We start from the raw sequence: 144,179 nt of genomic DNA, 5'->3' as shown, positions 1-144,179 counted from the left end.
AAGGGGGGAGGGGGGGGTCGGGTCCCGCGCCGTGCTGGAACAACAAAGGACTCGTTCCTGGTTGTTTTCGTTGTTAGCTCTGCTAGCTAGCCGGCTATCGGGCGTCGAGATGTTTACATCCCGCGTCGAGATGGTCGTCATGGTTTCGACCCTCGGTTCACCTCCTCTCGTCACTGCCTCACGTGTGCTCGTCTGCTGTGGCGTCATTGGGGGAGCTTCGCCGCCCGCGCTGTGGATGTAGCCACAGGTTGCGTTGTTGATGCTGTTGGTCGCGATGGGAACCTCCATCGCTTCTTGCTGTAGTCTCTGGTTCCGTGTCATTACGGGACCAGGGTTCTGATGTATGTCACCCGACATGAGCAGATATAATAAAAACATTGATCTCTTATTACACTTGCCTGCCGGGGGTAATTTCTTTCGTTCCGGATTTGCAGTAAGTACTGCGTGGATCGCCGTGGCTCCGAAGGCTGGATGTTTCCTCTCCGTGCCCGTTAACAAGTAGAAGTCGCAATGGGACTGTTGATTTACGTTTTCGCTACCCTCCACTTCTGTCTGGAGTTGCTGCTTGAGTTGTGAATTCAGGTACAAATCCATAATCCACAGGAGGGAAAGTAGAAAATGCGCAAAGTACTTTTTTGTTGTTGCTCTGTTGCGTTGGCTGTTGCGTTGGTTACGGGAGCTACGTAAAATGCGACCGTCCATGTTGAAGCCGGATGTCTAAACCTCCATGTTTACCCAACAGATAAATATATGTCCTGATGAATTGAAAATGGGGGACCCTGATGTAAACAAGACGAAAGTCTTTCTCTGGTCTGCATCCCCTTAACAATTGTATTGTACCCATTCTGCAATCTGTTAATAAAGTTTTCAATCAATCAATCAATCAATTCAATCAATCAATCAAGCAACGGCGAGCTTTCAAACCATCCCGTATCTCTGTCCGAAACCCAGCTGTGAGTACCTTTGAACTTTCTCTGTGATACTTGTATAACGAACGGTTCGGCCAGAACCAGTCCTTCATGGTGAATCTAGGTTGGTTTCCTATTGAGGAGCAAGTGACTGTGGATTCACTCGGTGCATCACAGTCACGAAAGGGGCTACGGGTTGTCATGTCAACACGCGAGAGTCACCGGTTGCTTATTATTGTTTCGGTCCTCCAAAAGCCAATGTCAAAGTTAAGTATGACTCCTGTTTATTAAAAGAAGCTTTATAGGTCGTAGGCTCCTCTTCTGGCTCATGGTATTTCCCAAAGAAGTTATCCAAAGACGTTTGTTTTGTTTTTGCGAACATGACGGCATCCCAAACGCGGAAGTGAAAGAGAAATTCCATTGGTTCTCCCAGTCCACGTGACCATTTCTAGCATTTCAATTGGCTATAGTGACAGCCATAGATATGATGAATAGATATATTCATACAGCTTCACAAAGAGGGGGGTTTTGGTGATCAAATATTGAATATTGAACTATAATAATCAGTGCAGGAGCTCACTTATCCTTGAAAGACACTTTTATCACTGACTTAAAAGGCCCATACATCTCCATAAATGTTCAGGGCGGAGGGAATAAGTGCTTACCCTACAGACCCCAAGAAGTGCTGTATATTCTGTATTGTTTAATATAAATGTATTTTTTATTCCAATCCCGATTTGTATTTGAGATTCCCGAATCCCATCAGACTTGACTTCTTCGTGCCCCTCAGTGAGTGTAATACCAGCATTCAACTGTATGCACCACAGCGGTTTCTATCATCATCATCATCATCACCACCCACGCAATGCATAAAATATATAGGTCCGCGGAGAGGCACGCTGAGGAGGCCATGCAAACTGCAATGGAATATGGGGCATCTCTCTCTCTTTATCTAATATTTTGATTCTATCCTGACATTTTTCAGTTGGAAGGGCAGTCTATATGCGTAACGGTTAAAAAAAAGAATTTAAATAAAAAAAAATATATATATATATTTTCTTTAACACTTTGGTTGCCTAAGGTTAAATTAATGATATACCATAGATTGCCAGCGCTATTTGTCTATGGAGAAAGTCCCCTTCTTTGCAGGGCTATAACTTTTTAAATTCTATTGCTACATTGCCATTATTAGGGCCCATTCAAAGTCCTATATGTATTGTTCATTGTGTAGCAACGTTAAACTTTTTCATTCACATATTCATAGTAAAGTATGGTCTAATGTATAAGTATGTTTTCATCTCTTTCTGCAGCTTTCTCCAGAACGTGATATATAGCCCCAAATGCATTATATTGATGATGAAATACAGTTTGATGGCAATCGGGGCGATATAAAAAATTCCAACTAGACGTACTTCTAGAAGTTACTACACGTCATCTGATGTTGACCGGATGGGCGAGGGGGCGTTTATAATTCCGTGGGCAGCGTTATACCAATCATCTAATGTGGGTCAAATGTTCATCATAGCAGTTAGTGTCGAACACGGTAATATTACACGCTAAAACTCACCCCAGTCTCCGCGGGCCGTTGGGCGATCAGCGTGGGGTAGACAGTTTTCCATTATGGGATGTTGAAATAGTCGGTCCATTTCCAGGTTGTATAATAATATATACGTCCAAATCATGTTGTTTTTTCGAGTTATTTGCAGCGATCGATGTTCACTGTGTGAAGACGGAGTCTCTCTAACATTAGCGAGTGCCCGGACCCCATATGGAGTGAGTCCTACCGGGTTAAAGGTTGACATCCGGTTTCGATCTGCCGATCGGCCACCAGATGGCGGTCTTGAACCGCTAGAGGATTGAGAGGAGATCACACTTGTGTCTCAGGCCAGCGGAGGGACATTATGGATCAGATCGCAGATTTTTGAAATATTGATATAAAGACGACGTAAAGCGTCCCCCGGCAACTTTAGCATCGCCAGCAAAGACGTCTAAAGACGCCCCCTGGCAGTCAAAGTGTTAATGGCACTTTTTTATGAGGCTCAAAAGGGCAGGTGCTCAAGCACCCCTTGGGCTCTATGTGGGCACGTGCCTGCCCACAAAGTATGCCAGATCATTGTAGTGTGCTGCATCCTGCACAACATTGCCATGGAAGCCGGTCTGCCCATGGATGTAGATCTGCATCCTAAGGAGCACGGAGATGAAGACCCCGACCAGGAGCCACCTGCCCACCTGCCTCAGGTGCGAGCAGATGAGGGCAGACATGTCAGCAAAACATAGTCACACATTATTTCTAAGGCTGTCAAAGTTAACGCCTTATTAACACTTTCAGTGCCACGCTGTTTGGTTCATTTACCTTTAGAATGCCAGCCTTTCTATAGTCGTTTCCGTGGTCGTTGCACTATGTCTGCGAAGCTGTGTGTGTGTTCTGTATTATAGCTGTAGAGACACGGTGTGGCCCATTTCGAGAAACATTACTTGTAGTCCAGCATGGGAATAATAGTTTGTTTCCACACGCTGTAGTTTGTAGTTTATTACACGCTAAACATCGCACATTTCCAAGATAATACAGTCTTTTTTCATAGATCGCGAGATAAAGCGCATTATGTGCAATAAGCCCAAACCGTTCTGGCTGATCCCCTGAAACCCTGAATACTCCCAAATCAAAGGTATATGACATGTATATATGTATCATCACAAAATCATCAAGGGGGGGGGGGGGGTCGTTTTTAACTCAAAACTATAATCGCGTATGCCGAGCATGTTTTCTTCCGGTGAAACACAGAACTGTGATCGTTAGAAAAACACGTTTCAGATTCGGTAAAATAGACATAGAATGTACCTTACCTTAGCCAGAAGGTATTCCAAAAGAATAATTCCAAGTGATCGCGTTGCCATCGCGATTACCAGTGTATATGTCTATACACATTTCGATGGTCAAATACGCTTATGCAACGGAATTCCGAGGCGAGGACTGTGAATTTCTGTCCCAGCAGAAGGAGGGGCTACTAACCGAGGAGAGAATGAAAGTGAAGCTGACTATCAGCCCAGAGCCCCATGCAGTTCAGACACGGACGATACTGCCACCTGGTGATAGTCGATCAGAATGCAGTTCCAATGTGTCGGGACGTGCCTAAATGATGCAGATCGCTCTGGGCAACTGTGTAGAGCGGGGATCAAAGTAAAAAGATCAAACGATCCAAATTTTTTTTTTTACATTTATGGCACTCAACGGTTGGCAGCCAAACACGTAAAAAGCCGTTTTTGGCACAGAGAGAGAGAGAGAGAGACAGACAGACAGACAGACAGACAGACAGACAGACAGACAGACAGACAGACAGACAGACAGACAGACAGACAGACAGACAGACAGACAGACAGACAGACAGACAGACAGACAGACAGACAGACAGACAGACAGACAGACAGACAGACAGACAGACAGACAGACGGACGAGGAAGGGGCAAGAGAGGAAGAGAGCTGGGAGAGTGTGTGTGAGAGAGAGAGGGGGGGGAGTCCTCAGCCCTTGTGTGGGTGAATGTAACCTAACGTTTTCTTTCCCCTATTATTTCATGCACACTTTATTCATTGTTTTAAATTATTATTTTCTTTTAAGTTATTTTGTGCATCACTCTGTTTTGAATTTGATGCAAATTTGCAATGCATGAGGGTCATCCTTTTGTGTTAAATGGCTGCATAAAGCAAGCATTTGTTGACTCATGTTGATAAGAGTATTAAAACTTGAGAAAGATCCGTTTCCTAAATCAGAAAATATTTTCACTGGCACAATGCCTAACTTCCCTCTAAAGACATGACAGATAAATGCAATGACAAAAGATAGTGACAAAAACAAAGGATGCAATTGTGTCATGAAAATACAAATTAAGAAAGCTCTATACATTACGAAATAAACAAAATACAAATGGTGAAAAATACTGTTATGTCTATCTGTTATAGGAAAAATGAAGAGCTATTGATCCGTCAGGACTTCCAATTCGCGATTGTCCTACAGGGGCAAGAGAGAAAGAGAGCTGGGAGAGTGTGTGTGTGTGTGTGTGAGAGAGAGAGATACAGAGAGAGGTGAGAGATACAGAGAGAGAGAGAGAGAGAGAGAGAGAGAGGTGGAGAGATACAGAGAGAGAGAGAGAGGTGGAGAGATACAGAGAGAGAGAGAGAGAGAGAGAACCTGGACCTGACCTGACCAGACCCTGTCTGAGCAGACCCTGTCTGACCAGACCAGACCAGACCAGACCAGGCCGGACCAAACTGACCTGACCAGACCTGACCCCCAGACCCCCAGACCCCCAGACCCTGTCTGACCTGCAGTGGGTTCTTGGTGTTGATGGCGATGACGTGGTACTTGTAGTAGCAGAGCTCACAGCTCCAGCAGCCCCTCTCGCTGATCCACTTGATGAGGCAGGGCTCGTGGGTGCAGCGCACTGAGCCTCTGCAGAGACACGGGCTCAGCAGCTCCCCCTACAGCACGGACAAGGAACAACACCTCGCTTTAGGGAATTCACAGAATACAGAGTAGACTAATAATAATAATAATAATTCATTTTATTTATATATTGCTTCTCAAGAACCCGAAGTCGCTGACAATAGGCAGAGAAACAAAGAAAAACAAAGAAACAAAAAAAAGGAACATAAGACCACGGGGGAAACAGGGGAAAGCAGCATGAGATAACACAGAAACATAGAGCCACAGTAACAAACATCAAACAGGTTGGGGGCTAGGGAGAACAGGTGGGATTTGAAGGTGGAGAGTGTGGGGGAGTCTCTGATGGTCTAAGGGAGGGAGTTCCAGAGTCGAGGTGCAGTGCGTGAGAAGGCCCGATCACCAAAGTGTTTAAGTTTGGATGACGGCTATTGACAAAGAGACAGACTATGGTAAAGAGACGAGACAAGAGATTATCCCAGCAGGGAAACTGAGGTATTGTCAACTGAACTACACAGCAGTGGTTGGGAGAGAATGTACAAAAAGGGGGAAAAATACAGTATATATAAAATAATAAACATGTGTATGCAGTTGAAGTAGGTGCTTCCTGGAGAGAGAATTAAAGAAAGATGGATGAAGTCTCAGTATAGAGAGCAGCAATACCGTCACCAAACCACTCAAACTGGACTGTGAAATGTCAAATGTGTGTGTGTGTGTGTGTGTGTGTGTGCGTGCGTGCGTGCACACACGTTTCTCTCAATAGAGGCACGGAATGTTTGTTTCGTTTTTTCTCCTCCAGTATAGCTGCCTGTTGGTAACAACTTTCAAAAGTAAATATGCATAATTTCCGGTGCAGCAGTAGAGTGGGTAAAACACTGGAAAAGCTATATAGCCAGATATTATTATATATTATATATTATTATTATATATTATATATTATTATTATATGTTATATATTATTATTATATATTATATATTATTATTATATATTATTATATATAATAATAGACACTGCAGCTCAAAGTGCTTCACAACAGAACAAAAGACAGGCATAAAATGAGCACATAAAGTGCAGACATATAAAATCACAGTTTTTCACATTAGGATCTAACATCCCAACAGGCCACCTTGTTTATGGTTTGATTCAGTTTTAGGCCCCGTTTAGACGAGCGTTTTGTGAACAGAAACCGCAAAAGTCATCTTGCGGTTTCACTTTTAATTTTACGTTTAGACGAGCGTTTTGGAGTGGAATTCTCCGTGCAGACGACGCTGTAACGACGGAGACCCGCTGTCACACGATTGGCGCATATGTCACATGACGTGCTGTGAAGACCCGCCCTACTCTGCCTCTGATTCGCAGACTGTGGATGGGGAATGTGATTGCACCAAAGCAGAGTCACTCACAGACAGTGGGTCCACTCACGCCGCGGGACACATTCTTGTGTATTTAACCCTTTCACTGCCACACGACAGCCGGTTGTGTGATAGTAAAGGGGTAACCTTCTGTCGTGTGGCAGTGAAAGGGTTAAAAGTACTGCCAATGTAGCCTTCAGGTGATCTCCGTTGATATAAGTCAGACATACTTGCTTTGTTTACGTCTCGGCTACTGGCGCATACCTGCTACCTGTGACGTAAGCAGTACGCGCGACCAGAGCCGTGACACACCTTTCGTCATCGTTTTATCAGATTTATACGTTTTGATAGTTTAGACGAGATCGCAAAGCTTTTGCGTTTCTAGGAATTCCACCCTGGAAGGTAGTCTCACTTTTTTGCGGTTTCACCCCGTAAAAACGCCGTTTCCGTATAAACGAAAGGCACATCCGCAAAAATATTTTTGCGGATTCACCTGCTAGCGTTTCCGTCTAAACGGGGCCTTAAATAGACAATAATAAAAAGAGTAAGATAAAATAGACAGAGTAAAATATTGCAATAGTGCAGTGCAATAAAATTGTAGAATAGAATAGATTAAAAAATATATATATTTTGCAGTGCAATAAAATTGTTCTGGATTACTGTTCAACAGTTCAAAGTCATCTTTACCTTCTCTGTTTGGTATCCACAGTTTAAAACCTGACAGTCTATATACCCTCATATATCATAGCAACCGTTGTCTCTTCCATGTACAAAACACTGGTTGCTATGTCCGAGGCAGCCATGCTGGAAGTCAGAGAAGTGAGAGAACTACACAACATTCTGTGCGAGGCCTCTATTGTTGAAAAGTGGACATTTTGGAGATGTTTGCGGGACAGTAACGATGCGTTTTCAACACGGAACCATATAATACGGTTTATACCGTCATGGGGAGCTCAGATTATTTTCAGTACGAAGGTTCAGTATTCTTAACTTTTTGACGGTTGAGTAGGCATTTCTTGGTACCCCTTCGATATTCTTAAAATCGCCGGATGTCTACATTCTTACACATTTTATTGAATGTGTTTAGCATGGTTACTCTCGGGGGGAAATTGATTTATACTTGACAATAAAATTACAATAAACGGTGCGACTCCACTGACGTATACTCCACAACCAGATCAATGGCGGAAACGGTCTATTTAAACCCCCATGCAGACCATGTGCCCTTCAAGTGTAGTTAGATTAACTGTTGACTGTTTTCTGTTCATCACAAATGATGTAACTCTCAAGCACATTAGATGCTGCATGTTGCTACTATTGACACCAAAAGCATGCAGTGTGGCTTTTATTTCCATGACGAGGGATGAGACAAAAACACAGTGTTGTAGTAGGGGAGCACGGGGATGGTTGTCACACAGGTAGGTTGTCACATTCATTATATTTCGCTACCAAAAGGCGCTTTCTCCCATATTTTGGTATTGAAATGTCCAGAATTGGGATCAGAGCTCACCTACAGTCTTCTTTGGAGTAAGACAGCTGAACTTGAGGTGAGAGGACTTTTTGTGTTTTTCATGTGGAATTGTAAATATTCAGCTCCTCAGTATTTTTCTTCTAGGCTTTTACACAATTGGTTTATAATGAAACAATTGTTACTGTAAATGTAGCAATGGTTACATACAGTTCATAGTTATTTACGCTTACAATTCTATATGTTTATTTTGCATATTAATAATAATACACATGATTGTATTTCATATGGTTTATGTAAGGGATAATGTATAGCTGCGAGGTCATTGTCGCAAAATAATTTACTGACACAGAGTTTAAAATACCGAGGCGCAGCGCCGAGGTGTTTTAAACGTCAGTGAAGGTCAATTATTTTGCGACAATGATCGAGTATACAGATGAAGCCCTTAGAAGTCAAGCATCTACTGCTACTCTACCACTACTCCACCACTCCACTCCAAACTGATTTTGTGACTCCTATTGTTCTGGACCGGGCCAGATTTCACACCTCCACTGCCTCCCACAGGCTGGGGAGATTTTCATCTTACATTTTTATTCGTCCCAAATGTCCCAGCCCCATCCAATTTCTTAGCTTTTTTCACTGTTTATTTATCATGCATTGCAACACTAATATATGGTCAGTACCCCAAGTCAGTCTGCCCATATAAAAATTATCTTGGGGGTCTGAGGGCAGTAGCCCCCGACCCCCTCCCTGGGGAAGCACTTAAGTTAAGTACCCTCGCTTTGTTTACGGCCACCAGCCCCCGGCTTCATCTGTAGCTATACATTATCCTGCTTATTACATGGCTAACTTACTAACAATATACCTAATTCATTTTACATCGACAAGACGAGATCAAATGCAGACGCAGTTCTGTTCTGGTTCCGCTGTCATCGTCACACACACTCCGCTGTCAGTGCAGCCAGCAGGTGTGTCTGATTGGCTGCACTGATGCAGTGTGTCAGTGGCCTTGATTGTGAACAGCTGCGCACAGCGGCCATTATTGTTCCCCAGAGGTCCGTTATCGAGAAATATCGGACCTCTGACGAGCGCTATTGACCAATCACAAGCAAGCATTTTGGTGAATGTGAAAACGCCATGTAATAAATATAGATAATTTGAATAGCACATGATTTCTTTTACTTGTGTAATTATTTTGTTTCACGAGACTTGGTCTCATTTAATATCCGGTGACGTGTTTCCGCCTGCGCGCTTTTGTGTCCTGACATGACCTGATGCAGGCACGTGCACACATAGAGCCCAAGGGGTGCTTGAGCACCTGCCCTTTTGAGCCTCATAAAAAAGTGCCGTTACTTTCATTTTCATTTCAAACCTTTATTTATACTCGTGAAAGCACTGAGGTTTCCCTCATTTACAGTGATGACGAGTTAACAAAGGACACAAATATCATAACAGTTATTAATTACAATGAATTACAATTACTACAATGATGGATTAAAAACAATTACATGATTCAGTACATAGGTCAAGTGCAATGCCTTTAAACTCCATGAATGATGGGAATGCTCCGAGCTTTAGAGTCTTTTGCAGGGTATTCCATGTGTATGGAGCATCGTAGGAGAAGGCAGACTTTCCACGCTCAGACCGAACTCGAGGCACCCTGAGCACAAGCCGATCATTCGAACGAGTTTGGTAGGTGACAGCACTCCAGACCAACAAAGATGTAATATAAGGTGGAAGTTTGCCAATAATTGCTTTGTAGATAAAAAGATACCCATGATAACTACGTCGCAACGAGAGAGATGGCCAGCCTACCCTCTCATACAAAAGACAATGGTGAGTATCATATTTGTCACCCGTAATAAATCTTAGGGCGGAGTGGTAGACAGAATCCAAAGGCCTTAATGTAGACGCAGACGCATGCCTGTAAATGACATCACCACAGTCCAATATTGACAAAAAAACAGCCTGTACAATTCTTTTCCTACAGAACATAGGAAAACTAGCACGGTTACGGTACAAGAAACCAATCTTTTGCCGTAATTTTGTAGCTAGGTTATCTATATGGAATTTAAAACAAAGTTTATCATCAGTTACGCATATAGACTGCCCTTCCAACTGAAACATTTCAGGATATAATCAAAATATTAGGTAAAGAGAGAGAGATGCCCCATATTCCATTGCAGTTTGCATGGCCTCCTCAGCGTGCCTCTCCTCAGACCTATATATTTTATGCATAGCGTGGTGATGATGATGATGATAGAAACCGCTGTGGCACATACAGTTGAATGCTGGTATTACACTTATTGAGGGACACGAAGAAGTCAAGTCCGATGGGATTTGGCAATCTCAAATACAAATTGGGATTGGAATAAAAAAATGCATTTATATTAAACAATACAGAATATACAGCACGTCTTGGGGTCTGTAGGGTAAGCACTTATTCCCTCCCTCCTGAACATTTATGGAGATGTATGGGCCTTTTAAGTCAGTGATAAAAGTGTCTTTCAAGGATAAGTGAGCTCCTGCACTGATTATTATAGTTCAATATTCAATATTTGATCACCAAAACCCCCCAAAAAGCATAAAAAGGGGGCCACCCGCCCGAAAAGGGCCCATAAAAATCGGGCTTGCGCGCTATGCGTGCTCAGTTAAAACACACACAGGTATAGTGCCCTTTTCAGCCTTTGAGCACCTGCCCCTCTAAAGTCCCTGACCTGATGGATGGCTGTCTTGACCTTGCGGCCAATTCTGGCAAGTAATAAAAGATAGTTGTCTAACAAAATACAAAAACGAAAGACAAACAACACCAGGGCCCTCATTTATCAACAATTCTTAGAAAGTGTTCTATTTTCGTTCTTAAGCACAGAATTTAGAATGTGTGTACGTACAGAAAAATCGGGATTTATCACACGTGCGTAGATGTGTCCCACGCAGTGCATGTGAGCGGATCGGAGCGTGCGGGGCGCGGAGCGGCCGGTTTTGACGTGAGCGAGGAGTGGGTTTTAAAATGAGTCGGCGCGACGTCCGGAGCGAGAGTTCTCCTCCGCTCCAATCCACTCCGGGCCGCTCACAGTGGTTTAACACTGATGTAATATATACATGCAGTACAATGCCAAAGCAACAGATGGCGATGTACAAACATGAAGGCCATTTTCAACCAATGAGAAGGGTGAACCTGTGATAGGCTGTTCGTTCAGGCTTTGTCACTGTAGAGACGCCCACACTCACTCCAGTTAGAAAAAGTATATCGACGCCATTGTTGTTGACGTTAGCTTACATGCTAACGTTAATGGCAGCGACCATAGCATTGTGGCTCGGCTAGCCTATCATCGCTTAATAGAGATAGTGAATGGATAAACAACGTTATTTAACATTGCAGAATGGCTACAATTACAATGCGGCTCAATACAAACAATTGTTAAGGGGCCCAGGGGGTGTAGACTGTTGTAGTTTGAGCTCATTTACACCATGCTCCAAAAAAAGAAGAAAAAAAACTGCCGAGCGATCTGGCGCGGGGAGCGGGGAGCGCTCGATTCAAGGTGAGCGGGGAGCGAGCGGAGAGCGACTTGGGGGCGGGGTCAACATGAGTGATTAGCGGAGCGGACCAAGCTTTAAAGAGCGAAGAGCGGATTTCTCGGCCGCGCCGATCCGCTCACGTGGTCTGGTCCCACGCATACTCTGTGTTGATAAATACCATTTGTACTTAACGTCTATGCTCGTACACGATTATCCATATATGGTCATGAAACACCCCCATGAAATGTGGAAAAGTGGACTAAGCCTAGCGAAGCGTGTTATGGGAGAAATACGCGACAGGCTGACAGACATGTACACGTATGGTGATGTCGGATATGATATCTATTAACTTCCTAAAGACCATTGCTGCCTGGGCAGCGCAAACACTAATAAGTAAGGGATAATGTATAGCTACGAGGTCATTGTCGCAAAATAATTGACCAAGCCGAGGTGTTTTAAACGTCAGTGAAGGTCACAGCAACCACAGCAATGACCGGGTCACAGCAACCAGGACCACATTATGTAACTTTACCATTCTAACCAGAATTGTATATTGTAACAAATTAGAAATAGGGGGACTCCCCCGTCTCTCAACAGAGAGTATCAATCTATGTCTATATAGAATTCAGTGCATAGAACATTATTCATACAAAAAAGGCACATGAAACATAGTTCGTCCGAACTGAACTTGATTAAAGTGACGTACTCTTAACACATGTCGAAATAACACCATTGTGGAAACAAACCCCGATCATTACCGTGCTGTCCACGTTGAGGCTGCGGAGCGTCGGCGACAGACTTGTATTCTGTTATGACAAGAAGGAGAGTTAAATGCACAGCATTGTCCGCAGCGGTAGGATAGCCTCGACCTGCCACCCGCATACAGTTCGTTGCAAAGGGGAACAGCCCCCTTGAGTGGACGGATCATAAGCATATTCAGTCTGTTTGAGTGAAGACTGTGATCTTCATCCCGCCCGGTTAGAGCCGAATAAAGATAATAAACAAACGTAACAATCCTCGCGCCGTTTACTGGATAGCTCAAGTGTTGGATGATAAAAAGGGCAAGAGATAAATAATAATGAAAAAACTGATAAGAGTATAGGGCGTCTGAATTACATTCAATTAGTCCATAATCATGTTCGTGATTGAAACAGTACCGTATAGAAAAGTCAGGTATTACCGTCGTGAAGATTGAGTAAGCAGCGGTCGAAAGTGATTACCATAATGCTGGGCTGGCTAGCTAGCCGGTGTGCTAAAAGCACACGTGCAGTGAGGACGGCAGCTTGGTTAGCTTGTATGCTAGTCGCCCACACGTGGAATCAGCTCCGCTCCTATAGGGATGCTAGCCTGGATAGCTAGCATGTTAGCAGGCCACGCGCGAAGCCCGCCTCAGGTACCCGCTCCAGCCTCTCATTGCCCGTCGCTCGGCGCATGCTCCACCGCGGCCTGTCCGCTCCCCCCCGTCGGAGCGACCGTGCTGCTTCTTCGGATGTAGTGGCGCTGCTGGCTCTCCGGCTAGTGACGTCACTGGCGCGCCGGCTGTTGTGGAGGGGGGGGGGGGGGGGGGGGGGCAACCGCGGGGGGGCGGGGACGCTCTCTCGTTGTCGGAACACAGTGTGAGAAGAGCATTTATGCAGGTGAACACCAGGAAGGCTGCTGGCCCAGATGGCATAACAGGACGCATACTCAAGTCCTGTGCCAACCAGCTGGCCATATTTAATCAATCCCTGGCGGAGTCAGTGGTCCCTGCCTGCTTCAAGATGTCTACCATCATCCCTGTACCGAAGAAACCCTCCCCAACATGTCCAAATGACTACAGACCGGTGGCACTCACCTCTGTGGTCATGAAATGTTTCGAGAGGCTGGTCAAGGACCACATTTGTGCCTCCCTCCCCAGTGATATGGACCCTATGCAATTTGCATACAGGACAAACAGGTCCACCGACGACGCGGTCTCCCAGGTACTGCACAGCACCCTCTCGCACCTTGACCGTCAGAAGGGGGGCTATGTGAGACTGTTGTTCATTGACTACAGCTCAGCGTTCAACACCATAGTCCCCACCAGACTGGTGGACAAGCTGATCGAGCTAGGTCTGAGCTCCGCCCTGAGCGCCTGGGTACTGGACTTTGAGCGAAAGACCCCAGGCGGTCAGGGTGGGGGGTCAGACCTCCAACACCATCACCCTGAGCATCGGGTCCCCCCAGGGCTGTGTTCTGAGCCCCCTGCTGTACTCACTCTACACACACGATTGTGTGGCCAAGTTCAGCTCCAACTCCATAGTGAAGTTCGCAGACGACACGGTGGTGGTGGGGCTGATCTCGGACAACGACGAGAAGGCCTACCGGGAGGAGGTTGAGGTACTGGAACGCTGGTGCCAGGACAACAGCCTGCTCCTGAACATTGGTAAAACCAAGGAGCTGATCGTGGATTATAGGAGAGGACAGCAGGAGACGCACACACCACTGATGATTAACGGGGCTACCGTGGACAGGGTGAGCAGCTTTAAGTACCTGGGGGTCCACATCTCAGAGGACCTGACATGGTCAACACACATAGACACAGTAGTAAAGAAGGCGAAACAGCGCCTCTACCACCTGAGACAGTTAAGGAAGTTCAGAGTATCGGGGAAGATACTCCAGTCCTTCTACTCAGGAGCTGTAGAGAGCATCCTGACCGGAAACATCACTGCCTGGAATGGAAACAGCACGGCACAGGACAAGAAGGCCCTACAGAGAGTGGTGCGCTCAGCCGAGCGTACCACAGGTATTGCACTACCTCCCCTGCAGGTTCTATACAACAAGAGGTGCAAATCCAGAGCCTGCAGAATAATGAAAGACCCCCACCACCCCAATAACAGCCTGTTTCAGCTGCTGAGGTCAGGCAGACGCCTGCGAACCCCAGCTACTAGGACAGAGAGGCTTAGCTTCTTCCCCCAGGCCATCAGAGTCCTGAACAATGAACATTGAGTACCACAGAACACTGAACTATCCACACATAAGCACACATGAGCACACACACGACACGCACGCTGTGCACGCTCACACACTAGCAGCCACTTTAACACTTCAACATGAGCGGGCACACACTCATGCGCACACACTCACACTTATTGCCAAAAGGAAAAGCCACTTTAAATCAGTATTAGCAACAGTAACAGTGTATTGCACTACCAAAGCTACCTAGCATGTCCTATATGCTCTGTAAATAACTATGTACAGATACCGATTTTGATGTCACACCATGTTACCTGTTATTGCACATTTTTTTTTGTATTGGATTCTATTATATGTTGTACCCACTGTATTGCACATCGTTGCGGGCAAGACCACCCGCATTTCATTGTATACTCGTATGCCGTGACAAATAAAACTCTTGACTTGACTTGATGTAGTCCTCCGCCTCGGATGGTGACTTGAACAGCCGGTTGCACGATACCTCTCCCCGTCCCGTCTTTACCTTTAGCGTTGCTGGGAATAGCAGAAACACCTCCACAGCTCGCTCTCGTGCCAGATCCATAGCGCCTGCGAACGTTCTTCGCCGTTTAGCTGTGTAATCGCTAAAGTCAGCGGTGAATCTCAATGTACAGCCATTCACAACCGGAGGTTTCTGTCTGGCCTCTCTCAGTATATGTTGTCTCGTCTGGAATCTCAGGCAGCAGAAAATGAATGTGTGAGGGTTTGCACGTCCGCCCTTCAACTGGGTAGCGGGTCTAAAGATCCTATGCGCTCTTTTGATCTCAGGTCGAGCTATCTTTGGGAACCATTTTGGGACCATTTCCACAAGGTACCCTATCGGGTCGTCATCCTCCGTTTCATCAGGCAGTCCATATATTCTCACATTGCATCTCCTACCACGGTCCTCCAGGTCTGCCGCCTTCATCTCACAATCACGTAGCCTGTCCTCCAAGTTTAATATTCCCGCGACGTTGGTTTCAGTCGCCTGCACGACCGCGGACATAATCGAGTGCCTATTGCAGCCACCTCCTCCTGCAATACATCCACCCTGCCCGCTAGCTTAGCCAAGATAGCGTCCGTTTCCTCTCGGAATATTGACCTGATGAGATCCCTATCCACTTCGTTCAGGGTTCAAGTCAAGTCAAGTCAAGAGATTTATTTGTCACGGCATACAAGTATACAATGAAATGCGGGTGGTCTTGCCCGCAACGATGTGCAAATAACATATAATAGAATCAACATTGTGCAATAAACAAGTAACATTGTGCAATAAACAATTAACATGTTAGGGCATATCGGTATATGTACATAAGTTATTTACAGAGCATGGAGGACATACTAGGTCCTTTGGTAGTGTCTTTCTGTACATGCTAATTTATACAATCTCCGGAATACTATACTATTTTTAAAGTGACCTTTCCTTAGTGGCCATAAGTGTGGGCGTGTGCAGCATGAGTGTGTGCTTGCTCATGTTAAAGTGGCTGCTAGTGTGTGAGCGTGTACAGTGTGTGTGTTGTGTGTGTGCTCATGTGTGCTTGTGTGTGGAGAGTTCAGTGTTCAGGGCTCTGATGGCCTGGGGGAAGAAGCTGAGCCGAAGTCTCTCTGTCCTAGCAGCTGGTGTTCGCAGGCGTCTGCCTGACCTGAGCAGCATGAACAGGCTGTTGTTGGGGTGGTGTGGGTCTTTCATTATTCTGCAGGCTCTGGATTTGCACCTCTTGTTGTATAGAACCTGCAGGGGTGGTAGTGCAATAGCCTTTGTACGCTCGGCTGAGCGCACCACTCTCTGTAGGGCCTTCTTGTCCTGTGCCGTGCTGTTTCCATACCAGGCAGTGATGTTTCCAGTCAAGATGCTCTCTACAGCTCCGGAGTAGAAGGACTGGAGTATCTTCCCAGATACTCTGAACTTCCTTAACTGTCTCAGGTGGTAGAGGCGTTGCTTTGCCTTTTTTACGACTGAGTCTATGTGTGTTGTCCATGTTAGATCCTCTGCGATGTGGACCCCCAGGTACTTAAAGTTCCCAACTTGCTCTGCGTATGTTTAGACATAATTCCAACTTCTGGAAAATCAAATGGTATAAAAAATCAAACGTATTCAGGGATAATGTGGCCTGATTGCCGAGCTCCGAAAAATCAGCCAGCCATGCGCTGTGGAACGGACCCGGAACCCCCTTCTTGCCTTCTTTTTAAGATTTTTCCCATTAAAACACATAGGTGCGTGACAACCATCCCTGTGATGGGGTTGGTTGTCACAATGTGTCAGAGTGTCTTTTATAGGTAATTTCCTCTTTGTTACAATATGTTGGAAAATGAGAGGGATACACATTTCAAGCCAACATCTTAAGCTTCAATTTAATGTAGGAATGACTATTGAAAGATGTTTGATGATGAGCAATTCACACTAGAGTAAAAAGTGTGACAACCATCCCGTTCTCCCCTACTCGAGTCCTGGACTAATTTTCAGGACTCGTGACTGGACTTGAACTTGAGCACTGATGACTCGGACTTGGACTTGGATTTGATGGCTAGTGCATTTGTTTGGCTATTGTGTCACAAAGTAAATAAACTCCCTTTGAAATGGTGACCGCACTGTGTCATTTATGTTTAACACATTGACCGCCAATCACGTTGTACGACGGGTTTGCTGGTCATGCGAATTCTGCCAAGCCACGGCGTATGGCGTTATTGAGATCATATTAAATTTTTTCGCCATGGTATTCATAATTCCGCCACCCAGCCTCTGCTGAGACAGTGGGACTCTGCACAACAGTGCAACGCTTCAATACCGCTGCCTGGTGGATGATCGGGCGACTTACAACCGGAAATGGATCTGGTGATCTCTGTGCATCTGGGAAATCCGTCCGGCAGTCACATATTGTTGCGGGACTCTAGACACACATCCGTGTATATGGATCGCTGCCATAACTCAATAATCGATATGATTTGGGCGTTTATTGCGCCATACAAACCGGAAATGGATCTAGTCGATTGACGTCAAATAAGTGGGATCTTTTTCCTCCAGTCTCATCGGTAAGAGGACAGTAACGTTATTTTCAAGGCGATTGTACATTTCTCTATTTACAAACCATCTGATCAATAAATCAACCCATACTACATAAAGCAGTGGTCACCAACCCGTCGATCTTGATCGACTGGTCGATCTTTGAGACTGTCCCTGTAGATCTTTCCATGAAAATAATTTTTTTTTTTTTTTTTTTTTTTTTTTTTAGATCTTACCCTGAGAGTCCACATTACAGTTCTACCTTTGTTTTGATGTGAAAAGTGATGCTGCACTTAGCACTGACTGAGAAAGTACACATACAGTTCTACTTTTGTTTTGATGTGAAAATGATGCTGCACTTAGCACTGACTGCACTTAGCACTGACTGAGAAAGTACACATTACAGTTCTACTTTTGTTTTGATGTGAAAAGTAATGCTGCACTTAGCACTGACTGAGAAAGTACATACAGTTCTACTTTTGTTTTGATGTGAAAATGATGCTGCACTTAGCACTGACTGCACTTAGCACTGACTGAGAAAGTACACATTACAGTTCTACTTTATAAAATGCTAATTGTAAATATGTTTGTCAATGTTAATAATATGAGAGTCCACGTTACAGTTCTACTTTTGTTTTGATGTGAAAAGTGATGCTGCATAAGATGACTGCACTTAGCACTGACTGAGAAAGTACATAATAGTTCTACTTTGACGTTTTAATGTTGGACCAAAGCATTGCATGTAATTAGAATACAGGCAAATAAAAGTCATTTAGTTTAAAGTACAATCTTGGCTGTCTTTTTCTCTCAACGCTTCAATAGGTAGATCTTGCCTTCACCAAAAAAAAAAGTGATCTTAACGTTTAGGATCATGTACAGTTGAAATTTTTAATATAGCGTGTATCGGCAACAAACGGCAGTTGATAATCTATATATGCGTTCTAGGAATTACTGCAGAAAATTATAAAAAGATACTTATATTCTAGACGGTATTTTTGGAAGAATCTATGAATGAAAAAGTATAACGTTCCTACATCCTGAACGATAGATAATCGATGTTGAATGGGCCATAGTAATGTCAATTTAGCAATACAATTTAAAAAGTTATAGCCCTGCAAAGAAGATGAACATCTCCATAGGCTTAGACTGGTGGCAGTGATCATACATTGATGGATAGAAGCGTGGCAGTCAATGTGTTAATGTAGACCTTTTTAGATTTTCTTTTTTAATTTTGTTTATTTATTATCTTTTTCCTCCTTCCTTTTTCCGTTTTTCTCCCATCCCAATGTTAGTCGTTATGCCAATTCCCAATCCCCTTCCTGGTCGTTGCGCACCGTCGGTCTGGGAGGGCAGAGACTATCACATGCTTCCTCCGACACATGTGTACCCAGCCCACCGCTTCTTTTCACCTGGCAGCGCGGACTCTCACTGGGAGAGTGTAACGCGTGGAAGGTCACACTACCTCTCTTAGATCCTTCCCTTGCTGTGCAGGTGCCCCGACCGAACTGTAGGAGTCGCTGTTTACAACGACCAGGACCCACCCTCGCCTGGTTTCCCACCCTCTAACACTGCCAATTGTGTTAGTATGGACGGTCGGCCAAGCCGGAAGCACCACAGCTGGATTTGATCCCACTGTCTCTGTGGTGGTAGACAGACGCTTAGTCCGCTGCACTACCCGGCCGCCCAGACCTTTTTAGATTTGTATGTCAGCTCTTTGACTGCCAGAGTGGAGTGGACTCAACCTCGATGACTTGGACTTGGTCTCGGAGTAAGGTAATGGGGACTCGACTCGGACTCGACTCGGACTCGACTCAGGCTCTTCTTTGGTGACTCGGACTTGGACTCGGACTCAAACACTAGGGACTCGAGACTCGACTCGGACTCGAGATTTAGTGACTCGACTACAACACTGCCTACTGCACAGTAAGATACCTTACTGACCTATACCTACTGGGCCATCCTACTGAACAGAAAAGGTTCTAAAAGCATAGAGTGAGGGTAGTAGGGTTAGTAGCTTCTGTCTGATTGTGTAGGTACTGAGGGTAGTAGGGTTAGTAGCTTCTGTATAATAGTTTAGGTATTGAGGGTAGTAGGGTTAGTAGCTTCTGTCTGATTGTGTACTGAGGGTAGTAGGATTAGTAGCTTCTGTCTGATTGTGTAGGTATTGAGGGTAGTATGGTTAGTAGCTTCTGTCTGATTGTGTAGGTATTGAGGGTAGTAGGGTTAGTAGCTTCTGTCTGGTTGTGTAGGTAGAGGGTAGTAGTGTTAGTAGCTTCTGTCTGATTGTGTAGGCACTGAGGTACTGAGGGTACCTACTTTTTTTCATCTTTCCGGCTTCGACATGGGTGGTCGCATTTTACCCAGTTCCCGGCTTAACCAACGCAACAGAACAACAACAAAGTATTTTGCGCATTTTCTACTTTCCCTCCTGTGGATTAAGGACTTGTACCTGAATTCACCACTCAAACAACAACTCCAGACAGAAGTGGAGGGTAGCGAAAACGTAAAACAGCAGTCCCATTGCAACTTCTATTTGTTAACGGGCATAGAGAGGAAGCATCCAGCCTTCGGAGCCACGGCTATCCACACAGTACTTACTGCGAATCCGGAACGCAAGAAATTACCCCCGACTGGCAAGTTTGATAGGGAATCAATGTTTCTATTATATTTGCTCATGTCAGGTGACATACACCAGAACCCTGGACCCGTAATGACACAGAACCAGAGACGACAGTTAGGTCTGCTGATCCAGGACGCAGCGGCTAGCACCGCTAGCACAACAAGACAACTGCTACCTACACAGACGGCGGCGGCGGCTGGCGACACGATCAACGGCAACATTCCTCCACTACCACCTCTACAAAAGAACCCACGAGAGGCCACAGCGAGAAGGAATGAACCGGGGTTCACAATCGAGGCACCCAGCACGTCGCGGGACCAAAACAGCGAGGCATCGCCCGATGGCCGGCGAGCTAGCCGGCGAGCTAACAGGGCTAACATCAATGGACAAAGGACTCAGAAAGCTAACGGAGCTAACGGGGCTAACAACAATGGACATAGGACCCCAAACCCCCCCTCCCCACCTACCGCCACCCGGTCAACCAGACACCACAGACAATCAACACCTTGAACTCGACGACATAAACCAAATAACGAACACAAATGGACTTCATATATTTCACCTAAACACATATATTTGTGTACTGAGGGTAGTAGGGTTAGTAGCTTCTGTCTGATTGTGTACTGAGGGTAGTAGGGTTAGTAGCTTCTGTCTGAATGTGTAGGTACTGAGGGTAGTAGGGTTAGTAGCTTATGTCTGAGTGTGTACGTACTGAGGGTAGTAGGGTTAGTAGCTTCTGTCTGATTGTGTAGGTACTGAGGGTAGTAGGGTTAGTAGCTTCTGTCTGATTGTGTAGGTACTGAGGGTAGTAGGGTTAGTAGCTTCTGTCTGAGCGTGTGGGTACTGAGGGTAGTAGGGTTAGTAGCTTCTGTCTGATTGTGTAGGTACTGAGGGTAGTAGGGTTAGTAGCTTCTGTCTGATTGTGTAGGTACTGAGGGTAGTAGGGTTAGTAGCTTCTGTCTGATTGTGTAGGTACTGAGGGTAGTAGGGTTAGTAGCTTCTGTCTGATTGTATAGGTACTGAGGGTAGTAGGGTTAGTAGCTTCTGTCTGATTGTATAGGTACTGATGGTAGTAGGGTTAGTAGCTTCTCTCTGATTGTGTAGGTACTGAGGGTAGTAGGGTTAGTAGCTTCTGTCTGATTGTGTACTGAGGGTAGTAGGGTTAGTAGCTTCTGTCTGATTGTGTACTGAGGGTAGTAGGGTTAGTAGCTTCTGTCTGATTGTGTAGGTACTGAGGGTAGTAGTGTTAGTAGCTTCTGTCTGATTGTGTACTGAGGGTAGTAGGGTTAGTAGCTTCTGTCTTCTGATTGTGTAGGTACTGAGAGTAGTAGGGTTAGTAGCTTCTGTCTTCTGATTGTGTAGGTACTGAGAGTAGTAGGGTTAGTAGATTTTGTCTGATTGTGTAATCTGAAGATTCATGGTTCGATTTCGGCTTCTCCCGGCAGCGTGTCGAAGTGTCCTTGAGCAAGGCTGATGAGCAGGTTGGCACCTTGCATGGTCGCCTCCGCCGTCGGTGTGTGAATGTGTGAGTGAATGGGTGAATGTGATGCATAAGTTGTAAAGTGCTTTGGATAAAAGTGCTACATAAATACAGTCCATTTACCATTTCAGCCTGTGGTTGTACTGGGAGGCTCCCAGGTGCGTGTGTGTGTGTGCGCGTGTGTGTGCGTGTGTGTGTGTGTGTGTGTGTGTATCTCTGTGAGCATGACCTGTGGTTCCTCACCTCCTAAATCTCATGTAATCAGTCCGAACAGAGACCTCCCCTCCGATGAATCCATAACACTCTAATCCTGTTATGTGTGGGAGGGTGTGTGTGTGTGTGTGTGTGTGTGTGTGTGTGTGTGTGTGTGTGTGTGTGTGTGTGTGTGTGTGTGTGTGTGTGTGTGTGTGTGTGTGTGTGTGTGTGTGTGTGTGTGTGTGTGTGTGTGTGTGTGTGTGTGTGTGTGTGTGTGTGTGTGTGTGTGTGTGTGTGTGTGTGTGTGTGTGTGTGTGTGTGTGTGTGTGTGTGTGTGTGTGTGTGTGTGTGTGTGTGTGTGTGTGTGTGTGTGTGTGTGTGTGTGTGTGTGTGTGTGTGTGTGTGTGTGTGTGTGTGTGTGTGTGTGTGTGTGTGTGTGTGTGTCAGGGCATTCTAGTGTGAACCTGTCATTTATAATCCTCTCAAAGGAAGAAACAGAGAAAGAGAGAGAGAGAGAGAGAGTGAGAAAGAGAAAGAGAGAGAGAGAGAGAGAGAGAGAGAGCTCAAGAATTACAGTCAGAGAGAGATTGAGAGTTGGATCTGAAACAGTTTGTGTGCAGATACCATGGCGGCAGCGTGTGTTTAAATCCCAGCTTAAAGCTTTGTCACGTCGCTGGTTCTCCTCCCTCCTCCTCCCTAACTGGATACTCACAGTCACCAAAAAACCCCAATGAAATAATTCATTGCTAGTTCTAATATTACTTTCTTTTAGGTCACAGACTAAGGATTTGTATAGTCGATGTTGATTGGCCGAAATTTGCCGATAGTCGAGTGGTAGTTGGAATGCATTCCATTTGGGCTGTGGGGGTGCTTAATGTCTGAAGAAGTCGACTGAAGGCCTCTTGTCCTCATGCAATTGGTCCACTGATGGATACATCTTGATATGTCTAGTGTGTGAAATCCTCTTTCAGTGCCTCTGTGCCCATTTTCTTAGGCAGTTAGCCTCCGCTGGTGTGTGCGCCATTATTATTATGTGTCTATTTTACCATGTCTATTCTAGTTATCTTTTTATTATTATTACTATTACTATTGTTTTTATTGCACAATCGAAGCGGGCATGGCCAACCGTATTTCACTGTATGCCCTGGTATGTATGTGATGAATAAAACTCTTGAATATTGAATCTGTTGAATCTTGAATCTTGAATCATTAGTGTTAGCCATGCTTCTAGGCCTCTTTGCTTTTGGAAAGAATGATTGAAAGAAATAATAATAATAATTATTATAATCTTTTTTTTTTTGCATTCGACTAAGAGGTTGGATATAATAGAATAGAAATACTTTATATATATATATAGTATATATATATAATATACAGAAGTCTACAGTAAGTGTACAGTAAGTGTAATATTGAACAGTGTTGTTTTAAAAGTAAGCTAGCATACTTGAACCATGTCATTTCCTGGGTCTTTGTGGTGTTCTTTCCGAGGATTTATATCTACCAAAAGCACAATTGAACTGTATTGCTTATTAGCACAATTGAACTGTATTGCTTATTCCTCCCTTTTAGAAAGGCGTCTCATTCTTCTGAACTGGAAAAACGACCACCCTCCCTCATTTGGCAGGTGGATTTGTGATGTTATGTATCATTTAAAAGTGGAAAAGATCAAATATACAACCGCGGGATCAAGTGGAAAGTTTGATGCGGTGTGGCAACCCTTTATCTCTTATGTGGAACGGTTGACTATGTCTCTCACCTCCTGAAACAAGGACGCTGTATAGTAACGATTCTGTAACATGAAGTGCTCTGTGAACTTTTTATTTGATTCTTATATATATATATATATATATATATATATATATATATATATATATATATATATATATATATATATATATATAATTCTTTTTATATTTTGGTGTTTTGTTTTGTTTTGTTTTTGGGTTTTTTGTATGCGTATGTATGTTACGTCTGTAGTGTCTACTGTAATGTCTAAAAAACACACAAAAACACACACAAAAAAAGTAAGCTATAGCAGCTAGTGATTCATGGGTTGAATTGCAGCAACATAGAATATGTTCTATAGGTCTAGAATCCAAAAACAAAAAGCAAAGCGCTGTGGGGTAATCAGAGGGTTGAAGAGGGCCTGGCTGGGGCCAAACACTACTCCAGGGATCTCGTCTTCTCCTTGGCTCGTTCATCTTGGACCAAATCAAAAACATCCTAACAAAAGTCTTTCATCAGGCCTGAAAAACCAAACTTCACAATCCCAATGTTTACACCTTTCTAAGTAGCTTGTCTCAGTATCTTTCACTATTCAGGTCAATACACTCCTGAGTGGCTGAAGCTTGAAGCTGAATATACCATCATTACATTTCTCTTCCGTCTCAACCTTCTTTAAAGGAACATTCCATCATTTTGGGAAATACACTTTTGTTTTGTAATTTCCCCCAGAGTCAGATGATAGGCCTTTGACACCGAACATGATCTCGAACCGGCCGGCGAGTTCACACCGGGATTAATTGGTTCGGAACGTGAAAAATCTGTGCTTAGCTGGAACCTAAAACATTTTTGGTTTTTCCTTGCGAACCGTGACATCATCAGTGGGCGTGTCATATTCTAGGAATCTAGGCTGTCAGGACAAGCGAAAACAGCAGAGGTTCGGCATTGCACTCAATCGATCCGGCTGGTGAATTCTTCTCCAGGGGGGGCGCTATACCAAATATTTTGCAAACATGTACCGAGGCACGCATTGGCGAATATTTAAGTAGGTAGAGTACAACTATCACCATTGCCATCAATCAATATATGATCACAGTCAGTCAATGCAGCCACGTTTCCAATAGCCCTACACAAACACGCACAGCTCTCTCTCTCTCTCTCTCTCTCTCTCTCTCTCTCTCTCTCTCTCTCTCTCTCTCTCTCTCTCTCTCTCTCTCTCTCTCTCTCTCTCTCTCTCTCTCTCTCTCTCTCTCTCTCTCTCTCATATTCAAATCCGTCCAATAATAATCACAGATGTATATCTTGTCATTTTAAACAAGTTACCATTATATTGTCCGGGTGATTATGCCCCCGCGGCGAAATTAATTAGTTAGTATCCCCCTCTATCTCTCTCTCTCACACAGACACACACATCCAAGCTATTGTTACAATACTTACTTACCATCACAAGAGTTGAATGGGGCGAGATATTCAGCTGTCCAGTCCACAACAAGCCATAATCCACTTTTTTTTAAATCCACTCAAAAAGAAACTCCTGTAACGTTTAAACTGTTCATACTGTCGTTAGCTGCATCCAGCTACCAGCCAAGGTAGCAAAATCTCCGACTGCCGGAAGGATCCGATCATCCGGAAGGACCCTGCTTGCTTGGTGCGCTAGAAAACGCGCTCCGATTCCATCATATTACATCATATTTGAACGCACTGATAGGCGAAATGTATTTGCTAGACCTATTTAATTGGCTGCGATGATACAGCGATGAAACCAGTGCACGCCCACTGTGTGCGCGATACGTCTCGCCCAGCCTCAGGTAGTCTACTCTCATATCAGACAGTGACGTCATGTGAATCACAAAACAATGATTTATATTTGATATATTAACATTATATTGTGCATTGGAAACACAAACATACTTAAAATGAGTAAATATTATTCATTTTAAAAATGTTTATTTTATTTTTAAGGGTCTAAAATTTTTATTAAAATAAAACATTTTCTTCTTCTCCTGCTCTCTTTACCAGGGGGGGGGGGGGGGGGGGGGCGGCGCCCCAGCGCCCCTAGTGGCCAGCCGCCACTGCATTCAACAGGAAGCGATTTGCGACTGATCTCAAAATGAGATTCGATTCCAATGTATTGTTATTATACAGCACAAGTACAATACACCATCCAACCAGAGTGGATAGATAAATAGATAAATGCTAAATATGCGTGGAGAAAGGCTTAGTGAGCACACACACACACACACACACACACACACACACACACACACACACACAAGCGCGTATACTGTATACGTTCTAAATCATAGGTGTCAAACTCACGGCCCGCGGGCCAAATGTGGCCCGCCACATCATTTGATGTGGCCCCCCAAGAGCTCAGGTAAAAAAAAAAAAAAATGTTTACATTAATATTGGGTTAAAAAATAGTAGTGTTAAAATAATTGTGGGTTAATGCGTTAATAAAGCTTTAACTTTGACAGCCTTAGTTATTACACATTCTTACACATACATGTATGTTGAACATCTGAGGTATTGATGACGTAACAAAGGAAAAAAGCCAAAAGCACTTACTCCTCAGACATTCTTTGACAATTTTACAGCCCAAAATACAAAAAAGATCCAGGCAGAATAGGTAACAAAGGGTTGAAGAAATATTGTCTGAACTGTCAGATGCAAACTGGCTGTGTGACATAACCGAGCATCTCGCTCAATTGAATAAGAAGCTGTAGGGACGCAAACAAGTCCCACCCAAAACTTGACCAATATAGTTGTGAACTGAGACAACCCTTATTTTGTTATTTTTGAGTACAGTTACAGTTGTGTGTTCATCCAGACACATAATAGCAATTTCATTACGAATTGAAAATGGGGGACCCTGATGTAAACAAGTCGAAAGTCTTTCTCTGGTCTGCATCCCCTTAACAATTGTGTGTATTGAGCTGTACTGTACTGTACCCATTCTGCAATCTGTTAATTAAAGTTAATTAAACTATCTTCCATTAGTTGGATGTATGGCCTCTGCAAGGTTGTGTGCAGCCATTTGTTTTTGTAACATCTGCTACATCTGTCCCACGTGTTCTTTGCAGCTCACAGTTGTTAGTTCTGCTAACTTGACTGTGACAAAAAGGTTTTGAACAAACTTAATGTCATAGCTTGTATTTGATGATATTCTTCTTTGTTATTTACTTGAATGGTTTGATCATTGATTGATGGAGTAATATGGGGTTCTGATAAACTAAAATTATTTGTTAAAATAACATAAGCTAACATATATTTTTACATCTATGCAAATGCATATACAATATGTATAACTTGAATAAGTAATAAATACAGAAACAACTTGTTTAACAATATGTAAATGAGTAGCTACATTTATTTTACATTAACATTTATACGGTCTTTGGCCCTTTGAGGGCAACCATAATGCTGATGTGGCCCTCTGTAAAAATGAGTTTGACACCCCTGTTCTAAATGAATCGTTCCAGCAAAGTAGGCTTCTATTATTCTAATGACTTGTTTTATTGGGTATCATAGTAGTAAGTCCTACTGTAGAACATGACATATTAGCATGCCATCTGATTTATTAATGCCAATACTGAACGACAATTGGCTCTTGACAAGTGAAAACGTTAGGTTATGGCTATAACCAAGTTCTGTTAGTTAGGGGTGACGCTTGGCATCACTACTGCACTATCTCGCATATGTGCACGCGCACTGAATAAAGACCACAATGTACCTTTAATCCCAATATTCGTCTGACCACACCCCTCATCAGCTTACCTTCATAAGCAGGTGTGTGGTCACCTGCTCTCCTCCTTCCCAAGCTTTCACCACAAGGTGAGGTCAAGGGCTGCAGCGGCCGTCTGATGCCAAGCGTCACCCCTAACTAACAGAACTTGGTTATAGCCATAACCTAACGTTCTGTTCCGTTAGGGGCTCTGCTTGGCATCACTACTGCACAAGGGGAGGCCAAGCGGAGCCGCTGGCTGACAAATACACCCCGCTGACAGCCCCCCACAACCATCAGAACAGGGAGGGCCGAGCCCCCCCGACCCCCCCTAATGGAGGGTATCCCCCCTATTAGGGGCTTCACGGGAGGGCGACGGACCCGACCGTGCGAAGAGGCACTCAAGCAACTCAACGCACAGGGTGAGCAGACCGTGGCTTGACCCCACGACTACACACACGCACAACCCGCATGCCACCCGGGAACGAACGGAGGAACAACCTCGTTACTGCCCCCAGAATCACGGGGTCAAGGGCAAACCCAACCCCGTGGCAAGGCCGTAGCAGCGGAGCGCGAAGAAAGACCCAGACCCACCAAAAGGACTGGACTCCCTAGAATGGGGGCCCGGAGAAGTCCATGATGCCAGCATCAAGACCCCACCAGGTGGGCACGCAGTGCCCCGCCCCCCACATCGCCAGCGTATTCGGACAAAGGCCCCTCAGTTACTGCACCTGGTATTCCCAGGCGGAATCCCACCCAAGTACTAACCAGGCCAGAACCTGCTTAGCTTCCGAGATCGGACGAGATCGGGCGTGTTCAGGTTGGTATGGCCGTAAACCGAGCGGGCCCTGTCCCCCCAAAAGTACACCGCCTGGCACACTGACCCTGCAGAACAGGCAGTCAGCATGGCCGTAAGCACACAAAAAAGGTTAACCAACGGAAGCAGGCAGCGCACCGGGGAAAAACCAGGCAACAGGCTGTTAACCCTAGCCTGGAGACTGCGGACGAGACAGGCGCCAGAGGGGACAGCTGAACACAGCCGCCCCGGCGGAAGGGGCGTATGCTGGCGTTGTTGCATGACCAAGCCTCCATTTAAAAACCCCCACCCAGAGGGGTTGAGGCAGAGAAGGCTGACACGATTGGCAGACGTCATGAACGTGCAGGGGCACCCTCAACCGGTGAACCCGAGAGTTGACACTGCTCCAACACACCAGGGAATCAACCACCTTGGTGTTACCCAATGCGGTGGTTGTTCCTATAACCCCTCAAGAAAAAACTCCAAAACACACCTGCGGGTATACACCGGCTATACCGCAGTACAAGTGTCTCAGTTTTCAAAAAAGGGTTAACCCAGGCCTACGGGTCGACGAACATTACCTCGGACCGGGCCTGGCGATACGGGAAGCACAGGGTCACCAGAGGAGGTCAAAGACCACCCCAACAGGCCCCTCTTCGCCATGCGCGAGAGAGGAGCGAAAAAGAATGGAGAACCAGCCCCTAAGCACACCGCACCTGGCCTCCCCAGGCGGTCTCCCAACCAAGTACCAACCAGGACCAACCTGTGTAGCGGCCGAGATCCAACGAGATCGAGCGTGAACAGGTTGGCATGGCCGCAAGCCATTACGACAGTGCTGAGTAAAAACGTACCCAACCAGGGTCTCCATAGCGCTTAACCCTGTGACACCCGGACCGACCTGGCATTTTTCCCCCTGAAAAAAGCCCAAGTCCCTCAGGGTACCAGAACAGCAGATCTGCATCCCCGGCGGACAACGGGTTCAACTGATCCGGACCAGCGTGACCAGAACCAGTCCCGTGCCCTAACCACGCCGACAAGCCAACTCCAGGAGAAAGGGCAGATATGCGTGTCGATCTTAACATGAAAAGAAGGCGCCACCCAGACGTTCGGCCGAACCGCGCCTGGTGGCCCACCCCAAGGGCGTGAGACCCCTCTACATATGTTCAGATCCATTCCGTCATCATCCCCCAGACATGAATGAGAATCCGTCGAAAAACCAACCCAGGTTGTGGGATTTGGTCGTCGGAAGAGGAAAAACCCCCATCTCAGTTGCTTTATAAAAACGCCGTTTCAACCACAAGCAACCAAGGCGTGCCAGTCAGTCGCCTGTTTACAGCGAGCTAGCACTATACGTGCGTCGGGACACACCCCCATCAATGACCAGGCTATTTAGACCTGTCATTGAATCCCCAAGGAGCCCAGGGGAACGACAAGAGGGGTGTGACACTCCCTAACTCAAAATTTTTTTGAATAGAAAAGAAGGAAGCATCAACAGTATGTATCCCAGTCTACACAGCCGGGGGTAAAAAATGTTCACATTTTTACATCCCACCACCCTCCCATAGGAAGGAGACGGGGATCCCCAGAGAGACTTCCCACGCGAGCTGTACAGATTGAAAAGAATATATTGCACCTTGAGCCATGTAAAAAATTGGTTTTAGGGCTCTCCGGGGAAGAGGCACTGAACCCATACACACTCAATAATCGAATTGAATCGAATACATATACAATAGAATAGGACCCTTCTAGAGGGTCCACTCACTTTGACAATCTGAGGAGGAAGGCTCTGTACTCTGATGGAGGCTCCCTCACATGGAAGAAGGAGTCCAAACTCACAGAAGGCCCGAATAGGCGCTTGGTGAGGAGGAGCCCTGACCACCCCCCTGAAACAGATCCATCACATGGACCTGAACAGCACACGGAAGTCCTACCAACAAAGACGCGCACGGTGACGTACTCTATGGCGGGGGAACTCCTGCGGCGCACACGCCCAATATACCAGGCCGTGGGACCAGGAAACTCCCTCCCCCCCCCCCCCCCGTAACGTGCCGAACCGCCACGTGACGGGAACCTTGAAGGACAGGGGTGTACCCCTGACCGACAGAAACAAGGGGGAGAGGAAAGGTTACCAGTTCACCCCTTTACGACCCCACACCCATGATACGATGTAATGACAAAAAGAGAATATGACACAGTCATAGTCAGCTCTATGAAGCGTTTGACAGCTCCACACAGCGCATGAGCTAACCTGCTATCTGATTTTTATTAAGGAAAAAACACAGAATAGAGAGGGCTCTAAGAGCCCCGGTCCAACATACACATGTGCTTCTGTGGCCAGTCCAACCCAGTTGTAGGTCACATGACACACACAACCCATCATCACCTACAAAAAATGGCAAAAACACTCTACAGAGGAACGCCGTTTTTCATAATGAGAGAATACATAATTCTCGATTAGTATCGGCCACAGGCCTTGCTAAGCACACACGACAGCGACCAAACCATCTTTCCTTTTAGGAAAATAAAGTTTCTCCAGCAGTTTTAGCACAACCTCAGCAATCAAGCTAAGGGTTACATCGCATCCCTACCACACAAAAAGACACAATTCTAGTGCACAACATGTCTGATAGGAGGATGAAAAAGTCCCCAGGGAACCGGGGGGAAAACACAATCCTCTTATTTTACCCTCAATACGGCCAGTTAAAACAGGAAAACCTGTTAATATGTGAACACACTGTTCATTGTCATCACAGGCTGAGAAAAGAACATTCTTTTACTCACTTGTCACTAAGCATAGCTTCATAGGTTAGTTACCTTAGTTGTGAGTACACGGTACATAACAACACACATGATGTTACTCACACAACAACCAGATCATTATCACATCTGTAACAACAACCCGATTTGCACGGAGAAGCTAACTGCCAGTGACAAAAACAGCTCACACATAACCCGCGTCGTATCCTAAATGCATTGCAGCAACACACGTTTTGGGAAAAACATTGTTATTCACAATACATTTAGAAAAGTAAAACCAGAAGACGTGTTATAAGGTCTGGTCAAACCTGGTCCTACCCGGAACGTAGATCAGCGAAGTGCAGTCACAGACACCGTAGGAACACAGCCGCTCCTGTGTTGTTCGAACTGGGCAGCGTCGCCGCACCAACCCGCACTACAGTCCTCTTTGTTGATGCAACCTTGCCGTCCTGGCTCAGGGCAGGGTCGACGAAAACATCCCCTGTCAAGGATGACGTCGTAGTCAAGAGTGTAAAACATGTTAAAATCAAAGCACGTTCAACAGAATAGCATCAAGCTAACGGCCGCTCCAACCGTTCGGGCGCTACTGCCCCTGCTCGCGAGACGCCGAGCTAACGGCGCACGCGACCAGAAGCGAGCTCACGGCGGCGCGCGAGAAGCTAAAGCTACCCCGCGCCAGGCCATGGCCTATAGCAGCAAGCTAACGTTACCTAGTGATCACGACATGCTAGCACCGCAGCTAACAGCTGACTGGCTAACAGTAGGCCCAACCTAAGCAAGCCATGCAGCGATCCCAGCAGGCTAACGCAGCAGTTAACAGCTGACTGGCTAACCGTAAGCTAAGCAGCTATCACCTGAACATGTAAACAATGACATAACACTCACCCAGACAGGCCGCCGTTCTGAACCTCTCCTCACTTTTTAAGAGAAAAGAGAAACAAGATGTCAACACTGCTTTACAACGGTGATTTTACCAACACCCGACGGAATCAGCACAATACCAAACTGGCCTGTGTAGCTGATTTGAACATGGATCTGCCGCTATCGCACATCCATGCACATATCCCCTCGTGAAGGAATACTCTCATTTGGATATGAAAGATGGGGCCTTAACACGGTGACAGAGAGATGTCCACTCGTCCAGAACACACAGGGATCACCAGTGTTAATGGTCGCGGCCCACTAGTTAAAACTATAATGGTCTTCAGACCAAGGCCTTCTGTCGCCTAGGTGGCTGAACAAAGGACCCTAGCCTGGGGCCGGTTTCCATAAACATTGTCAAGTAGCCCCCATAGCACTAACAGACAAGTGGAGCCTGCCAGCAAAACACTACTCACCCAACCTGGAACGCACCGCTTCTCACAACAGCGGCATGTCCGACAGTTCAGCTGTGGCCTGACAGGTTTCACCCCAACAAACACAGCAAGGAACTGCAGTTGAGAAGCATGCAGCGGCGTGCTCCCAATACGAAAACCGGTGGAGGGTTTTTAGAATGATCATCATCTTCCAGACACTCCAGTACGAAGACAATATCGCCGTATTTTCTCGAAAAATAGTGAGAGAGAAAATAAAGATATGATGTCAACGTATCCTTGTTTCCCAAGCTGCTCCTAATCCTTTCTTCCATCATGGTGTCAAGTGTGGGGATCTACCGAGGCACTTCTTCCTTGTGGTGAAAGCGAGAAGGAGGAGAGCAGGTGACCACACACCTGCTTATGAAGGTAAGCTGATGAGGGGTGTGGTCAGACGAATATTGGGATTAAAGGTACATTGTGGTCTTTATTCAGTGCGCGTGCACATATGCGAGATAGTGCAGTAGTTATGCCAAGCAGAGCCCCTAACGGAACAGAACTATGGATTAGTCAATTGCAGTCAACATCAAACCTTTTAGCTCACCTGGTTAGTGCGGCTGCCTGTGGATCCTATGGTCCCAGGTTCAAATCTCTCAGTTACACAACTCTTTTAATTTTTTTTTATTCATATATGCATTTATTTATGGTTGGATTGTGTATTGTACTTGTGCTGTATAATGAGAATACATTTGAATCGGATCTCATCTTGAGATCGCTACCTGTTGAGTGGATCAGCATGGTGCAATGCCGAACCTCTGAAGCTCTTTTATATACGGCACATTCTGCCACTGTTGTGTTCATATGGTTGTGTTTACCTCGGCCTGAGTAACGCCCCCCGTTGATGACTGAGGCCGGTGAAACGTTGGTTCTTCTTAAATAGGTGTAAACGCGGGCTGGTTCTGTCATGGTTTTTGCTTTATTTTCACCTTTCTGTGAGGGACAGCTGTCAATCCCTGGTCTCTGTGGTTAATTGCCTCATGGGTCGGCAGGTGTGTGGGCTTGATTGCACCTGATTCAGTGCAGCTGTGCCTATGGCAATGCTGAGTCTATTTAAGTTTGGATCCCGCTCCCGGAGTCAGCATTGCCTGCGGCTTGGGCCGGTCGTCATACTAACTTGTTTGGCTGAGTTAGCGGGAGGGAAGTCGAGGGTGGTAATCTGGCGTTGTGGACAGCAACGCCTACAGGTCAGGTCTGGGCGCCTGCTCAGCGAAAGGCAGGAAATGGTGAATGCCGTGTGACCTCCCACACGTTACACTTCACCAATGAGAGTCCTCGCTGCCAGGTGAGAAGAGAGCTACTGTGTCGGAGGAAGCGTGTGGTAGACTTCAGGGTTCCCTTGTACCGACCAGTAGGAGGAACATGCGCACAACAACCAAGTAGGGGAGGGGGGGAATTGGCATAATGACAAAAATTGGGATGGGGAGATTTTTTTTTAATCAGGCGGAGAAAAAGAGGATTAACAAAATAATTTGGATCTCTCAGTGTCAACTGCTAATTAATTTCCTAGTGTTGGCTATCCTTTTGGCCACGCTTATTATATTGAAGTGTAGTGCTGATTTCTGATTCAGAATTTAGCCTTTATTGTAGTCATTCTTGTTTTGGGCTACTGGCGTTATTCTACACATAAACTCCCTTAGTGGAGGTTTATTGTTTTACGTTTTCAATATAAACTCCGTTATTAGGAGGTGCCTTTGTGGCTTATTTATTTTTCTACTATACCTCTTTATTGAGTGTAGTCCTGTTTTTTGGACAGGAGGCTTCCACCTGTAAAGGTTGTTTTGTGTTGTTTATTTTTTCCCCTTCTCCTAAAATGTCTGCGTAAGCAGTTTAGTGGTTATTCGTTTCACGGATAACTTAAAGAGTCCCTATTATCTGCTCGTGACCCACACACACACCCACAGCCCTCACAGGTTCGCCAGAAAGCACCAAGGTTCAGAGGCTCCAGAACGGAGCCGGAGCTTAAACCGGAGCCCTGCCGGTGTGAAAGCCTCCTGAGAATATTGATATCAGTTTCATCTCTGTGTGTCATCTCTGTGTGTCCCTGTAAGAAAACAGTGTTTCAGTCTGGTCGTCGATCGTTATCAGCCTCTGTCCGTGCAATCTCTCTATCCTCTGCATTGTGTTGTTTTTCATCGAGGTAATCGTCCGTACTCCCGCGGCTTACTGGCTAAAATACCCCTATCTCTCCCCCGGTGCATTTGGAACAATCGTACACTGACTCGGACTGTTTATATCAAAAGGGATAGTTTATTTACATAAACAAAGGTCTAATACAGAATGAAATGAAGGAGGAAAAACAAAAGTCTAAGAAAATCTAATAAAATATCTATCTATCTGTCTCTTTCTCTCTCTCTCTAGCTCGCTCTCTCCCCTTCCCCAACCCTCCATCAGGCTCTCTCCGCTGTTGTTCTCTGCTCTGTCAGAACCCGACTGACTTGGACCGGAAGAACCCTGTCTCTCTGTCTTTCCACTTTCACCCAAAGGGAAGCACCCCATGTTATCAAAAGGTGTTGCCTGTTGCCTGGCACCTATCTCTGGTCACCATAGCGACCGGCCCATTGAACCATATCGAATGGTTCTCTTTCCCCCATTTGACACCTACCACGGTATAAATGTGTAAAAGACTAAACACCACTTACATTTACATTACATTTAGTCATTTAGCTGATGCTTTTATCCAAAGCGACTTACAAGTTTTGTACAACAAGACAGCAGGAAGGGTCCAACTCTATCAGCTGAGTAACAATGTTCATCAAAGTGTTGAGTGCTACAGTGTAGGTTAGTATATTAGGACAAGTGCATGACAGTAAGGTTAAGTTAGGGTTAGAGTTATTTATTATAAAATAATTTGTGCCTGAATTAACCTCTTAACCTAAAAAAAGCGTAAAAAGTCATTATTGGGCACTGACGATTGAGTGCCAAAAATGTAAAAAGTCGTTTTTGGATCGTTTGATCTTTTTACTTTGATCCCCGCTCTACAGACTTGCCAAGCGCGATCTGCATAATTTTTTACCATCCCCACACATTAGAACTGCAATGCCGATTGACTATCACCAGGTGGCGGTATCGTCCATGTCTGAACTGTGATGGCTTGGGTTGAATCACACTCTAACTTTCATTTCTGCTTGGCCAGTGGCCACTCCTCCTGCTGGGACATAGATTCCCATTGATCGCCTAGAAATTCCGTCACCTAAGCGTATATGACCATTGAAACGTGTAGACATATACACTGGTAATCGCGATGGCGATGCGATCACTTGGAATTATTATTCTTGGAATACCTTCTGGCTGAGGTAAGGTACATTCTATGAATCTGAAACGTGTTTTTCTAACGATCACAGTTCTGTGTTTCACCGGATGAAAAAACATGCTCGGCAAACACGATCATAGTTTTGAGTTAAAACGACCCCCTGGGAGTATTCATGGTTTCAGGGGATCAGCCAGAACGGTTTGGGCTTATTGCACATAACGCGTTTTATCTCGGGATCTATGAAAAAAGACCTTGGAAATCCGCAATGTTTAGCATGTAGTAAACTACAAACTACAGCATGTGGAAACAAACTATTATTCCCATGCTGGACTACAAGTAATGTTTGTCAAAATGAGCCACACCGTGTCTCTACAGCTATAATACAGAACACATACACAGCTTCGCAAACAGTGCACTGACCACAGAAACGACTAGAAGGCTGGCATTCTAAGGGTAATGATAACCAAATAGCGTGGCAGTCAAAGTGTTAACAGGCAGGCAGAAAAGTGGCAAATATTTTACTTGAACTTGAGGACTGCATACTTTTTTGCAAAGCTTAGCTTTATACGTATAGCACATGCATGAGCCTGGTATCTTTTAAAAGATAGAAGAAAGCAGGAAGCCGGACCAGCACTCTCAGGTTCAACAAGTTTTAATCGCAGCCGTGTACAAACATGTTTCGGACCAGGTGTTCCTTCGTCAGTGTTAATGGCTAGCAACGATAGCTTGTAAAGATGGGGGCTATGTACAAGGTAGGCAGGAAGTGACATCAAGGATTAATCTTCGGGATTGCAGCACCCAGTGTCAAATATTGAGAGCGCGGTCTATCTTGACTTTCATCTTTTAAAAGATAACATTCTGAAGTTACTAATGCAAAAAAGGATAATCACTTTTAGTGCTAATGAAATAGAGTAACAGAGGTTTGAACTTGAGTTGAACTTGAACTTGTGTACTCACATTTCTCTTTAGTCGTTGCCAGATTCCAGATTCCATTATTCCAACATAGAAGTATGAGCGGGAAAACAGAGCGGTTCCATAGCCTGAAGTCTTATGTAGTACAGGTCCAAATTTAATACATTTTTAGTAAACCGTGTACCAAAAACAAAAAGCTTAAAAATCGTGCTGAAGATTGAGTCACAACTCATTTTCGCTCGTCAACTTTCACCTACTTCCTATATTCGCACCCTCCCACGTGGGGTATCGTTGGAAGCGGAGACTTGTTGGCTACAACGCTGACCAATCATACTTGCCATCAGCAGTGATTGGTCAGTTCTCGAGCGCATAAAGTCAGATGTGGTCATTTGACGAGCGGCCTGTAAAAAGACGCTCACCTGACATATCGTCATGTAACTCGAGAACCGAGGCACGGAATTGGTCGGGTGAGGTGGCGTTCGAAAGGCGGCAAATTCAAGTTACATGATCGGCGAAAAATGCAGCCCGAGCCGGTAGACGCTCACAAAGTGCTGCAATGTGCGTGCATCCCGCGCACGGGCAAGGCGGCCCAATGTCGGGCCCCCACCCGTTAAGAGGTTAAGGGTGTTTACATATGTACTTTGGGGAGCAGCTAGCATAGCTTAGCACAAGGACTGGAAGCAGTAGGGAGCAGCTAGCCTAGCTTAGCACAAGGACTGGAAGCAGTAGGGAGCAGCTGGCCTAGCTTAGCACAAGGACTGGAAGCAGTAGGGAGCAGCTGGCCTAGCTTAGCACAAGGACTGGAAGCAGTAGGGAGCAGCTGGCCTAGCTTAGCACAAGGACTGGAAGCAGTAGGGAGCAGCTGGCCTAGCTTAGCACAAGGACTGGAAGCAGTAGGGAGCAGCTAGCCTAGCTTAACACAAGGACTGGAAGCAGTAGGGAGCAGCTGGCCTAGCTTAACACAAGGACTGGAAGCAGTAGGGAGCAGCTGGCCTAGCTTAGCACAAGGACTGGAAGCAGTAGGGAGCAGCTGGCCTAGCTTAGCACAAGGACTGGAAGCAGTAGGGAGCAGCTAGCCTAGCTTAGCACAAGGACTGGAAGCAGTAGGGAGCAGCTGGCCTAGCTTAGCACAAGGACTGGAAGCAGTAGGGAGCAGCTGGCCTAGCTTAACACAAGGACTGGAAGCAGTAGGGAGCAGCTGGCCTAGCTTAGCACAAGGACTGGAAGCAGTAGGGAGCAGCTGGCCTAGCTTAGCACAAGGACTGGAAGCAGTAGGGAGCAGCTGGCCTAGCTTAGCACAAGGACTGGAAGCAGTAGGGAGCACGCTGCACTGAGGGTAGTGCCAAGTGTGGAAACTTTCGTTTTGGCTGACATTGAGTTGAATGGGATCGTCATCTCCTCGTTTATGACCTGTCATTTAAACAGGTTATTACCTCGGATGTCTGAATCATCTGCAATGTGTTGCATTGTTAACTACAGCAGCTAGCGTTTGTATATTGGTCGTTGATGTATATTTCCTCAGACAGCTTGTATATTTAGAATTTGAATACAGGCTTCACATGAACTGACACCAACGTCTGGCACCAAGCAGATCATAGAATGCTCGTTTCTCTGACGTGATGACCCTTCCTTCTTTTATAGTTGCCTTGCGCCAACAACGTGGCGGGACGTTTGTTTTTCCCCTGATAGCCATATGGTGCCTTTCATCAACGGTGCTGAGCTGGACTGAATAGGATGTTTTACTGACCTCCTGCACAGGCTGGGAGAGCTCCTTAATGCAACCTCCCATTGTTCTGCCTCAGAGCTCGCAGTACCGACGACCCTGGGCAGAGTTAGGTAACGTTATATCACTCAGTCACTGGACACACACACACACTCTGTCAGGCCCACAGCGTGGATACAGACCTGGTAGTAGGGCTGAGCCCAAACATTCGAATGTTCAAACCTTCGTTCGTTACGTTGGCATTCGAATTCTAAATCAACATTTGAATTTTTTATTTTTAATAAAAGAATTATAATAATAATAAAAAATATATTTTCATATTTTTTTATATTAATTATGTTTGCCGATAAAGATTAGGCTACACTAATATTATAGTATTAAAAGAAACTGATGAGTTATATTCATTAGAAAGTTGATTTAATTGATTTAGTTGGGATGGGGCTTCTCCCTGGGCTGGGTCTGGGTCTGGAAAGTTGATTTAATAAAAAAAAAATACTAATTTAATCAGATTAATCACTTTATTCAAATTGAGGATTTAGTTTGAGGATATAAAAAAAAACGAAGGTTCGAAGTTCGAATCCCAACAACAGGCTTTGGGGACAACCTTACCTGGTAGAAACCACAGTCTTCACACGCCTGCTGGACCCCTGCTCCTCCCCAAGAGGACGTGTTTGTGTTGCAGCATCAATGCCGGGTCATACAGGTCAGACAAGAGCCATCTATCTAGAACGAGTTGTACCGCCGCCAAAATGCTCGCTCATAGAAATGCCCAACGAGCTAACGTTGCCAGGCAACTAATGCAGTTCCAGACAGCAAGTTGTTGTGAGTTTTTTTTTGGCTTAGCAGCAAAACGTTGCTCCTGGAATAATAAAGAGGAGGCTTGCCACGGCCCCCCCGGGGCTCTCAGCTACACGTCTTCCAACACCGTTCGTCTTGCAGCGGTAACGGGGGAAAGCCATTTTCAAAGGTTTCTGTAATGACTCTGACCCGCCCGCTTCTTATATTATTCTAATTTAGCTCCAGGATGTGAACACAGAGTCACTAGAGACGTTCCCTTGACTCAAGTAAAAAAAAGAAGGACAGGAATTATGTCTTCCATTCAGAGAAGTAACATACTTCATACTTAGGAATGCCAACCTACAGTGCCATAGCATGAATAAACCATAAAGACACGGCAGACGCCTACACCCTTCCCTACACAACGCCTACACCCTTCCCCTGGAGACTGAACATTCCTACACCCTTCCCCTGGAGACTGAAGATGCCTACACCCTTCCCCTGGAGACTGAAGATGCCTACACCCTTCCCCTGGAGACTGAACATGCCTACACCCTTCCCCTGGAGACTGAACATGCCTACACCCTTCCCCTGGAGACTGAAGATGCCTACACCCTTCCCCTGGAGACTGAACATGCCTACACCCTTCCCCTGGAGACTGAACATGCCTACACCCTTCCCCTTGAGACTGAACATGCCTACACCCTTCCCCTTGAGACTGAACATGCCTACACCCTTCCCCTGGAGACTGAACATGCCTACACCCTTCCCTGGAGACTGAAGATGCCTACACCCTTCCCCTTGAGACTGAACATGCCTACACCCTTCCCCTGGAGACTGAACATGCCTACACCCTTCCCCTGGAGACTGAACATGCCTACACCCTTCCCCTGGAGACTGAAGATGCCTACACCCTTCCCTGGAGACTATTTTATATATATATATATATATATATAGCGTTTGTATCCAAAGCGCTTTACAATTTGTTACTCACATTTTACCCATTCCCTCACACATTCACACACCGACGGCGGAGGCAACCATGCAAGGTGCCAAACTGCTCATCGGGAGCAATTAGGGATTAAGTGTCTTGCTCAAGGACACATCGACGCGCTGCCCGGGAGGAGCGGGAATCGAACCGGGAACCTCCGGATTGCCAGACGACCTCCCGAGCCACTGTCGCCCCGGATGACTGAAGACGCCTACACCCTTCCCCCGGAGACTGCCAGAATAGTTGAGTGAGAAAGTGATGTGATTTCTACCCAGACCAGCCATCTTTTTTTCCAAATAGTGAACACAGTAAACACAACACTGTTTAGCTGATGCAATCTTGTTGTAACTAAGATATCTGCTGAATAGAATAATAATTCTTGTGCATTAGATCACTAGATTTATCAACTTATAATAACGCGTTTCATGTGAGCATTTCCTGGTTGATAGCAAGATAACAGAGGCCAAATGGGCAATAATGAACATTAAATACTTAACCTGCAAACATAAGACTGTTCTGACAGCACAATATTGATGTAACTGGGGAGATTTGCTGAGTTCTTTCTTTTAATGCATATGAACCTTGTATTGAAGTTGATATACAGTATATCAATACAGTATATCAACTACAATACAAGGTTCACTATGGCATTTCCATGGTGTAAACGGGTGCCAACGAGCTGATTACCAGAGTCTCATAGCAGCTAACCTGTGTAGTATCACCCTTGTGCGAATATTGATATCAATGGACAATGGTATAAAATAAATAAAATAAAATACTTGTCATTGTTGTCAACTCGTTAACATGGGCTGTGTAGCTGCTCTAACCTATTAACATGGTCACTGTGTAGCTGCTCTAACCTGTTAACATGGTCACTGTGTAGCTGCTCTAACCTGTTAACATGGTCACTGTGTAGCTCTAACGTCAGGTTATTCTATAACCCTAGTTATATGTGTATAGCGAGCGCTCTGCTCTCTTGGAACTATCCCTTTATCCAGTCTAATATTGAATAATTTTCTCCACATGCACACACCCATCCGCCTGGCCACACCCACATCCGCTCCTCTACATAAGCGGGGTCGTGGCCACACCATCAGCTCCCTCCCAAGTCTTTCACCACCGAAGGCGAAGACCACGGGGTCCTCAGTGAGTCAGAGCAGAGCGCTCGCTATACTCATATAACTAGGGTTATAGAATAACCTGACGTTATATTATCGTATAGCTTACGCTCTGCTCTCTTGGAACACAGGAGCTGAGCAGAGCGGAAGCTCGACAGATGTACCCGCTGAGGCCCCCCACAACCATCAGAACCGGGGAGGACCCGAGCCCCCTAGACCCCCCTAGAGGGGGACGGGAGGGAATCGGATCCGACTGTGCGAAGAGGGTTTAGTACCTCAAACACACAGGGTGAGCAGACCGTGGGACTTACCTTCACACAGAAGGACCCGCGACCACTCAGGCGTGCATCCCACATGCCACCAGGGAACGGACGGGAAGCAAAACACCCCTGTCACAGCCCCCAACATCACGGGGTCAAAGGTCAAGAAACCGACCCCGTGGCAAGGCCGTAGCAGCGGAGCGCGGAGGATGACCAAGCCCCAGGAACAACCTGAGGGCCAGGACCCCCCGAAAAAGGGGGCCCGGTGAGGTCAACGATGCCGTAGCATCGGGACCCCACCAGACGGTCACTGGTGACACCACCCCCCACATCGCCAGCGTATCAGACAGGGCCTAAATCAAGAGTAGGCCCTTCCCCCCTTTGGTATGCCGCCCTGAAGCACTCTAGCTTACTGCACCGGTATTCCCAGGGGGTCCCCCAACCAAGAACTAACCAGGGCCGAACCTGCTTAGTTTCCGAGATCTGACGAGATCGGGCGTGTCCAGGTTGGCATAGCGGTAAGCCCCAAGAGGCTACCCCCCCACAATACTGTGGGGCCAGACGGCGCGCCGGGGAGACAACCCCCAAAAGGGGGTTGATCCCTCAATCCAGGCAACAGGCCAGAACTCGACCTGTGCCTGGAGCACTGCGGACTAGACAGGCGCCTAAGGGGTCTACTGTGAGAACAGTACCCGGCGGAAGGGGTGTTCGGTATGCTGTGCACCATGTCATGACCTCAACAGCGGGGTCGAGGTTCAAAGGAGAGGCCGACACAATTGGCAGACGTCATGAAAGATGCAGGGGCACACTCTCGGGCAGACAGGGTCAAGCCCGGCCTCAACCCGAGAGTCGACTCTGCTACCAACACACCGGAGAACCAACCACCTCCCTATGTTTAGTTTAACAGGAGGCGGTTGTTGCCTCAACCCACCAAGAAAACATAGAAACATAACTGCGCGTATACACAGGCTATACAAGCAGTACAAGTGTTTCAGTTTTCAAAAGGTTAACCCAGGCCAACAGGTCGACGAGAACGAGTCCGGACCTGGACCTGGCGGACCGGGACCTACACAGGGATGCCTCCTACAGGGGTTGACAACAACCACCTTGACAGCCCCCTCCCATCCCTGCCCAGCAGGGGGAGGGAGGAGTGAAACAAATGGAGAAGGACCAGGCCCCCTAACACAGTGCAAGGTACAACACAGTATGGACCAAGCACATCACTGTTATGGGCAAGTCTTGGTGGCATACATATGACACACACATCCACGACATCAATCCCCGCAAAGCCCGGACCGACCCGGCATTTCCCCCCCGGAAAAGCACAAAGTCCTTCGGGGTACCAGAACAGCAGATCTGCGCCCCGGCGGACAACGGGTTAACTGACCTGGTCCCGCGTCCTAGTCACGCGGCCATCCCCAGTCCTAAGAGGGGGGTAGGTACGCGTGTCGATCTAAAACATCACAGAGGGCGCCACCAAGATGGACAGAACGTGAATGCGCTCCTGGCGGCCCACCTCATGGGCGTGAGACCCCTCCGCCAATGTAATGATCTATTCCGTCATCTCCCCCCTGAGATGCACGTGAGTCATCGAGTCTAACCTAGTGCACTGGCGCTCGGTAGAGAAAAAAAATCTCCTTCCTAGTCGCCTGCATAAAAAAACGCTGTTTCTATGAATTAAGCAACCAAGGCGCGCTGGCCCATAACGTGGTTCCACATTGGAAGCACCCAGGGCCAGCACTATATGCACGTCAAGAACCCGAAACACATCAATGGTGAATTCTAGGGATGCTCGATATTGGCTTTTTTACCGATACCGATATTCCGATATTGTCAAACTCTTAATTTCCGATACCGATATCAACCGATATCAACCGATACCGATATATGCAGGGTTTCCCACCCCAAAAAACGGAATAATTTCAGGTAACTAATCATTTCACTGGATATATATATAACAAATATTGTTATTGTTTTTTTCTTTTTTTAAACCGATACCGATATTTTCCGATATCACATTTTACTGCCGATATCGGCCGATAATATCGGTCGGCCGATAATATCGGACATCCCTAGTGAATTCTAATAAGAAACACCAGACAACGTTCCCTCCCTGCTGTCTGGGACGAGCAGCAGGAAGCCGGTCAATAAGACACAGACACAGGCCTTATATGACGCGACTGAGGGCAACCCCGTCAATTCTGCTCCTCACATAAGAGGGGAAGACAGAAGTTCCCCCAGAGAGACCTCTACGTGAGTACAATTGAAAAAGATACATGCAATAATAATTGGGCCAAGTGACCAACGGCCCAATACACACTGTAATAGAGAGCAGAGCAGAAAACGTACAGTTTTCGAATGCATCGCATCATCCAACTTTGACAAAGACAGCGGTCTGCAGCACAGAGCCTGTAACCTCATGGATGTCTCCTGGCCCATAGGAAACGCGCCCAGTGACGTATCCCATGGCCGGGGGGGGAATCCTGTGACCCACCCAGCCTAACATGGAGTGGAACCAGGGAACGCCCCCCCCCCCTTCCCCCTCCCTGTGTCCCCTCCTGGGACCCCTCAGCCGACAGGGAAAACTGACAGGCAGGAGGTCCCACCTCCCGGCCAATCAGTAAAGGGGGGGGGGGGAGATTTATCAGCCCACCCCTTATGACCCCTCACCCCTGATACGATGCAATGACAAAGCAGAGCCATGACATCACACCAGTCATAGCGTGCTACATGAAAGCGCATTATACCTGTTAGGGTAACAGCTTCACATTCTGCACACCAGCCACAGACGATAACCTTGTCTGTGCAAAAACTGGCTTTATACATGGCTTCAGGCTCATGTGCGAACTTGCCACCTGAATTTTTTACACTTTTACCCTAAAGTAAGAAAAACAGACCAAGAGAGGGGCCAAGGGCCTTGGTACAAGAGCTACACATGTAAACTTCTGTAGGCCAACACCTAACCCAGTTGTGGATTCAATGCCACGTGAACATGATACACACAACCTTCTATCACAATAAAAAAGGGCAAAAGTTCACTCTCACTACTGCAAGAGGAACGCCGTTTTTTATGATGAGAGAAGACAAACCGGGGAATAATTTCACCCACCCCTCACCACCTCACCCCTGATACGACGCCAAATGTGTAGAGTAAAAAGCTTTACTTCATGCACGCCAGCCACAGCCGAAAACAGGTTTCCCACAGCTCTGCTTATGTGTGAAAAAAACTTGCCACTTGTTATTTTCATCATTACCCTCAAGTAAAGAATAACAAGCTAAGAGAGGGACTCAGCCCTCGATCATATGCCACTATGCACAGCATTGTAGGGTAACACCCAGCCAGTTGTGGGCTCAGCCACATTGTCTCACGTAAAAAACAACGCTGTTCTTAGGTAGAGAGAAGACAAAAGCCTTGGCCAACGCTAACCTAAGCTATACAAAGCGACCAAGACCATTTTCACACCACATGTCGTATCTCCAAATGTAGTGAAGCAACATATGTTTTGTTAAACAAAGACATCGTTAACAAAAAACATTCGTGGGGGGGAGGAAGGAAGAGTGGGGTAATGTCCAATGGACACCTTACCTGCACCAATGAACGCAGGACGAAAGGCCGTAACACAGGTTGGTCCACCACGTTGACAAAGGCCTCTCGCTGGCAAGGCCAGCGTGACGCCCCCCTCCTCATGGCGCAGACCCGACGACATCTTCTGCCAAAGATGACGTCGTAGTCAGAGTGCCAGGGCCCGCTATTCTCAAGGTTAGCGCCAATGGTTGTAGCACAAGCTAAACAGCAAACTCTAGGCTAACTGATAGCATCAAGCTAACGTTTCCAGCCGAGCGCAGCCGGCAGCTAACGTCGTAGCTAAACAGCTAACTGGCTAACAGTTAGCTCATTCCGGCTATCGCTAGCCACTAGCTAACGCAGAAGCAAGCTAAGCGGCTACTACTGAAAGCTGTACAACGTGAGAAAAGCAATATAGGCCAACACTTCAGACAGCCGCTGTCTTTTTCTCTTCTTATCCGAAGAAAATAGGGAAAAAGGCAACACACGCCCCACTTCAGAACGGTGTTTACCAGACACAGCGGTGTCGGCAGCAAGCCCCTCGTTGTACGCAGGCTGCAGCCGACCTGAGCTCGGGGATATTCTCATAACGAACACCAAGCTCACCTCCCTCGCGCCGGGTGTTTTTCATCTTGAAAAGCGGGGCCAGCACGGCGACAGAGGGTATCCGTTTGTCCAGAGACCCGGGGAATTGAACCGCAGATTCGGAATCACGGCCCCAGGAAAACAAAGCTACGACTTCACTGAGGAGGAGCTAATGTTATTGTGGGGCATCAGACTAGAACCCCCTCCACGCCGCTAATGGGCAGCGAAAAGGATTCTAGCCTGGAGCCGACCTTCGTAAGCTGTGCAGTTGACCCCCCACAACTGACACACCTGGCGCCCGCATCGCAAAAAACATCACCTGCCCAGAGAGGCCGTCAGCCCCCACACAGCCGACCGCCTCCCAAGCATAGTGTCCAGCTGCAGAGCCGGAGGCAATGCCGGTGGGGATTGCTCAGCGACGCGCGCCCCTAATGCAAAGCGCCGGTGGAGGTCAGAATGATCATCATCTTCTAGACACTCCGGTGGCGAAGACATTATCGCTGTATTTCCTCGAAAAATTGTGAGAGAGAAAACAAAGATATAATGTCAATGCAGCTCCTCTTCTCCAATAACTATTTCGGTCACTAAACTAAAGTGGTGTATACAGGCACTTTACAGTGGTGAAAATAGGGAAGGAGCTGATGGTGTGGCCACGACCCCGCTTATGTAGAGGAGCGGATGTGGGTGTGGTCAGGCGGATGGGTGTGTGCATGTGGAGAAAATTATTCAATATTAGACTGGATAAAAGGATAGTTCGAAGAGGGCAGAGCGTAAGCTATACGATAATATAACCTGTTAACATGGTCACTGTGTAGCTACTCTAACCTGTTAACCTGTTCAATGTTGGGAGGTTACACATTAATGTTGGGAAGTTACGCGTTAATGTTGTGAGGTTACGCGTTAATGTTGGGAAGTTACATGTTGATGTCCTCGTTCCTCATTGTATTGTTTTCTTCCACTGTACCTACATGTAAGTACCAGTAGGAACCGTTAAGTGTTTCACAAGTACAAATTCATACGAGGAAGTCACAGTGTGAGTTGGGCTGTGGAATAAAGTGTGCCTTCCTCTGCCGGAGTGATGCTCTAATTCTGGTTACTCAGGCTGCAGGTTGGAGGAAAAAGGCTAATAAGCCACTTCATCAATGCTTTCACGATGTTTCACACACACACACACACACACACACACACACACACACACACACACACACACACACACACACACACACACACACACACACACACACACACACACACACACACACACACACACACACACACACACACACACACACACAACCATGTGTGTGGGTGTTAACAGTAATCATAGTAATCACGCATAACTATAGGTGCATGGCCATTGTGACCCAGCTCCCTGCAAACCAAAATGTTCTGTCGTTCTACCCCCCCCCCCCTCCCTCCTTTCCTCCCTTTTAATTTCTACACAGCAAAATGCTCTCCTCTCTGCCGCGTCTCTACAATTCCTAGCCGCATTTCTGCAGACCCCTCTCTGATTGGTTGAGCTCCATTTCTGCAGACCCCTCTCTGATTGGTTGAGCGAAGCCCCTCTCTGATTGGAAATGTACTACCAGATTCGCGTATAACGTTATTTCGCGTGACTTCGCGGTTTATTCATAACGTTATGCACATTTCACAACACAGCCAGCTGTCAGAAACTGTACATTGTAACGTTGTTATTTCGTGGCCTGCCTATTTGTTGTTCCCAAATCATATTCAGAAAGTATCACAGAGACTTCTATTGACCAAGGAATTAGTTATTATTAGTAAGACACAACATTTCCGTAGCAATTGACTCTTTCTCTTAAGGCATTAATTGTGGGTTAATTAATATAAATGTTATATTGTAACTGTCTAGTTACACATTGGTTCCGAAACATGTATGTTCCAGGCTGCAATTAAAACTTTGAATCTGAGAGAGCTCTGGTCAGCGAAGCCGGCGAGCGATTATTATTGGTTTTTAATGACAAACCAATTACATAATCCTATCCAACATATGTGTAAAGGCACACACAACATATTCCAGTTAACGGTATATTTTTTTAATGATTCGTTATGGCGTAATCAATACTTCCATGCGTATAAATTGCGTTCGCGACCTCCATGTTTTGGGGCTATTCATCAGAAAACTCGGATCCGGGATTCGGCTCCCATCCGTCGGGCAACAACTGTGGGTTTTCAGCCTCTCTCTCTGGAGCTTAACGGAGTTTCGACTCCTGGCTAGAGGAGCTTGTCGCGGCTCATGCGCATGCGCGCGCTCGGCCAATCAGAGAGGGGTCTGCAGAAATGGCCTCAACCAATCAGAGAGGGGTCTGCAGAAATGCGGCTAGGAATTGTAGAGACGCCTCTCTGCCTTCCCTGTTTTCTCCAAGGAACCTGTAAAAGAAGGAAGGGTCATCACGTCACTGTGTAGCGCGTGAAGGCACATTGATGCCAAATGTGGAAAACCTTTGGTTCGGCTGACCATTGGGTTGAATGGGATCAGCTGTCTCCTCCTTTATGAGCCGTCATTTGAACAGGTTATTACCTCGGATGTCAGAATCATCGTCGCTTTGTTGCCTTGTTAACTAGCTAACGTTTGATATATTGGTTTGATGTATATTTCCTCAGATAGCTGGTATATTTAGGTTTACTATTTACATCTCCCATAGGCTTCAATAGAACTGGCACCAAAGTCTGGCACCAAGTAGAGCATAGAATGCTGGTATTGTGACGAGATGACCCTTCCTTGGTTTTCTCTCTCCTCTGCCTTTCCTTCTCCATCTCCCTCTCTTTCTTAGTGTCAGAAACAGATGTACTATAGTCACTCTGGTCTGACAAACCTATGCTGTTGCACAGGCAGCCCAGAAGCTAGCCCCTTTCATGACTGTGATGCACAGAGTGAATCCACAGTCACTTCCTAGTCCATAGCAAACCAACGTATAGTTTACCATGAAGGACTGGTTCTGCCCGAACCGTTCGTTATACAAGTATCACAGAGAAATGTCAAAGGTACTCACAGTTGCACGAGGGTTTCGGACAGAGATATGTGATGGTTTGAAAGCTCGGCGTTGCTAATAAACATTTTAAATATTTTTTATAAACTGGTCAACACTGCTCAAAATGGCTTTATTTCCGTATTTGGCTGCCTGGTGTGCCTGCGCTGTGATCACAGCGCATGCGCATCATGCACCCAACACCGGAAATAATGCAGTGTTGACCAGTTTCTAAAAAAATATTTTATATGTTTATTAGCAACAGCGAGCTTTCAAACCATCACGTATTTTTGTCCGAAACCCTCGTGCAACTGTGAGTACCTTTGAAATTTCTCTGTGATACTTGTATAACGAACGGTTCTGGCAGAACCAGTCCTTCATGGTAAATCTAGGTTGGTTTGCTATGGACTAGGAAGTGACTGTGGATTCACTCTGTGCATCACAGTCACAAAATGGGCTACCCAGAAGCCTAAACCCAACAGAGGAAGGTAATCAGCTACAGTATAGGACACCATTTCTCATTGTACACTTCAAATAAATCCACAGCTAATGTGCCACTGGGCGCAGAATGTAAACACAAACAAACAAACAAACAAACAAACAGAACCGTCCTGAGAACAATCTGACAATAATAACTAAGTACATTACAGCCCTCATGTTGACTGACTGTACTATGTGTGTGTGTGAGTGTGTGTTTGTATATGTATGTATGTACTGTTTGTATGTATGTATGTATGTATGTATGTATGTATGTATGTATGTATGTATGTATGTATGTATGTATGTATGTATGTATGTATGTATGTATGTATGTATGTATGTATGTATGTACGTACGTACGTATGTATGTATGTATATACTCTATATGCATGTATATATGTGTGTATGTATGTAGTACTGTATATTTGCATATCGTATATGTCACAAATGTAACAGTACTATATACCTGTATGTCATGTATGTCCCTATGTCATAAATGTCATGATGTCATCTGTATGTTGTGTATGTCATAAATGTCACTATGAATTGAAAATGGGGGACCCTGATGTAAACAAGACAAACGTCTTTCTCTGGTCTGCATCCCCTTAATAATTGTGTGTATTGAGCCGTACTGTATTGTACCCATTCTGCAATCTGTTAAATAAAGTTTTCATTAATTCATGTATGTATGTATGTATGTATGTATGTATGTATGTATGTATGTATGTATGTATGTATGTATGTATGTATGTATGTATGTATGTATGTATGTATGTATGTATGTATGTATGTATGTATGTATGTGCGTGCGTGCGTGCGTGCGTGCGTGCGTGCGTGCGTGCGTGCGTGCGTGCGTGCGTGCGTGCGTGCGTGCGTGCGTGCGTGCGTGCGTGCGTGCGTGCGTGCGTGCGTGCGTGCGTGCGTGCGTGCGTGCGTGCGTGCGTGTGTGTGTGTGTATGTATGTATGTAGGTAAATATCTATGTATGTATGTATATGTATTGAACAACATGTTATAATTTTAATTTCAAAAATTAAAAGTATGTACTGTATGTGTGTATGTATGTATATGTGTGTATATGTATATGTATGTATTAGGGATGCTCGATATTGGCTTTTTACTGATACCGATATACCGATATTGTCCAACTCTTAATTTCCGATACCGATATCAACCGATATCAACCGGTACCATTATATGCAGGGTTTCCCCCCCCCCCCAAAAACGTAATAATTTCAGGTAATTAACATTACATATGTCTTGTTGTGGAATTAACATAACATTATGGATACTTTTGACAATAAATAAAATCAGATTTTTTTTTTTTTATTCTTTTTGAAAACCGATACCGATATTTTCCGATATCACATTTTAATGCCGATATCGGCCGATAATATCGGACATCCCTAGTATGTATGTATGTATGTATATGTATGTATATATAGCATGCATGAGATAATTGAGTCCAGACTCCAGACTGTTTGATGGCACGTGAGTAGTGTCTCTGTAGTCCATATCTTACTGTGACACTCGGAGGCAGTACAGATGGACAACAGACTAATTGGCTTCAGCTATAGGGATGAGACTTTGCAGAATTGGATACAATTCGAATAATCATGAAGAAAACCCTGGGCTAATTTTTTTTTGAACAAAAGAGCAATGGAAAAAAGACCCCACCTTTACTGATTTTGCCTACTCGTTAATTTCTATACCCAGATTATATTTGAACACAAAAAGCTTGAGGCTATATACTCCTTGTATGGAGTTCTTGTCTGTGACTGTGTGGTGCTGCTGAGAGGCGGGCCCTGCGCTGGAGACAGACACGGCCCACATGAGAGCACTGATCATCAGGAGGACCGGCTCCGTTCAGCACCGGGATGAAGCCAGATGTTTTAGACAGTTGGGAGAGTTGGCAGTCTTTTAAACTGAGTCAGATCAATAGTACTGTCCTCTGTTCACCCCCCCTCCCTCTCTCTCTCTCTCTCTCTCTCTCTCTCTCTCTCTCTCTCTCTCTCTCTCTCTCTCTCTCTCTCTCTCTCTCTGTCTTTCTCTGTCTCTCTCTCTGTCTCTCTCTCCCTCCCTGTCTCTCACTCTCTGTCTCTCTCTCTCTCCCTCTCTCTTGTGCATCCCCCCCACACGCACACACGAACGCATGCACGCACACACACACACACACACACACACACACACACACACACACACACACACACACACACACACACACACACACACACACACACACACACACACACACACACACACACACACACACACACACAATTACATCTGAATGGGCTACTTCTACAACACTACTATCACCGACATCTAAGAAGGGAGATCCCCCCCTTGAACAGCCCTTCTTAGGTTTCTCTCCTCCACACTGCCTGTGCTGTATTTTTTCCTATTGCTAGGTTTTAGTGAGTTTTTCCTTACCTTCGCGTGGGGTATGTCTGGGAGTGTTGCATTTAATTTTGCATTTATTTAAAAAAATTTGGACTTTATGGTGTTCTTGACTTATTGTGATGTTTCTTCTTGACTTGTTTAAGGGAGACGTGTGGGGACATTAACGTGTGTTGTCGGGCCTTACAAATAAATTTGATTTGATTTGATTCTAGCTTCTCACCTGTTCGGGTCCCTGGAAGCAGATGCGACAGAGGGGGGTGCGGAGGCCACTGTCACTGCAGCTGCCGAGGGACCTTCTCTCGTCGAGCTTCTCCTTGGAGCAGTCCTCCGAGGAGCTGTAGTCCACCATGTCCTGTCCTCCTCCTCCTCCTGCACCCGGCCAATCCTCCACCGCCTTCGCCTGAAGAAGAGCTCCCTCTGGCCCCGGGGGTTGGGGCTGCCGGTGCAGGGTGTCTTGGGGTGGTGGTGGTGGTGGGTCGTGTTGTCCCCCAGCGGCCGCATGGCTGTCTGTGTGTAGTCCACTCATGCAGGGGCTGGCATGGGGCTGTGCCTGTGAGCTGCGGTGGTGGCCAGAGCGGTGATGATGATGAGAAAACCTTCAGGTCACTGCCGGCGGTCACGAAGCAGCAGGGCTTCCCCCACCAGCCGGCCGCCTACTACCAGCACCGGCGAGATGACCACCAACCATCCCATACGATACAGCGCCGTAGTAACGTTAGAGCCAGAGCCCGGCGACAACCAACAACAATGTGTCAGATGATGATGGCTCAGATATTATTATTATGTGTTCATAAAACAGGTCTAAAAAGATGTCAAAAGAGCTTACTGTTATTTGGATGCAGGAGGAGACGGCCGTGCAGGGAGAGAGTCACACACTATACCCGTCTTATTGTTTCTTTTAAAAAAAACACTTCAAAAAAACAACAACAACAACACACTCACCGCACATTCGGTTGAGGGAATTGAGCGAGAGGACTTGTCATCAAGCCGAGCTGTCCGTCATAGCGATAGATTGACAACACTTGCACCTCATTAATAAACAGGCTTGTCGTGTGAATGTCTCGCCACTTTTCTTTCTCTAGAGATCCCGTTCTGTTGCCTTGATATGATCCACGACGCCCCGGTGTTACCGGCTGCAGCCTCCTCCTCCACGCTGCCCTCCTCTCCGGTGTTGTTTACCGCGGGTCTCATTAGCACCGGCACATAATTCATATCCATGCAAGGACTCTAGGTGCTGTATTTTAATTTACTCTCTTTTTGGGCAGGGATTGCTGTTGTTGCCATGTATTCAATTATTTCCTCGCAGGCAAAAGCAATCGGCGCGGTAAAGATAAATAAATAAATAAATAAATAAATACAATTAAATAAAATAAAAAAGGTCTCCCCTTATTGCTCAAACCCTCTCGTTATATAACCCCCGGTGTGTGTCACTCCTCTTCTCCCCCAAACAAACGCCGAGCTCCCTTTCCCGCTGGCTTTTAATTAATAAACAATTATCCATATGGCTATAGTTTAATAACCATTTTGATTCCTCGAATGTTGGGCCATGAAATAAACGCCTAACCGAGCTGTGTCCACTGTAACCGTGCTGGTGGTGGGCTCTCCTCCTAAAGAGGTCCTGCATTATTATTATTATTATTATCCTCTCTCACACATCGACACACCGAGCCCTGCATTATTCTCTTTACCGAACAGTCTTCTTTCCGCGATGCTGAACAGCCGGATCCCCATCTTTTAGCGACAGAAGAACCGTTCACTCAAATTGAAATCCAAATAGTCGTTGTTGGCATTCCTTTAAATCGGCAACGTCGGCACAGTGGTTTTGTTTTGTCTGTCTGTCTCCCCTTCATGCGCCTGCTCCCCGCGGGTTCAGCACCATTATTCCCGGGACAGCTCCCTCCCAGGCGCGCAGAGCCCGGGGGCGCGCATAGCTGCTGGACACAACCAACCAGCATAGAGAGGGAATCTATCACTGTAAAAAAAAAAAAAAAAAAAAAAATCACAGGAAATTCACTGTATTATTTTACAGATTACTTTTGTTTTTCTACTTTAACCCTTTCACTGCCACACTACAGAAGGTTAACCCTTTACTAACCTTCTGTAGTGTGGCAGTGAAAGGGTTAACCTGCTGTTGTGTGGCAGTGAAAGGGTTAACCTTCTGTGTATTGTCGCGGTGAAAGGGTTAACCTGCTGTTGTGTGGCAGTGAAAGGGTTAAGTGTAAATGCCATACAAATACAGTAAATTACCCTTTATCATTCAAAATATTAACCATTAAATGAAGGTTGTGTAATCTGTAAATGGCTTTGATTTGACTGTCATTTGACAGTAAGTATTTGGCAACCATTGATGCCAGACATTTACCGTTTTCTTGCAGCGTTTCTTCTTTTCTTACAGTGCACGCCTGGAAACAACCAACCAGCATTCAGGAGAGGGAATCTACCACCAACCAACCACCAACACCCAGTTATTATAAATGTCTGACAACAGCATTCGGATGTGAAATAGAGGTTTTGAATATTTTGTCTATGACATTTCAGTGCTTTCTTCCAGTCCTGTATATTATGCTACCCTGTGCTGTGCATAGTAACACTCAGCCAAGAGAAAGATATCAAGACATTTTACAAACAAGTAATGGACATATAGAATATTCAAACACTCTCTCTCTCTCTCTCTCTCTCTCTCTCTCTCTCTCTCTCTCTCTCTCTCTCTCTCTCTCTCTCTCTCTCTCTCTCTCTCTCTCTCTCTCTCTCTGTCTCCCCCTTTCTCTCCCTCCCCCTCTCTATCTCTCTCTGTCTCTCTCTGCCTCCATGTCTCTCACTCTCTCTGTCTCTCCCTGTATCTCACTCTCTGCTTCTCTCTCTGTCTCCCCCCTTTCTCTCTTCCCCCCTCTCTCCATCTGTCTCCCTGTCTCTCACTCTCTCTGTCTCTCTCTCTCTCTATCTCTCTCTGTCCCCCCTCTCTCTCATAAGTTCGACTGTTAGAGATACACCACCATATATAGGGACACTGGCTGCAGTTTTTGAATCTGATAAAGAATTAATGTGAGCGGCCAGTCCTCTTATATTTATATTATATTTATATGTTATATTTATGTATTCAGTGAGACTGCTGGTGTAAAGCCTTGGACTCACTGAACTCTGCTTGCTTACTCAGTCAGTCAGTCAGTCAGTCAGTCAGTCAGTCAGTCAGTCAGTCAGTCAGTCAGTCAGTCAGTCAGTCAGTCAGTCAGTCAGTCAGTCAGTCAGTCAGTCAGTCAGTCAGTCAGTCAGTATACTGTGGGACATGGCGCTTGATATAAATAGAATGAGAGGAATTCTCCCCTGGAAGTGGAATCTGTTTGGGCTCAAATATGATATAATCCCTCAGGTGTAGACGCTCCTCAGGGTGCGTTGGGTTGAGTGGTGTAGTAGTCAGTAACAGCCTGGTCCAGACCCAGGTCAGACCAGGGGAAGACCACCCTGCTAGGAAAAGCCTATAGCTGATCACTGGCATGACCAGCATAATGCATGATGGTTATACCAGCAAAGACCAGCATAATGCAGGATGGTTATACCAGCAGAGACCAGCATAATGCATGATGGTTATACCAGCAGAGACCAGCATAATGCATGGTGGTTATACCAGCAAAGACCAGCATAATGCATGATGGTTATACCAGCAAAGACCAGCATAATGCATGATGGTTATACCAGCAGAGACCAGCATAATGCATGATGGTTATACCAGCAGAGACCAGCATAATGCAGGCTGGTTATACCAGCAAAGACCAGCATAATGCAGGCTGGTTATACCAGCAAAGACCAGCATAATGCAGGCTGGTTATACCAGCAAAGACCAGTATAATGCATGATGGTTATACCAGCAAAGACCAGCATAATGCATGATGGTTATACCAGCAGAGACCAGCATAATGCAGGCTGGTTATACCAGCAGATACCAGTATAATGCAGGCTGGTTATACCAGCAAAGACCAGCATAATGCATGATGGTTATACCAGCAAAGACCAGTATAATGCAGGCTGGTTATACCAGCAGAGACCAGTATAATGCAGGCTGGTTATACCAGCAGAGACCAGCTTAATGCATGATGGTTATACCAGCAAAGACCAGCATAATGCAGGCTGGTTATACCAGCAAAGACCAGCATAATGCATGATGGTTATACCAGCAAAGACCAGCATAATGCATGATGGTTATACCAGCAGAGACCAGCATAATGCATGATGGTTATACCAGCAAAGACCAGCATAATGCATGATGGTTATACCAGCAAAGACCAGCATAATGCATGATGGTTATACCAGCAGAGACCAGCATAATGCATGATGGTTATACCAGCAAAGACCAGCATAATGCATGATGGTTATACCAGCAAAGACCAGCATAATGCATGATGGTTATACCAGCAGAGACCAGCATAATGCAGGCTGGTTATACCAGCAAAGACCAGCATAATGCATGATGGTTATACCAGCAGAGACCAGCATAATGCAGGCTGGTTATACCAGCAAAGACCAGCATAATGCATGATGGTTATACCAGCAAAGACCAGCATAATGCAGGCTGGTTATACCAGCAGAGACCAGCATAATGCATGATGGTTATATCAGCAAAGACCAGCATAATGCATGATGGTTATACCAGCAAAGACCAGCATAATGCATGATGGTTATACCAGCAAAGGCCAGCATAATGCATGATGGTTATACCAGCAAAGACCAGCATAATGCATGATGGTTATACCAGCAAAGACCAGCATAATGCAGGCTGGTTATACCAGCAGAGACCAGCATAATGCATGATGGTTATACCAGCAAAGACCAGCATAATGCAGGCTGGTTATACCAGCAAAGACCAGCATAATGCAGGCTGGTTATACCAGCAGAGACCAGTGTAATGCATGTTTTGGTGCTGGTATGTTCACCACCAGCTAAACCAGCATCATATCAGCACTAACCAGAACAGACCAGCATAGACCAGCAATGAAATGATGCTGGTCTATCCAGTTATTTCTAGCAGGGCAGGGTGAGACCAGGGTGAGACCAGACCAGGGTGAGACCAGACCAGGGTGAGACCAGACCAGGGTGAGACCAGGGTGAGACCAGACCAGGGTGAGACCAGACCAGGGTGAGACCAGACCAGGGTGAGACCAGGGTGAGACCAGACCAGGGTGAGACCAGACCAGGGTGAGACCAGGGTGAGACCAGACCAGGGTGAGACCAGACCAGGGTGAGACCAGACCAGGGTGAGACCAGACCAGGGTAATACCAGGGTGAGACCAGGGTGAGACCAGGGTGAGACCAGGGTGAGACCAGGGTGAAACCAGACCAGGGTGAGACCAGGGTGAGACCAGGGTGAGACCAGGGTGAGACCAGACCAGGGTGAGACCAGGGTGAGACCAGGGTGAGACCAGACCAGGGTGAGACCAGACCAGGGTGAGACCAGACCAGGGTGAGACCAGACCAGGGTGAGACCAGACCAGGGTGAGACCAGGGTGAGACCAGACCAGGGTGAGACCAGACCAGGGTGAGACCAGGGTGAGACCAGACCAGGGTGAGACCAGACCAGGGTGAGACCAGGGTGAGACCAGGGTGAGACCAGGGTGAGGCCAGGGTGAGACCAGGGTGAGACCAGGGTGAGACCAGACCAGGGTGAGACCAGGGTGAGACCAGGGTGAGGCCAGGGTGAGGCCAGGGTGAGGCCAGGGTGAGGCCAGGGCTTGGTCATGTTGAAATTGAGCCAAGACCAAGAGGCAAGACCAGACAAAGTTGAGACAAAGTCAACAAAGACAAAGACGTTTGTATGTAGTTCAGAAAGTGGGGATATCAGGAGGAAATTAGATTTTAAACATCAGTTTGCACGGACCACTCAGAAGCAGATGTGTCCTTCAGTGATAGGAATAAAAATGTGGAATTCTCTCCACAATGACCTAAAGGGATGTAAAAATATTTATCAATTTAAAAAATTTTATCAGATGAAAATAATTAGACAATATGAAGACTACGAAAAGGATTAGACTCTGGAGTTATCTTTTGCTTATCTTTTGCTTTTCTACATGTTTGACTGTTCATGTGTTGCTCGTTTTTGTTTCTAGTTGTTTTGTTTTGAATTTGTTTAAATTTGCACTTTAGTGCAAGTTATGGTTGTATGCGCCGACCATCAAATTTACTTTATTTAATTGGATAGGGGGCAGGTATTAATACGAATTTATTCTTCTTCCTGCTCCTTTTCGCTTATGGGTGTATTTGATTATAATAACTAAATGAATTATAGGAATTTGTAATGTACTGTAATACACTACCATGTGCGAAACAAAATAAAATGAAATGAAAGTGTGAGGGCGGGGGGACAGGTTCATGCCAACAGACCCTGTTCTAGTCTCTCAGGGGGGGGGCTGGTTCATGCCAACAGACCCTGTTCTAGTCTCTCAGGGGGGGGGCTGGTTCATGCCAACAGACCCTGTTCTAGTCTCTCAGGGGGGGGGCTGGTTCATGCCAACAGACCCTGTTCTAGTCTCTCAGGGGGGGGGCTGGTTCATGCCAACAGACCCTGTTCTTGTCTCTCAGGGGGGGGGCTGGTTCATGCCAACAGACCCTGTTCTAGTCTCTCAGGGGGGGGGCTGGTTCATGCCAACAGACCCTGTTCTAGTCTCTCAGGGGGGGGGGCTGGTTCATGCCAACAGACCCTGTTCTAGTCTCTCAGGGGGGGGGGGGGCTGGTTCATGCCAACAGACCCTGTTCTAGTCTCTCAGGGGGGGGGGGCTGGTTCATGCCAACAGACCCTGTTCTTGTCTCTCAGGGTGGGGGGGGGCTGGTTCATGCCAACAGACCCTGTTCTAGTCTCTCAGGGGGGGGGGGGGCTGGTTCATGCCAACAGACCCTGTTCTTGTCTCTCAGGGGGGGGGGGGGGGGCTGGTTCATGCCAACAGACCCTGTTCTTGTCTCTCAGGGGGGGGGGGGGCTGGTTCATGCCAACAGACCCTGTTCTTGTCTCTCGGGGGGGGGGGGGGGCTGGTTCATGCCAACAGACCCTGTTCTTGTCTCTCAGGGGGGGGGGGGGCTGGTTCATGCCAACAGACCCTGTTCTTGTCTCTCGGGGGGGGGGGGGGGGGGGGCTCGTTCATGCCAACAGACTTGAAAGACACCTCACGCCCCATTTCTCCACTTAACCCTTTCACTGCCACACGGCAGAAGGTTAACCCTTTACTATCACACAACCGACGGTCGCTTCTATGTATTGTATTAACACAGTGGTGGAAAGTAACTTCCGTTTTTGTTACTTGTGTAATGTACTTAAGTACAATTTTAGAGGTAGGCAAAATTTTAAGTATTTTTCATTTTCGGGAACTTTGTAATTTCAACTACGTCTACACTACTACATGTCAGGCCCCGTTTAGACGGAAACGCTAGCAGGTGAATCCGCAAAAATATTTTTTCGGATGTGCCTTTCGTTTATACGGAAACGGCGTTTTTACGGGGTGAAACCGCAAAAAAGTTAGACTACCTTCCAGGGTGGAATTCCTAGAAACGCAAAACCTTTGCGCTCTCGTCTAAACTGTCAAACCGTATAAATCTGTTAAAACGATGACGAAAGGGTTGTCACGGCTCTGGTCGCGCGTACTGCTTACGTCACAGGTAGCAGGTATGCGCCAGTAGCCGAAACGTAAACAAAGCAAGTATGTCTGACTATATCAACGGAGATCACCTGAAGGCTACATTGGCAGTACTTTTAACCCCTTCACTGCCACACGACAGAAGGTTAACCCTTTACTATCACACAATCGGCTGTCGTGTGGCAGTGAAAGGGTTAAATACACAAGAATCTGTCCCGCGGCGTGAGTGGACCCACTGTCTGTGAGTGACTCTGCTTTGGTCCAATCACATTCCCCATCCACAGTCTGCGAATCAGAGGCAGAGTAGGGCGGGTCTTCACAGCACGTCATGTGACATATGCGCCAATCGTGTGACAGCGGGGCTCCGTCGTTACAGCCTCGTCTGCACGGAGAATTCCACCCCAAAACGCTCGTCTAAACGTAAAATTAAAAGTGAAACCGCAAGACGACTTTTGCGGTTTCTGTTCACAAAACGCTCATCTAAACGTAGCCTCAGTCACTAGTTACTTTGAAGAAAAGGATTTAAAATGTTACGCCTGACAACTTCAAGAGTACGCGGTCAGAACAGCACAACTGGACCTTTAACATAATGCTTAACCCTTTCACTGCCATACGACAGAAGGTTAACCCTTTACTATCACACAACCAATGGGTTAACCTTCTGTCATGTGGCAGTGAAAGGGTTAACCGGCTGTCGTGTGGCAGTGAAAGGGTTAACCTTCTGTGTATTGTCGCAGTGAAAGGGTTAACCGTTTTGGTAGTGCAGCGGTGAAAGGGTTAACAGACAATTCCACCACGCGTTGCCTCTCAAAGAACGCCGTCCCTGTGGGTCCTGGCTGGAGCCCTGCAGACCCTGGAGACATGGCGTCCATGTGTTACGTTGTGTTGCCGCCCATGCATCAGGTTTCAACTGAATAAATCATGGTGTGGATGGTTGTTTCAGACCCCCCCCCCCTCTCTCTGTCTCTGTCTCTCTCTGTCTGTCTGTCTGTCTGTCTGTCTGTCTGTCTGTCTGTCTGTCTGTCTGTCTGTCTGTCTGTCTGTCTGTCTGTCTGTCTGTCTGTCTGTCTGTCTGTCTGTCTGTCTGTCTGTCTGTCTGTCTGTCTGTCTGTCTGTCTGTCTGTCTGTCTGTCTGTCTGTCTGTCTGTCTGTCTGTCTGTCTGTCTGTCTGTCTGTCTGTCTGTCTGTCTGTCTGTCTGTCTGTCTGTCTCTCTGTCTCTGTCTGTCTGTCTGTCTGTCTGTCTGTCTGTCTGTCTGTCTGTCTGTCTGTCTGTCTGTCTGTCTGTCTGTCTGTCTGTCTGTCTGTCTGTCTGTCTGTCTGTCTGTTTGTCTGTCTGTCTGTCTGTCTGTCTGCCTGTCTCTCTCTCTCTCTCTCTCTCTCTCTCTCTCTCTCTCTCTCTCTCTCTCTCTCTCTCTCTCTCTCTCTCTCTCTCTCTCTCTCTCTCTCTCTCTGTGTGTGTGTGTCTCTCTCTCTCTGTGTGTGTGTGTGTGTGTGTGTGTGTGTGTGTGTGTGTGTGTGTGTGTGTGTGTGTGTGTGTGTGTGTGTGTGTGTGTGTGTGTGTGTGTGTGTGTGTGTGTGTGTGTGTGTGTCTCTCTCTCTCTCTCTCTGGCATCTCAGTCTCTCAAACCAAGAAAGACCAAGAAAGAGGCAAAACGAATCTTGAAGACAAAGTGTCAGATGCTGAGTGAAGTATGGAGGAAGAGGAGGAGGGGAGGAGGAAGAGGGGGAGGAGGAGCAGGAAGAAGGGGAGGAGGAGGAGGAGGAGGAGGAGGAGGAAGAAGAAGAAGAGGAGGAGGTGGGAGACTATGGTGTCAGTAGCCAGACTCACTAATGGGATTGATAATCGGCAGGAACAGTATTATAATGTAAGACAGGTCAATACCAATTGACATACCAATTATTCGCCGGTTCTATTCTCCATCATCCATAGCAACACTATATTATCATCGATTATCTTACTTCAGTGAAATATTTGTGATAAATTGACCAGCACATGTAAAGGGGTTCTGCATTAATGCGATTTCTCAACAGCGGAGCAACAAGGTAATATTTTGGGGAAGACTGTATTGATCCCTACTTTCACCGGGTGTGACGGGGTACGCTGCTTATTAGACAGGACGCAGTTGTTAAGGGGGGTACTGCTCAGTATTTGTCATTATAATATCCCTCCTTTTTTTTGCACTTACAAACATACATTCTGGAATAAAATAAGTAAAAAGAAGAACAGTTAAAATGTGCAGGAAAGGTAAAAAAACCCAAGGGCTTATAAGCGACCTCCCCTCCTATATAGGATAACTACACAACCCCCCCCCCCAACATTATGCACAAACACATGCGCATATCCCTCTCTCATACACACAGATACATACAATACAGCATTATACAACTATTATAATGTTGGGGGGAAAAATTTAAAAGACTTTACACAAATACACATGGATACTATAGACTACAGGATCTGTAGTTCTTTTTTAAGCTTACTTTTAAATATATTTAAAGTGGAACATGTTTCTATTAGATTTTGTATATCATTCCACATCACTGCACCTTGATAAACAAATGAGAATTTGGCAACAGAGGTCCTACAAAAAGGAATGCGTAAGTCTTTATTTCTTCTTGTGAGATGTGCATGATAATGAGAATTAAACTCAAAATAAGTTTGAAAAAAATTAGGCAAAGATAAAGGAAGACCAATTACTTTGTACATAAGAACCCCTGTTTGATACTTGTTGACCTCATAAATTGTGAGTAGTTGCAGACTACTGTACCTGTTCCTAGGTTAGTAAATCCTAAGGCCCTGCCTACTGCATTCCTACCCCTTACGTCTAGCAACGCGGCCGCTACAGTTGGGGGCTCGGTGGGACTTAGCTCCTCCGTGTCCCTGCTATCCGGTGTTCGTATAATCTCACCCTCACTACGCGGAGGTAATCCACCCTGCTACATATATATACAGTATTGAATATTCCTCTTTACTTTACTTTTTACTTACTTACTTTTTTTACTGTATGAAGCACACTCTCACACTGAAAAAACGGGAAAGAGCAGGTCTTTGAATTTACATGAATACAGTTAGTGCATGCAACTAATTCATTTATAATCCTTTTGTGATCATGTTTTAATCAAGTAAACTTCCGTTGTTTATGGAGAATGTTGAATTTACTGGTTTCTCTCGCGTTGATTGAAAACTGACAACTCAGTTAAATTGAGTTGAGTCACCAACCGGAAATAGTACCGGAAATAGTATTCGACCGCAAGAAAGTGTGATGGACTCGTTGAGAGAAGAACTGAAAATTCTTCTTTTGAGAAAGAACTCCCGAATTGAAAGTAAGTTCATCAAATTGATTTATGTTGGTGTTCAAGTGGGCACTGGGCGACATTTCCTCTAACGTTATATTGCTGTTTTCGTACAGTATGTAACTTAACCATTTCAAAAGTCTTGGTGTTTCTTGTCAATGCTAACTTGGCTAACGTTGTTTCATTACGAAAGGGGCTACTAATGTTAGCTAGTTTGAGGTTCATTATGCCTGGGTCCAGTTACTTGTGGAAATTATATATGATTTTACAATTCTGTCTATCAGACAAGCGTTGGGTTAGCCACTGGCTAGCTACATAGCATAACATTTTTGGACAGCTCGCGTTAGCTACAATAGACAAGCTAGCTAACGTTAGCTACAATAGATGAGCTAGCTAACGTTAGCTTTAGACAAGCTAGCTAACGTTAGTTAGTGCCTCTAAGGTATGCTTATAGCTGGGTAGCTAGCTAACGTTAGCTATAGACAAGCTAGCTAACGTTAGTTAGTGCCTCTAAGGTATGCTTATAGCTGGGTAGCTAGCTAACGTTAGCTATGGTTAATTAGGGGCCCGGTCACACATGCACAAAAAATAGAATGGGAGGCGCATTTTCTCCTGCAATAATTTTGTGAATGTGTGACTGGGCCCTAACGTTACTTAGCTAGCTAGCTAGCTCACTGTGTTATATTGTCTAACTACTAGCTATAGCTAAATGAAGTCCCATTGATGAACAGAAATAAGCTCAACACTGCAGTGATCAGTGAAATTATTGTTTGTTTCAGGTTCATGGTGTCTACGGTCAAATTGTCTCCTTGTATTTAAAGTTATATCCATTAATTATGAATTGATAGCACTAGTACATTTCCATAATGTTTTGAATTGTTAGTGCAGTAGACCTTTTTATTATAATTAGGCCTAGAGATCAGAGCTTTAATAATGTAACTAATGATGGTCTTGATTTATGTTACAGGGTTAGATGCTGGGAATGTAACAGAATTATCAAGTAGGTCCCAAGCTTTTGCATCACTACAGATTAAGGCATTCTTTAACAGCATCATAACACATTAAAACACATTTAGCTGGTTAGTGTTTGTCCTTGTATTTAAAGATATATCCATTATTTATGAATTGATAGCACTAATACATTTCCATAATGTTTTGAATTGTTACTGCAGTTGACCTTTTTATTATAATTAGGCCTAGAGATCAGAGCTTTAATAATGTAACTAATGATGGTCTTGATTTATGTTACAGGGTTAGGTCCTGGGAATGTAACAGAAATGATCAAGTAGGTCCCAAACTTTTGCATCACTACAGATTAAGGCATTCTTTAACAGCATCATAACACATTAAAACACATTTAGCTGGTTAGTGTTTGTCCTTGTATTTAAAGATATATCCATTATTTATGAATTGATAGCACTAGTACATTTCCATAATGTTTTGAATTGTTAGTGCAGTAGACCTTTTTATTATAATTATAGATCAGAGCTTTAACCCACAATTATTTTAACGCCGCTATTTTTTAACCCAAGATTAAAACACTTTCTTCGCCAGGCTTATGTACATCATTATACCCCTCTCTGCCAGCTCTATTTGTCTATGGAGAAGTTCCCCTTCTTTGCAGGGCTATAACTTTTTAAATTGTATTGCTAAATTGACATTACTATGGCCCATTCAACGTCAATTATCTATCGTTCAGGACGTAGGAACGTTATACTTTTTCATTCACATATTCATACTAAAATACGGTCTAAAGTATAAATATGTTTTTATTGTTTTCTGCAGCTTTCTCCAGAACGTGATTTATAGCCCTAAATGCATTATATTGATGATCAAATACAGTTTGATAGCGATCTGCGCGAGATAAAAAAATTCAAATGGACGTGCTTCTAGAAGTTACTACTTATCATCTGATGTTGACCGGATGGGGGGGGGGTCGTTTATAATTCCGTGGCCAACGTTATATGATTCATCTAGTGTGGGTGATATGATCATTAGAGCAGTTTATATCGAACACGGTAAAAGAAAACACTGAATCTTACCCCAGTCTCCTCGGGCCGTTGGGCGATGAGCATGGAGCAAAAATATTCCTATTATGGGATGTAGAAATATGCGATCCATCTCCAGGTTGTATAATAGTATATACGTCCAAATCATGTTGTTTATCGAGTTATTGGTAACGGATTGCTATCCATTGTGTCTAGCTCGAGTCCCGGGACTATTAGCGAGTGATCGGACCGAATTGGAATGAGCACCAGCTTCCGTTTCCTGTTTCCGGTTTGGGTGATCTGCCGATCGGCCACCAGATGGCGCTCTTGAACCGTTGGAGAGTTGAGAGGGGATCAACAGTAGATCTCAAGTCTCCGGGGGAGAAATATGATTGCGATCACAGATTTTTGAAATATTGATCTCAATGACGTGTTACGGCGTCATTGGCAGAATTAGCATGGCGGGGAATGACGAGTTTAGGCGTCTCTGGCAGAGAAAGTGTTAATGTAATACAAAAATTGACACCTATGATATAGACCCTACACCTATTGAAATCCCTCATTTTTGTTCATCCGGTTTATCCCTAAACAATCAATCCATGCCAAAGCTAGATATGTAAAAGATGAAGGACTCTCACAGCCATGCGGGTTTGGCAAAATGACATCCAGCCGTTTTCGTTTGAAACAACTTTTAGTCAGAAAGCGTCATGGTTTCTCCATAGAGCCCCATTATACTTTTAGTCAGGGGAGTGTCATGGTTTCTCCATAGAGCCCCATTATACGTTTAGTCAGGGGAGTATCATGGTTTTTCTGGTCTGCATCCTCTTAGCAGTTATTTTGTATTGTACCCATTCTGCAATCTGTTAATAAAGTTTTCAAACAATCAATCAATATATAGGCCTACTACTCTCAATCAGATTTCTACTAGAACGAGAGGTATTTAAACTATTTATTGTAGTCACTGTCCTCACAAGTGCCTCTCTCTTCTAGTGTATTGTGCTCATAGATGATGATTTCCATGATGTTTTCACGATGCTGATCCATGCATGGATTCAATAACCACAAGTGTAAAAGTGAAATAGCTTGTTGTGATTATACGATTAAAAGGCTGCATTCAGTTGAAGGATTTACTTTAATGTTTAATCCAGTAAGAATAGTACTAGGCTATATAACATACATATGTGCAAGTAGATTACATTAACAAAATGTATTGCCCTTTTGACATGTAGCCTACATATTCATAATCATGAAAGTTTATTTGGAAGTATTTTTTATTCTGTACTTAGTTTGAAAGTGGTCAGACAGTTCCCTCTGTGTGTAATACAGACAGTCTTCACACATTCACAAATAACACTTACAGAAAAGCTGTTCCCTTCGAACCACCATGTTACCTTGTGCCCAAACAGCCAGCGCATGCCTTGCACTTCACTAAAATAGAGCCCTATGTGTTTGGACACAGTGAATGGTTGCTGGCAGCTATACTGTATTTATCATTTGTTTTTCTTTGTTCACAGTTATGGCCAGTTCCAGTCTCAGTTCCAGTCTGTCAGAGGACCAGTTCCAGTGTTCCATCTGTCTAGAAGTGTTCACTGACCCGGTCACCACCCCCTGTGGACACAACTTCTGTAAGACCTGTATCACGCGCTACTGGGATAGCAGTGACCGCTGCCTGTGTCCCATGTGTAAGAATGTCTTCGAGAGGTGACCGGATCTCAAAGTCAACACTTTAATCTGTGAAATGGCCGCTCAGGTTAATAAACTGGCTTCAGTTGAAGATGAAACCAAGCCTCCGGAGCGAAGTCATCTTGTTGAGTCTGGAGATGTTCCTTGTGATGTTTGTACTGAGAAAGGGGTCAAGGCTCTGAAGTCCTGCCTGGTGTGTCTGGCCTCTTTCTGTGAGAGCCACCTGCAGCCTCACCAGATCCTGGCTTCCTTCAAGAGACACAACCTGATTGATCCTGTGGAGAACCTGGAGGACAGGGTCTGTAAGAAGCACAAAAGGCCTCTGGAACTGTTCTGTAAGAATGACAAGATGTGCGTGTGTTTTCTGTGCATTTTCTCTGACCACAAAACCCACACGACTGTACCCATTGAGGACGAGTGTGAAGAGAGGAAGGTAGAACTGGGAAACACAGAGTCACAAGTACAACACATGATCCGGGAGCGACAGCAGAGGGTTCAGAAGATCAGGAACTCTGTCGACCTTGGTGACAGAAACACATCTGAAATCATTAAGGCAGCTGAAAAGACCCAGAAGGCTTTAGAGAAACAGGCTGAAGAAATCATCAAAGAGCTTGAGGAGGAGATCAACATGTTACTGAGCAGGAGCTCAGAGCTGAAGATACTCTCACACACCGAGGACCAACTCCACCTCCTCGAGAGCTCTGCAGCCCTCTGCACCCTCCCCACAACCCAGACCTTGCCTGGAGTGAAGGTCCAGTTTGACCGAGGCCCCATGGAGGCCGTGAGGAGAGCTGTGGAAAATATGCAGAAGACGCTCTCTGAGACACTAGAGGCGATGGGAGTGAACACAGTGAGACAGTATGCTGTGGACGTGTCTCTGGACCCGGACACTGCTCATCCTAGACTCCTTCTCTCTGAGGACCGCAGACAAGTGAGATGGGTAGACGCCAGACAGGCTCTCTCCTGTAATCCCAAAAGATTTGAGAACTACCTGTGTGTCCTGGGGAAGGAAGGGTTCGTCTCTGGGAGATTTTACTATGAGGTCGAGGTGACGGGAAGCCTCGACTGGTGGATAGGCGTCGCCACAGAGTCCATTGAGAGGAAGAGCAGCATCCAGTTGAGTCCTGACAGCGCGTTCTGGGTTGTGGGATTGCACAGTGGTGTGTATAAAGCTCATGCTGACCCTCCTGTCACCCTCTCCCTGACAGAGACGCTTCAGACACTAGGGGTGTTTGTGGATTATGAGGCCAGAGATGTCTCCTTTTACAACGCAGACACTGGAGCCAACATCTACAGCTTCAGTCGCTGCCCATTCTATGAGAAACTGTATCCGTTCTTCAGTACGGGAGACAGGAAGCCGCTGACCCTCCGCAGAGTCAGTCAGACCGGCTGAAGCAGTGATTTGACAACAAGGCAGATGATTGGCGGCGGAGTGAGGGGAGTATGGTGTATGTTGGACTGTATGACCTGGACAATGAAAGACAGGGGAGGAAGCAGTAGGAGAGAAAGAGGAAGTGAAGATAGGGGGTGGTAACATAATAATAATTATTATGATTATTAATAATAATGTATCAATATGTGTATTATTATTAATTATCGTATCTATATTACTAATAATAATAACATCAACAATAGCATTAATAATAATAATATTGATATGATTATTAATAATACATTTGATTTGTGCTTTTCACAGTGCTCAAAGACTCTTTACAGAATGGGATACAACTGGGTCAAAAGCAACATTTGTGAAAATGTCGATTTGAGGCTGTTTTAAAGAACAGTAGGGTGTTGGCAGTTTTTTTTAGGTTGATTTAAAGAACATTAGCGTGTTGGCAGGTGGGTTTTGAGGCTGAGGTAGTGGAGGAGGTCAGAGGTGGAGGAGGAGGTCAGAGAGGTAGAGGTGGAGAAGGAGGAGGTCAGAGAGGTGGAGGAGGAGGTCAGAGGTGGAGGAGGAGGTCAGAGAGGTAGAGGTGGAGAAGGAGGAGGTCAGAGAGGTGGAGGAGGAGGTCAGAGGTGGAGGAGGAGGTCAGAGAGGTGGAGGAGGAGGTCAGAGAGGTGGAGGAGGAGGTCAGAGAGGTGGAGGAGGAGGTCAGAGAGGTGGAGGAGGAGGTCAGAGGTGGAGGAGGAGGTCAGAGAGGTGGAGGAGGAGGTCAGAGAGGTGGAGGAGGTCAGAGGTGGAGGAGGAGGTCAGAGAGGTAGAGGTGGAGAAGGAGGAGGTCAGAGAGGTAGAGGAGGAGGAGGAGGAGGTCAGAGGTGGAGGAGGAGGTCAGAGGTGGAGGAGGAGGTTAGAGGTGGAGGAGGAGGTTAGAGAGGTAGAGGAGGTGGAGCAGGAGGTCAGAGAGGTAGAGGTGGAGCAGGAGGTCAGAGGTGGAGCAGGAGGTCAGAGAGGTAGAGGAGGTGGAGCAGGAGGTCAGAGGTGGAGCAGGAGGTCAGAGAGGTAGAGGAGGTGGAGGAGGAGGTCAGAGAGGTAGAGGTGGCAGGTTGTTGAGGGCTTTGAATGTGAAGTATTTACATACATTACATTGTTTGGGAACAGGTGATTGATAGGGGAACGTCACCCAAATCAAGAATTCCAATATGTTATTTCTAGGAAAGTTCAATCAATATTTGTGAACATGTGCTACTCTCCCCCAAAGCCAGGAACCAGAGAAGTAAGACTCAACTTGTGACGTCATCAGGTATAAAGTCTGGAGCTGCTCCACAGACAGTGGAAGGGAGACTGATTTTGTTCTGTAGGGTGTTGGCAGGTTTTTTTTTAGGCTGATTTAAAGGACGGTAGGGTGTTGGCGCTGCTGATGTGAGGGGAGGGCATTCCAGAGGGAGGGGGCAGCTGCTGCAAAGGCCCTGTTGCCCCAGGTCTGGAGCTTGGTCCTGATGGGAAGTAAGGGGATGGTGTCAGCAGACCTGAAGTGACAGTTAGGGGTGTGGAGGAGGAGTAGGTCAGAGAGGTAGAGGAGGTGGAGGAGGTCAGAGAGGTAGAGGAGGTGGAGGAGGAGGTCAGAGAGGTAGAGGAGGTGGAGGAGGTCAGAGAGGTAGAGGAGGTGGAGGAGGAGGTCAGAGAGTTAGAGGAGGTGGAGGAGGTCAGAGAGTTAGAGGAGGTGGAGGAGGAGGAGGTCAGAGAGGTAGAGGTGGTGGAGGAGGTCAGAGAGGTAGAGGAGGTGGAGGAGGTCAGAGAGGTAGAGGAGGTGGAGGAGGAGGTCAGAGAGGTAGATGAGGTCGAGGAGGAGGTCAGAGAGGTAGAGGTGGTGGAGGAGGAGGTCAGAGAGGTAGAGGAGGTGGAGGAGGAGGTCAGAGAGGTAGATGAGGTGGAGGAGGAGGTCAGAGAGGTAGAGGTGGTGGAGGAGGTCAGAGAGGTAGAGGAGGTGGAGGAGGAGGTCAGAGAGGTAGATGAGGTGGAGGAGGAGGAGGTCAGAGAGGTAGAGGTGGTGGAGGAGGAGGTCAGAGAGGTAGAGGAGGTGGAGGAGGAGGTCAGAGAGGTAGATGAGGTGGAGGAGGAGGTCAGAGAGGTAGAGGAGGTGGAGGAGGAGGTCAGAGAGGTAGAGGAGGTGGAGGAGGAGGTCAGAGAGGTAGAGGAGGTGGAGGAGGAGGTCAGAGAGGTAGATGAGGTGGAGGAGGAGGTCACAGGACCAATTATCTTTATATACCTAATTTTGTGTTTTCAGTATATGGTGATTTTTTTTGTGTGGCCCTTTTCTTAAAATGTTTATTCATGTTCTCTTATGTTTGGTGATAGTTGGATGTTTGATTGTTTAAGAATTAAAGCAATTAATCTCTAAAGCAACATTAATGAATGGCTCCTAATATGTCAGAATCAGAACCTTACAAACCACGTTCATTATACTAACTGATACTGAATCTGATTCTCTACAAGCTCTGAGCTCAAACTACTGATGGACAACGTGCATAAAGATGGCTGCCTCCATTCCCTGTGGTTAGGGGTTCCATTCCCTGTGGTTAGGGGTGCCATTCCCTGTGGTTAGGGGTTCCATTCCCTGTGGTTAGGGGTTCCATTCCCTGTGTAGTAGAGTAGAAGTAGAAAGCTTTAGTTTATTGTCATTGCACAACACAGTACAACGAAATGTGTTTATGCAGCACCTAACAAATTATACACACTACCATACAACACATTCCATGTACCCATACACACACTACCATACATACATTAGTGTACCCATACACACACACACACACACTACCATACATACATTAGTGTACCCATACACACACTAACATACATACATTAGTGTACCCATACACACACTAACATACATACATTAGTGTACCCATACACACACTACCATACATACATTAGTATACCCATACACACACTAACATACATACATTAGTGTACCCATACACACACTACCATACATACATTAGTGTACCCATACACACACTACCATACATACATTAGTGTACCCATACACACACTACCATACATACATTAGTGTACCCATACACACACTACCATACATACATTAGTGTACCCATACACTCACTACCACACCACATTCATGTACCCACACTCTGCTACACATGCACTTATTCACAAGAACATAATCTTTCTTTTTTTAAACAGCATTGCAAATATTTTTTTATTATTATCATTCATACATGGAATTGTTACAGTCCAACAGTGTCTTCAGTACATATAGTTCACTTAATATGATCCACTAAATTCCATGACCGAAAGGAACAGGAAGACAACTCTTATTGTGCCTGCCCCTACACACATACAGTACACTGATAGACTGTTCATAGCGCGATGTTTACCAAACCAAACAAAGTGTACATACTTATTTTGCAGAAATGAAAACATCACCACACATACATTAACATAAATGAATAACTTTTGTGTATCTGTCAGTTAAATTGCATATTTACTGAGGATCATTCATTTATACACACACATTTATCTATATACTGTATGTATTACTATATTAATCATGTATTATTCTATATTATACTTCTATATACTATATAATTGTATCATACAGTAGAGAAAAATATATTGCACCTTAGTAGTCAATGACATTATTGCACATGTCCCAAACATCTGTCGTATTGCACATGTATATATTATAGTGAGGTAATGTGGTATTGCACAGACATGTATATATTATAGTGAGGTAATGTGGTATTGCACAGACATGTATATATTATAGTGAGGTAATGTGGTATTGCACAGACATGTATATATTATAGTGAGGTAATGTGGTATTGCACAGACATGTATATATTATAGTGAGGTAATGTGGTATTGCACAGACATGTATATATTATAGTGAGGTAATGTGGTATTGCACAGACATGTATATATTATAGTGAGGTAATGTGGTATTGCACAGACATGTATATATTATAGTGAGGTAATGTGGTATTGCACAGACATGTATATATTATAGTGAGGTAATGTGGTATTGCACAGACATGTATATATTATAGTGAGGTAATGTGGTATTGCACAGACATGTATATATTATAGTGAGGTAATGTGGTATTGCACAGACATGTATATATTATAGTGAGGTAATGTGGTATTGCACAGACATGTATATATTATAGTGAGGTAATGTGGTATTGCACAGACATGTATATAGTATAGTGAGGTAATGTGGTATTGCACAGACATGTATATATTATAGTGAGGTAATGTGGTATTGCACAGACATGTATATAGTATAGTGAGGTAATGTGGTATTGCACAGACATGTATATATTATAGTGAGGTAATGTGGTATTGCACAGACATGTATATATTATAGTCAGGTAATGTCGTATTGCACAGACATGTATATATTATAGTGAGGTAATGTGGTATTGCACAGACATGTATATATTATAGTGAGGTAATGTCGTATTGCACAGACATGTATATATTATAGTGAGGTAGATGTGGTGGCAATAGACAGATTGCCAGCTCCAGCTCCAGACAGTTGGCCACAAACCCATGCAAACAGGGGCGTATTTGGCACGGGGGACTTGGGAATGGGTCCCCCCCATTTTAAGAGCTAAAATTGTATATTGTATAGTAGTGTTTCTCAGGAACCTAGCATGTATTTTTTTTTTATCATGCATATCTTGTATTACTGTGTTCATAATTGCTAATTGAAGCACCATATAATAAATGTTCTTTCACCATAAACCTTTCAAATTTGTTTATTATTTGTCACAACAATACTTGTTTCTGTATGAGCTCAAAAAAAGTCAACCAACGAACTAGATTCTTGTACCGGATCTCCTCTCTGGTAAACAAGAATACCCTGAAGACTCTGGCAGGAGCACTCATTCAAGGGTACTATGACTATGCTTACCTCATGGTACCAAAGCACCTCAAAGGCGCTTAAAACGTTTATGTCACAAATGTAATGGTAAATGGTAAATGGCTGCTTTTTTATATAGCGCTTTTATCCAAAGCGCTTTACAATTTGTTACTCACATTTTTACCCATTCACTCACACATTCACACACCAACGGCGGAGGCAACCATGCAAGGTGCCAACCTGCTCATCGGGAGCAATTAGGGGTTAAGTGTCTTGCTCAAGGACACATCAACACGCTGCCCGGGAGGAGCGGGAATCGAACCGGGAACCTCCGGATTGCCAGACGACTGCTCTACCTCCCGAGCCACTGTCGCCCCAGTGTATCAGTACTAAATACCTATATGTCCCTATGCCATAAATATCATGTATGTTGTGTATTTCATAAATGTCTATATGAATTGAAAATGGGGGATCCTGATGGAAACAAGACAAACGTCTTTCTCAGGTCTGCATCCCCTTAACAATTGTATGTATTGAGCCGTACTGTATTGTACCCATTCTGCAATCTGTTAAATAAAGTTTTCATTCATTCATTCACTCAGTGTGTCGTTTACATGGAGAAATGGCGCCACCGCTTGGAAAAATGCGGTATTGCACCCCTGGTATTAAAAAAAAAAAATAGGTAGACGGCCCCCCCCCTAAACCCCCCCCCCCCCCCCCCCCCATCGCCGTCACTCGCCACGCCCCCAAATCTGTCCCCCCCACACATTGAGAGAGAGTTACGCCAGTGCATGCAAAGTCAATGGGGTGGAACTCCTGTCTGCACAAGCTAAGTGAAGCTCACTGAAATCTGCTCCACAGTGCAACACAGAATAGATCTCAGCTAGCTCGAGCTGCATTGACTTTGCATTGGTTTGTGGCCAACTGTCTGGAGCTGGTGTGCGGGACAGCATGGATTGTGCTGAGAAAGGACTCATTATTGCCAAGTAAGAAATAGAGCTAGGGTTCCTAAGATGAGATCTTTGTACATCTCCACGAGGACATCGTAGTCAGCAGCACACAATGAGAACAGATGATTAATAAACAAATACATTAATTAGAGGGAAATTCCACCACAAAGCAACATTTTTAGGCGTAACTAATGAATTCTCTCTTGATTTGATTTGATTAGACATTTAAACAAAAAAAAAATACAAGATTCCAGAAAAACGTCAAGGATGCTACACAAAAAAAGTCAAGGCTTATTTCCATTGTGGTCCTTGGTCTCAGACAGACAAGCAATACAAAACATGACCATAAATAACTATATGACAAACTACATAGACATGAACATTTTAAATGCAGTACAAATGTAGCCACAGACAACATATATATCAGACAACATGTTCATGCATTTTAAAATCTAGTTTTTGACATTGTCAAGGAGCCATGATTCGACTTTTTTCTTAAAATTGTGTCGGCTACTGATGCATTTGAGCTGTGAAGGTAGCAAATTACAGCTGTCCCTCCGATTCTGACACTGGAAGGGACATGCCTTGACAAAGTAGCATCCTATAAATATCTGGGCATATGGATTGATGAAAAGATGGCCTTTGATGTTCATATTGGGAACCTACTGAGAAAACTTAGACGTAAACTGGGCTTTTTCTTCCGGTTAAAGAAATGTTTCCCGTCTGAAGCCAGGAAGAGAATTGTGCAGAGTTCCTTTCTGCCTGTATTAGACTATGGCGATGTAATCTATATGCATGCTCCTTCCTCCCTGCTTAAAAAGCTGGATTCTGCGTATACTGCCATACGTTTTGTAACGGGTGCAGGCTCTCGCACCCACCACTGCACTTTGTATCAGTCATTAGGATGGTCCTCTCTGTACCAAAGAAGACAATCACACATGTTGATTTTTATCCTTAAGTCATTGCTAGGTAAGCTGCCCTTATATATCTCCAGACTTCTGTTTTTTTATACTTGCTTTTTTAATACCAGACGAGCAGCAAATGGGATGCTTTTAAATGTTCCTTTGATGCAGTCAGAGCTTGGTAAAGCTGCATTCTCCCACTATGTTCCATTTTTATGGAATACGTTGCAAGTAAAACTTTGTCTACAGGCACTTCCTACTGTGAATGCTTTTAAAGGTATGCTACGATTGGCCCTTTATGAAACATGTAACTGTTTTACCTGATGCTATTGTTGATGTGATTATGCTCCTTGCCACTGCACAAATTACCTTCTGTATTTATATTTGAATTGTATGTTTTTTGTTTAATGCCCTGTTTTATGTTGAAACTTGTTGTGTGCCGTGTTGGTCAGGACTCCCTGGAAGAAGAGATCTTGTATCTCAATGGGACATTCCTCGATAAATAAAGGATAAATAAAATATTCTCTGCTTCGAAGTGGTTATGCTTTGGCCCTCTTTTGAAGTGGGTTATGCTTAGAGTTATGGTTAGGGGCCCTAACCATAACCCTAACTCTAAGCATAACCCACTTCGAAAGAGGGCCAAAGCATAACCACTTCGACGCTAAAAAGTCCAAAAGCAGGACAACAGTAAGATTTTGGTGGGACAAAGTGGGACAGATAGATAATGTAATTTTTTTTATTAGAATAACATGGTCTTCACCGAGACCAATGTTTTTTTTTTGCTTCAAAAAGAGGGACATCCTCTCAATATGTGGGATGTTCGGTCAAATGGTGGGACAGTACAACCAAAAGGGGGACACCTGGTCACCCTATCGACGCAGAGAATATTATGTACAAGGCGTGTTATTTTTTTCCGTAACCGCATTTTGCGGAGACGCTCTCTGATTGGCCACTGACTGACGCTCTCTGATTGGCCACTGACATGTGTGCCCAATCGCGTGACGAGCTGTGTCTTTGCCCATTTCCGCGTTGAACAGCAGCAAACTAACGCCTAGTTTATCACTGGTTAAGCTTAGGCGACTCTTTCGAAGTTGGTTAAGGTTAGAGTTTGGAATCAGGGCTGGTGTTCTATCGCCCTGCTCTAAGACAAACTCTAACCTTAACCAACTTCGAAAGAGTGCCTAAGCTGCGTCTCTACAATTCGTAGCCGCATTTCTGCAGACCCCTCTCTGATTGGTTGAGCTCCATTTCTGCAGACCCCTTTCTGATTGGTTGAGCGAAGCCCCTCTCTGATTGGAAATGTACTACCAGATTCGCGTATAACGTTATTTCGTGTGACTTCGCGGTTTATTCATAACGTTATGCACATTTCACAACACAGCCAGCTGTCAGAAACTGTACATTGTAACGTTGTTATTTCGCGGCCTGCCCATTTGATGTTCCCAAATCATATTCAGAAAGTATCACAGAGACTTCTATTGACCAAGGAATTAGTTATTATTAGTAAGACCAGGGGTGCAGTCGTGCCCACACGCGGTTACACGCCGTGTTACTAGATCACTGAGGCAGAAGTACGCGCGATCGCGCACGCGCAATGCGCTCTATCCATTTGTTGTGCGCTAAGTACCCGGCCACCCATAACAAAAGCGCGTCTTCAACCACGCCCCCGCCCGCAAATACAAACAGATATAAACAGATCATTTGACAACAGTATGTTCCTACCTGCAACGCAACCTGTTACCTGAACCAACGATGCCACCGCCGCTCCCCAAGAGAAGAAAGTGATTCACATTCCTTTACAGCTTTGGGTAGAGCGTTCCACATTGAATCCCTGATTTCCCTGCCCCCTCATCAAGTTTGGTGTGAACGATGGGCTGTGTCTGTGATTGCCATGGAATGCCATTCCATCCATATAGGCCATTAGTGACAGTGTCATTGTCTTTCATATGCTGGGAATGTGTTTTGATGTTCTCTGCAGACCAGAGAAAGACTTTCGTCTTGTTTACATCAGGGTCCCCCATTTTCAATTCATCATAACATACACCAGATAGACAGTCTTGCTCTCTTAATATGCTGGTTAAATCGGCTGTCTTTAACCTGAATTAGCAAACAAGATACAAAGCATTCAGTTGACTAATTGTATATGTTCTAATGTTCTCTGTTTTGTTTGTTACATTGTTAATTTAGTTTGTATTTACTTTTCTAGTTTAAGTTGATTCAATTAAAGAAATTGTAACTACTATTACATTTAAAACATTGTTTGTTTTTAACCATATCTGTTGACAATATAATTTCTTTATATATTGAAGGCTACATCCTGCTACCTTTTTCAGCCTTGCGGCGTGTTACCAGTTCCCATATTACCACTGCACCCCTGAGTAAGACACAACATTTCCTAGCAACAATTGACCACCAGACTCTTTCTCTTAAGGCATTAACTGGGTTAATTAATATAAATGTTATATTGTAACTGTCTAGTTACACATTGGTTCCGAAACATGTATGTTCCAGGCTGCACTTAAAACTTTGAATCTAAGAGAGCTCTGGTCAGCGAAGCCGGCGAGCGATTATTATTGGTTTTTAATGACAAACCAATTACATAATCCTATCCAACATGTGTAAAGGCACACACAACATATTCCAGTTAACGGTATATTTTTTTAATGATTCGTTATGGCGTAATCAATACTTCCATGGACCATGCGTATAAATTGCGTTTGCGACCTCCATGTTTTGGGGCTATTCATCAGAAAACTCGGATCCGGGATTCGGCTCCCATCCGTCGGGCAACAACTGTGGGTTTTCAGCCTCTCTCTCTGGAGCTTAACGGAGTTTCGACTCCTGGCTAAGGAGCTTGTCGCGGCTCATGCGCGCGCTCGGCCAATCAGAGAGGGGTCTGCAGAAATGGCCTCAACCAATCAGAGAGGGGTCTGCAGAAATGCGGCTACGAATTGTAGAGACGCGCCTAAGCTTAACCGGTGTAGAAACAGGCATCACACGATTGGGCGCACCAGAAACGTCAGTGGCCAATCAGAGAGCGTCTCCGCAAAATGCGGCTACGGAAAAAAAATAACGCGTACAAGCATAGATATCTATAGAACACTAGATAGCTTAACACCCCTTCCTGACAGGCAGCGACGCGAGCGAGCGTGATTGCGAAAATGATTAAAATGTATTCGTTTCAATCAGACTATCCTGACCTGCCGCGAGCGACAGCGAACTGAGCAGCGATGTCGTCCACCCCTCAGATATTCGCTCGCTGTGTCTCTAGTTGAGCGATTACGCGGCCGAGTCCCGCCCCTAAACACTTTTTATTGGTCAAGAATCGCAGGCTGCTTTGCCCCCCCCACGTGTGCTTCCAGGTAACACACACACACACACAGACACACTCGGACACGCGCCGCCTCATATCAGGACAGTGTCGCGCGCGATTTCGTCTCCAGTTCGCTCGCTCGCTCCCTGTCAGGAACCGGTGTGAGGCGGAGTCACCAGCGTCACTGAACCGCCGCCATCTTGAGAGGGTCAGCCTTGAGTGAGAGTGAGTGAGCTGCACAGACAAAAATACTCATAACTCGCTGAAATATTGACGGATTTACAAACGGGTTGGTTTGCTATAAACATCAAAGATGTAGTTATGATACTGCATACTTATAAAAAAAAACTTTTTAAAGATGTTTTTTTTTACAAACCGCTTGAATCATAGCCACGTTAATAATGCTTGTAATAAACCAAACCGTTTGTAAATCCGTCAATATTTCAGCGAGTTATGAGTATTTTTGTCTGTGCAGCTCACTCACTCTCACTCAAGGCTGACCCTCGCAAGATGGCGGCGGTTCAGTGACGTCGCTCTCCATTGGCCGGCAGCGCGGGCAAGCTATCTAGTGTTCTATATATATCTATGCGTACAAGCATAGATATACAAGGCGGAAGAGACCCTTCGGAGCTAAACCAGCTTCGCTCAACCAATCAGAGAGGGTATTTTCTTCTTCGCTGTACGCGGGCTAGCCAATCAGAGAGCGTCTTCGCAAACAGAGGCTAGAAAAAAATCACACGGATCCGATCAGGCCCATAGATATCTATAGAACACTAGATAGCTTGCCCGCGCTGCCGGCCAATGGAGAGCGACATCACTGAACCGCCGCCATCTGGCTCCAGTCAGCCTTGAGTGAGAGTGAGTGAGCTGCACAGACAAAAATACTCATAACTCGCTGAAATATTGACGGATTTACAAACGGTTTGGTTTATTACAAGCATTATGGGTGCCGACCAGAAATCCGGAAAATTACTGTGGATTGCCAGCGCTATTTGTCTATGGAGAAAGTCCCCTTCTTTGCAGGGCTATAACTTTTTAAATTCTATTGCTACATTGCCATTATTAGGGCCCATTCAAAGTCCTATATGTATTGTTCATTGTGTAGCAACGTTAAACTTTTTCATTCACATATTCATAGTAAAGTATGGTCTAATGTATAAGTATGTTTTCATCTCTTTCTGCAGCTTTCTCCAGAACGTGATCTATAGCCCCAAATGCATTATATTGATGATGAAATACAGTTTGATGGCAATCGGGGCGATATAAAAGATTTCAATTGGACGTACTTCTAGAATGATCTACGTATGATCTGATGATAACCGGATGGGCGGGGGATCGTTTATAATTCCGTGGGCAGCGTTATATCATTCATCTAGTGGGGGTCATATGTTCATCATAACAGTTTATATGGAACACGATCAAAAATAACGCTGAATCTTACCGGATCTTCCTCGCGCCGTTGGACGATGAGCGTGGTGAAGACCGTTTTCGATTATGGGATGTTTATCCTGATGAACCATTTCCAGCTTGTATAATACTATATACGTCCAAATCATGTTGTTTATCGAGTTATTGGCAATCGATCGCTATGTATTGTGTCGAGATCGAGTCCCGGGACCTATAGGGAGTGCCCGGAAGTAATATGGCCGACCAGCACAACCTCTACTGCACTTCCTGTTAAGCGATTGCGCCGATAGGCCACCAGATGGCGCTCCTGAACCGCCGGAGAGCTCAGTGGGTCCTCCTGGTGGATCTCAGGCCAGCGGAGGGGAAATATGAATCCGATCCCAGATTTTTGAAATATTGATATTAAAGACGCTGTAAAGCGTCCTCGGCAACTTGAGCATGGCCGGGAATGACGCTGTAAAGCGTTTCTCGGCAGTTAAAGTGTTAACCTGGCTATGATTCAAGCGGTTTGTAAAAAAAAAACAACTTTAAGTATGCAGTATCATAACTACATCTTTGATGTTTATAGCAAACCAACCCGTTTGTAAATCCGTCAATATTTCAGCGAGTTATGAGTATTTTTAGCTCACTCACTTTCACTCAAGGCTGACTGGGGCAAGATGGCGGCGGTTCAGTGACGCTGGTGACTCCGCCTTAAGCTATCTAGTGTTCTATAGATATCTATGATCAGGCCGACATGTCTGTTTCCAGGCTTAGAGCTCCATCTTGTGGCTTTTAAGTGAATTACAGCCACAGTAGATTCTACCAGATCGGTTCTAGTGCTGTTGAGCTAAACACAGAGATGAGAGGAAGATCACCACCTTCTATTTATCATCATGAGAAATGTTTATTGTTTTACTTCATTTAACCAGACAGGTCAATTAAGAACAAATTTGTGACAAAAGACAAAGGGAGCTTGAACCAGACCATTATTGAACACAAATGATACATACATCACAATACAAAAATCACAGTAGGCTACATACATCACAATACATACACCACAATACATGTTTACAGGTGTGTTTAAGTCACAATGATATCTTGAATAGTGAGCATTTTTATGTCATACATGCAGACTAAACCGTTACATTATGAATTGAAACAATTGTGTGTATTGAGGTGTACTGTATTGTACCCATTCTGCAATCTGTTAATTCAAATGTCCAATCAATCACATTACATGCTTATTCCATGTACTGTATTTGTGATTGATTGTACATGGTCTTCATTCCAAATAATTAACTAAACTTAACTGTTGCATATTTAATTCGGTTGAAAAAACATAATTATGTAACTACTAAATGGGGTGACAGTGGCTCAGGAGGAAGAGCGGTCGTTTGGTAGTCGGAAGGTTCCTGGTTCGATTCCCGCTCCTCCCGGGCAGCATGTCGAAGTGTCCTTGAGCAAGACACTTAACCCCTAATTGCTACCCATTTGCCGGTTGGCACCTTGCATGGTTGCCTCCGTCATGTGTGAGTGAATGGGTGAATGTGAATGTGAGGGACTAAACACGTTTCGCAATTATGCCACAACAATGTGGAACACCCTACCCAAAGCTGTAAAGGAATGTGAATCACTACCCACCTTCAAAAACACTCTCAAAGAACACCTACGGGAGACTGCAATTCAAAACTGGCCCCTACAAATGTCCTAACCCAGTTGTACAATAAAGACCAAGCATGGCTTTGTCAGTATTCCAATGTACAGCCCTACCCAACCCCCCCCCCACCTCCAATGTACAGCCCCACCCCACCTACCCAACCTCCCCCAATGCACAGTTTCTATGTCAAATGTATATACACTCTTTTTCTGGATTTTTTTAGTATCACAAACAGTACTGTATTTGAAAATCTGGTATGTCATAAATGTATAGATGTAGCAGTACTGTCTATCTGTATGTCGTGTGTGTCATATGATGAATTGAAAATGGGGGACCCTGATGGAAACAAGACGAAAGTCTTTCTCAGGTCTGCATCCTCTTAACAATTGTATGTATTGAGCTGTACTGTACCCATTCTGCAATCTGTTAATAAACTTTTCAATCAATCAATCAATCAATCAATTCAATCAATCAATCAGAAGCAGAATTTAAAAGCGCTATATAAAAAGCACCATTTAACTGTTTAAACTCTTGTTTAAACTGCACAGGGGGATAGAGATCAAAGGGTTTTGGTTATCATTTTCACAACAACAGCAGGTCTAACATTTTGGGTAATTTTACATCAACATACCTTCTGTTAAAATATGCAACAAGGTTGAAAAATACGCTTTTCATTGAACTGAACCTTTAAGTTGTTTTAGGGGCAGGTTCTGTGAATACTCCAATCACAAACAACTGTGTTGAGGGCGGGGCTTAGTGACGTCACTTTGCAGAAATGAAACTGAAAGCGCTGAACGGCAGAAACACGCAGCAGAAGTCTTACAAAGAGAGTTTCACCAAACTGTCCAGGCCTGTTTACACGTGTAAAGAATAGATCGAGCCATTTAAAGGTGAGTAGGATTTTAATAAGAAGGAAATGTCTGTCTATCTGTATGTCATATCATGTTATGATGAATTGAAAATGGGGGACCCTGATGTAAACAAGACGAAAGTATTTCTCTGGTCTGCATCCCCTAACAATTGTGTGTATTGAGCTGTACTGTATTGTACCCATTCTGCTGGAAACACATGCTTGATATGGAGAATAAGAACATCACTGGATGGCAAAGCAAGTTGGAATGGAAGTGAGCAAAATAATGTTCATGAATACAAACCATCATTAACACAGAAACATCCTCCAGCATTACAGGATGTATCGAATGCCACTGAATACATGATGATTGGCAGTAGAGAGCTCTGCTGTTGCTTTATCAGGAATTGAGTGATGTCATTTTGTCTTTGGATAGCATTAGCAAGAGCATTCTGGTTATTGTTCACATCATCCTGTCTGTAACCTGCTCTTTGAGAGTCAAATACATTGGCACCTGCTGTATTGGTCAATGGTGTTTGTCTCAAGCTTGTATGCAGAGCAGGAGAATGGGGCCTTGCTTTGCAAAGACTTGGTCTCCCTTTTGGAATCATGTATTCAGTGGCATTGGATACATCCTGACGATCCTGTAATGCTGGAGGATGTTTCTGTGTTAATGATGGTTTGTATTCATGAAAATGATTTTGCTCACTTCCATTCCAACTTGCTTTGCCATCCAGTGATGTTCTTATTCTTGCCCGAGCAAGAGAGGATCTTTCACCGCAAGGACGACTTCAAGCTGGAAATGGTAACAACAGATGAGGTACTCAATAAACTGAGCGCCCTCCAACCTAACAAGGCCACTGGCCATGACAACATCCCCTCCAAATTCCTCAGAGACTCAGCAGCCGCCATCACCCCAATCATCACACACATAATAAACCTCTCCATAAAACAGGGACACGTCCCCAAGGACTTCAAAATTGCGAGGGTGACCCCTCTGCACAAAAAGGGCAGCAAATTAGACCCAGGCAACTACCGCCCTGTTTCTATTCTCACCTCCATCTCGAAAGTCATGGAAAAAATAGTCTACGAACAGGTCGAAAAGTACCTAGCGGAAAAAAATCTAATCTACGAATTCCAATCTGGCTTCAGAACATCCCACTCCACTGACACATGCCTTCTCTATTTGAATGACCACATCAAACAAGAGGTGGACGCAGGCAAATACTGCGGCATGGTCATGCTGGACCTACAAAAGGCCTTTGACACGGTCAATCACTCCATTCTGATTGACAAGCTAAAAGCAATTGGTTTTGATAGTCTATCAGTGAGCTGGATGCAATCCTACCTTGAGGGGAGGGAACAGATGGTGGAGGTAAACGGTACCCTATCCCCCCCCCCTCACAGTGAGCTGTGGTGTTCCACAAGGAAGCATACTAGGACCGCTACTGTTCCTAATTTATGCAAATGACATGTCGTCAGCTTGTGACTGCAACTTGTTCCTGTTTGCGGACGACTCAGCCCTGCTGGTCTCTGACAAGAACAAGTTACAGGTTGAAAAAACCCTCAGCTCGGAACTAGGCAGAATCTGCATATGGCTCGCTGATAACAAACTATCATTACACATGGGCAAAACAAAGTCCATTCTCTTCGGTTCAAATAACAAACTCAGCAAGACCGACGGCTTCTCAGTTACAGTGGGTGACAATATTGTCACAAGGAAAGATGAAATTACCTACCTGGGTTCCATCCTAGAGGCTAATCTCTCCTGTGACAAAATGGCATCCAATGTAATAAAAAAAAGTCAACCAACGAACCAGCGTTTCCGTTAGCCGGTAATTACCTGTATTTGACCGGCAAAATCTGTTGAAGTCCGACATATTTAATCTCTCCGGTCTTAATGTCCGGTGAAAATAATTCCCTGAGTCTAAGCACAATTTGATTATTTGAATTGTATTAAAATAGGCTAAAATTAAATAGCCTATGCGATGAACGAAACGATCATTACATTTGTTTCCTCGTTGCTTCTAATAATGACAACGACGTTGTCAGCAAGAGCTTAGTGCTGGGTGTGCGAACTTTTGTGAAGCTGCAGAGCCAGAGCAACAGCAGCACAATGCAGTATTCCAGCAGTACTCCAATTCAGCCATTTTCAGCCAATGTTGGGTGGGGGGCGCTGCTGTGCGGTTCCCAGAAAAGAGCCAATAACAGCTGAATCAGCTGCTCTGCAGCGCCATACTCTTTGCAAATAAGTCGTTGCGAGGTGGAGAGAGTCGTCACGCAAACCACGATAATGTTGCCGTCTCTCTGCTTTCTCAGTTCTTCGCTTGATATAATTAATACAAATGTCCAATATAACGGAATTCGTTAGCTCATAAAAATGTGATTATAACAGACTGCTGTTTAGTGTCGGACCGACTGCCCACATACGCGGTCTATTTTATTTCAAGTCAGCAGCAGCACGGAGTATCGAGGGACTTATTTTATTTGGAATATATTAATGACTGTATACGGATACGCAAAAGTAGCCTAGTTTTAAGTAATAATATTATAAATCTACATGCCTTGAGGATGACATTCTTTATATAGCCTGCCTATCAATTGTTTTAAAGCTCAATAAACTATGACCGGAATTAATCTCATTTGTCCGGTAGATTGAAATCTTGCAGGTCACGGAGACCGGCAACAATTTTTTCTAACGGAAACCCTGCAACAAACTCTATTCTTGTACCGGATCTCCTCTCTGGTAAACAAGAATACGCTGAAGACTCTGGCAGGAGCACTCATTCAGGGGTACTACGACTATGCTTGCACCTCATGGTACCAAAGCACCTCAAAGGCGCTAAAAACAAAATTACAAACATCTCAAAACAAACTGGTCAGACTACTGCTTGACCTTACTCCTAGAACCCACCTCACCCCTGCCCACTTTGACAACCTAGGATGGCTTAGAGTAGACGACAGAGTACAGCAACTTGCAATGGGCCTGGTCTACAAGATACACTACACGACCAAGGTACCCATGTACATGTCAAAATACTTCCCAAAGGTCAGTGAATACCACGATCACAACACCAGAGGGAGCTCCACAAATCATGTTAAACCCAGATTCGGCTCAAATAAGGGACTAAACACGTTTCGCAATTATGCCACATCAATGTGGAACGCCCTACCCAAAGCTGTAAAGGAATGTGGATCACTACCCACTTTCAAAACCTCTCTCAGGGGACACCTACGGGAGACTGCAATTCAACACTGGCCCAGGGGAGGAAATTAGGCCACTTTACTCGCCAATTGCGAGTATTTTTTACGTTTGGCGAGTAATTCATGAAGAGCACTCGCCAGTCTGGCGAGTACTAGTAATTACAAAAACAAAAAAATCATTCTGCAATCTGCTGATTCGCTCACTGGCACAAACCGAACTCTGACTCCCCCCTTGATTCCTCCCATTTGCGCCACATAATAATCAGACCATAACCAATGAACATCATCGTTGTACAGATGCGTTCTAAGCTCCTCCAATGAACACTCGTTTTCTAGAAGATGCCGCCCATCTAGGGGAAGTGGACAGACCACTGCGCGCAGACCTACAAACTCCTGCCACCGGCAGCCGGCTTGACAACGTAGACAAACTTACAAAAACACATCAGTGGATGAAAATAATTGCATGTAGAGTCGTCGCTTTCGGATATCAGTGCGGTCTGACATGGGGGCGAACAACAGCACGCGACGCGTCTCATTCGAGTCGGATGAGAATGACCAGTCAACCAGCATTAGCCGGCTAGCTACCTAGCATGTAACAAGCTACCATAACGCGCATTCAACATAGTGGACGACTATACTGAGCGGCTTTGCTTAAATGCAGCCGAGTGACATTTTTATTATTACCGAGTTTCCCCCCATATCACCACTCGCCCATATGCCCTTCACAACGGTGATGTTGTCATACTTGGCATTCAGAATACACCTGCTGAACCCCTAGCGTTGTCGATTCGGTTCCAATGTATTGTCATCTTACAGCACAAGTACAGTACAACCAGAATACATTTGGCATACAACCAGAGTGCAAATGTAACAAGTCAAGTTCAAGTTGTTTTATTTAGCTATTACATTACAGTGAAATGCTTGGTTCTTTCACTGCCCAACTCAGTCCAACCTAAACCAACCCAGTATTGATTGATTGATTGAAAACTTTATTAACAGATTGCAGAATGGGTACAATACAGTACAGCTCAATACACACAATTGTTAAGGGGATGCAGACCAGAGAAGGACTTTAGTCTTGTTTACATCAGGGTCCCCCATTTCAGTCCTGTTTGCTTAATGCCTTGTCCACTTCCTCCACACTCCAATATGCCCTTCAACCCTGCTCCTGTCAAACCTGCTCTTTCCATTCCCTCCATCATGTCCCCCCTTTCTGATGAATATTTCCTGCACTTAAGAGTCAGACACACATTCCTAGTAGTTGAGCTGTGATGAATGAATGAATGAAAACTTTATTTAACAGATTGCAGAATGGGTACAGTACAGTACGGCTCAATACATGCAATTGTTAAGCAAGGGGATGCAGACCAGAGAAAGACTTTCGTCTTGTTTACATCAGGGTCCCCCATTTTCAATTAATTTTCAATTCATCATTCAGTATAACCTAGACCAGCCCAACCCAGCATCTTTCACTGCCCAGTTCAGCCCAACCCAGTCCAGAATAGTTCCCTCTTTCATGTTAATATGTGATTTAATGATGTAATATTTTGAAGAGTAGAGACAGTGTGATTAATTTACTATGATTGAAAATCAATTTAGACGAAGACGTACAAAGAAGTAATTATCACAATTAGCGATTTTTTTTGTCTGGTAAAAAATCTGTTTGGCTGGTAAAAAAAATCAGATACCCGCCAGTTGGCTGGTAAGCCAAAAAGTTAGTTTCCTCCCCTGCACTGGCCCCTGTAAATATCCTAACCCAACCCCCTCCAATGTACAGTCATTTACCTAGTATGGTTTTGTCAATAGTCCAATGTACAATTTTGTTTGTTTGTACAGTGTCTTCCCCCCCCCCCCCTCAATGTACAGTTTTGCTTGTTTATACAGTGTGCCCCCCCCCCCAACCACCTCCAATGTAGATTACCCAGTATGGTTGTCAATATCCCAGTGTACCCAACCCCCCCCACCCAACCTCCTCCAATGTACAGTTTCTACGTCAAATGTATATACTCTCTTTTCCTGACTCCTTCTGTATCACAAACAGTACTGCATTTGCAAATCTGGTATGTCATAAATGTATAGATGTAGCAGTACTGACTATCTGTATGTCATGTATGTCATATATGTCCTGATGAATTGAAAATGGGGGACCCTGATGTAAACAAGACGAAAGTCTTTCTCTGGTCTGCATCCCCTTAACAATTGTGTGTATTGAGCTGTACTGTATTGTAGGGCTGGGCGATATGGCCTAAATATGATATCACGATATTTTCTGACCTTTCGGCGATACACGATACACATCACAATGTTTTTCTTTTTTACCCCAAACAATTCATTATGAGGCTTACCAAGACAGTATTTGAGTTTGCAAGCTAACATTAAAGACAAAATAAAATACCCATGCATTTAGCATTTTTATATTAGATTTAGATTATTAGATTATATATTGCATATGAGATATTATATGATTTAGATATGAAATATGATGAATTGAAAATGGGGGACCCTGATGTAAACAAGACTAAAGTCTTTCTCTGGTCTGCATCCCCTTAACAATTGTATGTATTGAGCTGTACTGTACCCATTCTGCAATATGTTAAAGTTTTAAATCAATCAATCAATAAATAGCATTTTAGCATTTTTATGAAACTACTGTATATATGTATGTCTCTAAATGTTTTGATGAATTGAAAATGGAGGACCCTTATGTAAAAAAGCCGAAAGTCTTTTTCTGGTCTTCATCCTCCTGTACTGTATTGTACCCATTCTGCAACCTTTTAATACAGTTTTCATTCATTCATTCTGACGGAAACATAATCATTTTGATTGACAGTCGAGTCTGCCAATGACGTCACACCGCTTGCACCCGCCCTGCTGTTCTTAGCACCAATCGGCAAGCGTTATTAGTTTTTGACTTCCTGAATGTCCCGTGTGCTGAACATCAACAAAGCTACTAACGTTAGCTCCCCGCGGCCGTCGAGTAGGAGACCAGTGCTTCACAGGATGACTAAATGAGGCATAATGATTTTACTACAACGAATGTTATAATAAAAGCCTTTCCATACATCTGTCTGATTGAAAACTTTATTAACAGACCGCGGAATGGGCATATCTCAGCACAGGCTGAGATATGAACGAGTAACGTGTGGACAGATTGACGCGACACAATCCTCTTGGGCAAAACATCACAATATCCACGATACGTTGAAAAAGTGTATCGTTAATGAACTGTACCCGATATTTATATAATATCGTCATATCGCCCAGCCCTACTGTATTGTACCCATTCTGCAATCTGTTAATAAAGTTTTCAATCAATCAATCAATCAAACCCTCTTCCAGTTCCAGGATCTTTATTTTTGCAATTGAAGCAGCCAGCTCAGCTTCAATTTCCAGTGCTTCTCTTTGTGATTTTAGTCTGGATTCTTCCATATCAAGCATGTGTTTCCTTTGCGAAATTGCAGCTTTAGCCTCCAAAGCAGCATGCTCAGCCTTTGCTCTTAGTCTAGCAGATGATGCTTTTGATGTTATGGATGCATGTGACTTTGTGCTAGATCTGCTTGAAACAGCAGAGATGCTGTCATGGGGATGAATTATATCCTGTAGGTTTGAATCCTCTTTCAACTTTACAGCACATTCTGATGTAACCTCAACATCAACATTTAAGCCCAAATTACTTGGCAAGTCATGGTTGGCAAGTCATGGTTATTGGTATCCTTATCATCAGACTCCAGCACACCATGCACCCACATGTTAACTTGACTAAGAAAGTCTTTGAAATCCAAGAGCTTTGGTTCAAACCAGCTGGCATGATCAGCCTCTTTTTCCTCTTCAGGCAACATGTGCTGCACAGCCACTTGCATCTCCATAAATGCTGACAACAGATCATTGAACATGCAAACATGATAGTCCATGTCTTTTTTCATGAGTGTGATGATTTCATTCTTTTTCTTTGTCAACATGCCCAGCCTACTTCGCCGAGTGCCAATCAGCTTCCATAACATTTCCTCATGACTGGATTTAGCAGCATCGGCCATTTTGATTTCCAGTTAGAGCTGCCGCGGTATTGATGTTTTCCTTACCGCACACATTTGCAAAATATTTCCTACCGCCGCGGTTATTACCGCACGCACAAAAAAAAAAAAAAAAAAAAAGTTTGAATGCATTTTTTTTTTAGTAGTAGTCTACTCTTTATAGCATATAGCCTGCCTCTAGTCTAAATGTCTATCTTTAGAGGATGACTTTGCAGCATGAATATTGTTTGGGATTCGGCAAGCACGCATTAGTTATTGAAAGTGAAACACGGATTCGAAGTTTCCCCTCTGGTTGTGCGCAGTTCACTCGGTGTCGCGGGCAGGGGTGGTTACCCCTAACCCCCCCGACCCTTTCTTATTATTATTACTATAAAGTTACTACTTTATAATAAAGGCATTCGTTTTGTGGCATTAACATTATATAGTTATACGTTCAATAACATCAGCGTATTTACCGGACAATAGCAAGGCAAGCAATACTCTATTCATATCTCAGTTCCTTTCTTTGCTCAGAGCGTGCTGAGTTGTCCCATTCTGCGGTCTGTTAATAAAGTTTTCAATCAGACAAGTGTATAGAACGAAGGGCTTTTATTATAACATTCGTTGCAGACAGTAAAATCATTATGTCTCGTTTAGTACTCCTGAAGAGCGATGGTAGTCCACTCCGGCGGAGAGTTAAAGCTAACGTTATTAGCCGTGTTGTGATGAGCTGACATTCAGGACGTAAAAAACGTGTGACGCGTCTCTCTTCTGACCAATCAGTGGTCTGCAATGTTTCACGTGACTTTTCTGGTACCCAATAGGGTCGCTTGGAACCTCGATGGAGGAGTAGGGTATATCTGCAGAGCCGCAAGCCCAACGAGAGGAGGGTAATTTATTATTATTATTATTATAAAAAACAGCGGTGACGCGGTATTCAGCCTACTCTGCGGTGGCCGTGATGTAACAGCGATACCGCGGTAATGCGGTAATCGCGGCAGCTCTATTTCCAGTCACAGCTCTTTGTTCCAAACATCCAATTCAATACAGCATTTCCAGTGAGGGTTTACTTGTAAATCCATTCACAGTTGTGACATCATGATTCTGTGACATTTGTGACATTTGCTTCCAACAACAGATGACTTGTAGACAGTAGATGAGCATCTTTGGTTCTTCATTAACTTGATTTACTTGTAAATTCATTACATCATGATTTCCATTGAGCTTCAAACACTTGCTTCCAACAACAGATGAATGGTAGACAGTAGATGAGCATCTTTGGTTCTTCATTAACTTGATTTACTTGTAAATTAATTCACAGTTGTGACATCATGATCTCCATTGAGCTTCAAAACACTTGCTTCCAACAACAGATGAATGGTAGACAGTATGAGCATCTTTGGTTCTTCATTAACTTGATTTACTCACTGTTTTCATTGTTGTCCTTGATTTACGCACTGTTTTCATTGTTGTCTGTATTGTTCCAAGTTCAACTCCATTGTGTGGAATTCCATCCATGGTAGAATTTCTCTTTAAACTTTAATGTCTGGAGAGATTCTGTTAATAACGTTTTCAATCAATTCAATCAATCAATCAATCAAATACAAATGTCATAAGAATATAGGAATCCGTTTTTACACGAATTTACACACCCAAACCAAACCTCTGTGTCCATTATATTATATTTAATGGCATACACTTTGATGGTACCATACTAGCAGGAATGAGTGTATTCAGTTCATTTTGACTTCATAAGTTTACATTTAACTTTATTTGCACTGTGTCCAGGGAGCCTATATTCGAATACCAACCGTTTTGTGCGTTTTGCTAATCTGATTGGCCACTGACGTTTCTGGTCATGTGACATGTGCACCAATCGTGTGACGGCAAGTAGGGCTGGGCGATATAGCCAAAAACGTTATCGCGATAAAATTATAAAATTATTTTCATATAACTCGATATCGATAATTATCGTCGATATAATGTCTGTCAAGTTTAATTAACTTATTATGCCCGGCGCCGATGGACTTGTTTTTCTGCTGCGAATGTCTCGAGTTGATGTCGTCATCAGTCCACGCACATTAGCAGTTAGCCAGAGCGAGACAATCCCATGACAATGTACTAGTAAATATCCCTAAAATACTCTGTTCCGCCCCAATAAATTGCAACGACGTCCACCGTATACCACACACCACTATAACCGTGGCATCAGAATTCACGCCACATACATACTCTGCACGTAAATATATAAAATCGCGCCGTGCAAGCTAATTATCCTAGCCATGCATGTATCCAAATGTCCTAAATATCCCTAAAATACTCTGTTCCGCCAGAATACATTGCAACGACGTCCACCGTATACCACACACCACTATAACCGTGGCATCAGAATTCACGCCACATACATACTCTGCACGTAAATATATAAAATCGCGCCGTGCAAGCTAATTATCCTAGCCACGCATGTATCCAAATGTCCTAAATATCCCTAAAATACTCTGTTCCGCCAGAATACATTGCAACGACGTCCACCGTATACCACACACTACTATAACCGTGGCATCAGAATTCACGTCACACGCATACACGGCACGTAAATATATAACATAGAGCTGTGCAAGCTAATTATCCTAGCGCCAGCCTTGAGTCCTAAACCAAAACAGTGGCGCATCTGGAGCTGTGGTGCGTAAGCACGTCACGTCATCACGTAACATTGGTTGTTGTTAGAGATGTTCCGATACCATTTTTTCCTTTCCGATCCGATTCCGATACCTAAGCTTTGGGTATCGGCCGATACCGATACTTATCCGATACCAGTGCACACATAAAAAAAAAAAAAAAAAAAAAAAACGATATTATATAAATTATACTTTTTTTTTTTTTTTAACAAATACTGTTTTATATAATACTGTTTTTTTAGTAATAACTAGAAAGTAATGGTATTTATTCAACAACAGGTGATTGTATAGATTTGTATTAGTATCATTAATCAATGAGTATGGGGCTTCAGCACTGCAGATATACCCTACTCCAATGATCCACACGGACATTATACGTTGCTGCACTCGCTACCCACTGGCTCTGCAGATATACCCTACTCAGTCTGTCTACAAGGCTCCGTTTCAGTAGCAGTCGGATCTGTTGTGATTTTTGCTCAATAAATATTCAACATTCTCTTTTGAGACTCCGCCTCAGACTCTTATCATTTGGCACTAAAGGCTAAACATTGTCACCGATATGGCTGTCCGCAACATGTCATTAATTGTGTACGCGAGGTGGTCTCAATGACGACGTCAACGTGAGCTAAGTTAGCATAGCATGAGCTGCCGGTATATGAAAAGACTGTAACGTTACTGGTGACATTGTGATTTAACAAATACTCCTTTGCCAACTTGCTGTACTTTGCTTGCAGGTCTGCAGCCATTATTGCTGGATTATGAATAGCCCCAACTTTAGCCAAGGTAATGTTAAAGCTAGCTTTCGGTTAGCTGTTCAATGCTAATAACACCAGCCACCAAGCGAACCCATGAGCTCCCCGTCAACACCGCTCTGTCGGGACGATGACATTTAAGAAAGTATCTGCTGTTAAAATGACAAATGGCATTGACACTTTAATCGATTAAGCACACGTTTGTTTTATAATGCTTACTCAACAGACCGCAGTGTTGTTGATAAATTACGTCATATGGTATCGGAGCGCAGCATTAGAGGGTACTCGCCGATACCAGCATTTTAGGCAGTATCGGCGGCTTTTCCGATACTGGTATCGGTATCGGAACAACTCTAGTTGTTGTTAGTGAGTGTGTTGAGCCGAGGCTGAGCGGAGCCAAACTTGGAAAATCGATATATCGAAACTTTGCGACCACGTTTCATGTTTATTTCGAGGAAATAATTTATCGCGATATTTATCGTTTTATCGCCCAGCCCTAACGGCAAGTTCTTTCGACGGTTAAGCTTAGGCACTCTTTCGAAGTTGGTTAAGGTTAGAGTTTGTCTTAGAGCAGGGCGATAGAACGCCAGCCCTGATTCCAAACTCTAACCAACTTCGAAAGAGTCGCCCAAGCTTAACCAGTGATAAATTAGGCGTTAGGTAGTTTGCAGGCTGTTCAACGCGGAAATGGGAAAAGACACAGCTCGTCACGCGATTGGGCGCACATGTCACATGACCAGAAACGTCAGTGGCCAATCGGATTCGCAAAACGCACAAAACGGTTGGTATTCGAATAGACGCGTCCAGGGATGCAGTTGTAATACCAGAACTGCCTGGACGCCACGTGCACGCGCGCTCCCGCACATGCGCATACATGTTCCCTCGCGGTCGCACAGAACAGATGATTATTATGCATAAATAGTAGGAAACATGTTTATATAGGAAATTACTAGGGATGTCCGATATTATCGGCCGACCGATATTATCGGCCGATATCGGCAGTAAAATGTGATATCGGAAAATATCGGTATCTGTAAAAAAAAAGTTTTTTTTTTTTTTTTTTTTTTCTCATTTATTTAACCTTTATTTACCCAGGCAAGCAAGTAAGAACCAATTCTTATTTTATTTATTGTCAAAAGTATGCATGTTGGTTTAATTCAACAACAAGAGATATGTAATGTTAATTTTTACTTTTTTAATTATCATATTTTGCACAGATAATGCTTACATTTAGAAAGCATTTTGAATGCATCCAGTGAAATTATTAATTACCTGAAATTATTCAGTTTTTTTGGGGGGAAACCCTGCATATATCGGTATCGGTTGATATCGGTATCGGTATCGAAATTAAGAGTTGGACAATATCGGAATATCGGTATCGGTAAAAAAGCCAATATCGAGCATCCCTAGAAATTACTAGTTTTAGTTTAGTTTTTGTAAATATTCCCTTGAAATAGAGAAGCTGAAAAAGGTAGCAGGATGTAGCCTTCAATATATAAAGAAACTATATTGTCAACAGATATGGTTGAAAAACAAACGATGTTTTAAATGCAATTGTAGATACAATATTGTAGTTACAATTTCTTTAATTGAATTAACTTAAACTAGACAAGTAAATACAAACTAAATTAACAATGTAATTTACAGTTTATAGAAGGACAGTTTCCTTCTGAAGCACAACTTAATGCCTCGTCCTTCCAGTCGGGACCATTTGTCACATAGTGAGAGTTTCACAGAGCATCTCTTTCTTTGTTATGTTAGTATCAATTGGTATCCTATTATTATGCAAAGTCTAGGTGATAGATAAGTGCCGGGTAGTGTAGTTGAAGACACCTGACGACCTGCGCTATTGTTATAAGACGGTGGGTACTGAGTGGAGCGCATTTTTGTGTGCGTGCGCGTGCACATACTTCTGCTCAGAAAACTGCTAGGACGGCGTGGGACCACCACTGCATCACTGACTGTGTCCAACTTATTAAGTAACTATTTGGTGAGACAAGCGCCTCTGTGGGGCTGAAGCAGGAGGGAGACATGATTACAGGGAGTGGTGCCTGACGTCATTATGGAGCAGGAGGGAGACATGATTACAGGGAGCGGCGCCTGACGTCATTATGGAGCAGGAGGGAGACATGATTACAGGGAGTGGTGCCTGACGTCATTATGGAGCAGGAGGGAGACATGATTACAGGGAGTGGTGCCTGACGTCATTATGGAGCAGGAGGGAGACATGATTACAGGGAGTGGTGCCTGACGTCATTATGGAGCAGGAGGGAGACATGATTACAGGGAGTGGTGCCTGACGTCATTATGGAGCAGGAGGGAGACATGATTACAGGGAGTGGTGCCTGACGTCATTATGGAGCAGGAGGGAGACATGATTACAGGGAGTGGTGCCTGACGTCATTATGGAGCAGGAGGGAGACATGATTACAGGGAGTGGTGCCTGACGTCATTATGGCCAATCAGAACAACATGCGCCTGGTATATAGGAATAACTTCCACCGAGGACAAAGACATCCAATATTAAGCCACGTTAGGGCTGGGCGATATGACGATATTATATAAATATCGGGTACAGTTCATTAACGATACACTTTTTCAACGTATCGTGGATATCGTGATGTTTTGCCCAAGAGGATTGTGTCGCGTCAATCTGTCCACACGTTACTCGTTCATATCTCAGCCTGTGCTGAGATATGCCCATTCCGCGGTCTGTTAATAAAGTTTTCAATCAGACAGATGTATGGAAAGGCTTTTATTATAACATTCGTTGTAGTAAAATCATTATGCCTCATTTAGTCATCCTGTGAAGCACTGGTCTCCTACTCGACGGCCGCGGGGAGCTAACGTTAGTAGCTTTTAGGGGTGCACCGATATGAAAATTGGCCACCGATACCGATACCGATTGTTCAACTAACACAATCGGCCGATACCGATACCGATACCGATAATTGTGGCAAAAAATAAGTATTTTTAATTTTTTTTAATATTTTTTTTAATATTTTTTTTAATATTTTCTTTTTATTTTTTTAAATTTTTTTAATGAAACTACTGTATATTTGTATGTGTGTTTGTATTTGTAGGCCTCTTTACTTACTTAAAAAAGGAAACATCAAGAAATATGTTTATGGTATCACTGATCCCTCTCCCAGTATCGTCTGGCGGCCTGCAGAGGGATACTATTTTCTCAACCAGAGCTTTCAACCAATGCAATGGAACCATTCTGGCGGCCTGCAGCGGGATACTATTCTCTCAACCAGAGCTTTCAACCAATGCAATGGAACCATTTTGATTGACAGTCGATTCGGCCAATTACGCCACACCGCTAGCACCCACCTCCTGCTTACCACCAAGCGTTTATTCATTTTTCTACTTCGGGGCATGCCGCCATTGATCTGCTTGCAAGAATGCGAGTCAAACTCAGAACCACAACAAGCTAATACGTTAGCTGCCCGGCAGTGCCCGCCGACCAGCGCGCTCCACAGGATGGCCAAACGAGACACAATGATTTTACTGCAACAAATGTTATAATAAAACAAAGCCTTTCTATACATTTGTCTGGTTGAAAACTTTATTAACAGATTGCAGAATGTGTAGTTGGGTACGGAATGAGCAACGGAATGTAACCGAGCTATGCACGGCTTGCTTGCTATCTTCGGGTAAATACTATGCTGATGTAATTGAACGTGTAACTAACTATAATAACGTTAATGCCACAAAACGAATGTTTGTGTCATTTTAACAGCAGATACTTTCTTAAATGCCATCCTCCCGACAGAGCGGTGTTGATGGGGAGCTCTGATGGATTCGCTTGGTTGTGTTATTACTATGCATTGAACAGCTAACCGAAAGCTAGGGTTAACTATGTTAAAGGTTTAGCCATAACGTTACGTTGGCTAAAGTTGGGGCTATTCTTAATCCAGTAATAATGGCTGCAGACCTGCAAGCAAAGTACAGCAAGTTGGCAAAGGAGTATTCCAACGTAAATCACATTTTCACCAGTAACGTTAGTCTTCTGCCTCCCGGCTATGAACGGACTCGGAGTAATGCCTTGCTGCTATGGGTAATAATAATATGCTGATGTTATTGTCCGTGTAACACTAACTATATAACGTTAATGCCACAAAACGAATGCCTTGTTAATCATAAATAGTAACTTTGATGCAGTAGCTTGTGTGTGTGTGGGGGGGACGGCGGGCGTTGTGCAGGTGGGTCGCGAGTGATTTTTTTTTTTTTGCCTTTTGACGCTACACAAATGGATGGTTAGTTATCGGCGACTGCTATCGGCACATTTGAGCTTATCGGCCGATAGGCCGATAGCAGTCAACAAGGCACTTATCGGCCGATACCGATACCCGACCGATATATCGGTGCACCCCTAGTAGCTTTGTTGATGTTCAGCACACGGGACATTCAGGAAGTCAAAAACTAATAACGCTTGCCGATTGGTGCTAAGAACAGCAGGGCGGGTGCAAGCGGTGTGACGTCATTGGCAGACTCGACTGTCAATCAAAATGATTATGTTTCCGTCAGAATGAATGAATGAAAACTGTATTAAAAGGTTGCAGAATGGGTACAATACAGTACAGGAGGATGAAGACCAGAAAAAGACTTTCGGCTTTTTTACATAAGGGTCCTCCATTTTCAATTCATCAAAACATTTAGAGACATACATATATACAGTAGTTTCATAAAAATGCTAAAATGCTATTTATTGATTGATTGATTTAAAACTTTAACATATTGCAGAATGGGTACAGTACAGCTCAATACATACAATTGTTAAGGGGATGCAGACCAGAGAAAGACTTTAGTCTTGTTTACATCAGGGTCCCCCATTTTCAATTCATCATATTTCATATCTAAATCATATAATATCTCATATGCAATATATAATCTAATAATCTAAATCTAATATAAAAATGCTAAATGCATGGGTATTTTATTTTGTCTTTAATGTTAGCTTGCAAACTCAAATACTGTCTTGGTAAGCCTCATAATGAATTGTTTGGGGTAAAAAAGAAAAACATCGTGATGTGTATCGTGTATCGCCCAAAGGTCAGAAAATATCGTGATATCATATTTAGGCCATATCGCCCAGCCCTAAGCCACGTCATCCATTTATGAATGAATAGATCATGTGTTTTCCTGTATGTGTTCCATATAGACCCTACACCTATTGAAATCCCTCATTTTTGTTCATCCGGTTTATCCCTAAACAATCAATCCATGCTAAAGCTAGATATGTAAAAGGTGAAAGACTCTCACACAGGGAACAAAGTAAGCAAACGCCAATGGCGTGTAGATTTCCTCTTTGGCTGGTAAATTACAGAGGCTACTCAGCCACTCTGGCGTGTAAAATAATTGGGAGCCATATGAGCATATTACTAGAGTATTATATCAGGGCTATACAGTGCAAGCATTTCACTCGCATTTGCCTCTAAAAATAGATTTGTGCGAACCGGAAAAATCATTTAGGAGCACAGTGTGCGAGTAATAGTCTTGCGTAGTGGGCGTGTCAACTGCGCAATTGTCATTTCATAATAGAAACGGAGCAGCGCGGACCAGCTCTGTAACAACTCATCTCAGGTAAAGCTGCTTCTATGTGCAACGAAAACTCCGCGAGCAGCAGTTCCAATTGTCTAACATGCTTTGCATCCTCGCCAGTTATACCCACGTTGCGCTAAAAAACAATAACTACTGTAATGTTATCTGCTAACTGAGTACTCCACCTAAGCTAACCTGCTAACCACTGCTAACGCTAATCACTGGGGACGCTCACGCTCAGAGGCATAGTGAGGGAAGGGAGGGCTGAGAATCTGTCTCTCTCCGTCTATCTCTGTGTGTGTGTGTGTGTGTGTCTCTTAGAGCCATATGAAATCCGCGTTCACGGAATCGCGGACGGAATCGCGGAATTAACCAATAAAAATGGAATCAACTGCAAAACGTGGAATATTGCAGAATTTGGCCTAATCTGGACTGAAATTTCGTTTTATGGGTGGAACGTTTGGTGCACACGCGACCGGGGAGGCGGGGACTCTACAGCGTGTTACACACAACACAGCCGCGGTGCTCAAGCGTCTGGCTGCTTCAGTGTTAACATCGTCAAGAAGCTAAACAATTCCACAATAAGCCCTCAATTCAGAGCAGAACAGTATCCTAATGACTTTTATGCCTCCGGTGATAAGGTGTTTTGCTAATTCTGTCAACGTTCCGTGGACTGGACCCGCAAAAACACTTGCGACACTATTGTGATTAAATAGCTATAACGTTAGGACGTTTAGCTTCTAGCTAAATCTAGTGCACCCATCCATTTGTTTAATGCAAACGATTGTCATTATACACTGCCCTTTATAAACTAAATACACTTAAATAGCTATGTAACGTTATAGGACTATATGGAAATGATGGCTTCTAGAAGTTCTAGCTAAATCTGGTGCACCCATCCATTTGTTTAATGCAAACTATTGTCATTATACACTGCCCTTTATAATCTAAATAAACTTAAATAGCTATGAAACGTTACAGTACATAGGACTATAGATGGAAATGATAGCTTCTTGCTAAATCTAGTGCACCCATCCATTTGTTTAATGCAAACGATTGCCATTATACACTGTCCTTTATAAACGAAATAAACTAAACTAAAGGTGCCTAAATTATGCATTACTATATTTCATCACAATATAATAGATATAGCTAGGTTACTGACATTGTCATTGTGATAATGTCAGTAGTAGCTAGCTGTATCTATTGTTTACACTTGAAATATGTATTTTTATTTTGTCACAATATTAATTGAAAAATATTGTGTAAAATTTAACTGTATTTCTGAGTTGCAGCACTTAAAAACATTAAATGGACTGTTATATCTTATTCAATTGTGGACATTTATTCATTCCCACTTATTAGACACTATTTCTGATGGTAAAATGAGCATAAAAGGCAAAATACAGAATTCTGAAATATTAAAACGGAAAAAATGGAATTTGGGAAAAAATAAAATGGAATTTGGAAAATAATAAAACTGATTTCATATGGCTCTAGTGTCTCTCTCTCCCTCTCCCTCTCTCCATCTCTCTCCTAAACCTATTTCATTCAAAAGGAAGATATTGATGGACAGTAGCTATAGTATATAGCTCCGTAGCTGTAACAGAATAATTGTATTAATTACTATTGATTAACTATTATTCAATAGCGTTTAAATTATAATGAATTAAATAATTGTATAAAGAATTTTCCATGTTCTGTCATCTAATAATATATTCCATTACCTTTCCTATCTGTCTGTATCTGTATCAAAGTCAAAATGTTGGTATCGTGACAACAGTACAACATACAAAAGCAGCTTGACAACCGATATCCTTTGCGTCTAGTAGGCATGGGCCAATGTGTGATTTTGGTGATATGTGCTATTGCACAGATGTTCCCTTAGTATGCACACGCACGCACAGTATGCATGTAATAAATAGTTTGTTAATAAACTGTTACTTGAAACATTTTCACTGTGCTCAAGTTTCTTTGTGTGCTCCTAATTTCTATTTTATTTAGGAGAACATGTGCTCCCTGGGGAAAAGGTTAGCGTAGAGCCCTGTATATAGTAATAATAATAACATGGCGATATACTAAAAAGCTATAATATTTGGCTGGTAAAACATCTGCCTGGCTGGTCGTTTTTTTAATCTACCAGCCACCTTGGCTGGTAAGCCAAAAAGTAAATTTTGTTCCCTGCTCTCACAGCCATGCTGGTTTGGCAAAATGACATCCAGTCATTTTCGTTTGAAACAACTTTTAGTCAGAGAGCATCATGGTTTCTCCATAGAGCTCCATTATACGTTTAGTCAGGGGAGTGTGTCATGCAGGGCCGTACACTGCGACGAGATGATCGCAAATTGCCCCTAAATTTGGCCGTTGCGAGTGGAAAATAATATTTGGGAGCAACCTTGCGAGTAGTGATTTCAACCCTTCATTCGCATTTCACTCCTAATTTAATCCATACAAATTGGATAAAAAAATTGTAAAACATTAGCCTACAACCAGGGCTGTACAGTGCGACACAATGTCGTGGTGCTATGAAAGAATCTGTCGCCAATGAATGAACTTAGTGCAATAGCCTGTGTGGAAAAAAATTTGCGTGTGGAGTGAATCTGGGCCACTTGGTAGTTGTAGTCTATCGTGTGATTAAAGACCATGTCCCTGTCTGCGTAGAGTCTATACATCCAACACCAAATCCCATAATTCCTAGCGAACAATCTAAACGAAACTGAATGAACTTCCTTTCAATAAGTTTAAGCCGCTAATTTTGCTCTGCAAGAAGAACGGAGTGGATATCAGTCCATCTTATGACAACCACGTCCGATGTGGAGAGATGATAAGATGATGATGATTGATGTGATGATGTGATGATTGATTGACGGGGACACGGACACTTCTAACGTTCAGGTTCAGCCATGCATTAGGTGAGTAGTAGCCCACTATTAGGACGTGAAATACTGTCTACTTAAATTTCCCTCCGGGGATCAATAAAGTATCAACCTATCTATCTATCTAATAATGAGACAATATGCAAATAAGATAATACTAATAATTGTCGCGGTTCCCCGTATATGAAATGAAAGTGGCTTGCAATTTACTGCTGGTAAAATCACTTTATTTCTCGTTTTGCATAGTATTACATTCCACTTCTATAAACAATCAAAGTCCTACCATAAGAGCCTCATACGGGTCAATTAAACCTTTCTGATTAGTCTTTCCTTCGAGTTAAGTTGAACTGAACATTTCACAAGCGCAAATGTAAATAAGGTTGCCTCGCAACACGGTTTTCAAAATAAAGGTCACATTATACAAATACCTCTCAATTCTTATATAAAAAAAATCCCGGATATACATTAATTGGCATAGATCTCTATAAACGGCCCAACACATTGATCACTTTAGGCACACACTGAAACCAGTAACATCACAAATATGAAGCAGGTAATTACCCATAAAAATAATAAACCTTTCATGGGGTTATTTACAATAATAATAATTCACTTGATTTCTAAAGCACTTTTCATTGTGAAACAAATGTATGCAGAGTTTCTTGTCCTCCTGATTAATGCAATGGTGTGTGTGTTGTGGTGATCTCATTCAAGGAGCACTACAAGCGCGCGCACACACACACAGTTTGTTGTTTTTGTTCTATTAGTGATTTACACACTTTCTCAGTTGGTTCATTATAAAAGATACAAACCTGAAAACAAACGCACTTAAATGTTAAATAAAAGGACCACAGTAATGAGGCAGGAGGAACATATTTTTTTAATAATGGTAAAATTGTTATTAAATGTGGCCCTAAAAAAATTTCTTTGCCCCTAGCCACACCACCCATCTTGGTGCAAGCGGGTTCCCTTCGAACCACCATGTTACCTTGTGCCCAAACAGCCAGCGCATGCCTTGCGCTTCACTAAAATAGAGCCCTATGTGTTTGGACACAGTGAATGGTTGCTGCCTGGCAGCTAGGTATTTATCATTTGTTTTTCTTTGTTCACAGTTATGGCCAGTTCCAGTCTCAGTTCCAGTCTGTCAGAGGATCAGTTCCAGTGTTCCATCTGTCTAGATGTGTTCACTGACCCAGTCACCACCCCCTGTGGACACAACTTCTGTAAGACCTGTATCACGCGCTACTGGGATAGCAGTGACCGCTGCCTGTGTCCCATGTGTAAGAATGCCTTCGAGAGGCGACCGGATCTCAAAGTCAACACTTTAATCTGTGAAATGGCCGCTCAGGTTAATAAACTGGCTTCAGTTGAAGATGAAACCAAGCCTCCGGAGCGAAGTCATCTTGTTGAGTCTGGAGAGGTTCCTTGTGATGTTTGTACTGAGAAAGGGGTCAAGGCTTTGAAGTCCTGCCTGGTGTGTCTGGCCTCTTTCTGTGAGAGCCACCTGCAGCCTCACCAGATCCTGGCTTCCTTCAAGAGACACAACCTGATTGATCCTGTGGAGAACCTGGAGGACAGGGCCTGTAAGAAGCACAAAAGGCCTCTGGAACTGTTCTGTAAGAATGACAAGATGTGCGTGTGTTTACTGTGCATTTTATCTGACCACAAGACCCACACGACTGTACCCATTGAGGACGAGTGTGAAGAGAGGAAGGTAGAACTGGGAAACACAGAGTCACAAGTACAACACATGATCCGGGAGCGACAGGAGAAGGTTCAGAAGATCAGGAACTCTGTCGACCTTGGTGACAGAAACACATCTGAAATCATTAAGGCAGCTGAAAAGACCCAGAAGGCTTTAGAGAAACAGGCTGAAGAAATCATCAAAGAGCTTGAGGAGGAGATCAACATGTTACTGAGCAGGAGCTCAGAGCTGAAGATACTCTCACACACAGAGGACCAACTCCACCTCCTTGAGAGCTCTGCATCCCTCTGCACCCTCCCCACAACCCAGACCTTGCCTGGAATGAAGCTCCAGTTTGACCGAGTCTCCATGGAGGCCGTGAGGAGAGCTGTGGAAAATATGCAGAAGACGCTCTCTGAGACACTAGAGGTGATGGGAGTGAACACAGTGAGACAGTATGCTGTGGACGTGTCTCTGGACCCGGACACTGCTCATCCTAGACTCCTTCTCTCTGAGGACCGCAGACAAGTGAGATGTGGAGACGCCCAACAGGCTCTCTCCCGTAATCTCAAAAGATTTGAGAACTACCTGTGTGTCCTGGGGAAGAAAGGGTTCGTCTCTGGGAGATTTTACTATGAGGTCGAGGTAACGGGAAACGACTGGTGGATAGGCGTCGCCACAGAGTCCATTAACAGGAACAGCAGCATCCAGTTGAGTCCTGACAGCGCGTTCTGGGTTGTGAGATTTGACAGTGGTGTGTATACAGCTCATGCTGACCCTCCTGTCACCCTCTCCCTGACAGAGACGCTTCAGACACTAGGGGTGTTTGTGGATTATGAGGCCAGAGATGTCTCCTTTTACAACGCAGACACTGGAGCCAACATCTACAGCTTCAGTCGCTGCCCATTCTATGAGAAACTGTATCCGTTCTTCAGTACGGGAAACAAGAAGCGGCTGACCCTCCGCCGAGTCAGTCAGACCGGCTGAAGCAGTGATTTGACAAGGCAGATGATTGGCGGCAGAGTGAGGGGAGTATGGTGTATGTTGGACTGTATGACCTGGACAATGAAAGACAGGGGAGGAAGCAGTAGGAGAGAAAGAGGAAGTGAAGATAGGGGGTGGTAACATAATTATTATTATTATTATGATTATTAATAATGTATGAATATGTGTATTATTATTAATAATCGTATCTATATTACTAATAATAATAACATCAACAATAGCATTAATAATAATAATATTGATATGATTATTAATAATACATTCGATTTGTGCTTTTCACAGTGCTCAAAGTCTCTTAACAGAATGGGATACAATTGGGTCAAAAGCAACATTTGTGAAAATGTCGATTTGAGGCTGATTTAAAGAACAGTAGGGTGTTTTTTTGTGTGTTTGATTTAAAGACCAGTAGGGTGTTGGCAGTTGGGTTTTGAGGTTGATTTAAAGAACAGTATGGTGTTGGCAGGTGGGTTTTGAGGCTGTTTTAAAGAACAGTATGGTGTTGGCAGGTGGGTTTTGAGGCTGTTTTAAAGAACAGTAGAGTGTTGGCAGGTGGGTTTTGAAGCTGTTTTAAAGAACAGTTTGGTGTTGGCAGGTGGGTTTTGAGGCTGTTTTAAAGAACAGTAGAGTGTTGGCAGGTGGGTTTTGAGGTTGATTTAAAGGGTGTTGGCAGGTTTTTTTTTAGGTTGATTTAAAGAACAGTAGGGTGTTGGCAGGTGGGTTTTTAGGCTGCCAACTTAGAGGAGGTGGAGGAGGTCAGAGAGGTAGAGGAGGTGGAGGAGGAGGTCAGAGAGGTAGAGGAGGTGGAGGAGGAGGTCAGAGAGATAGAGGAGGTGGAGGAGGAGGTCAGAGAGGTAGAGGAGGTGGAGGAGGAGGTCAGAGAGGTCGAGGAGGTGGAGGAGGAGGTCAGAGAGGTAGAGGAGGTGGAGGAGGAGGTCAGAGAGGTAGAGGAGGTGGAGGAGGAGGTCAGAGAGGTAGAGGTGCTACATACTAATGTATGTACCATACATACATTAGTGTACCCACACTCACTACCACACCACATTCAACAGGACCAATTATCTTTATATACCTAATTTTATGTTTTCAGTATATGGTGACTTTTTTTTTGTGTGACCCTTTTCTTAAAATGTTTCTATTCATGTTCTCTTATGTTTGGTGATAGTTGGATGTTTGATTGTTTAAGAATTAAAGTAATTAATCTCTAAAGCAACATTAAAGAATGGCTCCTAATATGTCAGAATCAGAACCTTACAAACCACGTTCATTATACTAACTGATACTGAATCTGATTCTCTACAAGCTCTGAGCTCAAACTACTGATGGACAAAGTGCATAAAGATGGCTGCCTCCATTCCCTGTGGTTAGGGGTTCCATTCCCTGTGGTTAGGGGTTTCATTCCCTGTGGTTATGGGTTCCATGCCCTGTGGTTAGGGGTTCCATTCCCTGTATAGTAGAGTAGAAGTAGAAAGCTTTATTGTCGTTGCACAACACAGTACAATGAAATGTGTTTATGCAGCACCTAACAAATTATACACACACTACCACACAACACATTCCATATACCCATACACACACTAACATACATACATTAGTGTACCCATACACACACTACCATACATACATTAGTGTACCCATACACACACTACCATACATACATTAGTGTACCCATACACACACTACCATACATACATTAGTGTACCCATACACACACTACCATACATACATTAGTGTACCCATACACACACTACCACACCACATTCATGTACCCACACTGCTACACATGCACTTATTCACAAGAACATACTATATATTTTTTAAACTGCATTGCAAATATTTTTTTATTATTATTATTATCATTCATACATGGAATTGTTACAGTCCAACAGTGTCTTCAGTACATATAGTTCACTTAATATGATCCACTAAATTCCATGACCGAAAGGAACAGGAAGAAGACAACTCTTATTGTGCCTGACCCTAGACACATACAGTACACTGATAGACTGTTCACAGCGCAATGTTTACCAAACCAAACAAAATATACTTATTTTGCAGAAATGAAAACATCAACACAATCACATTAACATAAATGAATAACTTTTGTGTATCTGTCAGTTAAATTGCATATTTACTGAGGTCCATTCATTTATACACACACATTTATCTATATACTGTATGTATTACTATATTAATCATGTATTATTCTATATTATACTTCTATATACTATATAATTGTATCATACAGTAGAGAAAAATATATTGCACCTTAGTAGTCAATGACATTATTGCACATGTCCCAAACATCTGTGGTATTGCACATGTATATATTATAGTGAGGTAATGTGGTATTGCACAGACATGTATATATTATAGTGAGGTAGATGTGGTATTGCACAGACATGTATATATTATAGTGAGGTAATGTGGTATTGCACAGACATGTATATATTATAGTGAGGTAATGTGGTATTGCACATACATGTATATAGTATAGTGAGGTAATGTGGTATTGCACAGACATGTATATAGTATAGTGAGGTAATGTGGTATTGCACAGACATGTATATATTATAGTGAGGTAATGTGGTATTGCACAGACATGTATATATTATAGTGAGGTAATGTGGTATTGCACAGACATGTATATAGTATAGTGAGGTAATGTGGTATTGCACAGACATGTATATATTATAGTGAGGTAATGTAGTATTGCACAGACATGTATATATTATAGTGAGGTAATGTGGTATTGCACAGACATGTATATATTATAGTGAGGTAGATGTGGTATTGCACAGACATGTATATATTATAGTGAGGTAGATATGGTGGCAATAGACAGATTGCCAGCTCCAGACAGTTGGCCACAAACCCATGCAAAGTCAATGGGGTGGAACTCCTGTCTGCACAAGCTAAGTGAAGCTCACTGAAATCTGCTCCACAGTGCAACACAGAATAGATCTCAGCGAGCTTCAGTTAGCTTGTACAGACAGGAGCTCGAGCTGCATTGACTTTGCATTGGTTTGTGGCCAACTGTCTGGAGCTGGTGTGCGGAACAGCATGGATTGTGCTGAGAAAGGACTCATTATTGCCAAGTAAGAAATAGAGCTAGGGTTCCTAAGATGAGATCTTTGTACATCTCCACGAGGACATCGTAGTCAGCAGCACACAATGAGAACAGATGATTAATAAACAAATACATTAATTAAAGGGAAATTCCACCACAAAGCAACATTTTGAGGCGTAACTAATGAATTCTCTCTTGATTTGATTTGATTAGACATTAAAAAAAAAAAAATACAAGATTCCAGAAAAACGTCAAGGATGCTACACAAAAAAAGACAAGACATATTTCCATTGTGGTCCTTGGTCTCAGACAGACGAGCAATACAAAACATGACCATAAATAACTATATGACAAACTACATAGACATGAACATTTTAAATGCAGTACAAATGTAGCCACAGACAACAATATATCAGACAACATATTCATGCATTTTAAAATTTAGTTTTTGACATTGTCAAGGAGCCATGATTTGACTTTTTTCTTAAAATTGTGTCGGCTACTGATGCATTTGAGCTGTGAAGGTAGCAAATTCCAATTTGTGGCTCCCCAGAATTTAAAAGAACATATTTGTTTTGAACCTTGGAATACGCAGGTCGGCAAAGCTGGCTCTGGTGTTATCGGTATGATGTCCCTGTTCCACTGGAAATAATTTGTAATGTGTATGTTGCCAAAGCGCTCTCTGCTCAGTAGCATCAGCCATGAAAGCTGCTAATCTGGTAAAGCTGTATGTCATGATGACAGGTAGCTCTACGTCTGTTTGAGCTGTATGTCATGATGACAGGTAGCTCTATGTCTGTTTGAGCTGTATGTCATGATGACAGGTAGCTCTACGTCTGTTTGAGCTGTATGTCATGATGACTGGTAGCTCTACGTCTGTTTGAGCTGTATGTCATGATGACAGGTAGCTCCACGTCTGTTTGAGCTGTATGTCATGATGACAGGTAGCTCTACGTCTGTTTGAGCTGTATGTCATGATGACAGGTAGCTCTACGTCTGTTTGAGCTGTATGTCATGATGACAGGTAGCTCTACGTCTGTTTGAGCTGTATGTCATGATGACACGTAGCTCTACGTCTGTTTGAGCTGTATGTCATGATGACAGGTAGCTCTACGTCTGTTTGAGCTGTATGTCATGATGACAGGTAGCTCTACGTCTGTTTGAGCTGTATGTCATGATGCCAGGTAGCTCTACGTCTGTTTGAGCTGTATGTCATGATGACAGGTAGCTCTACGTCTGTTTGAGCTGTATGTCATGATGACAGGTAGCTCTACGTCTGTTTGAGCTGTATGTCATGATGACACGTAGCTCTACGTCTGTTTGAGCTGTATGTCATGATGACAGGTAGCTCTACATCTGTTTGAGCTGTATGTCATGATGACAGGTAGCTCCACGTCTGTTTGAGCTGTATGTCATGATGACAGGTAGCTCTACGTCTGTTTGAGCTGTATGTCATGATGACAGGTAGCTCTACGTCTGTTTGAGCTGTATGTCATGATGACAGGTAGCTCTACGTCTGTTTGAGCTGTATGTCATGATGACAGGTAGCTCTACGTCTGTTTGAGCTGTATGTCATGATGACAGGTAGCTCTACGTCTGTTTGAGCTGTATGTCATGATGACAGGTAGCTCTACGTCTGTTTGAGCTGTATGTCATGATGACAGGTAGCTCTACGTCTGTTTGAGCTGTATGTCATGATGACACGTAGCTCTACGTCTGTTTGAGCTGTATGTCATGATGACAGGTAGCTCTACATCTGTTTGAGCTGTATGTCATGATGACAGGTAGCTCCACGTCTGTTTGAGCTGTATGTCATGATGACAGGTAGCTCTACGTCTGTTTGAGCTGTATGTCATGATGACAGGTAGCTCTATGTCTGTTTGAGCTGTATGTCATGATGACACGTAGCTCTCTGTTTGAGCTGTATGTCATGATGACAGGTAGCTCCACGTCTGTTTGAGCTGTATGTCATGATGACAGGTAGCTCCACGTCTGTTTGAGCTGTATGTCATGATGACAGGTAGCTCTATGTCTGTTTGAGCTGTATGTCATGATGACAGGTAGCTCCACGTCTGTTTGAGCTGTATGTCATGATGACAGGTAGCTCTACGTCTGTTTGAGCTGTATGTCATGATGACAGGTAGCTCTATGTCTGTTTGAGCTGTATGTCATGATGACACGTAGCTCTCTGTTTGAGCTGTATGTCATGATGACAGGTAGCTCCACGTCTGTTTGAGCTGTATGTCATGATGACAGGTAGCTCTACGTCTGTTTGAGCTGTATGTCATGATGACAGGTAGCTCTACGTCTGTTTGAGCTGTATGTCATGATGACAGGTAGCTCTACGTCTGTTTGACCTGTATGTCATGATGACAGGTAGCTCCACGTCTGTTTGAGCTGTATGTCATGATGACAGGTAGCTCTACGTCTGTTTGAGCTGTATGTCATGATGACAGGTAGCTCTACGTCTGTTTGACCTGTATGTCATGATGACACGTAGCTCTACGTCTGTTTGACCTGTATGTCATGATGACACGTAGCTCTACATCTGTTTGACCTGTATGTCATGATGACACGTAGCTCTACGTCTGTTTGACCTGTATGTCATGATGACCGGTAGCTCCACGTCTGTTTGACCTGTATGTCATGATGACAGGTAGCTCTACGTCTGTTTGAGCTGTATGTCATGATGACAGGTAGCTCTACGTCTGTTTGAGCTGTATGTCATGATGACAGGTAGCTCTACGTCTGTTTGAGCTGTATGTCATGATGACACGTAGCTCTACGTCTGTTTGAGCTGTATGTCATGATGACACGTAGCTCTACGTCTGTTTGAGCTGTATGTCATGATGACAGGTAGCTCTACGTCTGTTTGAGCTGTATGTCATGATGACAGGTAGCTCTACGTCTGTTTGAGCTGTATGTCATGATGACAGGTAGCTCTACGTCTGTTTGAGCTGTATGTCATGATGACAGGTAGCTCTACGTCTGTTTGAGCTGTATGTCATGATGACAGGTAGCTCCACGTCTGTTTGAGCTGTATGTCATGATGACAGGTAGCTCCACGTCTGTTTGAGCTGTATGTCATGATGACAGGTAGCTCCACGTCTGTTTGAGCTGTATGTCATGATGACAGGTAGCTCTACGTCTGTTTGAGCTGTATGTCATGATGACGGGTAGCTCTACGTCTGTTTGAGCTGTATGTCATGATGACGGGTAGCTCTACGTCTGTTTGAGCTGTATGTCATGATGACAGGTAGCTCCACGTCTGTTTGAGCTGTATGTCATGATGACAGGTAGCTCTACGTCTGTTTGAGCTGTATGTCATGATGACAGGTAGCTCTACGTCTGTTTGAGCTGTATGTCATGATGACAGGTAGCTCTACGTCTGTTTGAGCTGTATGTCATGATGACAGGTAGCTCTACGTCTGTTTGAGCTGTATGTCATGATGACAGGTAGCTCTACGTCTGTTTGACCTGTATGTCATGATGACGGGTAGCTCTACGTCTGTTTGAGCTGTATGTCATGATGACGGGTAGCTCCACGTCTGTTTGACCTGTATGTCATGATGACAGGTAGCTCTACGTCTGTTTGAGCTGTATGTCATGATGACAGGTAGCTCTACGTCTGTTTGAGCTGTATGTCATGATGACAGGTAGCTCTACGTCTGTTTGAGCTGTATGTCATGATGACAGGTAGCTCTACGTCTGTTTGAGCTGTATGTCATGATGACAGGTAGCTCTACGTCTGTTTGAGCTGTATGTCATGATGACAGGTAGCTCTACGTCTGTTTGAGCTGTATGTCATGATGACAGGTAGCTCTACGTCTGTTTGAGCTGTATGTCATGATGACAGGTAGCTCTACGTCTGTTTGAGCTGTATGTCATGATGACGGGTAGCTCCACGTCTGTTTGAGCTGTATGTCATGATGACGGGTAGCTCTACGTCTGTTTGAGCTGTATGTCATGATGACAGGTAGCTCTACGTCTGTTTGACCTGTATGTCATGATGACAGGTAGCTCCACGTCTGTTTGAGCTGTATGTCATGATGACAGGTAGCTCTACGTCTGTTTGAGCTGTATGTCATGATGACGGGTAGCTCTACGTCTGGTTGAGCTGTATGTCATGATGACCGGTAGCTCTACGTCTGTTTGAGCTGTATGTCATGATGACAGGTAGCTCCACGTCTGTTTGAGCTGTATGTCATGATGACAGGTAGCTCCACGTCTGTTTGAGCTGTATGTCATGATGACAGGTAGCTCCACGTCTGTTTGAGCTGTATGTCATGATGACAGGTAGCTCCACGTCTGTTTGAGCTGTATGTCATGATGACAGGTAGCTCTACGTCTGTTTGAGCTGTATGTCATGATGACAGGTAGCTCTACGTCTGTTTGAGCTGTATGTCATGATGACAGGTAGCTCTACGTCTGTTTGAGCTGTATGTCATGATGACAGGTAGCTCTATGTCTGTTTGAGCTGTATGTCATGATGACAGGTAGCTCTACGTCTGTTTGAGCTGTATGTCATGATGACAGGTAGCTCCACGTCTGTTTGAGCTGTATGTCATGATGACAGGTAGCTCTACGTCTGTTTGAGCTGTATGTCATGATGACAGGTAGCTCTACGTCTGTTTGAGCTGTATGTCATGATGACAGGTAGCTCTACGTCTGTTTGAGCTGTATGTCATGATGACAGGTAGCTCTGCGTCTGTTTGAGCTGTATGTCATGATGACAGGTAGCTCTACGTCTGTTTGAGCTGTATGTCATGATGACACGTAGCTCTATGTCTGTTTGAGCTGTATGTCATGATGACAGGTAGCTCTATGTCTGTTTGAGCTGTATGTCATGATGACAGGTAGCTCCACGTCTGTTTGAGCTGTATGTCATGATGACAGGTAGCTCCACGTCTGTTTGAGCTGTATGTCATGATGACAGGTAGCTCTACGTCTGTTTGAGCTGTATGTCATGATGACATGTAGCTCTACGTCTGTTTGAGCTGTATGTCATGATGACAGGTAGCTCTACGTCTGTTTGAGCTGTATGTCATGATGACAGGTAGCTCTACGTCTGTTTGAGCTGTATGTCATGATGACAGGTAGCTCTACGTCTGTTTGAGCTGTATGTCATGATGACACGTAGCTCTACGTCTGTTTGAGCTGTATGTCATGATGACAGGTAGCTCTACGTCTGTTTGAGCTGTATGTCATGATGACGGGTAGCTCTACGCCTGTTTGAGCTGTATGTCATGATGACAGGTAGCTCTACGTCTGTTTGAGCTGTATGTCATGATGACAGGTAGCTCTACGTCTGTTTGAGCTGTATGTCATGATGACAGGTAGCTCTACGTCTGTTTGAGCTGTATGTCATGATGACACGTAGCTCTACGTCTGTTTGAGCTGTATGTCATGATGACAGGTAGCTCTACGTCTGTTTGAGCTGTATGTCATGATGACAGGTAGCTCTACGTCTGTTTGAGCTGTATGTCATGATGACAGGTAGCTCTACGTCTGTTTGAGCTGTATGTCATGATGACAGGTAGCTCTACGTCTGTTTGAGCTGTATGTCATGATGACAGGTAGCTCTACGTCTGTTTGAGCTGTATGTCATGATGACAGGTAGCTCTACGTCTGTTTGAGCTGTATGTCATGATGACCGGTAGCTCTACGTCTGTTTGAGCTGTATGTCATGATGACAGGTAGCTCTACGTCTGTTTGAGCTGTATGTCATGATGACCGGTAGCTCTACGTCTGTTTGAGCTGTATGTCATGATGACAGGTAGCTCTACGTCTGTTTGAGCTGTATGTCATGATGACAGGTAGCTCCACGTCTGTTTGAGCTGTTTGTCATGATGACGGGTAGCTCTACGTCTGTTTGACCTGTATGTCATGATGACAGGTAGCTCTACGTCTGTTTGAGCTGTATGTCATGATGACAGGTAGCTCTACGTCTGTTTGACCTGTATGTCATGATGACACGTAGCTCTACGTCTGTTTGAGCTGTATGTCATGATGACAGGTAGCTCTACGTCTGTTTGAGCTGTATGTCATGATGACAGGTAGCTCTACGTCTGTTTGAGCTGTATGTCATGATGACAGGTAGCTCCACGTCTGTTTGAGCTGTATGTCATGATGACAGGTAGCTCTACGTCTGTTTGAGCTGTATGTCATGATGACAGGTAGCTCTACGTCTGTTTGACCTGTATGTCATGATGACATGTAGCTCTACGTCTGTTTGAGCTGTATGTCATGATGACAGGTAGCTCCACGTCTGTTTGAGCTGTATGTCATGATGACAGGTAGCTCTACGTCTGTTTGAGCTGTATGTCATGATGACAGGTAGCTCTATGTCTGTTTGAGCTGTATGTCATGATGACAGGTAGCTCCACGTCTGTTTGAGCTGTATGTCATGATGACAGGTAGCTCTATGTCTGTTTGAGCTGTATGTCATGATGACAGGTAGCTCTATGTCTGTTTGAGCTGTATGTCATCATGACGGGTAGCTCCACGTCTGTTTGAGCTGTATGTCATGATGACAGGTAGCTCTGTCTGTTTGAGCTGTATGTCATGATGACACGTAGCTCTACGTCTGTTTGAGCTGTATGTCATGATGACAGGTAGCTCTACGTCTGTTTGAGCTGTATGTCATGATGACAGGTAGCTCTACGTCTGTTTGAGCTGTATGTCATGATGACAGGTAGCTCTACGTCTGTTTGAGCTGTATGTCATGATGACACGTAGCTCTACGTCTGTTTGAGCTGTATGTCATGATGACAGGTAGCTCTATGTCTGTTTGAGCTGTATGTCATGATGACACGTAGCTCTACATCTGTTTGAGCTGTATGTCATGATGACAGGTAGCTCTACGTCTGTTTGAGCTGTATGTCATGATGACACGTAGGTCTACGTCTGTTTGAGCTGTATGTCATGATGACAGGTAGCTCCACGTCTGTTTGAGCTGTATGTCATGATGACAGGTAGCTCTACGTCTGTTTGAGCTGTATGTCATGATGACAGGTAGCTCCACGTCTGTTTGAGCTGTATGTCATGATGACAGGTAGCTCTACGTCTGTTTGAGCTGTATGTCATGATGACAGGTAGCTCCACGTCTGTTTGAGCTGTATGTCATGATGACAGGTAGCTCTACGTCTGTTTGACCTGTATGTCATGATGACACGTAGCTCTACGTCGTGTTTGAGCTGTATGTCATGATGACAGGTAGCTCCACGTCTGTTTGAGCTGTATGTCATGATGACACGTAGCTCTACGTCTGTTTGAGCTGTATGTCATGATGACAGGTAGCTCCACGTCTGTTTGAGCTGTATGTCATGATGACAGGTAGCTCTACGTCTGTTTGAGCTGTATGTCATGATGACAGGTAGCTCTACGTCTGTTTGACCTGTATGTCATGATGACATGTAGCTCTACGTCTGTTTGAGCTGTATGTCATGATGACAGGTAGCTCCACGTCTGTTTGAGCTGTATGTCATGATGACAGGTAGCTCTACGTCTGTTTGAGCTGTATGTCATGATGACAGGTAGCTCTATGTCTGTTTGAGCTGTATGTCATGATGACAGGTAGCTCCACGTCTGTTTGAGCTGTATGTCATGATGACAGGTAGCTCTATGTCTGTTTGAGCTGTATGTCATGATGACAGGTAGCTCTATGTCTGTTTGAGCTGTATGTCATCATGACGGGTAGCTCCACGTCTGTTTGAGCTGTATGTCATGATGACAGGTAGCTCTGTCTGTTTGAGCTGTATGTCATGATGACACGTAGCTCTACGTCTGTTTGAGCTGTATGTCATGATGACGGGTAGCTCTACGTCTGTTTGAGCTGTATGTCATGATGACAGGTAGCTCTACGTCTGTTTGAGCTGTATGTCATGATGACAGGTAGCTCTACGTCTGTTTGAGCTGTATGTCATGATGACACATAGCTCTACGTCTGTTTGAGCTGTATGTCATGATGACACGTAGCTCTATGTCTGTTTGAGCTGTATGTCATGATGACACGTAGCTCTACATCTGTTTGAGCTGTATGTCATGATGACAGGTAGCTCTACGTCTGTTTGAGCTGTATGTCATGATGACACGTAGCTCTACGTCTGTTTGAGCTGTATGTCATGATGACAGGTAGCTCCACGTCTGTTTGAGCTGTATGTCATGATGACAGGTAGCTCTACGTCTGTTTGAGCTGTATGTCATGATGACAGGTAGCTCCACGTCTGTTTGAGCTGTATGTCATGATGACAGGTAGCTCTACGTCTGTTTGAGCTGTATGTCATGATGACAGGTAGCTCTACGTCTGTTTGACCTGTATGTCATGATGACACGTAGCTCTACGTCGTGTTTGAGCTGTATGTCATGATGACAGGTAGCTCCACGTCTGTTTGAGCTGTATGTCATGATGACACGTAGCTCTACGTCTGTTTGAGCTGTATGTCATGATGACAGGTAGCTCCACGTCTGTTTGAGCTGTATGTCATGATGACAGGTAGCTCTACGTCTGTTTGAGCTGTATGTCATGATGACAGGTAGCTCCACGTCTGGTTGAGCTGTATGTCATGATGACAGGTAGCTCTACGTCTGTTTGAGCTGTATGTCATGATGACAGGTAGCTCTACGTCTGTTTGAGCTGTATGTCATGATGACAGGTAGCTCTACGTCTGTTTGAGCTGTATGTCATGATGACTGGTAGCTCCACGTCTGGTTGAGCTGTATGTCATGATGACAGGTAGCTCTACGTCTGTTTGAGCTGTATGTCATGATGACAGGTAGCTCTACGTCTGTTTGAGCTGTATGTCATGATGACAGGTAGCTCCACGTCTGTTTGAGCTGTATGTCATGATGACAGGTAGCTCTACGTCTGTTTGAGCTGTATGTCATGATGACACGTAGCTCTACGTCTGTTTGAGCTGTATGTCATGATGACAGGTAGCTCTACGTCTGTTTGAGCTGTATGTCATGATGACAGGTAGCTCTACGTCTGTTTGAGCTGTATGTCATGATGACAGGTAGCTCTACGTCTGGTAGAGCTGTATGTCATGATGACTGGTAGCTCTATGCTCCGTCTGCTCATGGTAAATGGCTGCATTAGTGCTTTTTGTTCCTCACATTTGACCCATTCACTCACACATTCACACACCGACGGCGGAGGCAACCATGCAAGGTGTCAACCAGCTCATAGTGAGCGGTTGGGGGTTCAGTGTCTTGCTCAAGGACACTGCAGCGTGCTGCCCGGGAGGAGCCAGAATCGAACAAGGAACCTTCTGATTACCAGACGACCGCTCTACTTACTTGGTTAACTGGTACATCTCAGACAAACAGATCAGTGGTTAACTGGTACATCTCAGACAGACAGATCAGTGGTTAACTGGTACATCTCAGACAGACAGATCAGTGGTTAACTGGTACATCTCAGACAGACAGATCAGTGGTTAACTGGTACATCTCAGACAGTCAGATCAGTGGTTAACTGGTACATCTCAGACAGACAGATCAGTGGTTAACTGGTACATCTCAGACAGACAGATCAGTGGTTAAATGGTACATCTCAGACAGACAGATCAATGGTTAACTGGTACATCTCAGACAGTCAGATCAGTGGTTAACTGGTACATCTCAGACAGACAACATTCAGATCAGTGGTTAACTGGTACATCTCAGACAGACAACATTCAGATCAGTGGTTAACTGGTACATCTCAGACAGACAACATTCAGATCAGTGGTTAACTGGTACATCTCAGACAGACAACATTCAGATCAGTGGTTAACTGGTACATCTCAGACAGACAACATTCAGATCAGTGGTTAACTGGTACATCTCAGACAGACAACATTCAGATCAGTGGTTAACTGGTACATCTCAGACAGACAACATTCAGATCAGTGGTTAACTGGTACATCTCAGAGACACAGTAGTGAGATGCTCCACCAGAGAGACACAGTAGTGAGATGCTCCACCAGAGAGACACAGTAGTGAGATGCAAGGATGCAGGCTGTGGTTGTGGTGAGAAGAGAGGGAGGATAAACAGTCTGATTAGACTGTCCCAGAGAAGGGAAGGGTAGTGTCTCTAGATTCTATAGCCGAAAAGGACGTCTGCGGGGACGGAGGTAGGAGGGATGGAGAGAGATAGAGAGGGGGCAGGAGAGATGATGGAGAGAGAGGGTAGGAGAGATGAGAAAGAGAGAGGGTAGGAGAGATGAGAGAGAGAGAGGGAGGGATGGAGAGGGAAAGAGCTCTATATAGACAGGTAGAGACGCTCTATATAGACAGGTTGAGACACTCTATAGACAGGTAGATACGCTCTATATAGACAGGTAGAGACACTATATAGACAGGTAGAGACGCTCTATATAGACAGGTAGAGACGCTCTATACAGACAGGTAGAGACGCTCTATACAGACAGGTAGAGATGCTCTATACAGACAGGTAGAGCCGCTCTATATAGACAGGTAGAGACGTTCTATATAGACAGGTAGAGACACTATATAGACAGGTAGAGACGCTCTATATAGACAGGTAGAGACACTATATAGACAGGTAGAGACACTATAGACAGGTAGAGACACTATATAGACAGGTAGAGACGCTCTATATAGACGGGTGCTCTATACAGACAGGTAGAGACGCTCTATATAGACAGGTAGATACGCTCTATATAGACAGGTAGATACGCTCTATATAGACGGGTGGAGACACTCTATACAGACAGGTGGAGACGCTCTATACAGACAGGTGGACCAAGTATAGTGATTAGGTTACGCCAAGACGAAGTGGACGTTCGGCAGGTGGACTGTGAAGATGAACGTTAAAGTGTTGCGTGTTAGAACGTTCAGTCGGGGAGTTAGGCTAGCCATGTCGGCTATTAGCTTAGCTAAAGTATAGTGCACTAGCCTTGTTAGCTTAGCACGTCGCATCGCCGGCTTCCAGTGGCAGGAGGATTCATACACGAGAGATTCTACTGGACATCCACAACATTGCTACCGACTACCTGCTGACCGCCAGACCAGCCCCCTTCTAAGTATCACAGGTGACGGTTTCTCGGGAACTTTTTACGGCCAAGTAACCCCAGACAATTGCTATGCGGGGCTAACCAGCACTTCGTCTATAGACCCTCACGCACGGGCGATTCGGGTAAAGGTATATTCCGCACCTGCCGCGCTTTGGGAGCATTAACTGTTTATTTTGGTAGCATGCTCGGGACCGAGTGAAGGGGCTGTTCTGTTTTGTCCACTACGTTTTCTAGCCACAACAGGGCGCTCCAACAGGGTTTATTATTTTGGTAATGCCGGCTTAGCTCTAGTGACTATTCCTTCTAAAGTGTGGGCCCCACTTAAGTTTGGTTTATTTTGAGTGTATTGTGTTACCAGCGTTTTCAGGCTGGGAGGTGTGTGCTGTGAGTACAGTACAGTAGCACAGTTGTGCACGAAAATATTATTGTGTAGCCAAAGGGCGAAGGTTTACCATTAACGTAACCTGTGTATGCGTTGGGCTACTGCTGTGTTGCCTTTAAAGGGAACGTCCACATTAAGGTGGCCTTGTGATGTGCTGTTCTATTGCCATGTCAGCATGCAATTCCAACAGTAAATGGAGAGACTGATAATTGGATCCACGGTGTTGTGTGTATTTACTTCAACTAAGATAAGTACTTACTTCAGTGAAATACTTGTGATAAATTGACCAGCACATGTAAAGGGGTTCTGCATTAATGCGATTTCTCAACAGCGGAGCAAGAAGGTAATATTTTGGGGAAGACTGTATTGATCCCTACTTTCACCGGGTGTTAGACAGGACGCAGTTTTTTTTTTTTTTTTATTATCTTTCTTCCCCTCCTTTTTCCCGATTTTTTTCCCACCCTTCCTGGTTGTTGCGTACTTTCCCCTACTGTTGGTCCGGGAGACCGGAGACTGTCGCATGCTTTCCTCCGACGCATGTGCAGCCTGGGGCAGGCCAACCTGGCCGCGCAGGTTTCTCACCGGGGAGAGTGTAGCGTGTGGGAGGCCACACTATCTCTCCTCAGTTCCAGCCCTCGCTGAGCAGGCGCCCCGACCGAACTGTAGGGGTCGCTGTCCACAACGCCCAGGACCCACCCTTCAGCTTTCCCACCTTCTGATACGGCCAATTGTATCAGTGTGAGGGGCCAGCCAAGCTGATAGCAACGCCGGGAGCTGGATTCGAACAGGACGCAGTTGTTAAGGGGGGTACTGCTGAGTATTTGTCATTATAACATCCTGCATGACTACTGTACCTGTTCCTAGGTTAGTAAATCCTAAGGCCCTGCCTACTGCATTCCTACCCCTTACGTCTAGCAACGCGGCCGCTACAGTTGGGGGCTCGGTGGGACTTAGCTCCTCTGTGTCCCTGCTGCCTGTTACTGTTCCGCAACTATAAGTTACTTCCGGGGTAGGCCTGATTGGCCCCGACAGGCACGTGACAGGCGCGGCCACGCTCCCGCGGCAGCCTCAGGACGCGCAACTTTCTCTGCCGCGCGGCACGCTCCGCGGCAGCATTATGTAGTAATACGCCCTTTTTCACTATCCAGAAATAGCTCAATTGGCAGTGTTGCATTGGTGTGGATCCTACCGTCCGTTGCTGGTGAGTTCGATTCCCTTCAAATTGCATTCGTTCGCCGTTAAGTTTAGGCATGTTAACTTTAAGCATTGTTTCGGAGTTGGTTAAGGTTAGGCATTGTTTCGGAGTTGGTTATGGTTAGAAAGGTTAAGTTTAGGCGCTGTTAAGGAGCTGGTTAAGGTTAGAGTTTGTCTTAGAGAATGGCAATATTCTTTCGGAGTTGGTTATGCCTTATGGTTAAGGTTAGGCATGGTTAAGGTTAAGGTTAAGGTTAGGCATAGTTTCGGAGTTGCTTAAGGTTAAAGGGTTAAGTTTAGGCGCTGTTAAGGAGCTGGTTAAGGTTAGAGTTTGTCTTAGAGAATGGCAATAGACAGCCTATTTCCGCGCGACAGCTCTCAGCAGCCTCGTTGCGCGTCCTGAGGCTGCTGTGGGGCGTGGCCGCGCCTGTCACGTGCCTGTCAGGGCCAATCAGGCCTACCCCGGAAGTAACTTATAGTTGCGGAACCGGTACAGGCGTCCCTGCTATCCGGTGTTCGTATAATCTCACCCTCACTACGCGGAGGTAATCCACCCTGCTACATATGTATATTGAATATTCCTCTTTACTTTACTTTTTACTTACTTACTTTTTTTACTGTATGAAGCACACTCTCATACAGAACCAAGCATTTCATCGTAAACTACATATTTTACTATATTTTATTGTGATAAATAATAAACAAACTTGAAACTGTATGTGACGAATAAACCTCTTGAATCTATTTCTGTACCTGCATTCTATTTTGTCTTTAAATGGAAAATAAAAAGGTTAATGAGTAACTTATTGATTTGTAAATTGTTTGACATTATTCCATTATTCCAAATTAATTATTAATACATTTTTGTCATTATACTATCCACTGAACTGTCAATCTTTAGAAAATTGTACCAGCATCTTTGGATCATATATTTTTTTTATTCAGCACAAAATCAAAATCAAAACAGTACAGATATGTAGATATACTTTACATCACGTTCTCAATCAACATCATGTCTGTACCGTATCATTAAGAGACAGCTATGCTTGGGGAAGGGGCGTGGGGGACACACACACAAAAACCAACAACAAAACAAAATAAATAAACAGGTAACCAAAATTATAATATTAAAATATATATATATATATATATATATATATATATATATAAAAAAATTAAATCAGAATATACTACATGTGTGGTTCAAACCATTTAAAAAATAAAATGACAATAAAATGGGGAGTGAGATGAAAATAATAAGATGAAAATAAGTAATACATTGCCTTTATAGCCCTATTCGCTCTATACAAGCCCACTTTCTATCGAACTGTTCACCTTGCAACCTGATCAGATGAGTCATCCTCTCCATGTCCTGAATTTCTTTAACTTTGTTTAGCCATTGGTTATGTGTTGGGGGACTGGGTTTTAACCAATTAATTGTGATAATTTTCTTGGCAGCAGTTAACAGTATTTGGAGAAGATACACACTTTTCCTTTCCTCAATGCCCTCTGGTATGACTCCGAGGATGGCAGTTTTGAAATCTTGTGGAATGTCCATGTCGAATAATTTTTTTACATCCCTGAATACATCATCCCAGAAGTGACATAGTTTTGGGCATGTCCAGAAAATGTGTGTATGGTTACCTATTTGTTCACCACATCCCCTACAGCATTCGCTTGTGGGAGTCGTACCTGCTTTAGCAGTCAATAAGGGGGTCTTGAAAAACCTACTAATGACCTTCCATTTATATTCTCTCCAGGAATTAGAATTAGTCACCTTATGTGCTTCAGTACAAACATCGAACCACTCTTGTGAGATCTCCTGTTGGAGCTCAGCCTCCCACTTCAACTTGATGTATAGCGAGTCGTTGGGGTTCATTGATATTAGGTTTTGATATAATTTAGAAAGAATTTTTTGTATTGACGCATCCATTTGGATATTAGCTATTAAGCGTTCTATAGCAGAAGGGTGTCGAATTTTGTCCCAATCTTCCTGGTTTTCTAAAAAAAATCTTAATTGGAGACATCTGAAAAAGTCAGTACTAGGAAGGCTAAACTCCACTCTGAGTTGTTCGAAAGATTTAAGCTGGCCGGAGTGAATAAGTTGGTGAACAAATTTCAGACCCTTTGTCCTCCATCCACTGAATCCTGCATCCAAAGTTGATGGTGTAAAGTCCCCAATGAAACCGATTGAGGTCAGGCCTGATGTTGAAGGCAACCTGAACTCTTTCTGGACCTCTCTCCATATTTTTATTGTAAATCTGGACCACACACCTATTGAGTCCTCCCTTATCTTATGTCCAGAGAATAATAAAGTAGTAAGTTGTTTCTGTGTAGATAAGTCTTTTTCCATTTTTAACCATCTTGATGACATATGTGCAAGGGTCTAAGTTGAGCAGCCCAAAAATAATATTTGAGGTTAGGGAGGGCCAAACCGCCAGCAGTTTTGGCCAGCTGTAATGTTTTGAAACGCACTCTAGGTAATTTCCCCTGCCATATTAAACGTGAGAGTAATCGATTTAGTAAGTTAAAAGTGGGGTTATCAATTGGGATGGGCAGCATTTGAAACGGATACAGTAGTCTAGGGAGTATGTTCATTCTGATTATTTCTACCCTCCCTATCAAGGAAAGAGGCAGAACAGTCCATCTATCCACGTCCTCTCTGATCTTATTGATAAGCCTTGTGTAGTTGGCTTTATACAATTGGTCAAATGTGGGTGTTATGGTAATGCCTAAATATTTAATACCAGTGCTTGGCCATTTAAAAGGGAAGAGGGATCTGGCCTGTTGAGAAATGTTCCCCCCAATAGCCAGTGCCTCTGTTTTGTCTATGTTAATTTTGTATCCACAGTAATAACCAAATGTTTTAATTTTACTCATAAGGCATGGAATCGACCTCACTGGGTCGGATAGGTAGAGGAGGACATCGTCCGCATACAATGAAATCTTATGTTCTTCCCCTCCCACGTTCACTCCCCTGATATTCACCTCTTCCCTTATCAATTGGGCCAGCACTTCTATTGAAATACCATACAGTAGAGGAGAAAGACTGCAACCCTGCCTAACTCCCCGTTGTAGGCTGAAGGGAGTAGAAATGTTGCCATTCACACGCACAGAGGACTTCAAATCTGAATATAATACTCAAATAAAATTAATAAATATTGGGCCAAAACCAAATTTTTCTAAAGTTTGAAATAAAAATTCCCATGAAACCCGGTCAAAAGCCTTTTCGGCATCCAGCCCTAAGACCATTGCTTCGTCTTGACCCTTCTGGGAAAACGCCATCACATTCAAGAGCCTTCGTATATTATTACCAGAATATCTGCCTGTGATGAATCCTGTTTGATCAGGGTGTATAATTTCTTTTATAACCGAGTTCATCCTCCGGGCTAAAATAGTGGTGAGCACCTTTAAATCACAGTTGAGCAAACTTATTGGACGGTAGGACCCACATAGTGTTGCGTCTTTCCCTTCTTTGTGTATTACTGTGATAATAGCATCCCCCCACGTCTCAGAGAGTGTTTTTGTCTGGAATGAGTAGTCGTATGCCTTCAGTAACAAGGGGGCTAAAATGTCCACAAATGTCTTATAGAAATCGTTAGAAAAACCATCCGGACCTGGACTTTTATTATTTTTGAGATTTCTAATTACTTCTCTGATTTCAAAATCTGTAATAGGTGCTTCCATTTCGTCTCTTGCCGATTCTGACAAATTTGGGAGATTAATATTTTGCAAAAAGGTTTTTATCTCATTCACTTCATTACAGGTACCGGTGTTCTTATAAAGCATTTTATAAAACTCTGCGAAGGCTGAGGATATTTCCTCTGGTTTTGCTAGGGACGAGGTGTTCCCTTCACTTAATTAACGAGGTGTTGACTTAAGTTTGGCTACAGTAGACAGGGCTTGTTGTTTCCTTATGCGGTATGCCAGCAGGCGGCTAGCTCTGTCCCCACTTTCATAAGATGTCTGCTTCATAAACCTTAAATCACGCTCTACCTTTTCAGATGTTAGTTTATTGAGTGCTTGACGCGCCTCTTTAAGTTCTTTCAGTACCTCCGGGAGCTGCTGCATTTTGTGCTGGTATTCCAGCCTTTTAATTTTATTTTCTAAACTAACTCTGTATGTATCATTTCTTTTCTTTTTAGCAGATGCGAAAGCTATTATGCGACCCCTGAAATAAGCTTTGGCACACTCCCACAGTGTCACAGGAGACATTTCAGGTGTCATGTTGAATTCAAGGTATTGTTGCATTTCCTCTTCAACAAATTGGACAAAATTCTTGTCATTTAGCAGCCCTGTGTCGAAGCGCCATCTCCTGGATGAGCGACAGTCTCCTATGTTCCAGACCAGAGCCACTGGCGCATGGTCAGATAATGTAATAGATAAAATGTCACACTTGACCACCCTATGGGCTTCTGATTTGCTGGTAAAGAAATAGTCGATGCGTGAATAAGAATCATTTGGGTTGGAGTAGACTGTAAAGTCTCTTCCTCTCGGGTGTATGTGTCTCCACACATCTACCATACCCGTTTCAAGGCAATTAAGCGATCTAGACATCGAGGAGAGAGTTGAGGTCGATGCTGGTTGTTTGTCTAATGAGTTTGATAAAATAGAGTTAATATCTCCTCCCCACAACAAGAGACCTGATGCTTTTTCCAAAATTAACTTAAATATTTTTGTTATAAATTGAGGATTATTATCATTTGGAGCGTATACATTCAGAAGAGAAACCTCCCTGCCCCCTATGGATCCATTGACCAAAATGTATCTGCCTTCTTTATCCTTAAATTGAGATGAGGGAAAATTTAACCATCCTGTGTATTAAAATTGCAACCCCACATTTCTTGCTCCCCTGGTGGGAGGAGAAGAAGACCTGATTAGCCCAAGACCGGGTTAGTTTCTGATGTTCAATATCGGAAAGATGACTTTCTTGAATAAATGCTATTTGGCACTGGAGTTGTTTCAGTTGTGTGAGAATCTTCTTCCTCTTAATTGGGCTGTTCAATCCCTTGACATTATAAGTTATGACTTTAATGGTGTACGCCATAGGGATGACTTATGTACATTTAGAACTTCTAGTTTACGGATTAGAAAGCAAGGCTTGCGCATTACAAAATGGTGAGGCACTTGACAAAACAGAAAAAATAAAGAGGGGAGGGGTGTGCTGTCTCTAAGTGTAGCATTATCAACATTAAACATTGTTGCAAACCACATAACTATATACAAAAATAATAGAACCTGGATCTCCACATTGTTTAAACACCAACAAGTAAAGCTCTCTCTATGCAGCCTTTTCTCAAAGCACGCTGCATATGAGAGGAAAGTAAGCGTCCAGACCGACCTATAAGTCGTCCGGGCTTGTTGGTACATTCTAATTAAATTAGAAAGTTAGCAACCAAAAATCTGGCCTCCTCAGGGTCCTACCCAGGGGCGTACAGATGAAGCCGGGAAAAGTCCTGGAACCACTGTTTGGGGACCGTTTGGTCATCGTTAACGGTAACAATGACCAGCGGGGGCGCTCTCATACAGCTGGTGACAACGGCCCGACGCGCCGGCTTTTTGTTCATTCATTGGAGGAGCTCCGCGCCTGACAAAGCTCGAGTTACATTCAGTTCGATTACAGCTGGTGACTTCATTCATAGGATGCTACAACGTCCTATGTCTACAGACTGCATGAATGAATGTTGCTGAATTAAAGAATGAATAAGTTAAACGTGTCAATTCAGCAGTCAAAGTGTATATATTAAAACGTGTCAAATCTAACTTCATTAGACGGCCGACGTACGACTCTCTTATCCATTCATTTCATCAGAAGAAAGCGTTAGTGTAATGCTTCTTGGTAACAATAAGTTTGTGTACGCAATGTTGCTGAATAAAATAATTAAACCGTTAAGACCTATCGAATTAGCAGTCAATGTGTATATTTTCATTACACCCTGATGTAAACAAGACGAAAGCCTTTTTTTTTTTTATCTGTCACCATGGTACAGTGGTACCATTCCTGTTTCGCAAACACTAACACTTTGCAAAAAGCTGGTTCGAATCTCGTTTTTTCCGGAGAGAATATCTGGAAAAAGGAATAACTATCTATCTAATAACACTTTAACCTATAGGCTATTGGTAAACTAACGTATTGATGATAATATACACATTATAACTGCTGTTGTGACATGGTTATGATGTATAATTTGAATATGTTTGAAAAATAAAACGATACTTTTGTCTGATTTGTGATGTCATTTGTGGTCCGCAGATGGACAGCATGGGAGGAATACATTAATAAAACGACATACAGTACATGTACAATAATGTATTTAGCCAAAACACGTTGGAAGAACACCATTTCATTTGATAAATGAATTATATATAAAAGGGGAAAAAACGAGATTCGAACCAGCTTTTTGCAAAGTGTTAGTGTTTGCGAAACGGCAATGGTACCACTGTACTATGGTGACAGATAAAACAAATTAAAAGCTTACATGTTCCCTCGGTTGCGCACAGAACAGATGATTATTATGCATAAAAGTATTTTTACATGTACATGGGTACCTTAGTCGTATAGTGTATCTTGTAGACCAGGCCCATTGCAAGTTGCTGTAAAGTAATCAATCAATCAATCAACCTTCTGTAGTGTGGTAGTGAAAAGTTAACCTTCTGTAGTGTGGTAGTGAAAGGTTAACCTTCTGTAGTGTGGTAGTGAAAGGTTAACCTTCTGTAGTGTGGTAGTGAAAGGGTTAACCTTCTGTAGTGTGGTAGTGAAAGGTTAACCTTCTGTAATGTGGTAGTGAAAGGTTAACCGTCTGTAGTGTGGTAGTGAAAGGTTAACCGTCTGTAGTGTGGTAGTGAAAGGTTAACCTTCTGTAGTGTGGTAGTGAAAGGTTAACCTTCTGTAGTGTGGTAGTGAAAGGTTAACCTTCTGTAGTGTGGTAGTGAAAAGTTAGCCTTCTGTAGTGTGGTAGTGAAAGGTTAACCTTCTGTAGTGTGGTAGTTAAAGGGTTAACCGTCTGTAGTGTTGTAGTGAAAGGTTGACTGTCTATAGTGTGGTAGTGAAAGGGTTAACCTTCTGTAGTGTGGTAGTGAAAGGTTTAACCGTCTGTAGTGTGGTAGTGAAAGGGTTAACCGTCTGTAGTGTGGTAGTGAAACTTGATATTACTGTAAATCATTTGACATCTATTGCTGACTGTTCATACATTTGTTACAATAAAGATGCAAATAATTGTTATCTCTTGTCCAATCAGAATACTTTTTATTACAAAACATTGAGATATCAAACAGAAAAATTGTCTTGTTTACATCAGGTTCACAGTACGGGGAGATTGATTGATTGATTGAACATTTTATTAACAGATTGCAGAATGGGTACAGTACAGTACAGCTCAATACATACAATTGTTAAGGGGATGCAGACCAGAGAAATACTTTCGTCTTGTTTACATCAGGGTCCCCCATTTTCAATTCATCATAACATATATGACATACATGACATACAGATAGACAGTACTGCTACATCTATACATTTACGACATATCAGATTTGCAAATACAGTAGTTTGTGATACAAAAGTGTCCAGAAAAAGAGTGTATATACATTTGGCGTAGAAACTGTACATTGGAGGAGGTTGGGTGGGTGGGGTGGGGTTGGGTGGGTTGGGTGAGGGCTGTACATTGGAGGTGGGGGGGGGGGGGGGGGTGATCATACGGGTGATCATACAGAAAGCATCCTTGAAGCTGTCATTACAAACAAAGTTTTAGTTTGAATCACTTCTCTTGTAACACAACTCCTGGTCTACAGTTCTCCTGGTACAGTGTGTAAACCTAGGATGGCTTAGAGTAGACACAACTTGCAATGGGCCTGGTCTACAAGATACACTACACGACCAAAGTACCCATGTACATGTCAAAATACTTCCCACTTTCAAAAACACTCTCAAAAAACACCTACGGGAGACTGCAATTCTAAACTGGCCCCTGTAAATGCTTGTTCAGTTGTACAGTGTCCCCCACCCACTCCTCCTACCCAACCTCCTCCAATGTACAGTTTCTATGTCATAAATGTATAGATGTACAGTAGCAGTACTGTCTACCTGTATGTCATGTATGTCATTATGAATTGAAAATGGGGGACCCTGATGTAAACAAGACGAAAGTAAAAATAAAACATTCAAACTGTTCCAACTTGTGTATCCACTGCTTCTAGGGTATTTACTTATTGTATTTTGCACAATCACAATGTTGAGTTGTTTTTTTGTGGAGGACATCTTCAGTTTTGCAGGATTTTGAGAAAGCATGGCACTTGAGACAAAACACACTATATCCTATATAATTGTATTTTAATTCCTCTTGTTTCTTTATATACAATTCGTACAGCTTGTTATATTACATTTTATTGTATTTTCTTGTTCTTGTGGCCATCTTGGTCGACAGGTCATTTGTCAAGTAATTGGTCAAACGTTTCACACCGAAACATCATGATATGATTTCAGGCTGCCAATAAATTTGGAAAAACCTGGAGTGCGTGCCTGGACATTGTTTCCCTATTTTTATGTGTGGTACAATACACCATTCCCATCAGAACACTTGAATAACAGAAGAGACAGTTTTGTATGTAACGTTGTGTTTAATAACAATAACAAAACACACCAATAAAAATTGCATAAATAGCAGCATTAACAACAATATAATCTCTCATTTACATAACATAACTCGCTGTGGCAGAGGCTGGTGTTGTGCTTGTCGTCTTTCCTGTGACAAAATGGCATCCAAGGTAATACAAAAAGTCAACCAATGAACTAGATTCTTGTACCGGATCTCCTCTCTGGTAAACAAGAATACCCTGAAGACTCTGGCAGGAGCACTCATTCAAGGGTACTACGACTATGCTTGCACCTCATGGTACCAAAGCACCTCAAAGGTGCTAAAAACAAGATTACAAACATCACAAAACAAACTGGTCAAACTTCTACTTGACCTTACCCCTAGAACCCACCTCACCCCTGCCCACTTTGACAACCTAGGATGGCTTAGAGTAGACGACAGAGTACAGCATTTATATAGAGCTTTTATCCAAAGTGCTTTACAACTTAATGTACATTAAACTTGAAAACAAGTTTTCATTCAGTCTGTCTCGTCTCTCCCTCCATCGGGGGGGGGGGGGGGTAGTAGAGTGTAGAGTGGAGGTAGTGGGGTGGGGGTAGTAGAGTGACTATACTGTGTATGTACTGTAGGTGTGACATGGAATGCGGCCCCCACACACACAAACACACACACACACACAAACACACCATTGAAATGCTAATTGTTGGGGCATTTCCATTCCCCCCAAGGTTGAGAAGAAACCACAGTACGGGGAGATTGATTGATTGATTGAACATTTTATTAACAGATTGCAGAATGGGTACAGTACAGTACAGCTCAATACATACAATTGTTAAGGGGATGCAGAGCAGAGAAAGACTTTCGTCTTGTTTACATCAGGGTCCCCCATTTTCAATTCATCATAACATATATGACATACATGACATACAGATAGACAGTACTGCTACATCTATGACATACCAGATTTGCAAATACAGTACTGTTTGTGATACGAAAAGAGTCCAGAAAAGAGAGTATATACATTTTACATAGAAACTGTACATTGGAGGATGTTGGGGGGAGGTTGGGTAGGAAGAGTGGGTGGGGGACACTGTACAACTGAACAAGCAAAACTGTACATTGGAATATTGACTCCCTCCCAGCAGAACTCCGCACCGCCCCAACTCTGGACTAATTTAAAAAACTGCTCAAAACCCACCTCTTCAACTTGGCCTTCAACCCTAACTTTCTCACTTTATATGTATATGTTGTGTCTGTCCACTATGTTTGTTAATTTGTCATCTCCCCCCCCCCCCTATGTAAAGCGACCTTGGGTCCTCTGAAAGGCGCTATATAAAACGAAGTTATATTATTATTATTATTATTATACTTGGTCATTTACTGTACATTGGGGGGGGTTGTGTTAGGACATTTACAGGGGCCAGTTTAGAATTGCAGTCTCCCGTAGGTGTTTTTGAGAGTGTTTTTGAAAGTGGGAAGTATTTTGACATGTACATGGGTACTTTGGTCGTGTAGTGTATCTTGTAGACCAGGCCCATTGCAAGTTGTGTCTACTCTAAGCCATCCTAGGTTGTCAAAGTGGGCAGGGGTGAGGTGGGTTCTAGGAGTAAGGTCAAGCAGTAGTCTGACCAGATTGTTTTGAGATGTTTGTAATTTGTTTTTGTTTCTGACACAGGTTCCCCTCAACTACAGTATAGACTGTTAATAGATGACGGGACCTAAGATGGGTTTACACACTGTACCAGGAGAACTGTAGACCAGGAGTTGTGTTACAAGAGAAGTGATTCAAAACTAAAACTTTGTTTGTAATGACAGCTTCAATGATGCTTTCTGTATGATCACCCGTATGATCACCCCCCCCCCCCCCCCCCCACCTCCAATGTACAGCCCTCACCCAACCCACCCAACCCCACCCCACCCACCCAACCTCCTCCAATGTACAGTTTCTACGCCAAATGTATAGATATACACTCTTTTTCTGGACACTTTTGTATCACAAACAGTACTGTATTTGCAAATCTGATATGTCATAAATGTATAGATGTAGCAGTACTGTCTATCTGTATGTCATATATGTTATGATGAATTGAAAATGGGGGACCCTCATGTAAACAAGACGAAAGTTTTTCTCTGGTCTGCATCCCCTTAACAATTGTATGTATTGAGCTGTACTGTACTGTACCCATTCTGCAATCTGTTAATAAACTTTTCAATCAATCAATCAAGTATTGATTATTTTTTTTATATCACGTTAACAATCAAATGGCTAGCAAGCTCACCTGTGACATACTGTACAGTGCAAAATACAAGAGTACAATCTTATGAAAACAATACACAAGTTGGAACAGTTTGAACGTTTTATTTTTACTTTCGTCTTGTTTACATCAGGGTCCCCCATTTTCAATTCATAATGACATACATGACATACAGGTAGACAGTACTGCTACTGTACATCTATACATTTATGACATATCAGTTTTGCAAATACAGTACTGTTTGTGATACAAAGTAGTAGTAGATAGTAGACATAGCAGCATAGTAGGTAGTAGTAAATAAAACGATATGCAAAGGAACCTGACGCGTCGCTACTGTAACTCTGCCATCTCAACCATTGAACTATTATAACTCTGTTACACCTATACACGGCTGGCCCATAGTAGGTAGTAATAGATAGTAATACATACTGTACTGTAGTCAGAAATAAAACGTTACCAAAATAATAACGTTTAGGCAAATCACAGACGCGGATACTACAACGTCTCTCTGTTGTGCCACGCAATAGGTTGAATCGTAGTGAGATAAGTTGAAGACAATGGTCGAGGTGTTTCCTGTTTCATAATACGAATTTCATAATATATTATAGCTTACTTGAATGAACAATCTCCCTCCCCACTTTACCAGCATATTTTAAATTCACAATAAAGTCTCTCTGTCTCGCGCCGTCCCAACGTTGACAGTGGCTCGTGTTATTGACACAAAGGCACAGTGTTGAATGAGGAAGTCAATAATCAATAGACCGCCGCCGCGCCGGGCGACTTTGCGCCTCCTGGCGGCATAAAACAGAACAGCAGCCTGGGTTCCCAATTAATTAAAACGACGTGATATAACCGTGCGCGCGTCGCGGCAAAGCGCCCATGAATACTAAAAGCTTCATCTGTAGTAGTAGTAGTAGTAGTAGTAGTAGTAGTAGTAGTAGTAGTAGTAGTAGTAGTAGTAGTAGTAGTAGCAGTAGAAGTAGAAGTAGAATAATCTTCAGATGAACAACAGGAGGTAAAGGCACTTATTTTGGAGATTTATTGCTTATGTTTAGTCAGTCACACTCTTACTGTACTTGTTGGGTTTGCAAAGAACACTCTTTGGATTGTAAATATGTGTATATGTGCTGTGCTGTGCTGTGTGCTGTATAAGATAAGAGATTCCTTGTTGAATGTTGAAAATAATGTGCTTTTTATTTTCTACAGTGAGGAGCAAGGAGCAGATGACCTGCCTTCAACCAGTTCAGTGCAGGCGATTGATTGATTGATTGATTGAAAAGTTTATTAACAGATTGCAGAATGGGTACAGTACAGTACAGCTCAATACATACAATTGTTAAGGGGATGCAGACCAGAGAAAGACTTTCGACTTGTTTACATCAGGGTCCCCCATTTTCAATTCATCATAACATATATGACATACATGACATACAGATAGACAGTACTGCTACATCTATACATTTATGACATATCAGATTTGCAAATACAGTACTGTTTGTGATACAAAAGTGTCCAGAAAAGGAGTGTATATACATTTGGCATAGAAACTGTACATTGGAGGAGGTTGGTTGGGTGGGGTGGGGTTGGGTGGGTTGGGTGAGGGCTGTACATTGGAGGTGGGGGGGGGGGGGGGGGGGGTTGGGAAGGGGACACACACACATTTTACACTGTACATTTGAATATTGACAAAGCCTTACTTGGTCATTTACTGTACAACTAGGTTAGGACATTTGTAGGGGCCAGTTTCGAATTGCAGTCTCACGTAGGTGTTTTTTGAGAGTGTTTTTGAAGGTGGGTAGTGATTCACATTCCTTTACAGCTTTAGGCAGGGCGTTCCACATTGATGTGGCATAATTGCGAAACGTGTTTAGTCCCTTGTTTGATCCGAATCTGGGTTTTACATGATTTGTGGAGCTCCCTCTGGTGTTGTGATCGTGGTATTCACTGACCTTTGGGAAGTATTTTGACATGTACATGGGTACCTTGGTCGCGTAGTGTATCTTGTAGACCAGGCCCATTGCAAGTTGCTGTACTCTGTCGTCTACTCTAAGCCATCCTAGGTTGTCAAAGTGGGCAGGGGTGAGGTGGGTTCTAGGAGTCAGGTCAAGTAGTAGTCTGACTAGCTTGTTTTGAGATGTTTGTAATTAGTTTTTTAGTGCCTTTGAGGTGCTTTGGTACCATGAGGTGCAAGCATAGTCGTAGTACCCTTGAATGAGTGCTCCTGCTAGAGTCTTCAGGGTATTCTTGTTTACCAGAGAGGAGATCCGGTACAATAATCGCGTTCGTTGGTTGACTTTTTTTATTACATTGGATGCCATTTTGTCACAGGAAAGATTAGCCTCTAGGATGGAACCCAGGTAGGTAATTTCATCTTTCCTTGTGATAATATTGTCACCCACTGTAACCGAGAAGCCGTCGGTCTTGCTGAGTTTGTTATTTGAACCGAAGAGAATGGACTCTGTTTTGCCCATGTGTAATGATAGTTTGTTGTCGGCGAGCCATATGCAGATTTTGCCTAGTTCCGAGCTGAGGGCTTTTTCAACCTGTAACTTGTTCTTGTCAGAGACCAGCAGGGCTGAGTCGTCCGCAAACAGGAACAAGTTGCAGTCACAAGCTGACGACATGTAAGGAGGGCTAACCAAGACAGGTGAGAGACTTATTATTAATATTATTAGTGCTTTTGTTTAGTTATAACTCTGTTCATAGACAGAAACTGTTTTACTGCGTGGCACAATTGAGCAGTGTCTCTCACACACACACACACACACACACACATACGTGTTTATAGGTACTTCCGAGGACCTTGAGATATCAACAAGTTGCGAGGACCCCCCTTTCCGCTGTGATTTGGAGCCTGAAAAAAATATATTTACCAATAGATGGCGCTCAACTGCTGGAAACTGACCTCAAAATAATTTAAGAGGCATGTTTGTTTTTCTGTGTTATGTTATGTCATGGGACAGACTAGTGAGGACTAGTGGTGTAAGCCAATAGGATACAGACGTGGGCGGGACATGAGGGTCCTCAGAAAAGCGTATAAATCAGAACACACGTCTATATAAATACATATCGTTTCTGCCTTCAGAAGGTTTTATATGAAACATTTAGTTTCTGCATTCTCTGTCAGGATCTATGGGTAACAGTACTGTATCACATGTAACAGTACTATATACCTGTATGTCATGTATGTCCCTATGCCATAAATGTCATGATGTCATGTATGTTGTGTATGTCATAAATGTCACTATGAATTGAAAATGGCTTTCTCTGGTTAAAGTAAAGTAGTTTCCTGACAAGTCAAGCCTTCACAGTGGCCAACAGAAGAGGAGTATGTGTGAATAAGTACTAAGGATGAAGACAAACTTTACTAAACCACTAAAATATCAATGAGGTGATCAGCAATTGTATTATGTTCTAATGCATAGTGTGGAGGATATCGTAAGGCCTTGAGACAATCAAATGTAAAACATAATATTTATGATGAGTAGGAAATCTCTCAAATTTGACCAAATTTGTCAAATTTGACCCGAACATGAGGTTAAGGACGATTTGGTGTCATTTTTAAATGACCACCTTAAATTTCAAGTAGCTGTGGGTGATTTAAGTGACCCACACAGACTGCTCATGGCAATTTGCATGCTTGTATCACCAAATAAACCATTATACTTACATTATACATTACACTAAGGTGTCATCCATCTTAAAATTTCAAATGTCTTGGGACAATTTTCTTGTCAAGTGACCCATGGAGTCTGCTCATGTCAATCTTCACGCTTGTATCAACTGAAGGATTCTAATGACAATAAGCACTAGGCCACTAATGTGCAAATGTTTATGCACAGCCTAAGTAATGGTGACTGATTACATTGGTACAAAAAGCAGTTCACCATATTCACACAGTGGCTATTTTGCTCGTCATGCGCTGAACCTACTAGTTACGCTGCTGAACAGTATGACTTAAATACTACAACTCTACATACATCTGATTACCACTATTACTCAGTAGTACTCATTTGTATATTTTGTACCCAGTTAAGTGTATGTGCATGTGGTCAATATACCCAATCCTACTGTAGCTTACCTCAACTTAATTGTGGTTAGAAAAAATAAGATAAGATTAAAGACAAAGGAATAACACTACATCATCACTAGTTAACAATGATTATGCTTCCAATAATTACAAGTTATTTTGATTCATTTATTTTAATTTATTTCACATTTCAACATTATTACGGGGGCGACAGTGGCCCAGGCGGTAGAGCAGTCGTCTGGCAATCCGGAGGTTCCTGGTTTGATTCCCGCTCCTCCCGGGCAGCGTGTCGATGTGTCCTTGAGCAAGACACTTAACACCGAATTGCTCCCGATGAGCAGGTTGGCACCTTGCATGGTTGCCTCCGCCGTTGGTGTGTGAATGTGTGAGTGATGGGTCAAATGTGAGTAACAAATTGTAAAGCGCTTTGGATAAAAGCCATTACATTACGAAAACCCCTACAGATTTTTTTTGAGTTTATGTAATTATGGACATAACTCTCCATCCACGATTGTGGAGTGCAGGCTCAGCTTCCAAGCAATTAACGCAGCAGTCTTTGCCGGGAACCTTCCGTAGTGCAATGTAGGTTGATAGCTGCTTCTGCTGACACTGCTTCTCTTTCGCGAGTTATCCATGAGCTTTGAGCTTAAACAAGAAAAAGAGAAGGAAAAGAACTGACTTCAATTGCTGAGTATTAACAGAAAAATTAATATCTCTGTATCATGTACAATTAGAGGACTGTCAGACTAGAGAATTGTATGTAAACACACTCTCTCCCTCTACCTGTGTACACACACACACACACACAACACATTTCCTACATGCATAACCACATACACGCTCACACACAGACACCCTTTATCACCCATTTATAACCAATCCTATACATGTACTCATTTATTAATTACTTGAGATTTTCATCTATTGTGGTTTAAAATGTTTGCTTGCTTAAGAATGCATATTACTTTGAATTGAAAGATCTAGGTCAAGTAGGGAGTAAGACAGGGACAGAAAGTGATGGTTTCTATCACAAATTAATTATACATAGGACATGTAAAATATTTGATCAACCTTGGTGTTAACCCTTTCACTACCACATGGTTAACCCTTTCAATGTGACGATACAGAAGGTTAACCCTTTCACTGCCGCATGACAAAGGGTTAACCCTTTCACAACCACACTACAGAAGGTTAACCCTTTCACTATTATCGATATTATCGGCCGATATCGGCATTAAAATGTGATATCGGAAAATATCGGTATCTGTTTTCAATTTTTCTTTAAAAATATATATATATATATATTTATTTTACATTTCTATAACCTTTATTTACCCAGGCAAGCAAGTAAGAACAAATTCTGATTTTATTTATTGTCAAAAGTATGCATAATGTTGTGTTAAAGAGATATGTAATGTTAATTACCTGAAATTATTCAGTTTTTTTTGGGGGGGGGAAACCCTGCATATATCGGTATAGATTGATATCGGTATCGGAAATTAAGAATTGGACAATATCGGTATATCGGTATCTGTAAAAAAGCCAATATCGAGCATCCCTAATGTATATATATATATAAATGTGCGAATTGGCTATAATAAGGTAATTTATAAGCATCATATTCTATAATAATATTTCAAATTGCATTGGTCCGGATGGGAGAATTCAGTACTGTATCTACAGAACCTTCGGTTTAATCATCTTCCCTTTATTAATTTCCTTAGATTTTTTACACATGATCTCAAGAGGGTACTGAACGAGATCAGTGGCAGTTTTTTAAGTTTGGTCATCATGGTGTTATTCACTGTCAAAGATGCAAAGAAAAATCATAATTCATATTCTCCTTTGTTTCATCACAATTTAAGCAAGCCTAGTAATAAGACACTGTGAATACATTCCCTGAGGTCCATAGATGTCCCTAGATACCAAGAATATGCGGGTGGAACAGGTTAAGTGTTTTGTATCATTCTGTGAAGAGTCTCACCTGCAGAGAGTTAATATGTTCCCAAAGGTGTAAAACACAATGAGAGAATGATTCCAATCTTGGGGAGAAAGAGACAAACAAAAAACAATATCAGGTCCCATACTTGAATTAGTGACATGACAATGTACAGTCAATGTACAGTTTTGCCCCCCCAACCCCTCCCTACCCCCCCCCAACCTCCTCCTATGCACAGTTTTTAACGTCAAATGTATATACTCCCTTTTCTGGACTCTTTTTGTATCACAAACAGTACTGTATTTGCAAGTCTGGTATGTCATAAATGTATAGATGTAGCAGGACTGTCTATCTGTATGTCATGTATGTCATATATGTCCTGATTAATTGAAAATGGGGGACCCTGATGTAAACAAGACGAAAGTCTTTCTCTGGTCTGCATCCCCTTAACATTTATGTGTATTGAGCTGTACTGTATTGTACCCATTCTGCAATCTGTTAATACAGTTTTCAATCAATCAATCAAAACAAACACATTGCTGTGACTTGTTTTTAACATGCCTACATTTTGGGAAATTAGCTTACCGTCTTCTCCAGAAAAAGACAAGAAGATAGATACCAGTTTCCTCTCTGTGCGTTCAGTAGAAAGCTATCTGGCTGCACGTTAGCCTTAGCTTAGCACAATGAATGGAAGCGGACATGACCGGTTAGCCTAGGCATTGTCCAACTAAGGCTTACTGGTCATGTTCGCTTCCATTCATTGTGCTAAGCTAAGGCTAACATGCAGCCAGACAGCTTTCTACTGAACGCACAGAGAGGAAACTGGTATCTATCTTCTTGTCTCTCTCTGGAGAAGACGATACGCTAATATCCCAAAATGTTGGCGTGTTCTTTTAACTTGGCTAGTAAATCTGCAGTCTGCGAAACACGTTGCTAGTAACTTAGCTGGTAGCTACAGGCTAATACACACGTCATCAAACCTTTTAGCAAACACATGAAACCCTAGCTATAGTGCTAATCTACTATAAACTAAACTGAAATTACACCGTTTATATCCAAATTACATGAGCTGTATGCAAGATGAAGACTTAACTTACATTTCAAATTGGAGTGTGGTTTATCATCAGATTAGTAGAAGAACCTCTTCCTCCACCAATGTAGCGCCGACTGTGAATGGGTTAATTCGGATTTTAGAGGAGCCAGGAGGACACAAATGCCACAAGCTACCCCTCCCCCACACTGCAACTTCAAATGATAAATGTTTTCAACCACCTGTGGGGGAGGTGTGCAGGCAGCGCAGCAGTACACACACTCCAAACTTGAACCACATGTGGGGGAGGGGCGGTGGTGCAGAAAATTCTTAAATGAGCTTTCTTTGAGAAGGTACATTGATTGATTGATTGATTGATTGATTGATTGATTGATTGAACATTTTATTGATGTGATCCAAGGCAGGTCTCCCAAAAACTGTTTCTTGAGACGTGATTTGAACACCTGCAGAGTGGGGGGCCTGCCTAACATTGCTCTCTATGTTCAAAATCATATGCCGGTCAAAGTAAGAAAGGACTTAAGTATTACAAGGGTGGAGGCCTTATGGCTACAAGTTCACATGCCTTATTTGAAACCATTGCTGATATGCTGTTGCTATAGGCCACCAGGCTCTAGCATTGTATACTTAGACAATGCTGCAGAATGTAACCGACAGAGATAATGAAATCTGTATATTAGGAGATATGAATATTGATTGGTTTTCCAGAAGTCACACAAGTCACACAAGTCTCCCAGTCACACAAGTCTCCCAGTCATGCAAGTCTCCCAGTTACACAAGTCACACAAGTCTCCCAGTCACACAAGTCTCCCAGTCACACAAGTCTCCTAGTCACACAAATCTCTTAGTCACACAAGTCTCCAAGTCACACAAGTCACACGAGTCTCCCAGTCACACAAGTCTCCCAGTCACACAAGTCGCTATAGTCTACATTACAGCGCTAGCCAGGGCTAACTCATGTTGTTAGTGGTGGTAGCCTGTAGGAGCTATATAGTCTACATTACAGCGCTAGCCAGGGCTAACTCATGTTGTTAGTGGTAGCCTGTAGGAGCTATAGTCTACATTACAGTGCTAGCCAGGGCTAACTCAGGTTGTTAGTGGTAGACTGTAGGACATATAGTCTACATTACAGCGCTAGCCAGGGCTAACTCATGTTGTTAGTGGTAGCCTGTAGGAGCTATAGTCTACATGGCGGCGCTAGCCAGGGCTGACTCATGTTGTTAGTGGTAGCCGGAGCTATAGTCTGCATTACAGCACTAGCCAGGGCTAACTCATGTTGTTAGTGGTAGCTGTAGGAGCTATATAGTCTACATTACAGTGCTAGCCAGGCCTAACTCATGTTGTTAGTGGTAGCCTGTAGGAGCTATGGTCTACATTACAGCGCTAGCCAGGGCTAACTCATGTTGTTAGTGGTAGCCTGTAGGAGCTAGTCTACATTACAGCACTAGCCAGGGCTAACTCATGTTGTTAGTGGTAGCCTGTAGGAGCTATAGTCTACATGGCGGCGCTAGCCAGGGCTAACTCATGTTGTTAGTGGTAGCCTGTAGGAGCTATAGTCTACATTACAGCACTAGCCAGGGCTAACTCATGTTGTTAGTGGTAGCCTGTAGGAGCTATAGTCTACATTACAGCACTAGCCAGGGCTAACTCATGTTGTTAGTGGTAGCCTGTAGGAGCTATAGTCTACATGGCGGCGCTAGCCAGGGCTAACTCATGTTGTTAGTGGTAGCCTGTAGGAGCTATAGTCTACATTACAGCAGTAGCCAGGGCTAACTCATGTTGTTAGTGGTAGCCTGTAGGAGCTATATAGTCTACATTACAGTGCTAGCCAGGCCTAACTCATGTTGTTAGTGGTAGCCTGTAGGAGCTATGGTCTACATTACAGCGCTAGCCAGGGCTAACTCATGTTGTTAGTGGTAGCCTGTAGGAGCTCTAGTCTACATTACAGTGCTAGCCAGGCCTAACTCATGTTGTTAGGCTGTTGAGCTGTACTGTATTGTACCCATTCTGCAATCTGTTAATAAAGTTTTCAATCAATCAATCAATCAAACATTACAGCACTAGCCAGGGCTAACTCATGTTGTTAGTGGTAGCCTGTAGGAGCTATATAATCTACATTACAGCGCTACCCAGGGCTAACTCATGTTAGTGGTAGCCTGTAGGACCTATAGTCTACATTACAGCGCTGGCCAGGGCTAACTCATGTTGTTAGTGGTAGCAGTAGCTATAGTCTACATTACAGCGCTAGCCAGGGCTAACTCATGTTGTTAGTGGTAGCCTGTAGGAGCTATAGTGTCTACATCAGCGGTTCTCAACAGGGGTGCCTTGAGATTTAAAAAGAAGAGAAAAAAAAAGTTTATTTTTTATTTTTATTTTTTAATTATTTTTGGATTACAGAACATTTTCACTAAAGTGCTATCTGTTGCAGCTGCACTGTTTTCCATGAAAATACCATTATTTGGATAAGTTTGACCATTTCTCAAAATCTGAAAATCATTATGAAACTTGGTGTTAATAAAACACAGAAAAGGATCACCAAGTTACTCTGGATACGAGTCTCCCAGTCACACAAGTCTCCAAGTCACACAAGTCACACGAGTCTCCCAGTCACACAAGTCTCCAAGTCACACGAGTCTCCCAGTCACACAAGTCTCCAAGTCATACAAGTCACACGAGTCAACTCATTCCACTCCTGTGCTCCTTTGTGAGCAAATGAGCACTCTCCCATCTTTGTTTTACACCTTGGAGGATGCAGGTTTGCTATGCTAGATCTCGTTATGTGGCTGTGTGATTCACTAACACTAGGGAAATTGTTACTAAAATATTTGGGGAGCCTGTTATTTATAATTTTGTGTACCATGTTGAGCCTAAGCTGGGCTACTCTGGCCTCAACTAGTATCCATTTGAGCTCCTGAAAATGTCTCCTCCCAACATGATCACAAGGTCCTAGGCCCATCACAACCCTGATCAGATTATTCTGTGACACCTGTAGTTTCTTCTTTAATGAAGCTGACAGTCCCTCAAACCAGGCTACACTATAGCATAATCAAAATGACACTGCACCAGGCTGTTGGCCAGTAGTCTAAGGCCTTCCCTGTCAAGACGATTGGCCTTTCTAGCCAAAAACCTGGTGCAGGGATTTACCTTACCCAGTACCTGTAAGGCCATTCCCCCGCGCCCCCCCCCCCCCTCCCCTCATCCAGCATACAGCCCAGGTACTTCACTGCTGTTCTTGCTGCTATAACCTCAGACCCTAATTCTACCTTGAGTTCAGGAGCCTTTTTTAAGTGAAGTGAGAGCCTATTGTCAGACAGCCAATTCCTAACCTTAGAGAGTTCCTCTCCTAGCATTCTTTGGAGTGTACTGAGATCCTTATGGGAGATGAGCAAAGCTGAATCATCTGCAAATAAGAATAAATTACAAGAACATGCTTCTCTCATATCATTTATGTACAATAAAAATAGCAATGGTCCTAAAACATGTTATGTTTTGATGAATTGAAAATGGGGGACCCTGATGTAAACAAGACGAAAGTCTTTCTCTGGTCTGCATCCCCTTAACAATTGTGTCTATTGAGCTGTACTGTATTGTACCCATTCTACAATCTGTAATAAAATGTTCAATCAATCAATCAAACTCCCCCCTCCCCCATGCTGCTATGATGCCTGAATTTCCTCAAGGGGATCAATAAAGGAATATCTTATCTTATAATTATCTAAATGAATAACAAACTGTTAATTATGACTATTGTAAACAAGACAAATGTCTTTCTCTGGTCTGCATCCCATTAACAATTGTGTGTATTGAGCCGTACTGTATTGTACCCATTCTGAAATCTGTTAATAAAGTTTTCATTCATTCATTCTCCTTTTGGATTGCCCAGCTGCTAGCCTGCTAGCTAGCGTTTTAGCTTGTTCATGACGATATACGTACTAAAACGTTACGTTACGATTTTGATTATGATGTTCAGCCAAACATTACTTTGCATAATCTATGCAATAGTGTTTCAGCCCCTGCCCTCAGGTACAGTAGGAGCTTCAAGTCCATCCTCTCAAAAAACACCCGCTTCAAGGACAGCTTCTTCCCAACCGCCATTCAGACCCTGAACTCCCTTGCCCCCCCCCCCCCCCCCCCCCCTCTTACACTAACCAAGCTCCTGACCTGATGGACTAGACTCCTCTGTGTGTTGTTAGGTTGTCACTAGATGTTGTAACTGGACTGTGGTGAAGCCCTGAGTTAGGCCCACATGCTAACTAGACTGTGATGAAGCCCTGAGTTAGGTCCACATGCTGCTAACTGGACTGTGGTGAAGCCCTGAGTTAGGCCCACATGCTGCTAACTGGACTGTGGTGAAGCCCTGATTTAGGCCCACATGCTAACTGGACTGTGGTGAAGCCCTGGGTTAGGCCCACATGCTAACTGGACTGTGGTGAAGCCCTGAGTTAGGGCCACATGCTAACTGGACTGTGGTGAAGCCCTGGGTTAGGCCCACATGATAACTGGACTGTGATGAAGCCCTGAGTTAGGCCCACATGCTGCTAACTGGACTGTGATGAAGCCCTGGGTTAGGCCCACATGCTAACTGGACTGTGATGAAGCCCTGGGTTAGGCCCACATGCTGCTAACTGGACTGTGGTGAAGCCCTGAGTTAGGCCCACATGCTGCTAACTGGACTGTGGTGAAGCCCTGAGTTAGGCCCACATGCTAACTGGACTGTGGTGAAGCCCTGGGTTAGGCCCACATGCTGCTAACTGGACTGTGGTGAAGCCCTGATGTTGTGAAGGGCCAGATTAAAAGCTGAGAATCTACGTTTATTGTTTTATATACCTTGTATATTATTTATATATACAGGTTATATCCCTATAAGCCTGCGTGTAAATCCTAGTAATATTCACTTTCCTTTGGATAATGCCCCCTGACGGCGGCGCCAGGCAGTCTCGCACTCAGACAGGTTCAAGGGCGAGTCTGGGCAAGTCGGGACATGCCCTTGGCAGCGCATTGATTCCGGGCAAGTGGTTAGGTTTGGCACTAGAAAGCCACTTAACACTTTGGCTGCCAGGAGCCGTGTTAAAGCGTCATTCCCGGCCATGCTCAAGTTGCAGCGTCTTTAATATCAATATTTCAAAAATCTGGAATCGGATTCATATTTCCCCTCCGCTGGCCTGAGATCCACCAGGAGGACCCACTGAGCTCTCTGGCGGTTCAGGAGCGCCATCTGGTGGCCGATCGGCGCAATCGCTTAACAGGAAGCGCAGTAGAGGTTTTGCTGGACGGCCGTATTGCTTCCGGGCACTCGGTACATATCCCGGGACTCTGGCTCGTCACGCTACATAGCGATCGATTGCCAATAACTCGATAAACAACATGATTTGGACGTATATACCATTATACAAGCTGGAGATGGACCGGGTAAATCGCCATCCCATAATGATAAAATGTCTACTCTACGATGATCGCCCAACGGCGCGCGGAGACTGGGGTGAGTTTTAGCGTGTAACGTTACCGTCTTCGATACTAACTGCTATTATCAACATTTGACCCACATTAGATGATTGGTATAACGCTACCCACGGAATTATAAACGCCCCCTCGCCCATCCGGTCAACATCAGATGACGTGTAGTAACTTCTAGAAGTACGTCTAGTTGGAATTTTTTATATCGCGCTGATTGCCATCAAACTGTATTTCATCATCAATATAATGCATTTGGGGCTATATATCACGTTCTGGAGAAAGCTGCAGAAAGAGATGAAAACATACTTATACATTAGACCATACTTTACTATGAATATGTGAATGAAAAAGTTTAACGTTGCTACACAATGAACAATACATATAGGACTTTGAATGGGCCCTAATAATGGCAATGTAGCAATAGAATTTAAAAAGTTATAGCCCTGCAAAGAAGGGGACTTTCTCCATAGACAAATAGAGCTGGCAATCTATGGTATATCATGAATTTAACCCATGGCAGCCAAAGTGTTAAGTATATATATCGCGGCAGGTGCGAACAGTTCATCGTTCATCAAGTTCAGTGTGATTCTAATGTAGTGAGAAGCAGTTCGTCTAACAGAGCGTTGAGAACCACGTGCGAAGTGAATAGTAAAAGTGTCAGATTTAATGCAGTAACGTCAAGTTCGACTTAGCTTAATGTGAAGTAAAGAGTCGTTAATTTATTGTGTATCGTGCCTACAGCAGTTCGTTCGTGTGCAGCATTACCCAGCAGTTCGTTCGTTTAGCTAGTGGAACCTTAGCCAGTGTGCGTGGACTAAATACATTGGTGCCAGTACACGAGGAGGGCCTAGTCGGAGAACCTACTGGACATGTGCATATTGGAACCGACGGCGGTGATTGCAGAACCAGTATTGGTTGGATTATAGTGATTGTGGAACGTACTACCCTTGGAGAAGAGCATCGTTAATACCCACTGTCGTTTGGATTTAACCACCGTGAGGATCTACTTCGGGCTGGCTTCGTGGACCGAGGCTAGCTGGCTATCATCATTGCTATCGTGCAATTGGATTACAGTTATTGCTTGTGGCTGAGCTTTGGATTACAAGGACTGGATTCTGTACGTGAACCCCCTTCTTCTTCAATTGAACAGACTGAGTATCCGAACATTCTTCTTCCCTCCAGAGCTTATGTAACGGATATGTGCCGCGATAGTGTGACTACGGCACATAGAAGTGTGTAAAACTCACTCCCCAGAGGCAGATAAACCGAGCGCTTAGAGGGGGAGTTCCCTTCTTGGCGCAGCGGTTTGCTATACTGGCCCCGGAGCAGACGCTCAGGGTTCGACTCCCACTCGAGGCATGGTTGAAGTTTCGTGACGGGTACTAGGACGTACCCGTTATACTGGTGCCGTTGACCCGGATGCCTTGGGTGGTGTGAGTTTAGGGGGGGTGAATGTAACGGATATGTGCCGCGATAGTGTGACTACGGCACATAGAAGTGTGTAAAACTCACTCCCCAGAGGCAGATAAACCGAGCGCTTAGAGGGGAATTCCCTTCTTGGCGCAGCGGTTTGCTATACTGGCCCCGGAGCAGACGCTCTGGGTTCGACTCCCACTCGAGGCATGGTCGAAGTTTCGTGACGGGTACTAGGACGTACCCGTTATACTTACATCTCTGGGAGGAAACCCCTTGTCTCCAGCGGTACCAGCGTTTCCCCCTATAATTGCCATCCTACGCCAGGCGGCGTTAGCCTAGTACCCCATCGTAGGAATTATTCTATTCCCACTGACTTTTGCTACTGACTGACTTATGCATATTCTTCGCCATACAAGCGTGACCTTAATTCTCATATCTGTACAATTTGCTGCATAATAATAAATACCCTCAATGATATTTCTTTGTCACCGTGCCGTGTTATTATGAGTGTCTGCCATAATTAGATGTACTGTCTGGCAAGTAATACTAAGTACATAACTAGCAGTGGTTTAATCTATCACAATCTTTAATACAGTCAGGGTTTTGTAACCCCTCAGTTACACCTGAGTTAGGCCCACATGCTAACTTAGGTTGACCAAACGTCCTCTTTTGCCCGGACATGTCCTCTTTTCACGCCCTGTCCGGGGCGTCAGTTTTTTTTTAATAAATTCATGAAAATGTCTGGGTTTTATTGTTTTTCACGGGACAAAATAATAAGTGT

The 144,179-nt window shown here is 43.9% G+C and overlaps 1 protein-coding gene and 1 pseudogene across 2 annotated transcripts; both read left to right on the top strand.

Moving 5' to 3' along the window:
• The first annotated feature begins 65,748 nt into the window (after nt 1-65,748).
• Nucleotides 65,749-67,308, top strand: LOC311234570 (E3 ubiquitin-protein ligase TRIM39-like; annotated as a pseudogene). Its single transcript has one exon. The product of its transcript is annotated as an E3 ubiquitin-protein ligase TRIM39-like (transcript).
• Nucleotides 67,309-81,170: 13,862 nt separating this feature from the next.
• LOC311234481 (E3 ubiquitin-protein ligase TRIM11-like) lies at nt 81,171-103,653 on the top strand. Its single transcript, XM_084321691.1, has 2 exons — nt 81,171-81,285; nt 101,425-103,653. Exon 2 carries the CDS (start codon nt 101,427-101,429, stop codon nt 102,981-102,983), a length of 1,557 nt encoding a protein of 518 aa, XP_084177817.1. The 5' UTR covers nt 81,171-81,285; nt 101,425-101,426; the 3' UTR covers nt 102,984-103,653.
• Nucleotides 103,654-144,179: the final 40,526 nt, after the last annotated feature.

This window comes from Notolepis coatsorum (genome assembly GCF_963971535.1).
Source record: "Notolepis coatsorum genome assembly, chromosome: 9".
NCBI classification, from domain to species: Eukaryota; Metazoa; Chordata; class Actinopteri; order Aulopiformes; family Paralepididae; genus Notolepis; species Notolepis coatsorum.
The sequence above is the reverse complement of the archived record's forward strand: the minus strand, read 5'-3'. Positions and strand labels throughout refer to the sequence as shown.

Coding starts and splice junctions, on each gene's coding strand:
- LOC311234481 (XM_084321691.1), top strand. CDS start 101,427: ATGGCCAGTTCCAGTCTCAGTTCCAGTCTGTCAGAGGATCAGTTCCAG.